The sequence below is a fragment of the Schistocerca cancellata genome, chromosome 1, assembly GCF_023864275.1.
Source record: "Schistocerca cancellata isolate TAMUIC-IGC-003103 chromosome 1, iqSchCanc2.1, whole genome shotgun sequence".
NCBI classification, from domain to species: Eukaryota; Metazoa; Arthropoda; class Insecta; order Orthoptera; family Acrididae; genus Schistocerca; species Schistocerca cancellata.
The window spans coordinates 720,494,726-720,638,904 of record NC_064626.1 but is presented as its reverse complement, the minus strand read 5'-3'; positions in this window follow the sequence as shown (position 1 = coordinate 720,638,904).

Sequence of the window (144,179 nt, the reverse complement as noted above, 5' to 3'; positions counted from 1 at the left end):
AGGCCAAATCCTTCAAAACCTGGACAGAATAGAAAAAAAAGAGAAGTTGCGACTTCCGACTTTACCTCAGCGAAATCTTGTGTAGACTGTAGTGGTGCGTACTTTCCCAATGCTGCTGAATCAGTCGTCTCAAGTCGACATGATATGAGCCTCCTCAGTCGACGATAAACAGTGAATCGGACAACGACACACTTTTCAGACATTGTTTGTGTGTCCTGCGTAATATATGACAGCATTCCTGTCTACTTGTCAGAATAAAATAGCATGTGTAGCACTCCAGAAGCTATGTTTGACATTTTCAACCCGTCTAATGACGTATATCGACTTAAAACTGTACTGCTACCGATATTATCCGAAATCGTTGGTTACAAATTTTCCTTTGCGTGGCTTCACTTTTGTAAATGGCTCGGCTACTACATTTATAGTATATTTAACGAGTTCAAATGTATTTGTATGTCCATATTTGCCCGTTTTCAGTGGTCCGTCATTTTCCTACAGAGCAGCAGTGTGCCACATTTATCTCATAAACTATTATGTAAATAAAAAATATCATTTGGGTTTTCTGTAGAATTCTTGGGGACCAATTCAGAATTGTGATCATATTTTTTTTTTCGAAAATCAGCAAATAATTTTTTTACAAGGTAAAAATTTCCCAGAGTAATATAGTTTTTCTTTTCTTTTTTTTTTTTTTTTTTTTTGATAAATGCTCCAGGACTATTCAAATTTTGTAGAGACGAGTCTAGAACTAAAACATTTCTATCAGAAACTAGAAAATGACAGTTGAAGATAATGTGCATTTCGAACCATCTCCCAGTGGACTAGGACGACGACCTCTCCCGCATTTCCCGGGACCTCCCGTATTATAGCAATTTATTTTAATCACCCCAGCTTCCTTATTGACCGCATTTTTGCCCCTATATTTCGTCAGTGATCACAAATAGTATTAATAATGGAAAGTACTACTTACAGTTGAGATTTCCTCACCAACAGATCTCGAAGAGTTTTCGTATAATAATCGATAACTTGTCGACATAGAGCGTTTGTGTGTTCCTGCTTAACGGAAAGAAGACGATTAGGCTCAAGGGAATACGAGTAGTATAGCCTATTTGTTTAAACGAGCCGTAAGAGGGGGAATGTTTGCTCGTTTCTCGGTCAGTGCTGGCAACGCTCCGATGCGCTCGCCTCCCACCAGCCAGCAGCTATGGTATAAATAACACACAGAAGTAAAGAGGACTCGCGAAAGCGGATTATAAAGACAATCATGCTTAAACACACTCGTTACTTCGTTTATTTCTCAAGTAACTCACACAACACAACACAACAACGTTTCGGAGCTCAAAACATGATACCACATGACATACTAGACTAAAAGTAAGGAAAATATGCAAGTTCTTAAAAATATTTATATCTCAATTATCACCTATTCCAAGAAACTGCGATATAGTTGTGCAGCTGAAATTCATTGCAACTAAATCTCACTTAAACGCCCCTTAAAATAATGGTAGGATGTTGGTCACCTCCCTTTAAACCATGATCAAATGTTGGTCGCCCTACAGTGGACATGTCGACAGCGACCCTTCTGAAAGCAATAATGACACAACTGATGAGTGTGACTATGATTTCGACTAAACAATCTAAAATATTGAATAAAAGATTGCAATACGGCAATTTCGACTTCCACTTCGTTATCAGCGACCTCGAAATACGTTACACCGATGTTTTATTCGAATTCGCTAAATTTATAATTTTTGATCCGGCAAATTAGTTCGGACGTTTTGAATTTGGTGATTCCGACATCGGATTCCTAATCAGCGACCCAAAGAATCTAAAAATAAAATAATTTTGTAGGATTTCATATCCATTTTTCTATTATGTCGAGGTTTTGAAGTGAGTTGGCCTACTGTGGGCCGCTTCGAACGTTGCCGAGCTACAAAAAGGTTTAAAAAGCTAGCAGAAGAGCATAAGCCTTTTCTGTCAAAATGAAACGCTCTCATCAGCAAGTTAATAAACAGCTGAGGACAGTACAGCCCTAGGAAGTACGGTCTCAAAGATACCAAAATCCCTTATCTTACATTAATGACAGGACAAAATGCAGAACTCATAGTAAATGAATAAATAAGATTGAATTTAAATTAATTCACCCAATCTTTGTCACTAAATGCAGTTCGTTTTTTAATAAAAAGAACCATCAGGGGAATGAAAATTGTATATCTGTTACAATGTCATATCAGCGAGAGATCGAAGAACATTCCACCATTTCCGTCTTGAAAGGTCTCTGTTGGATTCCTTTCATGTTTAATTTCTTAAATCTGTTGCCATTTATGGAATAAATTCCTCTTCTAAATGTACTGTGGCGTTTCTGACTATCTGGGAGGAGACTGAGCAGTGGAACGTGTTACTTTTACACATAAACAAGAACGATCTGTCACACTACTACACTTTAAAGCACAGTTTATATGTAATTCTTATATGTAATTCATGTCACACAGTCTCATACGGAACCTACATCCGCTTTCTTTTATATACTGTATATGATAAGATACTGTCATCCCCCTTCCCTTTTGTGTGAGAGGATGAATGAGCATATGTATTTCTAGTTGCATGCTTGAGGGTAGCAGACAGGGCTGTCTGCTAGAGAACAGTAGGACCAACGTCGGAACAGGTAGCTACGCTTCCTAAAAGCAAAGAGGTTTCTATCCTTAGTATGGTCCTGTCCGTCCGTTGTCATGTTGGTATAGGAAGCTGCCCCTCTGGCCACTTCCGTTGGTCTTTGTGAGCCACCCCTCAGGAAGCACGCTCGGCAGTAGGGCAGTTGCAGTGTGGCCGTGGCGAGCGTCTGAAGTGGTAAGATCTCCGGCTAAGCGCGTGTCTGTTAAGTCCGTAGGACAATGGATTTCTTAAGTTCAGCCTAACTGAAAATTTAATCACCTTTATTTCGGGTTTAGGTCTAAAATATCCGATGTTATCTTAAATTGCAGGGCAGTGTAATTATCGTGTGAAGTTCAGATTATTTTTTGGTAGTTGCTTTGTTACTACTTTGTGAGTAAAGTGGAACCACGTGTTGATCAGTAACTCTAACTAAGTTCATCAATCTTAAATCCGAATGTGCGTGAGATTATAACGTCTCGTCTTGAGAATATTTTTTTAATATAGCAACTTTTCTTTATGCTTTTTCTTTATGTTCAACCCACGTGGGGTGTACTTTGCGAGACCAGTACCACGTGCTTATATAACTGTTTGACCCATCAGGTTAATAGTAAGACGTTAGTAACCAGTTCAAGGTTTTTCTTTTGTCAATTGCTTTTCGATCTAATATATTTTAATTATCAAAATTATTGTGGAGTTGTACGCTTTGTGTAAACCAAGTTGACCACGTGGAGCATGTGGTGTAATCATCAAAGTAGCACTCAGCTATTCTTTTTGCGAAGACTTCACAAAGAGTTAATATGAATTTAGTATACCAGTGTGTGGTAATTACATGACGGACAGGATTGTGGTATGAACGTAATTTCTTTGGGTAAAAACTGAATCTGTTGGTTGTGGTTAATTTCTTCTTGCTTATGTTTCAATGTTCTTCGTGTGTTATTTTATGAATGGAGTGTTGTATGCAGTTTTCCAAATCTTGGCTCCATATTTTATGTGTTCCGTAAGATTACAATCTCACATTCTTTTCAATCGTAAATAAGGCACCAGCTCAGTTATAACTCACGTATAATATGCTGAAATTTCAATGAACAATCTTAAAATAAATTTCCAAATATAAACTGATTTCTTTCTTTTTATTTAAATTCTCCTTTTTATATATATATTTTACCGGTTTTGTATGACTATTAAAAGATTATCATTAATGTTAGTCTGCTTGGTAAACCTAGACTAAATATCTGATGAAACAGTTGCCCAGTAATCCACGGTTAACGTCCCCAGACAGATCACGGCTTTTAACCCACTTTCATTGTCTATTAGCTCCGATTTCAGCATACCAAATTAAAGTTGCAACATTACACTCCAGCACAGCAAATTAAAGTTACAACGTTACACATGGCGACCCTGTTCTGTGATTCCGCTAGACTCTGGAATCTCTGAAATGTTAGATTGCGAGCGTGTTATAATCTTAATTTTTTTTCCTTACAGCGCTCAAACAACTTCTGCGTTGTTTCCGAGCAGACTTTCAAAAGATTCACGGCGTTGTTGATCGGCGTTGCGTTGTTTGTCTTGTTGTGTTTTTTTTATAATTGTGTGTTTTATATGTCTGTGTGTTTTTTTATTCTCGCTTGTAAATTCCACTGTTTCGATCTAAGATAAAAATTTGTTTTGCGTGTGAAAAAGTCGTAATTTTTGTGTGGACACATTTATTTTGATTAGTGTGTCGCATACCGGTTATAAATTGCACTAATGCAGACACGTAACCAAACTAAAAGTAAGCGGTCCGACAACCTAACCAACATGGACCAAGGGGATAATTTAATTTCGAATGTTAACGCGTCGGGCGGTTCCGAAAATGCAATGGGGAATACTTCAGACGAAATGCAAGACAGGACGAACGGGCTCACATCAGAGCCACAAATTAATTTGCCTCCAACTAACCAAATTGATTTGGCAGAACTCATGAAAGCCTTATTGCAACAAAATAAAGAATCATTTGAAAAATCGTTCCGAGAACAAAAAGAATCATCCGAAAAATCGATCCGCGAGCTAGGCGAACAAATGACGCAGAAATCTGAAAAATCGATCCGAGAGCTAGGGGAACAAATGACGCAGAAATCTGAAAAATCGATCCGGGAGCTAGGGGAACAAATAGACGAAAAACTAATCCAGCAGACAAATAAAGTCGACAAGTCGATGCAGAGAGTGTCCGATGATATCTCACAAAGAATAAACAATCTGGCAAGTGAGATAAAAAGTGATATTATGAAAGAATTAGGCCGTACATTTGAACAAATCGATGATCGTCTGCAAGCCTTAGAACAGAGCAAGCGGAGGGGCGATGCCGAATCTAAAGAAAGCGAAGAACGGCTGCTTAGGAATTTCCTAGAGCTGAGGGAAGAATGCCAAAGGGAGCACCAGCAGGTACTCTCGAGTGTCCAAGAGGCGGAAACGCATTGTCCCACGTCCGTTAGAAACACAATAGCGGACAACAGTTTAGCGATCCATGCGTTGGAACAGCAAATAGAACAATTGAAGCAGACTGGGGCGGAGGACAAGAGACAAATTGATGATAAGATTGCGGCATTAGCGGACATTGTAGGCACGATGAAGCTGACGGAAAGCGAGAACAATACTACACCGGTAGCGGCCGCAGAGACCGAAGAAGTGCGTTCTCTTCTGAGATTTCAGAAGGGACAGTTCGAAGTGAACAGGCAAAACAGAGCTGTAACAGGCGAATTGCAAGAACGCGTGGCGCATCTGGAAAACCGCATGGCGTGTGATTCCGAACTCGTCAATAGCATTAAAAATAGCCGTACGAACAGTGCAGAGAGGGACTCCGGCCACGAGGGAGATTTTGACGACAGGGAAGAATGTAATTTGAGGGGCAGGCATGAGAATAATAGAAACATTCAAGGGCCTCACCAGGAGGAAATGCAGGGATTTGATTTCAAACATTTCCTTACGGTGAGAAAGTTTGAGATATTCCGAAATTCGCAAAAAGGAATACATCCACGAGCATGGCTCGAGCAATTTGAGTTCTGTCTTCCTCCCGACTGGGCAAGTTCACATAAGATAGAATATATGTGTGGCTATTTGGAAGGCGAACCGGCGATTCGCATGAGGTCGGCAGCGCGTCACTGCAACTCCACTCGGGAGTTTCGACAAGCCTTTCTGTCCGCCTATTGGTCGGAAGCGGCACAAGATAGGGTCAAACATGGCATAATTATGCTGCCAAATTTGAACCAGTCTGGTTTCGGCAGCCCTGCACGTCTATTCGACCACATGCTGCAGGCAAATCAATTTTTATACGACCCATACGGGCCTGCGGAACTAATTAGGATATGCATCACCAAATTGCCGATGCACTTGCGGCACGTCATTCTTGCGGGACGATGCAAAGAGGACGTGGAAACGTTTAAAACACTTCTCCAAGATTTGGAATATAATACAGCAGAATGCCCGCCTAATCAGGCACAAAGTTATTATGGGGCACAGCAGCGCGATCGCAGTCGTGGCCTTAGTACTAATCAACGGCGTGACTGGTCGTCGCGACGCGAACGGAACAATAATCGGGACAGACCGTATAGAAACTGGGGTAACAGTCGCGAACACAGGTGGAACAACAGAAATGATCGAGGACGTGGACAGAATCGTGAACGGAACAGTTACGTCAACCAGAATCGATATTACGGTGAACACGGTGGGAATAGGACTGTAGGCGGAGCACCTCATGATGTTGAAATTCGGCCGGCTAACCCTAGACATAATCCAGCAAATGGAAATGAACAAAACCGGCAATGACAAACGATCAGCGCAGAAGGCGCCCAATCGGAACAAATGAGCGACATGGCAAATGACTAGAAAGGACAGTGAGAAGTAGAGAGGACGGTGAGGAGAAAGAATTGATTAGTTTAAATTTGTGACGTATGCATTTTGAATAATATGTTGGTAAAAAATTAATGATAAAGATGTTTCTATGTGATGGATTGAAGTGATGTTTTAATTTTTTTCTTTCCTTGTGCAATTAGGATTTAGTTTGATTCAAACGTGAAGATAAAAGGTTTCTTTGTGAACGAGTAAAATGCTGTTTATGTTTTTTTTTGTGTGTAAATTGAAAAGAGTCGCTCATGAGGAAAGCAAGATCGTTGCTGAATTAGTGCATAAACTCAGGGGAATATCCGATCTGTGGGTATTATGGGTCTAGCAAACCCAGGTCCCCAGCTGTTAGTAGCCTTGTTTCCTATTTTCTGCTTTCAGTGCTACTATCTATCTATTACTATTCTATATCTGTCAGTATAAATGAGGATCTCTTACTATAGTATGCGTGCTGTATGAATATTTTAAGATAGGAGAACTCTGAGAAAGGAATGAGTAAGTTTGGAATCTTGAAAACAGGATGCGATAATACGATTGTTGAACCATTGGCTTCCAATATGCGATGATATGTTAATATTGATGATATATGTCTTTTTTGTTCTTTATAGCTGACTACGTAAAGTGCTGTCTGTGGATTTCGTAAGTATATTGATTCCCTTCAAGGTGAAAGAAGAATTGTGGTTTGTGTAATTCACGTGGCTCTGAAATATTATTGTGGTAGTCAAATACGAGCAGCTTTTCAGCAAATGGAGAATGGAACGGAAATATGGATCCTTTTTGTAGTCTTGATTGATGTTGAGCCAAATCCTAAAAAAAAATTATTCTGCGTTAATACTTGTCCTAGAAAAGCGACGTTTATGTGTTTTGCTGATGCTGTGAGCATTACAGCTTACTGTTTTCGCTGGTGCGGGATGCACTGCAACCTATATGATTTGTACTGAGGAAATTTCCCTCTTTAAGGTAGAGGATGATTAAATAATTTTGATTATGGGAACGAAGGAAAGCTTGGTTTAAGGTAATAAGGATAAAGCAAAACATTTGTCATTTAAACTACAGGAGGATTCGGATCTTTTGTGTCTGTTGTAAGTTCAATATGTTAAGATGATACTGTTTTACAGAATAGAGGTGACCACAATTTTGCCATTCATGAGAAATGAATCCAGAATAACCACCACAGGCGAAATAACTGATTTGGAAGCGAAAGGTAACGTAAAGAAGGAACGAAATCGCAGCAAAATGGGTAAGAAAATGTAATATAACCTGTATAATGCAAATATTTTTAACCTTCTCAGAGTCATCTGCGTGATTAATTGTTGTGATAACGTAATTTTGGTGAAATTTTCTTACTGTTTTATGTGTGAATATATGAGTATGATAAATGTATAATTGCGAGTCTCTTTTCAGGTGTGCAAACTGGTATAAATGTTTTGGCGTGTAAATAACCATTGTTCTTTTTAATGTGTATGTTTAAGGAAAGTTCTCCATATTTATCATGTGACAAGACGTATGCCGCGAGCGTCAAGAAGAGGACGAATTAGAACAATGTTGTAGTGGTATATACACGGTGTTGAAATAGCATTGAAGTAGCTTATTGGCTTAACTAGTAGTGGATAGAAGTAGAATATTGAGTAATGAATGTTTATGGGTAGTTAGTTTGTAGAATAGACAACAGGTGTGCATGTATGTGTGTGTAAATAACGTGTGAACCCTATGCTGTCCTGACCTATACTTGCACAAGGCATAATCCTATTCATTTTAGTGAATTAATAAATAGCATTTGATTTATTAAAACGTAAGTGAAGCACATTAGTGATGTGGATTTAAATATTATATTGTCAGTTCATTTATATTTTTATTTTTATACTGTCAAGTCATTTCACTTTTATTTTTTTTACATTGTCAAGTCATTTAAATTTTATTTTATATTGTCGATTCATCTAATTTCTTTATTTAAAAAAAATATTAAGTCTCACTTTGTTCTTAAAAATTGTGAAAGACAATACTAAGTGGTATTATGTATGACATTGTGTAATCACATAAGGATGATGAAAAATTTCTGTGAATGCAGTTGAGAACGTGAAAGCGAACTGGCAAAACTCTTAAGAGACAGCGGGAGCAGCCGGACTAGTTGTAAACTGGCGGGTTTCCCAGCAGGACACGCTGTCAGCCAGGCCACTTTGGGAGCGCGGCCGACAACAAAAGAAGGTACGCGGCAAACACTTTCCCTTGTACCTGGAGCTAATGGGCGGCCGCCCCGGGCGACCCTTCCTCGAGGCGATGACCTGAGATGGGCGAGCGGTCCACCGCGCGGAAATCCATCTGCTGGCAACGCACCACACGCACGCGACCGTGACGAGACGGCCGCGGTGAAACAACACAAAGGGGCGTGGAGCCTTTTGACAGGTACTGCCCAGAGAAACTTGCAGACGTCAACGACGCCTATCGACATTTCCTGATGGATGCCTACTGTCAAGCGACAGTAAATCATGGTTCGATGTTCTCTGGTCGCTAAGGGTGGCACAAAAGAAGAGCCATTAGGTGTCATCCTTGCCCAGGAATATCAACCTGGCGTGTCAAACGAGGATACCGCACGAATTTGACAACACAAACATGGAACCAAATCGAGATGACGTGACACGGGAGAAACTTCATGAGAGGGCTGAGACGGCGGGATCGCACGCAACAGATGGACAAAAAAAATCCCTACTGACAGCTGCGGCGACGAACCCCCCCTCTTTCCCCTATATTGTGCCTCGGAACAGTGGAAGTACTGAGTGTGTCAGTGAACAGTGATTATACGGTTCTTAGTCCAGTGCATATACGTGTGTTTCTGTCAGAGAAACTCTGACTCGTGTGTTTTGCAGGAGTTCGATTTATTGGTGTTTATTAGACTGACTCTTGTATTTTGCAGGTGTTCTATTTATCTTTTTTAGACTTTGAATCTTGTGTTTTGCAGGTGTTTTATTTATAGGTGTTTTTGTTTTGTTTTAGATGTTGACTATTGTACTGTTTTATTTATCAATGTTTGTTTTTGTGTGATGTATTAGATTTGTGATATTTTGTTTCGTAAATTCATTGCTGTGGCATTGCTTCGTTTATCAGTCAGATAGCTTTTTATTCTCATTGAACTGTGATCGATTAGCCTTTGCATGGGGCATATTTACTGTGAGGAACCCCTTAAGGGTAACACTCACATAATTATTGTAGTTTCAGTATAATGACACAGTGCTCATTGTTTGCTAACTAATTGAAATATAGTAGAGTGATTAAATGAGTGCCACATAGTTATTTTAATTCTACAAATTATTAGTTTTATACGATATAGAATTTTTTTGCGATAACCACTTTGTAAAACATGTTTTTTCTCTTATCATTTTGTTGCTTTTGCAGATTGTGCATTGTTATGTTCTGCTTTTTAATACCGATGTTATTTGATGTTTTTTTTTAATTGCTGTGGCACCTTTGCTATTTTCATAAATTTTGCTTGTTAATAAACAGTCATAAATTTTCCTGTGATCAGTTGGCTCTTGCAATGAGCAAATACTGGTGAACTCCATAAGGGTAACAACCAGAAATTGTTTTCATATTAATGACACAGGAACCATTGTTTTTACTTGCTGACCGAATTAGGTCTACACTACCTTTTAAATAGGTGTCACAGATTGTGTTCTTTTTTTCTGTCTGAAATTGGTAGATTCTAAAGATGTGTTGAAATTATGGTGTTTTAGCAAGTAGCTGGTGTCCTTTTGCCTTTTCTTTTACACTGTTGGTTTAAGTAGGGTGTGAGAAGCCTGCTTGGGAATGTCCTAGCATGGCCAGAAAATTCCCTGCACAGTCTTTTCCCGGAGCGTTGGGGTTATGAAAGGTCTCTGTTGGATTCCTTTCATGTTTAATTTCTTAAATCTGTTGCCATTTATGGAATAAATTCCTCTTCTAAATGTACTGTGGCGTTTCTGACTATCTGGGAGGAGACTGAGCAGTGGAACGTGTTACTTTTACACATAAACAAGAACGATCTGTCACACTACTACACTTTAAAGCACAGTTTATATGTAATTCTTATATGTAATTCATGTCACACAGTCTCATACGGAACCTACATCCGCTTTCTTTTATATACTGTATATGATAAGATACTGTCATCCCCCTTCCCTTTTGTGTGAGAGGATGAATGAGCATATGTATTTCTAGTTGCATGCTTGAGGGTAGCAGACAGGGCTGTCTGCTAGAGAACAGTAGGACCAACGTCGGAACAGGTAGCTACGCTTCCTAAAAGCAAAGAGGTTTCTATCCTTAGTATGGTCCTGTCCGTCCGTTGTCATGTTGGTATAGGAAGCTGCCCCTCTGGCCACTTCCGTTGGTCTTTGTGAGCCACCCCTCAGGAAGCACGCTCGGCAGTAGGGCAGTTGCAGTGTGGCCGTGGCGAGCGTCTGAAGTGGTAAGATCTCCGGCTAAGCGCGTGTCTGTTAAGTCCGTAGGACAATGGATTTCTTAAGTTCAGCCTAACTGAAAATTTAATCACCTTTATTTCGGGTTTAGGTCTAAAATATCCGATGTTATCTTAAATTGCAGGGCAGTGTAATTATCGTGTGAAGTTCAGATTATTTTTTGGTAGTTGCTTTGTTACTACTTTGTGAGTAAAGTGGAACCACGTGTTGATCAGTAACTCTAACTAAGTTCATCAATCTTAAATCCGAATGTGCGTGAGATTATAACGTCTCGTCTTGAGAATATTTTTTTAATATAGCAACTTTTCTTTATGCTTTTTCTTTATGTTCAACCCACGTGGGGTGTACTTTGCGAGACCAGTACCACGTGCTTATATAACTGTTTGACCCATCAGGTTAATAGTAAGACGTTAGTAACCAGTTCAAGGTTTTTCTTTTGTCAATTGCTTTTCGATCTAATATATTTTAATTATCAAAATTATTGTGGAGTTGTACGCTTTGTGTAAACCAAGTTGACCACGTGGAGCATGTGGTGTAATCATCAAAGTAGCACTCAGCTATTCTTTTTGCGAAGACTTCACAAAGAGTTAATATGAATTTAGTATACCAGTGTGTGGTAATTACATGACGGACAGGATTGTGGTATGAACGTAATTTCTTTGGGTAAAAACTGAATCTGTTGGTTGTGGTTAATTTCTTCTTGCTTATGTTTCAATGTTCTTCGTGTGTTATTTTATGAATGGAGTGTTGTATGCAGTTTTCCAAATCTTGGCTCCATATTTTATGTGTTCCGTAAGATTACAATCTCACATTCTTTTCAATCGTAAATAAGGCACCAGCTCAGTTATAACTCACGTATAATATGCTGAAATTTCAATGAACAATCTTAAAATAAATTTCCAAATATAAACTGATTTCTTTCTTTTTATTTAAATTCTCCTTTTTATATATATATTTTACCGGTTTTGTATGACTATTAAAAGATTATCATTAATGTTAGTCTGCTTGGTAAACCTAGACTAAATATCTGATGAAACAGTTGCCCAGTAATCCACGGTTAACGTCCCCAGACAGATCACGGCTTTTAACCCACTTTCATTGTCTATTAGCTCCGATTTCAGCATACCAAATTAAAGTTGCAACATTACACTCCAGCACAGCAAATTAAAGTTACAACGTTACACATGGCGACCCTGTTCTGTGATTCCGCTAGACTCTGGAATCTCTGAAATGTTAGATTGCGAGCGTGTTATAATCTTAATTTTTTTTCCTTACAGCGCTCAAACAACTTCTGCGTTGTTTCCGAGCAGACTTTCAAAAGATTCACGGCGTTGTTGATCGGCGTTGCGTTGTTTGTCTTGTTGTGTTTTTTTTATAATTGTGTGTTTTATATGTCTGTGTGTTTTTTTATTCTCGCTTGTAAATTCCACTGTTTCGATCTAAGATAAAAATTTGTTTTGCGTGTGAAAAAGTCGTAATTTTTGTGTGGACACATTTATTTTGATTAGTGTGTCGCATACCGGTTATAAATTGCACTAATGCAGACACGTAACCAAACTAAAAGTAAGCGGTCCGACAACCTAACCAACATGGACCAAGGGGATAATTTAATTTCGAATGTTAACGCGTCGGGCGGTTCCGAAAATGCAATGGGGAATACTTCAGACGAAATGCAAGACAGGACGAACGGGCTCACATCAGAGCCACAAATTAATTTGCCTCCAACTAACCAAATTGATTTGGCAGAACTCATGAAAGCCTTATTGCAACAAAATAAAGAATCATTTGAAAAATCGTTCCGAGAACAAAAAGAATCATCCGAAAAATCGATCCGCGAGCTAGGCGAACAAATGACGCAGAAATCTGAAAAATCGATCCGAGAGCTAGGGGAACAAATGACGCAGAAATCTGAAAAATCGATCCGGGAGCTAGGGGAACAAATAGACGAAAAACTAATCCAGCAGACAAATAAAGTCGACAAGTCGATGCAGAGAGTGTCCGATGATATCTCACAAAGAATAAACAATCTGGCAAGTGAGATAAAAAGTGATATTATGAAAGAATTAGGCCGTACATTTGAACAAATCGATGATCGTCTGCAAGCCTTAGAACAGAGCAAGCGGAGGGGCGATGCCGAATCTAAAGAAAGCGAAGAACGGCTGCTTAGGAATTTCCTAGAGCTGAGGGAAGAATGCCAAAGGGAGCACCAGCAGGTACTCTCGAGTGTCCAAGAGGCGGAAACGCATTGTCCCACGTCCGTTAGAAACACAATAGCGGACAACAGTTTAGCGATCCATGTGTTGGAACAGCAAATAGAACAATTGAAGCAGACTGGGGCGGAGGACAAGAGACAAATTGATGATAAGATTGCGGCATTAGCGGACATTGTAGGCACGATGAAGCTGACGGAAAGCGAGAACAATACTACACCGGTAGCGGCCGCAGAGACCGAAGAAGTGCGTTCTCTTCTGAGATTTCAGAAGGGACAGTTCGAAGTGAACAGGCAAAACAGAGCTGTAACAGGCGAATTGCAAGAACGCGTGGCGCATCTGGAAAACCGCATGGCGTGTGATTCCGAACTCGTCAATAGCATTAAAAATAGCCGTACGAACAGTGCAGAGAGGGACTCCGGCCACGAGGGAGATTTTGACGACAGGGAAGAATGTAATTTGAGGGGCAGGCATGAGAATAATAGAAACATTCAAGGGCCTCACCAGGAGGAAATGCAGGGATTTGATTTCAAACATTTCCTTACGGTGAGAAAGTTTGAGATATTCCGAAATTCGCAAAAAGGAATACATCCACGAGCATGGCTCGAGCAATTTGAGTTCTGTCTTCCTCCCGACTGGGCAAGTTCACATAAGATAGAATATATGTGTGGCTATTTGGAAGGCGAACCGGCGATTCGCATGAGGTCGGCAGCGCGTCACTGCAACTCCACTCGGGAGTTTCGACAAGCCTTTCTGTCCGCCTATTGGTCGGAAGCGGCACAAGATAGGGTCAAACATGGCATAATTATGCTGCCAAATTTGAACCAGTCTGGTTTCGGCAGCCCTGCACGTCTATTCGACCACATGCTGCAGGCAAATCAATTTTTATACGACCCATACGGGCCTGCGGAACTAATTAGGATATGCATCACCAAATTGCCGATGCACTTGCGGCACGTCATTCTTGCGGGACGATGCAAAGAGGACGTGGAAACGTTTAAAACACTTCTCCAAGATTTGGAATATAATACAGCAGAATGCCCGCCTAATCAGGCACAAAGTTATTATGGGGCACAGCAGCGCGATCGCAGTCGTGGCCTTAGTACTAATCAACGGCGTGACTGGTCGTCGCGACGCGAACGGAACAATAATCGGGACAGACCGTATAGAAACTGGGGTAACAGTCGCGAACACAGGTGGAACAACAGAAATGATCGAGGACGTGGACAGAATCGTGAACGGAACAGTTACGTCAACCAGAATCGATATTACGGTGAACACGGTGGGAATAGGACTGTAGGCGGAGCACCTCATGATGTTGAAATTCGGCCGGCTAACCCTAGACATAATCCAGCAAATGGAAATGAACAAAACCGGCAATGACAAACGATCAGCGCAGAAGGCGCCCAATCGGAACAAATGAGCGACATGGCAAATGACTAGAAAGGACAGTGAGAAGTAGAGAGGACGGTGAGGAGAAAGAATTGATTAGTTTAAATTTGTGACGTATGCATTTTGAATAATATGTTGGTAAAAAATTAATGATAAAGATGTTTCTATGTGATGGATTGAAGTGATGTTTTAATTTTTTTCTTTCCTTGTGCAATTAGGATTTAGTTTGATTCAAACGTGAAGATAAAAGGTTTCTTTGTGAACGAGTAAAATGCTGTTTATGTTTTTTTTTGTGTGTAAATTGAAAAGAGTCGCTCCTGAGGAAAGCAAGATCGTTGCTGAATTAGTGCATAAACTCAGGGGAATATCCGATCTGTGGGTATTATGGGTCTAGCAAACCCAGGTCCCCAGCTGTTAGTAGCCTTGTTTCCTATTTTCTGCTTTCAGTGCTACTATCTATCTATTACTATTCTATATCTGTCAGTATAAATGAGGATCTCTTACTATAGTATGCGTGCTGTATGAATATTTTAAGATAGGAGAACTCTGAGAAAGGAATGAGTAAGTTTGGAATCTTGAAAACAGGATGCGATAATACGATTGTTGAACCATTGGCTTCCAATATGCGATGATATGTTAATATTGATGATATATGTCTTTTTTGTTCTTTATAGCTGACTACGTAAAGTGCTGTCTGTGGATTTCGTAAGTATATTGATTCCCTTCAAGGTGAAAGAAGAATTGTGGTTTGTGTAATTCACGTGGCTCTGAAATATTATTGTGGTAGTCAAATACGAGCAGCTTTTCAGCAAATGGAGAATGGAACGGAAATATGGATCCTTTTTGTAGTCTTGATTGATGTTGAGCCAAATCCTAAAAAAAAATTATTCTGCGTTAATACTTGTCCTAGAAAAGCGACGTTTATGTGTTTTGCTGATGCTGTGAGCATTACAGCTTACTGTTTTCGCTGGTGCGGGATGCACTGCAACCTATATGATTTGTACTGAGGAAATTTCCCTCTTTAAGGTAGAGGATGATTAAATAATTTTGATTATGGGAACGAAGGAAAGCTTGGTTTAAGGTAATAAGGATAAAGCAAAACATTTGTCATTTAAACTACAGGAGGATTCGGATCTTTTGTGTCTGTTGTAAGTTCAATATGTTAAGATGATACTGTTTTACAGAATAGAGGTGACCACAATTTTGCCATTCATGAGAAATGAATCCAGAATAACCACCACAGGCGAAATAACTGATTTGGAAGCGAAAGGTAACGTAAAGAAGGAACGAAATCGCAGCAAAATGGGTAAGAAAATGTAATATAACCTGTATAATGCAAATATTTTTAACCTTCTCAGAGTCATCTGCGTGATTAATTGTTGTGATAACGTAATTTTGGTGAAATTTTCTTACTGTTTTATGTGTGAATATATGAGTATGATAAATGTATAATTGCGAGTCTCTTTTCAGGTGTGCAAACTGGTATAAATGTTTTGGCGTGTAAATAACCATTGTTCTTTTTAATGTGTATGTTTAAGGAAAGTTCTCCATATTTATCATGTGACAAGACGTATGCCGCGAGCGTCAAGAAGAGGACGAATTAGAACAATGTTGTAGTGGTATATACACGGTGTTGAAATAGCATTGAAGTAGCTTATTGGCTTAACTAGTAGTGGATAGAAGTAGAATATTGAGTAATGAATGTTTATGGGTAGTTAGTTTGTAGAATAGACAACAGGTGTGCATGTATGTGTGTGTAAATAACGTGTGAACCCTATGCTGTCCTGACCTATACTTGCACAAGGCATAATCCTATTCATTTTAGTGAATTAATAAATAGCATTTGATTTATTAAAACGTAAGTGAACCACATTAGTGATGTGGATTTAAATATTATATTGTCAGTTCATTTATATTTTTATTTTTATACTGTCAAGTCATTTCACTTTTATTTTTTTTACATTGTCAAGTCATTTAAATTTTATTTTATATTGTCGATTCATCTAATTTCTTTATTTAAAAAAAATATTAAGTCTCACTTTGTTCTTAAAAATTGTGAAAGACAATACTAAGTGGTATTATGTATGACATTGTGTAATCACATAAGGATGATGAAAAATTTCTGTGAATGCAGTTGAGAACGTGAAAGCGAACTGGCAAAACTCTTAAGAGACAGCGGGAGCAGCCGGACTAGTTGTAAACTGGCGGGTTTCCCAGCAGGACACGCTGTCAGCCAGGCCACTTTGGGAGCGCGGCCGACAACAAAAGAAGGTACGCGGCAAACACTTTCCCTTGTACCTGGAGCTAATGGGCGGCCGCCCCGGGCGACCCTTCCTCGAGGCGATGACCTGAGATGGGCGAGCGGTCCACCGCGCGGAAATCCATCTGCTGGCAACGCACCACACGCACGCGACCGTGACGAGACGGCCGCGGTGAAACAACACAAAGGGGCGTGGAGCCTTTTGACAGGTACTGCCCAGAGAAACTTGCAGACGTCAACGACGCCTATCGACATTTCCTGATGGATGCCTACTGTCAAGCGACAGTAAATCATGGTTCGATGTTCTCTGGTCGCTAAGGGTGGCACAAAAGAAGAGCCATTAGGTGTCATCCTTGCCCAGGAATATCAACCTGGCGTGTCAAACGAGGATACCGCACGAATTTGACAACACAAACATGGAACCAAATCGAGATGACGTGACACGGGAGAAACTTCATGAGAGGGCTGAGACGGCGGGATCGCACGCAACAGATGGACAAAAAAAATCCCTACTGACAGCTGCGGCGACGAACCCCCCCTCTTTCCCCTATATTGTGCCTCGGAACAGTGGAAGTACTGAGTGTGTCAGTGAACAGTGATTATACGGTTCTTAGTCCAGTGCATATACGTGTGTTTCTGTCAGAGAAACTCTGACTCGTGTGTTTTGCAGGAGTTCGATTTATTGGTGTTTATTAGACTGACTCTTGTATTTTGCAGGTGTTCTATTTATCTTTTTTAGACTTTGAATCTTGTGTTTTGCAGGTGTTTTATTTATAGGTGTTTTTGTTTTGTTTTAGATGTTGACTATTGTACTGTTTTATTTATCAATGTTTGTTTTTGTGTGATGTATTAGATTTGTGATATTTTGTTTCGTAAATTCATTGCTGTGGCATTGCTTCGTTTATCAGTCAGATAGCTTTTTATTCTCATTGAACTGTGATCGATTAGCCTTTGCATGGGGCATATTTACTGTGAGGAACCCCTTAAGGGTAACACTCACATAATTATTGTAGTTTCAGTATAATGACACAGTGCTCATTGTTTGCTAACTAATTGAAATATAGTAGAGTGATTAAATGAGTGCCACATAGTTATTTTAATTCTACAAATTATTAGTTTTATACGATATAGAATTTTTTTGCGATAACCACTTTGTAAAACATGTTTTTTCTCTTATCATTTTGTTGCTTTTGCAGATTGTGCATTGTTATGTTCTGCTTTTTAATACCGATGTTATTTGATGTTTTTTTTTAATTGCTGTGGCACCTTTGCTATTTTCATAAATTTTGCTTGTTAATAAACAGTCATAAATTTTCCTGTGATCAGTTGGCTCTTGCAATGAGCAAATACTGGTGAACTCCATAAGGGTAACAACCAGAAATTGTTTTCATATTAATGACACAGGAACCATTGTTTTTACTTGCTGACCGAATTAGGTCTACACTACCTTTTAAATAGGTGTCACAGATTGTGTTCTTTTTTTCTGTCTGAAATTGGTAGATTCTAAAGATGTGTTGAAATTATGGTGTTTTAGCAAGTAGCTGGTGTCCTTTTGCCTTTTCTTTTACACTGTTGGTTTAAGTAGGGTGTGAGAAGCCTGCTTGGGAATGTCCTAGCATGGCCAGAAAATTCCCTGCACAGTCTTTTCCCGGAGCGTTGGGGTTATGAAAGGTCTCTGTTGGATTCCTTTCATGTTTAATTTCTTAAATCTGTTGCCATTTATGGAATAAATTCTTCTTCTAAATGTACTGTGGCGTTTCTGACTATCTGGGAGGAGACTGAGCAGTGGAACGTGTTACTTTTACACATAAACAAGAACGATCTGTCACACTACTACACTTTAAAGCACAGTTTATATGTAATTCTTATATGTAATTCATGTCACACAGTCTCATACGGAACCTACATCCGCTTTCTTTTATATACTGTATATGATAAGATACTGTCATCCCCCTTCCCTTTTGTGTGAGAGGATGAATGAGCATATGTATTTCTAGTTGCATGCTTGAGGGTAGCAGACAGGGCTGTCTGCTAGAGAACAGTAGGACCAACGTCGGAACAGGTAGCTACGCTTCCTAAAAGCAAAGAGGTTTCTATCCTTAGTATGGTCCTGTCCGTCCGTTGTCATGTTGGTATAGGAAGCTGCCCCTCTGGCCACTTCCGTTGGTCTTTGTGAGCCACCCCTCAGGAAGCACGCTCGGCAGTAGGGCAGTTGCAGTGTGGCCGTGGCGAGCGTCTGAAGTGGTAAGATCTCCGGCTAAGCGCGTGTCTGTTAAGTCCGTAGGACAATGGATTTCTTAAGTTCAGCCTAACTGAAAATTTAATCACCTTTATTTCGGGTTTAGGTCTAAAATATCCGATGTTATCTTAAATTGCAGGGCAGTGTAATTATCGTGTGAAGTTCAGATTATTTTTTGGTAGTTGCTTTGTTACTACTTTGTGAGTAAAGTGGAACCACGTGTTGATCAGTAACTCTAACTAAGTTCATCAATCTTAAATCCGAATGTGCGTGAGATTATAACGTCTCGTCTTGAGAATATTTTTTTAATATAGCAACTTTTCTTTATGCTTTTTCTTTATGTTCAACCCACGTGGGGTGTACTTTGCGAGACCAGTACCACGTGCTTATATAACTGTTTGACCCATCAGGTTAATAGTAAGACGTTAGTAACCAGTTCAAGGTTTTTCTTTTGTCAATTGCTTTTCGATCTAATATATTTTAATTATCAAAATTATTGTGGAGTTGTACTCTTTGTGTAAACCAAGTTGACCACGTGGAGCATGTGGTGTAATCATCAAAGTAGCACTCAGCTATTCTTTTTGCGAAGACTTCACAAAGAGTTAATATGAATTTAGTATACCAGTGTGTGGTAATTACATGACGGACAGGATTGTGGTATGAACGTAATTTCTTTGGGTAAAAACTGAATCTGTTGGTTGTGGTTAATTTCTTCTTGCTTATGTTTCAATGTTCTTCGTGTGTTATTTTATGAATGGAGTGTTGTATGCAGTTTTCCAAATCTTGGCTCCATATTTTATGTGTTCCGTAAGATTACAATCTCACATTCTTTTCAATCGTAAATAAGGCACCAGCTCAGTTATAACTCACGTATAATATGCTGAAATTTCAATGAACAATCTTAAAATAAATTTCCAAATATAAACTGATTTCTTTCTTTTTATTTAAATTCTCCTTTTTATATATATATTTTACCGGTTTTGTATGACTATTAAAAGATTATCATTAATGTTAGTCTGCTTGGTAAACCTAGACTAAATATCTGATGAAACAGTTGCCCAGTAATCCACGGTTAACGTCCCCAGACAGATCACGGCTTTTAACCCACTTTCATTGTCTATTAGCTCCGATTTCAGCATACCAAATAAAAGTAACAACGTTACAGTCTCCCATTCTCTTCCTCTCTCTCTCTCCATCTCTCTCTCTCTCAAATCAAATGGCTCTGAGCACTATGGGACTTAACTTCTGAACTATTTAAAGCTAACTAACCTAAGGACATCACACACATCCATGCCAGAGGTAGGATTCGAACCTGCGACCGTAGCGGTCGCGCGGTTCCAGACTGCAGCGCCTAGAACCGCTCAGTCACCCAGGCCGGCTCTCTCTCTCTCTCTCATTTCGTTTATAAACTTTTCGGTCATCTCCTCTATCCCTCTCATCTATCCATTCCTTTGTGTTAACTACAAGCTCACTCCACCTGCTATGCCCTCATTGTCCCAGTGTCTCCTCTGTCTACACTCAGTTACACATCTGTATACGTATATCACAAATTAAGGTCCCCTGCTGCGTTTTTCCATCCGTATGTAGAACTACGGTAGAGATTTTGATACGGTTTTCATTAATACAGATTCACAAAGAAGCTCTGTGTATGTAATTTGTTTATAACAAAAATAAATGTAAAAATTATGTTGTGGTATCTGTTACATATTTAAATGGCGTTTAAAAGGAAGGAAAAAATGAAGATTAAGGTTTAACGTCCCGTAGATAATGACGTCATTAGAGATGGCGTTTGGAGTAACATCTCGTGAAAATGATGGGAGTTACGAGATGGTCAGCTAGAGAGGAGGGAAGAAGGAAAAGCAGTAAAGAAACAGCCATTGCAACTTCAAAGAGCAACGAAGCTTGACCACAATCTATACATATTATTAGTCTGCTACGTTGGTTGGAAGGCTGTCATTCGCAGCACCTGTACCTCAAAGCCATAGGTACTTCATGGCAAGTCATCCTGCCTCACATTTCGGCAAGATAATGCGCGCTCGCATACGAGTAAATGAGAGTTTCTACTGTTTGGCTTCGTGCTGGGCAAACCCTACTTTGGCCAGGAAGGTTGTCGGATATATCTCCAACTGAGAACGTTTGGCCGGCCACTGTAGCCGAGGGGTTATAGGCGCTTCAGTCCGTAACCGCACTGCTGCTACGGTCGGAGATTCGAATCCTGCCTCGGGCATGAACGTGTGTGATGTCCTTAGGTTGGTTAGGTCCAAGTAGTTCTAAGTCTAGGGGACTGATGACCTCAGATGTTGAGCCCCATAGTGCTTAGAGCCATTTGAGAACTTTGCAGTATTATGGGCAGAACACTCCAACCAGCTCGAGATTTCGATCATCTAACGGGCCAATTAGACAGAATTTGGCATGATACCCCTTTGGAGAATATCCAAGCACTTCACCAATCAATTCTAAGCCGAATAACTGCTTGTATAAGGATCAGACGTGGTCAAAAGCGCTACTGACTTGCTCAATTTGTGAAGCTCTTTCTCTTGAATGAATCATCCATTCTTTTCTGTAATTGTAACCGTTTGTTTGTCTGTGTACGTACATCATGTCTACCGATTTCCGTTCCATTCGGATAATTCCTTCAAGGTGCGTCAGTCTCTCTCTCTCTCTCTCTCTCTCTCTCTATCTCTCTCTCTCTCTTTGTTGTATAAATAAAATAACTCGGAAAGCCAAGATGACACCAGACTTACGTATCGATAGGTTGAGAGACGGCGGCTCCTGGAGAACGAGTGCCCTTAAATGCGGAGACGAAAGCTACTCCTTAAAGAAGGATGCGTTGCTTGACTACCATTTATTCGAGAACGGTGTACAAAAGCATTTACAGACTTGTGAACGAGCTCAGTTAATTTCCCTAGCGATTTTATCGTAGAGAACAACTGGAAACAGCGAGAATGCCTCACAAAAGTAGTGTTACAAAACTGAGAGAAGAGACTCGGAACTGTTCAGCCGGATGCGCCAGCAAAGCGCGTGGCATGAGGTCTCAGACCGACGCTCCCGATGATGCCCAGCCGCCATTTTGTGACCCGCAGGGACTCTATCTGGCTGTCTGTCCTTAACGTGACCTGATGGTGTCCAGACCGAGACCCCATAAACAATTCGATATTAGTCAGCAGCCTTCAAACAGATGCGTGTGTGGGTGGTGGAAACGGGCTACTGCTGTGTCCATACTTTAAGAACTAAACATTTAACTTGACAGAACGTAGGACTGTCTGAACGATCTGTAGCTACGCTTTTTATATCTACATCTTTCTCCGCCATCCACCCTACAGCGTAAATATCACCCCTCCATGTTCCAAAAGTGGTTCAAATGGCTCTGAGCACTGTGGGACTTGACATCTGAGGCCATCAGTCCCCTAGAACTTAGAACTACTTAAACCCAACTAACCTAAGGACATCACATACATCCGTCCCCGAGGCAGGATTCGAACCTGCGACCGTAATGGTCGCGCGGTTCCAGACTGAAGCACCTACAACTGCTCGCCCACACCGGCCGGTTCCATGTTTCATTCGCGTATGGCATGTAGAAAGAACGACTAAACATTAGTACGACCTCTTATTTCTCCGATTTTCTAGCCGTGAGTGATAACGACATGCAAAAACGTCATCCTGCTTGTGGGTGAATGCTCGATGTCCTTATAACTCTTTCTTTAATGGGGAAAGTGTTTTACTCAGACAAGTGTGAATTATATCGTAGTGGAAAAACGAAATTCATTTACTTCTGGAGTAATGAAAACCTTAATGTTTATGAAGAACTTGAATCAGCATGGGTTTCGAAAAAGACGGTCATGTGAAACTCAGCTCGCGCTATTCGTCCACGAGACTCAGAGGACCATAGACACGGGTGCACAGGTAGATGCCGTGTTTCTTGACTTCCGCAAGGCGTTCGATACAGTTCCCCACAGTCGTTTAATGAACAAAGTAATAGCATATGGACTATCAGACCAATTGTGTGATTGGATTGAGGAGTTCCTAGATAACAGGACGCAGCATGTCATTCTCAATGGAGAGAAGTCTTCCGAAGTAAGAGTGATTTCAGGTGTGCCGCAGGGGAGTGTCATAGGACCGTTGTTATTCACAATATACATAAATGACCTGGTGGATGACATCGGAAGTTCACTGAGGCTTTTTGCAGATGATGCTGTGGTGTATCGAGACGTTGTAACAATGGAAAACTGTACTGAAATGCAGGAGGATCTGCAGCGAATTGACGCTTGGTGCAGGGAATGGCAATTGAATCTCAATGTAGGCAAGTGTAACGTGCTGCGAATACACAGAAAGATAGATCCTTTATCATTTAGCTACAAAATAGCAGGTCAGCAACTGGAAGCAATTAATACCATAAATTATCTGGGAGTACGCATTAGGAGTGATTTAAAATGGAATTATCATATAAAGTTGATCGTCGGTAAAGCAGATGCCAGACTGAGATTCACTGGAAGAAACCTAAGGAAATGCAATCCGAAAACAAAGGAAGTAGGTTACAGTACGCTTGTTCGTCCACTGCTTGAATACTGCTCAGCGGTGTGGGATCCGTACCAGATAGGGTTGATGGAAGATATAGAGAAGATCCAACGGAGAGCAGTGCGCTTCGTTACAGGATCATTTAGTAATCGCGAAAGCGTTACGGAGGTGATAGATAAACTCCAGTGGAAGACTCTGCAGGAGAGACGCTCAGTAGCTCGGTACGGGCTTTTGTCAAAGTTTCAAGAACATACCTTCACCGAAGAGTCAAGCAGTATATTGCTCCCTCCTACGTATATCTCGCGAAGAGACCATGAGGATAAAATCAGAGAGATTAGAGCCCACACAGAGGCATACCGACAATCCTTCTTTCCACGAACAATACGAGACTGGAATAGAAGGGAGAACCGATAGAGGTACTCAAGGTACCCTCCGCCACACACGGTGAGGTGGCTTGCGGAGTATGGATGTAGATGTAGAACACAATCCACTATAAGTCATGATATAGGCTGCAACGTCTGCAACCCACTGTGTATGTCCATATTTCTTTGACGATTCTGTGAATCACGTTGAGTATCTCAGCATGTTATGTGATCGGTTTGTTGCACAGCTGCAAGCTCGGGGACTGGTTAGTCGAGTGTGGTTCCAGTGGGACCGAGGGCCAGCCCATTATCTTACGGACTTCAGAGAATATCTACCGATAAGTAGGTTGGCCGTGGTTCTGCCCATTTTCCCGCACCTTGGGAGTGGCGACCCCGAAGTTTTGATCTGTCATCTTGCGACAATGTATTAAGGGGGTTCATTACACAGAAGATTGCTCACACACGTTGTGAGATAGCTGCGGAACTTACGGATACTGTTGGACGTGCATTTATTGCCATAATGCGAGCAATGTTGAGAAGAATTTCACGTCGTACATGCAGGAGAATCATACTGTGTTATGAAAACGGTAGTGTGGACACAGACGCTCTGGAATAAATAATATAGAGTAGTCACACTACCTCAAATTATGATCCCACATTAAAACAGTGTGACGATCTATGAACATATAGGTACGCGTCAGGGACTCTGGGGCTTTGCCATCATTCTGTAAATAAACAATACTGCTCCGTTAGGTGGAATTCAGTTTGGTATTTTAGTTTTTTCTCTAACATGATATTTTAATGTCTATTTCATAAAAATCTATAAACGTGGTATGAAATGCAGTATCATGGTTCTATGGTCCTGTTACAGAAAAACGTCATTAAGAATGGAGACACAAAAAAGGTGAGGTGACAAAATAGCCGACACAGTGCTGGAAGCGTTCCGTTGTAAGAGATCTTTTGAAAAACAACAGCGTTCATTTTACTATCGGTCACTGAGGCGAAGATGGGAAGAAAAATATCCTTAGTTCATCATACCAGGCCCAACAGACCATCAGTTAAGTAGCATTCGCTTGATGCGCAGATCATACAGCGTGGGTCATCATTTGACAAATCTCCCTACCACTGCCTCAGAGACGAGTAATGTCTGAGTTTTCACCTATCTGAATGACGTCGTGCACCCATTTGTTGATCAGTAGAAAGCTGGCAGTAGCAGGAACACGAAAACCGCCTCTCGAACATATTCGCCTTGTCCTCTGCTCATAGGTTGCAACGGAAGCCTTCGAAAAGTACGTCCAATGAGATGTGTACACGGTACACACGGGAATTCGGCAGTCTCTTTGACCTACTTTGTTAGACCAAAAGAGTCATAATTAAGTTTCTTGTTTCCCTGATGTTCTCATGTGGCCGTGCGGTTAAAGGCGCTTCAGGCTGGAACCGCGTGACCGCTACGGTCCAGGTTCGAATCCTGCCTCGGGCATGGATGTGTGTGATGTCCTTAGGTTGGTTAGGTTTAATTAGTTCTAAGTTCTAGTCGACTGATGACCTCAGAAGTTAAGTCGCATAGTGCTCAGCGCCATTTGAACCATTTGAACCTGATGTTCTCACATTTCAATAACATCGCATTTGGTGAAGCTGGCAGACACATACTTCCTCTAAAATCTTTCAGGCAGAATTTTTCAACTTCTGCCCCGTTACAACAAATGTTCTCTCCGTACCCTTGTGACGATAAACATGTTTGATGTTTCCATATTTGCATACCCACATATTCAAAATCTGACGTCACACAGGGGACGTGCAGCAGCCGGAAACCTTTGGACGCATTTCTGGTGCGGGACACACGAAAGGGGCCACAAAATTAAACATGTTCATCCAGCAGGGGTATAGCCATCGCTTGCGCTTTGTGTCCTCGCTACGTCACGCACTGCTGAGAGATCCGAAATGTAGTCCCAGCGCACTAAAGCTGACCTTAAACAGGGTCTTCATTTTAACTAAAGACATTGAAATATCTTGACAAGCACTCAGCAGATCAAAAAAAGTTATAATTCCGATTCGTTCGTCTCGTAAGGTGACATACAACGCAACGGTACTTGCCTCTCCCCAAAACGCACCCTGTGCGTGGGTGGTGGGGGGCAACTTTGAAATCTTCAATGGGAACCCTCACTTTCTATTAAAGATTACGGTTCTACGGCGGAACCTACATACATTTTGCCTGAAGCATTGTCTTCGTTTCGCCACAGATGGCGCTGTGATTGTAGGAACAGAAATGGATACACAGTCACAATTTACGAGGTGCTTCTCAAAAGATCTTGAATATCCAACGATAGTCCGCGGCTCGTGGTCTTGCGGTAGCGTTCTCGCTTCCCGCGCACGGGTTCCCGGGTTCGATTCCCGGCGGGGTCAGGGATTTTCCCTGCCTCGAGATGACTGTGTGTTGTGTGTCTTTCATCATCATTCGCTCGCAAGTCGCCGTAGTGGCGTTAAAGAACTTGTGGAGTGGCGGCCGAACCGTCCCGCGAGGGGTCTCCCGGCCACCAATGGCATACGATCATTATTATTATTATTATTATCCTCCAACGACACGCTACGAGCGTAGGACAGGCCAGTATTTCATAACATCTAATTGCAAGCCCTATTCGCAGCGTTGCATTCCTCGGACATACTGAACAGGGAACTACTAGACGCGGCACTGTGGCCGCGGCTAAGGGCTTTTGCTCTTAAAGTAAGTGTTCAGACGTAGTACCGGCAACTTCAATACACTTAGTGATCCGCTCTTCAAATGACCATACACAGGGCAAAGCGTATCTACGGTTTGCACAGAACGGATTGGTGGTCAGGGGCTCGTAATGTCAGCCAATCAACATATCCTAATAGCACTTAGAAAGAATATTTTTGCGTAAACACATAATTTTCTAAATGGAACAAAGCCTACTGATATTAACAAACTAAAAATACGGTAATTTATTGCAAGATTCTAGCGTGAGTTGTTTACGAGATACCGTATTTTGAAAAATTACCACACCGACAAATCTACAATACTTGTGGTAGCACACATTAAAGAACAACACAGGTGCATACACTAGTATTGCGGATTCTGACCAGCAACGAGACAACTCACCATCAAAAGTTGTTTTCAAAATGACCACCGGCAGCGGCAATAACACTTCCAGGCTGTTGTCTAACGACTGGTGCACAGGTACTAGCATTTCGTAAACGAATCGCACTAGAGTACTGTAACAAACACCTTCGATGTTCTAAATTACCATACTTTTAGTTCTTAATGTCAATAGACATTGTTCCATTTAAAAAGTGTATGTTTGCACAAAAAATACACTTTATAACTATTATTACAATATCTTCGTTGTCTAACAATACAGTCCCCTAACTACCAACCCATTCTGTGAAAACCGCATATCAATAGCAATTACCGTTTCCGCAATAACTGCGGTGTAAGTTTTAAGTGATACGGCCTGTGAATGTGCTGTGTGATCTGTCGGACATGTGGCCATACAAATGCTCTTCAAAGGTATCCAGTGACGTTAGCCGCATTTGGGTATTGAAATGAATCAATGGTAGCAGGTGAAAATTTGTGCCAGAGTGGGACGCGAAGCCGTGTCTCCCGCTTAACGCGAGCGCTCGCCTTGCTACCTTGGACATCCGAGCGCACTTCTCATTTTTTTAGATGCTTTGACCATGTCTTCTCTTTAATTTATCTGAGGGGGCTTTTCAAGAGACCAACTAACTACAGTTTCTGAATGCTTTGAAACAAGTAAAACATCTGTCTTTTTAATTAATTATTTGTTTAATTTTTTAATTTCTTATTCTTTGTTAATCAGGGTCACAATGTCACAGTCAGCTACAAGCTGGAGAATATCACGTGGGCAGGGTTCGAATCCCGAGGCCTGACCGATGCCTCTCACTCCCCTCCCCCATCCCTGCGCTCTACAAGGCACTTACGCGCGAAAGAAAAAGGTCCAGAGTTCGAATCTCGGTCGACGCACAGTTTTAATCTGACAGGAATTTTTATTTCACTCATTTATTTATTTATTTTCCACACACACCCATCCGGAACCCTGGAAACGCAGCAGAATGATGGCCGGCGGACAGAGTCCAAGGCGTACGCGCGTCTTGTTTTGTTCTGCAGTGGGCGGGCGCCAGCAACGCCGGGAACACGCCAACTCAGTGGAGGCCGTGGTAAATGTAAATGTCGTGCGACTAGGGCCTATCGTCGGGTAGACCGTTTGATTTGTGAAAATTTGTGGCGGACTAGGACTCGAACCCGGATGTTCTGCTCAACACGAGCGATCACTTTAATCGGCTCGGCAGTCCAAACACGCTGCCCATCCGACCCAACTTCCCATCCATTTCCCAGCCATGGATGGCTGAGCCGTTTAAAGCGATAGCTTGAATTAAGCAGGAGATCCAGTTTGAAGCCCAGTCGGGCACAATTTTTCACCTCCCACCATTGATCCATTTCAGTCTCAAAATGCGCCTAACGGCATTGAAAACCCCTGAAAGGCTGAACTTCCCATCTCAAGTTTCGACAAACAAATTACGAGGTGCATTCAAGTTCTAAGGTCTCCGATTTTTTTCCTCCGGACTGGAAAGAGATAGAAACATGCGCATTGTTTTAAAATAAGGCCGCGTTCATCGTCAATACGTCCCAGAGATGGCAGCACCGTACGGCAGATGGAATTTTACCGCCAGCGGCGAGAATGAGAACTGTTTTAAATACTTAAAATGGCGACGTTTTCCTTACTTGAACAGCGTGCAATCATTCGTTTTCTGAATTTGCGTGGTGTGAAACCAATTGAAATTCATCGACAATTGAAGGAGACATGTGGTGATGGAGTTATGGATGTGTCGAAAGTGCGTTCGTGGGTGCGACAGTTTAATGAAGGCAGAACATTGTGTGACAACAAACCGAAACAACCGGTCTGACGACATGATAGAGAAAGCGGAGAGAATTGTTTTGGGGGATCACCGAATGACTGTTGAACAGATCGCCTCCAGAGTTGGCATTTCTGTGGGTTCTGTGCGCACAATCCTGCATGAGGACCTGAAAATGCGAAAAGTGTCATCCAGGTGGGTGCCACAAATGTTGACGGACGACCACATGGCTGCCCGTGTGGCATGTTGCCAAGCAATGTTGACGCGCAACGACAGCATGAATGGGACTTTCGTTTCGTCGGTTGTGACAATGGATGAGACGTGGATGCCATTTTTCAATCCAGAAACAAAGCGCTAGTCAGCTCAATGGAAGCACACAGATTCACCGCCACCAAAAAAATTTCGGGTAACCACCAGTGCTGAAAAAATGATGGTGTCCATATTCTGGGACAGCGAGGGCGTAATCCTTACCCATTGCGTTCCAAAGGGCACTACGGTAACAGGTGCATTCTACGAAAATGTTTTGAAGAACAAATTCCTTCCTGCACTGCAACAAAAACGTCCGGGAAGGACTGCGCGTGAGCTGTTTCACCAAAACAACGCACCCGCACATCGAGCTAACGTTACGCAACAGTTTCTTCGTGATAACAACTTTGAAGTAATTCGCCATGCACCCTACTCACCTGACCTGGCTCCTAGTGACTTTTGGCTTTCTCCAACAATGAAAGACACTCTCCGTGGCCGCACATTCACCAGCCGTGCTGCTATTGCCTCAGCGATTTTCCAGTGGTCAAAACAGACTCCTAAAGAAGCCTTCGCCGCTGCCATGGAATCATGGCGTCAGCGTTTTGAAAAATGTGTACGTCTGCGGGGCGAATATGTCGAGAAGTAACGACAGTTTCATCGATTTCGGGTGAGTAGTTAATTAGAAAAAAAATCGGAGGCCTTAGAACTTGAATGCACCTCGTACATTCGACCTTCCAGGTTTCAGAAGCTTCCTCCGGTTGACTCGTACTTTGCTTTAATTAGCTTCTATTCGACGTGCACGTTCACATATAAAGAATAACTTAAAGACGTACGTCAGAATCTGTGTCAACTGGAGATAATATTCCTTGGCTTCAATGAAGCTTTGCCGCGTGGTTTGAGGCGCCATGTCACGGACTGCGTGGCACCTCCCGCCGAAGGTTCGAGTCCTCCCTAGGGCTTGTGTGTGTGTGTGTGTGTGTGTCTTGTTCTTAGCATAAGATAGTTTAAGTAGTGTGTAAGTCTAGGGACCGATGACCTAAGCAGTTTGGTCCCTTGGGAATTCACACACATTTGAACATTTTTTTCAATGAGCCTTTGAACCAGCTAACCCAGTCCTTTGTGGAGGGATCAATAGTTCAACAACAAAAAAAATCGAACGACATTGTAACGTGGCATTCTTCGTACAGAAATTGCTTTGTCAGAGAGGAGTTTCCGTCTCAGTTTCAGAAACAAGTCTGTATTTTTCACGGATGAAACTGTGACTTTTTGGAATAGCAGGTTGACATATTGTCACCAGGTTACATAACGTAAAGAAGAGTTAACAGCACTGTCAATAATTATTACAGTGAGATCTATGTTATCAGTAAGTCATTTTCGAATGTTGTACTAATGTAAGGCACTATGTGTATACACTAACAGGTGAGATCTAAGCTGCTGGTAGCGAGGAGAGGTGCGTTGAATGCGTCCTTATTTACGAGTGGGGTCCGACTTCTTCCAACGCGTTTGATAGCGGTCGTAAACCTTTAGGACTCAATATCGGATAGCACTGCCGCGGTTGGAAAACAAAAAACTAAAGGGAAACGCACTACCAGTGGCGGCCAGCGCCGCTGGGGGCTCCAGAAGCCGTAAAATGGAGTAGTGCGCCGCGTCCGCTGGAAACAGTTTTGGACAGTACACGTTTAACGTGCGTAAATACGACCCAGTCAGAGCTTTAATAGTGAAGATTTTGCACAGCGAAAAATCAAACTGTTGAATAGCTGACCTTACTTTAAAGTGCAATACGTAACTAAAAGGACAAACAACTGCTTCCTGGCAGATAACAATGAAGTAATTAAGTGGGCAGTTCTTTATGACTTATTGCGACAGGCCATCAGGGTTACCAAAGTGAAAAATGGTCCCGTCGTAGCACAAGAAAGGCGAATATGTCCTCGTCAGAGATAGGGATGTAAAAGACGGGAACTAGGCTTTCGATTTTCCTGGCAGCTTCAAAGACATTTAAATGAAACATATTCGTATTTTTGCTTGTTAGTAGTAGTACCCATGTCACGTATTATAATGCGTTGTGTCAAGTAAAGTCATCCCCCCAACCCCTCCAAGGAATAAACTCAACCTAAAAAATTTTATTCCCCCAGAAAAACATTTTTAGATATTACACGTATGCTATTCAGGCATATGATATATATTGTTTAATATGCCTGGTGAATGTTCTGGATTCTGGGCATGGGATCAGGGACTTTAGAGCATAAATTGCGAGATGCGGTATCCCAACACTTTTCAGCTAAGAAAAAAAAATGGTTCAAATGGCTCTGAGCACTATGGGACTTAACATCTGTGGTCATCAGTCCCCTAGAACTTAGAACTACTTAAACCTAACTAACCTAAGGACATCACACACATTCATGCCCGAGGCAGGATTCGAACCTGCGACCGTAGCAGTCCCGCGGTTCCAGACTTTCAGCTAAGAGCTCGGTGCGGAGGGGAAGTATCCTTTTGTGGATGCTATGACAGAAGCATTTCTCATCCTGGTTCACAACTTTTAGCCTACGATAATTTTGACATTAGACCGTCATAGTTTGTCAACCGATGCAGATTCTTGTCCACTCGCGCGACCACTGATGCGATAGACTTTTTAATAATCTTTCGAGCCACCTTGCTTATATCGTGGCAACGGATGATGCTTTCACAAAACAACAGTACGATCATTAATTAAAGGCATTTGTCTACCTTCTCACTAAGGTTGAGCCGATTCGTACAAATTTAATACATGTAAGTGGTGGTAAGTTCCTATGGAACCAAACAGCTTAGCTCGTCGTTCCCTAGGCTTACACACTACTTAATCTGACTTAAACTAACTTACGCTAAGGACAACACACACAACCATGCCCGAGGAAGGACTCGAACCTCCGACGGGGGGAGCGTCGCGAAACATGTAAGTAGGGCGCGCAAAAAAACCTACAGAAAGATGTTTTTTGCACGTAAAATCCGAATGAACCTATATTTTTCAAAACAAGTTCTCGGTTTTATCGTGAGAATGTAGATTTATTTTTTTATTTTTTGAATCACTTCAAACCTTTGTCACGCGTTCGAGTCACGTAAGAATGTTTTTTGTGTGTTAATGTGTCGTATCTCGACATTGGATAAAGATTAAAATTTATTTTTGGCTTGATCCATTTACCTACCTTCGTACAAAGTTTGAATCGATTTGTGCAAGTCTGAAGTACAGAAGTGGCGTGCTTCAAAACCCTCCCGGAATAATGTGTTTTTGCACGTAATTTGAAACATCGAATCTCATAAAAGGAGCTTTTTTGTACGTAAAATCCAAAAGAAGCTAGATTTTTGAAAACAAGTTTTCAGTTTCATCGTAAGAATATATTTTTATTTATGTGAATCACTTTAAACCGTTTCCGCGTGTTCAATTCACGTAAGAACGAATTTTACGTGCTACATTTAGGCGGAGTTTAAACCATCGTATCTCGATAGCGGATAAAGAATGTTGGATGAAAAAAAATCGTTTTGAGTTTATCTATTCACCTGCCCTAGTGCAAAGTTTGAACCGATTCGTGCAAGCTGAAAATATAGAAACAGCGCGCTTCATAAATCTATCAGAAATACTTGTTTTTCGCATGTATTTGTACGTAAAATCCGAACGGTGCACATACAGAAGGTGCCATTACCTCAGTATTATTTTTATCCTATTAGCCCAATTAAATCCTTTTGCAAAAGAAGTTAATCGATTCGTATTATCTGCCTGAGCGCCAACTCCGGTTTGTCGTTCAAATCTTTTTTTTAAATGTACTGTAGCATAGCTACAGTAAGACGTTCAAATAGCTATACAAATGGCTGTTGGTCCGAGCTAAACCAATTCTATTCTAGCGTACGTTCCTAGTTCAAATAGGAACCTAGCATCAAAACGCACTCCCAAACCACGATTCTGCTTTCTCAAGCATATTACAGCGTTTCCGCGTTGTAACGGCAAAGTCCTATTACTGAGTGCGTCAGTTTCACGTTACAAAACCCCCATCATATTCACTTCAGAGAGTGCGAGTGCTCTGGTTCGAATAAATAAATGGAAAAAATCATAAAACTATTAGCATACAACTTGTCCCATTCTATCAGACGAGTGAGCTCAAGACTAAACTGGAGAGACTACTCAAAGGCGTCTTTGCAAAGAACACCCTGACAGTATTCGGCGGTTCTGACGAACACTTGCACGAAGACCTGAACGATACCCAACAGTAACTAAACACACACTAAAACAAATCGGGAGTCGATGCATACACACACAGCCGACTCATGAACGACGGGCGAGCCCAAACGCTTCGTCCGGTAGGACGATCGACCGGCGATCCACCAAGACCGTGGCCCGGCTCAGGTGATGTGTGGTGGCAACGGTCGGGCGAGCCATGTCGACGCAGGCCTCGCTGGTACTCCAACCCGACTGCCCTAGTGCCACATCGCCACTCCGACTGGCAGGTTCGGACTGCACTCCATCACGTTCCAAGACACTACGAGAGGGGACATACCGATATGCGCTGCTAACGCCGCTCACGGTCAGGCAAAGCAGCAACTCAGTGACAGTAGTAATTTAAATTAACGTAGTGAGATGGAAGTACGTTAAAAATAGAGTGTAAAATACATGATAGCGGGAACACAAGCCACGCACAACTCATTTACCAACTCTCTATTAAGCAATTAGTCATAATGCTTGGGTTATCTGTGTACCCGCGTCTTCGGACAATAGGTTTCTGTATCTGTTGCCACTAGCAGGCGAAGGCAGACGAATCAGGCGCTCCATTTCATCCCATGAAAATGTCATCCTGAAGAGAATATCTCCTAACCCCGTCTGCACGAAGTCCATTCAGCAAACAGGGTGCATCGCCTAATACAATTCAATTTGCACTAGTGTTCCATTAGCGTGAACCAATGAATACCACGTGACCAGTGTATACTGTGCCGCTATTTCACATACTTTGAGCGTCCAGCGACTGTGTTACTGCACACAACCCAATCTCTGAGCTCCGTTGTGTGAGCATAGGTATATGTGTGGGGTGGTTGCTTCTGCATCTCGCAGAGAGGCGATGGATCCCGCTAGTAAGACAACTTACATGATTCTTTCCCTCTACATTGAATTTTCGAGTGGCTCGCTGCACTGTAGTGTGTCTCTCCGACATTCCAGTCCATTATAGCTGACTCTGGCGGTGGCAGTTTTTCTTAAATTGAAGTATTCGTGCTACATCCTTTCCTTGGAGGCCTGTGAAAAGCCCCGTGCCCGCACTACTTCACATTTTGGCAGCCGCGATTTGAACGCAATTCAATAGTTTCGCCTTGACATCCTGCGCTTCACAGTCCTGCCAGTGGCCTGTGGAAGTGTGGCGACGGAAGCGCTGTCTCTGCAATCCTAGCAGCTGTCTCTTTTGCAAATGCTCTTGACTGCAGAAATGATCGCAAGTTTGTTTGCAGTGCAATGCGTTGAAAAGTACGAAATGGCTGACTATCTGGTAAACGCAAACAATCCCCAGTTACATCCTAATTGACAAAAAAAAAAAAAAGCAAGAATCGATTTCAGGGAAGAAATGTTTGATATTCCGAGACTGACCATCCGTCCTCACCGCAGCTACTAAGGAAATAAAACTACTATAACAAATGCTCGGACAGACATGAATAAGCAAACATTTTTCGAAGTCCACGTCCGTAACGTCACCGAGAAGAAATAATCGCGTTTCAGTGAAGAGAATTACATGTGGTTTTTTTTCACAAAGACACTTAAAATTACGGCAAAATATTTCTAGAGCAGAAACAAATTAATCAGATATTTATTTGGGTGCCCGATAGAACTCTACAAATATTTTTTCTGCTAAACTGTTCCTATAAATTCCTTATTACTGCACTGGTTCATGTATTAATCTGAGCGTTATAATATTTCAACAAAACAGTGGGACTTCAGAAAGTGATACACTCTCGCTGAAGTTCTGCATAGCACGCACACAGCAATTGCCGTATTGTGTTAGCATTATACGAGGGCTATTCGGAAAGTAAGGTCGGATGGATCGCGAAATGGAAACGACAGTGAAAACTCAACGGAGCTTTGCACAGATGTATTAGTCAGCGCCTGTCGATCACGTGACGTCACTCTTTTCAGTTCTCAGCACAATGTCAACACGTAAAGATGCTAGAACATTAATGTCTGCCACCAAGCAAGGGTGCCCTCTGAGAGGTTTCGCCTGGTTTCATGCAACATCTCATAACGCAACTGTAATGCATTTCCTTCTTACGATAATTCTCGGCCGCACATTGCAGGGGCAATGAGGATGCATCTGCAACGCTTTCGATGGAAAGTGTTTGATCACCCACCATACAGCCCGGACTTGGCTCCCTCTGATGTCTAACTCTGCTCACATGAACCAATGGCTATCAAGACAAAATTTCGCACAGACTACGAACTGCAGATCAGCGTTGCGAAGTATCGGAAAGCAAAGGAGGCTGCCTTCCTTGACCGGGGTATTAGAAAGTTGGTACAACGTTGTAACAGATGTATAACTCGGAGCGGCGACTGTCAAGAGAAGTAGCTGCAAGGTGTACAAACGGTTGCAAATAAAACATTTTTGATATTCATTGTGGCTTCCATTTCATGATCGATCAGACCTTACTTTGCAAATAGCCACCATACATAGTGAGGTGCATAAAATTTTGCACTGGGAACGCTTTCACAATTATGAAGGGATATAGAGACAGTCAAAACTCTACCATCTGGTGAGCAAGATGTACGAGACAGGCGAAATACCCTCAGACATCAAGAAGAATATAATAATTCCAATCCCAAAGAAAGCAGGTATTGACAGATGTGAAAATTACCGAACTATCAGTTTAATAAGTCACAGCTGCAAAATACTAACACAAATTATTTTCAGACGAATGGAAAAACTGGTAGAAGCCGACCTCGGGGAAGATCAGTTTGGATTCCGTAGAAATGTTGGAACACGTGAGGCAATACTGACCTTACGACTTAACTTAGAAGAAAGATTAAGGAAAGGCAAACCTGCGTTTCTAGCATTTGTAGACTTAGAGAAAGCTTTTGACAATGTTGACTGGAATACTCTCTTTCAAATTCTAAAAGTGGCAGGGGTAAAATACAGGGAGCGAAAGGCTATTTACAAGTTGTACGGAAACCAGATGGCAGTTATAAGAGTCAAGGGGCATGAAAGGGAAGCAGTGGTTGGGAAGGGAGTGAGACAGGGTTGTAGCCTCTCCCCGATGTTATTCAATCTCTATATTGAGCAATCAGTAAAGGAAACAAAAGAAAAATTTGGAGTAGGTATTAAAATCCAGGGAGAGGAAATAAAAACTTTGAGTTTCGCCGATGTCATTGTAATTCTGCCAGAGACAGCAAAGGACTTGGAAGAGCAGTTGAACGGAATGGACAGTGTCTTGAAAGGAGGATATAAGATGAACATCAACGAAAGCAAAACAAGGATAATGGAATGTAGTCGAATTAAGTCGGGTGATGCTGAGGGAATTAGATTAGGAAATGAGACACTTAAAGTAGTAAAGGAGTTTTGCTATTTGGGGAGCAAAATAACTGATGATGGTCGAAGTAGAGAGGATATAAAATGTAGACTGGCAATAGCAAGGAAAGCGTTTCTGAAGAAGAGAAATTTGTTAACTTCGAGTATAGATTTAACTGTCATGAAGTCGTTTCTGAAAGTATTTGTATGGATTGTAGCCATGTATGGAAGTGGAACATGGATAATAAATAGTTTGGACAAGAAGAGAATAGAAGCTTTCGAAATGTGGTGCTACAGAAGAATGTTGAAGATTAGGTGGGTAGATCACGTATCTAATGAGGAGGTATTGAACAAAATTGGGGAGAAGAGAAGTTTTTTTGCACAACTTGACAAGAAGAAGGGACAGGTTGGTAGGACATGTCCTGAGGCATCAAGCGATCACAAATTTAGCATTGGAGGGCAGCGCGAAGGGTAAAAATCATAGCGGGAGACCAAGAGATGAATACACTAAGCAGATTCAGAAGGATGTAGGTTGCAGTAGGTACTGGGAGATGAAGGAGCTTGCACGGGATAGATTAGCATGGAGAGCTGCATCAAACCAGTCTCAGGACTGAAGACCACAACAACAACATAGAGGCAGTTGTTGTTGTCGTGGTCTTCAGTCCGGAGACTGGTTTGATGCAGCTCTCCATGCCACTCTATCCTGTGCAGGCTTCTTCATCTTTGAGTAACTACTGCAACCTACATCTTTCTGAAGCTGCTTAGTGTATTCAATCTCTTGGTCTCCTTCTACGATTTTGACCCTCCATTCTTCCCTCCAGTACTAAATCGGTGATCCAGTCAAGTTGTCCCACAAATTCATCTTCTCCCCAATTCTGTTCAGTACCTCCTCATTAGTTAAGTGATCCACCCATCTAATCTTCAGCATTCTTCTGTAGCGCCAGATTTTGAAAGCTTCTATTCTACTCTTGTCCAACCTATTTATCATGCATGTTTCACTTCCATACTTGGCTACACTCCATACAAATACTTTCAGAAAAGACTTTCTGACACTTAAATCTATTCACAATATTAACAAATTTCTCTTCTTCTTGCCATAGCCTGTCTACATTTTAGAGGCAGTTTGGCTCAATATTTCAGCAGGGGAATTTCGCACGAGTAGTTGAGTCCCTGCCACGTCTAACTGCTGCACAACGTCGGGCAAAAGGATATTAGGAGGTATCCCATGACTTTTGTCACCTCATTGCATATTAACAACGAAGCTGATATGTGACATGGATGCGCAGAGAAAGAAACAGAAGAGTAAAAGTGAAGAATGTTTCTAGTAACTTAATATGGTTTTCAGGACTCATTCTCTAACTTGATCGAAGAGTACAATTGAACATCAGTATGCATTACCAGTTTTGAATTACGGAAGTGGGAATTGACTGTTAGCGAGAAAATCATTCAGAAATTGACAAGTTGTCTGAGAGCCTGGAAAGATGGTTGGTGGAAATTATGAGAGAAGACTAGAGTGTAAGATGGAATTAGGACTGGAATGAAATGAAACATAGAACGCAGGGACATTTAGCCACACGAATGGGTGATTGATGGACCAAATTTTTTGCTGGATTCCAAGAGATAATAAAAGACCGAGGTCACATTCAAATTGAAGGGAGTTAGGTGGCACTGCACAACGTGCAGAAGTTAATGTAGGCCAAATTATGTAGATGTATGAATAAATAAAACTGTAAAAGTTTATTTTATATGCTTTTACCATGTTTTTCTAAACTCGAAAGGAGCACAGAACACGTTTGCTTTACTTTTGCCCTTTATTTTGGCGCCATGTCTTATATCTAAGATTTTCAAAACGAATAACAATACGTAAATTTGTGTCACCATCTTAGCATAGCTACCAGCATCCTATTCAGGTGTAAACGGTTATTTTAAAATCATAGCCGGAACAAATAATTTTGAGGACTATTTTCTTGATGTTTTTAAGGCAATGACGATTTCAGAAACCACGTTTTATTATGACTTCACCAGCGACAGGTTCTAACTTGGCTGCTCTGATGGTGAACTGATGTCGGGGAGACACAATCACCTGGAGGTGGTTTTATCGTTAAGCAGTCTCGTACATGTGAAAATGTTATGAAATGAATATATGAAGTAAAAATAAATGAGACAGTATAGCTTGAACAAAAATTAATTTTTTGAACCAACAATCTCGTCACTGGAAGCGTTTGTAAGACATGTAGTTGCGCTAATCTACCCTTTCGAAGTGTGTTCGCCGTTAATAAGTGATATAACGATCATGATTTCAGACAGAAGCAAACATTCCTCGATTGCACTGGTCCACCGCCTCAGATGACATCTGTTTTACGAGATCTTAAGCAGAAAGCTTTGTTTTTTTATATAGTTCCTCACTGCATTTATGGAATTGCTGGAAGTACACTAGGGAAGAATGCCACAAGAGAGGTAAAATTTGAAAATACTGTATAAGCTGTAATAGTATTGTGATCTGCATATAGTCCACTCTTATTTACATACATCGTGACCTGCATATAGTCTACTCTTACTGACATACACTGAAGAGCCGAAGAAACTGTTGTAGGCATGTGTATTCAAATACAGAGATATGTAAACTGGCAGAATAGGGCCTTGCTGTCGGCAACGCCTATGTAAGACAACAAGTGTCTGGCGCAGTTGTTTGATCGGTTACAGCTGCTATAATTGCAGGTTATCAAGATTTAAGTCAGTTGTAACGTGGTGTTATAGTCGGCGCACGAGCGATGGGACACAGCATCTCCGATGTAGCGATGAAGCGGGGATTTTCCCGAACGACCATTTCACGATTGTATCGTGAATATCAGGAATACGCTAAAACATGAAATCTCCAACATAGCTGCGGTCGGAAAACGATGCTGCAAGAATGGGACCAATGACGATTGAAGAGAATAATCGTTCAACGTGACAGAAGTGTAACCCTTCCGCAAATTTCTGCAGATTTCAATGCTGGGTCATCAACAAGTGCAGCGTACGAATCATTCAACGAAACATCATCCACATGGGCTTTTGGTGCCTGTGGTTGACTTGTGTACCCTTGATGTCTGGATGCCTAAGGCTTTACGCCTCGCCTGGGCCCGGCAACACCGACATTGGACTGTTGATGACTGGAAACATATTGCCTGGTCGGACGAGTTTCGTTTCAAATTTTGTAGAGCGGATGGACGTGTACGGGTATGAGAAACATTGCATGAATACATGGATCCTGCGTGTCAGCAGGGGCTGCTCAACCTGGTGGAGGCCCTGTAATGGTGTGGGACGTGGGGAGTTGAAGTGATATGGCACCCCTGATACGTCTTGCTACGACCCTGACAGGTGACACGTACGTAAACACCCTGTCTGATCACCGGCATCCATTCATATCTATTGTACATTACGACGGACTTGGGCAATTCCAGCACGACAATGCGACGACCCACACGTCCAGAATTGCTACAGAGCGGCTGCATGAACACTCTTCTGAGTTGAAACACTTACGCTGGCCACCAAACTCCCCAGGCATGAACACTGTTGAGCGTATATGGGATGCCTTGCAACGTGTTATTCAAAAGAGATCTCAACCTCCTGGTACTCTTACGTATTTATGGATAGCCCTACAGGATTCATTGTGTCAGTTCCCTCCAGCACTACTTCAAACATTAGTAGAGTCCATGCCACGTTTTGTTGCGGCACCTTTGTTTGTTCGGGGGGGGGGGGGGGGGGGGGGGCTACACGGTATTAGCCAGGTGTAGCAGTTTCTTTGGCTCTTCAGTATAGTTTTCCCCAGTGAAATATGTTCCCAGGTACAGGATTTAAATTGTATTCTTCTCTGTGGTTTATCTGTTCCAATTTCCGCAGTAGTAGTGTGGATTGCTTCCTTAACGATTTCATCACTCCCATTAGAGATCCAATATAGGTTCCATTGCATTTCGGCCTACTTATTTGAGCACTTCTCAAACTCCCTTTTCATCCATAACTGTTTTCTTATTTTATTTTACCGTCCTGCGTTTTCCCTTCGCGATCGTCTTGTAAATGAACCACTATTCCAGCACCTCAGCATACGTTGGAGTTTTTGCGTACTTCTCGCCGGCTCTTTCACCTGTCGACTGTCTTGTGGAGGTAGTCTTGGCAATGGGCAACCGGTCCGTCACTTACCGCACCGAAGGAAGTTGCCATCGCTACTGCCTGCACCTTTAGAGCCACTCGTTACTGCTAATGGCGCTCCCGCTAGTTGTGCCTCCCGACTTCCAAACGTTCCACCGACAACTACACCTGCAGAGGTTTCTCGTGTGTTACGTATCGTCTCACTCGGAATATTTAACACTGTGTAAAACCAATTACGGGCATATGGGCATATGGGCATGTGTGGCTGGCTCCCCTGCGTTTGTAAGCTGCCACTAGATAGAGAGAGTGGCAGTGCCGCCAGACACACAAATGGAGCTCGCCGCTGCTTCCAGGCACGGAGGCTGGAACCACTGCAAACAAATGAGAAGCTCCCTCTCTGGAATGGCGTAGCGACATGCCGCGCACGGGCGAGCCGTGTGGGCGACGACAAGGGTATCACTGTCACCCGCAGCCTGTTTCAAGATAGAGAGAAAAAATGTCTGCGTATCGAATATACATGGCGTACAGGGAATACTTTTACAAATTTTGAGAGCGAATTGCTTACGCAAAAACAAGCAACAAAATGCAGATAATCGTGTGCCCGAAAATCCTTCGTTTTTGAGTCGTCAATGAAATAAAATTTTGCGATGTTCTCAAGTGGGAAATTCATGACAAAGTATGTATCAGCTTGCTACAGCGTATGCATGACCTCATCAGATCACGGACTGTCGCACTGGCCGAATGGTTTCACAGGCTTTTGTGATATTTAGAAATGGATTGAACACAAATAATTTTTAGGTGACTCTTCAGACAATGCTCCAAAGAATGAATGTTATTTACGACAACCTAAGTAAAAATTGGAAACATTCATTAACATATCGTAACAAGCATAACCGATGTGGGAAGTAAAAATCTTTTTCCGATACGTGTGCTGGATCGTTCCATATAGGTACCTCACATCAATCAGTTATTAAATTGTTGTCACAGTCAAGTGTACATTTCAATTAAATCACTACATTAAAATTGGCACTCAACTGTATCAGTAAAAAATGTCGTGCGACTAGGGCCTCCCGTCGGGTAGACCGTTCGCCGGGTGCAAATCTTTCGATTTGACGCCACTTCGGCGACTTGCGCGTCGATGGGGATGAAATGATGGTGATTAGGACACTACAACACCCAGTCCCTGAGCGAAGAAAATCTCCGACCCAGCGGGGCATCGAACCCGAGCCCTTAGGATTGACATTCTGTCGCGCTGACTACTTTTTTTTTTTTGAATAATCTTTATTGAACAAACTAAAAGTACATATATATTCACTATGCAAGAGTTCTTCAAGGTGCTACTCAGCTACCGGGGGCGGACAACTGTAGCACTGTCAATACATCACGAATAACACAGCAGCATTTGTCATGTAGTGGATATACACATTTCTTGTCGTTACAATCGAAATCTGACGACAAGCAAGAGCCCAAAATGCTTAACGAATTTTTAAATTAACTTCACTTTCTACCAAATGTATAAAGGGCAGTCAAATGAAAACGAGACAAATGGAAACAAGTTAGTAAAGCGCCTATTATTTCTAAAGTAATCGCCATAACTGTTAATACATTCATCCCAATGCGAGACATGGAAAAATATTTGCACTTCACTTGAAACTTCCGGGCTGATAGGAACAGCGGCGCTGTACCTCCGAGGATGTTTCTCGCAGTCGGAGACGAAACGTCAGGGGAGAGTTTTATTCTTCGACCACGGCCTATCAGCCCGGAAGTTTTAAGTGAAGACAATAGCGGCCGTGAAAGCTTACATTGTATGATCAAAATATTAGCAGTTGCCTATGGAACCACGGTTGTACCCAGGAGTGTACCTCTTCGTCCAAAGCAAATCGACGGCCACCACGAATGTATTTCTTCAGTGCTCCAGAAATATGGAAACCATATAGGGAGAGATTGGGACTGTACGGAGGAAGTGTAACTGGTAAGGGCTTCCGAGTGAAACTTGTGCAGCGTAGTCGAAACAACCTGCCAATAAAATGACCGCCCACATCTTGCCAAACTTATTTAGACTACGTTACGGAAGTTTCGCTGGGAAGTCCATACACATCCTCCATACGTTCCTTATCTCTCACCATGAGATTACCATATTTTCGGAGCTCTGAAGAAAGACATTCATTGCGGCCGATTTGCTTCAGACGAAGAGTTGCACGCGTGGATACAATCAAGGTTCCGATGGCAACAGCAATGATTTTTCCATAAAGGCACTGACATTGCCTCACAAAGAGATGTGTTAATATTATGGCGATTACTTTTGAACCCCTAAAGATCTTAATTACTTCTTTCCACGTCTCGTTTTCATCTGACTGCGCGTCATTTACATTACTTCTAACCAATTTTATTTACGTTTTAGTGCAGTTATGGGCAGCTGTCAAGTGCTGATAAATACTATTAACATTAATGCAGCTTCTACATATCTACATTTTATTTGTGTTTCAGCTGCTCAAAATACCCAACTTAGCGTACTTCTACCTTAAAAATTTAGAAATATACATGGGGTACATTGAGGCTGAACTTCGCTCCAGAAGGTCCACGTTTGTGTCCCATCATTTCAGTAGCCAAAACATGTCACATAAAGTAAGGTACAAATAACAAAATCATTAAACGATCTACAATGTCTTATTTTAAAGTTTATGACGACCGCAGACTAATATTAGGAATTTATTCCACTTATTAATAAGTTTTCCGAACTAAGCCACGTACAGGCACCTTGAACCAAACAAAAGTACCTAAAATCATTAATCTCTGAAAGCAACTGAAAACCACATTTACAGGTAATTCTAGACTTAACAATAAAGGTTGAGTGTGGCTTGTGCGATACTCAGCGACTGCAAAAAGCACAGTTGAGCCACATATTACTAAAAGAATTCACTTTCCATTCTATATCACGTGTGGTAAGTCCTGTCAGGCGGCAGCTCTTCTTTGTGTTATAGCATCAGAAGCAACGCCAAATCAATTTTCGTCATGAATAGGATTTTATTTTAGTGGTGTTACAGACGCTGGCCAGATGTTAGATCATAGAGATTTGAGGAAACTGATGCTGTTAGAGGTATATGAAGTTGATGTAGTAGCAAGCACGGAACCATGATTAGGATTTAGTATACCATTGAGAACGAGGTCATTAGAGACGGAGCAGTAGCTGGGATTTAGAATGGGATTTGGCAATGTCTGTTCTAGAGAAACCATCGCGCCATTGCTCGAGTGGTTTAGGAAATTACAGAACACCTTAGTCTGGAACCGCAGCCCTCTCCAGTGCAAAGTCCAGCAGGTTTCGAATAAAGTAATCTGCCTGTTCGGTGATATATGTTTTTGTAGATATCATCAAGTAGAGGAATATTCAAGAGTGAGGTATGAGAGAGTTTTCGATAAAAAGACTTTTCGATAAAAAGACTTTTCAGTTTTTGCACTGTGAAGATTCACTCACCGTGTGGTCTCAGGGCTCTGTTGTTGGCAGATCGCAGTTTGTGGATCTCATTAGCAGAGGCTTACCTCCCCAACAAGACAGCAGTTTTCGTGAAAGTGAGGCTGCAGCCTCAAAAAATGGTTCAAATGTCTCTGAGCACTATGGAACTTAACATCTATGGTCATCAGTCCCCTAGAACTTAGAACTACTTAAACATAACTAACCTAAGGACGTCACACAACACCCAGTTATCACGAGGCAGAGAAAATCCCTGACCCCGCCGGGAATCGAACGCGGGAACCCGGGCGTGGGAAGCGAGAACGCTACCGCACGACCACAAGCTGCGGATGTGCGGCCTCATTTCGGACTTTTGTCAGCAGAGTCAGTGCCTGCCTGACATAGCCGAGAAATGGCAGCGCTGCACCACCACTGCCGTATCCAAATAATTGAGAATGACATTTTTGCCTTTTCTGCATAAAAATAAAAGGCCCAGATGCCAGCGCTGCTCATCCAGCGCGAGAAAAACGGTTGCTTTCCACCAAAATTTTGGTGGTTCGATCGAACTGAGTCACCACGCCACCGTGCTTGACGTGACGACACGGAGAAATGGAGGAGACACTGCTAAGATCCATTGCCAACCTTGTGACTGTTAATGTGCACTTTGTAAGCCAAGAGTTGGAACTTACTGCTGTGTACCCATGTATTTCCACGAAATAAGCGACATTCTCGTTCGTCACATTGGCAATAGCAATGAGTCGTCCCCTCCATTATGGTGTATTCAAGAAGTTGGAAGTAATATTCTAGGCCACCGTCCTGAGCGATTCCTCTGTAAGCCACTGGCGAGTGATTGGCACATGGTAGCTGTTGTTAGGTAAATATACATTACTGCCAATTAAAATTGCTACACCAAGAAGAAATGGAGATGATAAACGGGTATTCATTGGACAAATACATTATACTAGAACTGACATGTGAATACATTTTCACACAGTTTGGGTGCATAGATCCTGAGAAATCAGTACCTAGAACAACCACCTCTGACCGTAATAACGGCCTTGATACGCCTGGGCATTGAGTTAAACAGAGCTTGGATGGCGTGTACAGGTACAGCTGCCCATACAGCTTCAACACGTTACCACAGTTCATCAACAGTAGTGACTGGCGTATTGTGACGAGACAGTTGCTCGGCCACCATTGACCAGACGTTTTCAATTGGTGAGAGATCTGGAGAATGTGCTGGCCAGGACATCAGTCGAATGTTTTCTGTACCTGCAACATGCGGTCGTGCATTATCTTGCTGAAATGTAGGGTTTCGCAGGGGTCGAATGAAGGGTTGAACCACGAGTCGTAACACATCTGAGATGTAACGTCCACTGTTCAAAGTGCCGTCAATGCGAACAAGAGGTGACCGAGACGAGTAACCAATGGCACCCCATACCATCACGCCGGGTGATACCCCAGTATAGCGATGACGAATACATGCTTCCAATGTGCGTTCACCGCGATGCGACCATCATGGCTCTGAGCACTATGGGACTTAACATCTATGGTCATCAGTCCCCTAGAACTTAGAACTACTTAAATCTAACTAACCTAAGGACAGCACACAACACCCAGCCACCACGAGGCAGAGAAAATCCCTGACCCCGCCGGGAATCGAACCCGCGACCATCATGATGTTGTAAACAGAACCTGGATTCATCCGAAAAAATGAGGTTTTGCCATTCGTGCACCTAGGTTCGTCGTTGAGTACACCATCGCAGGCGCTCCTGTCTGTGATGCAGCGTCAAAGGTAACTGCAGCCATGGTCCCCGAGCTGATAGTCCATGCTGCTGCAAACGTCGCCGAACTGTTCGTGCAGATGGTTGTTGTCTTGCAAACGTCCCCATCTGTTGACTCAGGAATCGAGACGTGGCTGCACGATCCGTTACAGCCATGCGGATAAGATGCCTGTCATCTCGACTGCTAGTGATACGAGGCCGTTGGGATCCAGGACGGCGTTCCGTATTACCCTCCTGAACCCACCGATTGCATATTCTACTAACAGTCATTAGATCTCGACCAACGCGAGCACCAATGTCGCGATACGATAAACCGCAATAGCGATAAGCTTTATCAAAGTCAGAAACGTGATGGTACGCATTTCTCCACCTTACTCGAGGCATCACAACAACGTTTCATCAGGCAACGCCGGTCAACTGTTGTTTGTGTATGAGAAATCGTATGGAAACGTTCTCATGTCAGCACGTTTTAGGTGTCGCCACCGGCGCCAACCTTGTGTGAATGCTCTGAAAAGCTAATCATTTGTATATCACAGCATCTTCTTCCTGTCGGTTAAATTTCGCGTCTGTATCACGTCATCTTAGTGGTGACGCAATTTTAATGGCTGCAGGGTAAATGTCGCAGTTGCGGTTGCGTTATACAGATTCTGAGCAGCTTGTAACTTGTGTAATTTGTCATGCACCTGGAGTTGACTAATTTGGTTATAATTTGTGGCTTCTTGTGGTACTGTTAAGTTTGATTTCGTGAGCTACCCAGGTAAACGTGTCTTGTTGCATTTTATTCGAACAGTCTTCCACACTTTTTGGTACCTCCCAACAGTGTTAGTATAATTTTGTAATTCGATCTGAGCTTTCGAGAACTTTGTTGTCTCATGATTTTGTTCTGATTCTTGTCAGCCATCAGAGCAGGTGGATATCTGTTGAACTCTGCCTGGACTTAGATTTCAAGATCCTTTAAGTTGTATTACAATTTTTCCATGGTTAAGCGACCGACTAAAAATAATTTTAAGTTTGTGCACGCGAAAGATTATTGTTCTGTGTGATGTCAGAGTTGTGCACAGTGGCCAAACTCAATTATGATTATTCACTCGCTCGTCTTGTAATATTTCTGCCTTATTCAGCCATCATATTAGGCTCCAGGAAGTTATTCCCAGGGCAGTGGAGATGCAAGATTCATAGAGATGACGCAGTGTGGGAAGAGGCACCGGTGACAGATGCTAGATTCGGTACCATTCCCGAGAGAAAGACCGCCTGCATGATGCTGCTGTTCTGTGATTGGCTGCTGTGTTCGGCGGTAGGGCGCCAAGACGCTAAACTTTAGTTGTTATTATTAATTTAACCTGTCATCCAAATTACTTCATTTTTTAATTAAACATCTCTCAACAGCCAGCTATCAATCAGTCATTTCAAAATTATTAAAATCAAAGTATTACTAAAACAAAAGACTGACGATATTACTGCCGATGCACTTCGGCGGCGTTCGGGTCACGCCTTGCTGGCTTGGCGCGCGAGGTGTCTCGGGCAGTCCGGCTCTCCAGGTCTGACCGTTCCAGTAGACAGACATGTTGTCTGTGGCAGAATGTATTTCATGTTATTTTAGCCAGATATAATGACTGTGGAAAGATATGTTCACTGAAGTGTTGGCAGAAGAGCCAACACTGTGTTGTTATAGTAGGCCGAAATGCACGCGTTTAATTACACGCTGACTGGCGTGAGGTCTGGAACAGTTAAGGGAATTAATAGTAGCAAATAAAGTACGTAGTTGATATAATACTTAACTTTAATTCACAATTGGAATACATCGGTCTGATGGTACAGGCTTTAATATCTCAATATAAACTGGTAATGGCGCCTTGCTAGGTCGTAGCAATTGAGGTAGCTGAAGGCTATGCTAACTATCGTCTCGGCAAATGAGAGCGCTATTTGTCGGTTGCATCTCTAGCAAAGTCGGCTGTACAACTGGGGCGAGTGCTAGTACGTCTCACTAGACCTGCCGTGTGGCGGCGCTCGGTCTGCAATTACTGACAGTGGCGACACGCGGGTCCGACGTATACTAGCGGACCGCGGCCGATTTAAAGGCTACCACCTAGCAAGTGGTGTCTGGCGATGACACCACATTCACCACGTTGTGATCAAGAATAGTTTCTAGTGTCTATATCAATAAAAAAGCGAGTGGAATCCCAAATGAGTTTTAGTGTATTCATAGCAGCAGTTCCTTACGAAGTTAATTTCAGCCTCAAGAAAAAAATCCACGACCTGTGTGCTGCTTTCTGCGCTGGGGACATCATCATCATGAAGATAGCAGGTTAGTGAAGTGTACAAGAACTTATGTATTCCACACAGGGCAATGGAAACAACTAGGCACCTCACGTGTACTGCATACACAGTACAAAGGTGCTCAGTGACACGTCATCTGCAGTAATGCAGAGGAGGTAAAGAAGGATCGAAGTATTAACACTATCTCACTTTTATTTTTTTTTTTTTCTTGCCGTAATGTCTGATCATAAATTTGTTTATTGGTTGGCAGTGGTGGTTCAGGCCTGACCTCTACCGGTATCTTACGTAACCCACCAAAAACTGAGACGATGTAGTGTCCGCATAATATTTCTAAATACTGTTTACCGTACGCAAATACTTGTCATGTAACTTTACACTACTACTTGGCATGTAGGTAACAGAACATTTCATTCTTTGAATGTAGACATGTGACTTGTTTATGAAGTATGGTTTTAAGTTTCTTCTGGGATTCCTAATTTCTTACTGTTGTTTATTCATTTAATGGAAGACTCATCTTCGCACCAGGATAAATATTTTCGCTCTGAACCCTAAACAAGGAGTCAATGTCTACATGAAATGTATTTTAGTATCCGTTATTGTGTTTTTGACTGTGTCACATTCTAGTTGAAACTGATTTTCGCTTCAGCAACAAAAACCATTAACAAATAAACGCATTGGAAAGTGAGGGTAATAATTGCAACTTTCTTAAACAGTCGTTTGCAAGATTTACGATTATTCGCCTTACGCAATATCCTTACTGCTCGCTTCTGATGAATAGACACTTTATTTACTTTAAATGCACTACCCCAGAAGGTAGTTCCATAAGCCAACTAGGAATGAAAATATGTAAAGAAGGTAACGCTCTTAACGACCGAAAATAGCTGGCATGTTGAGCCAAAATTGAAAACTAGTTCGTATAGATCAACGTGCGGGGCTCTAGTCTCGGAGACACGGATCGAATCCAAGCGCTACGAAAGAAACACACACAGAGAGAGAGAGAGAGAGAGAGAGAGAGAGAGAGAGAGAGAGTTAAATGAAAGGTGGAACTTTGAAAGCAAACTATTTGGGTGTATTGGTCACCGAAACTTTGAAGAGAAAATGCGCTAGTGATGACATATAGATTCCGTTCATAGCACGACACAAGGACTAAACGGGAAAACCCACACAGCGAAAAATGTACCGACAACATTCAATTAAAAATCGATGTCATCACTCCCACTTCTAGCGCGCGGGCAACAGACATATAAATTAAAATTTGCCTCCGCGCTGTAAATGGGAAAACACGGGTAAGGTTGGCAGTAGTGGGAAGCGAAGGGCACGGACAAAATGACGATAACGTCCCCGCGTCCTCAATCGAAACCGAATTACCAACCGATGTACGCTTGGAACGGGCAAAAAGAAGTCGACCAGTGTACGCCTGTGGAGATGTGGCCGCATTCGGATGAGAAGCAACGTTGTAAAGTTTTAGCGCGACGTAAGCTTTAAAACAACCCCGGCTGTTGCCGTTTCGGCACACGCGTAGACACTTACGGGCGCGGTGCGTGGAGAGAGCACGCATGCGCAGTCGTGATGGCCCTCGTGATGCCACCGAGGCCCTTTTCGTCTCAGACTCTCCAGAAAGCCGTATTCCCTAATGGGAAACGTTAATCAGCGCATCAGAATTTAAGAGCTGCAGACGAGGAGCGTCGCCGGGAGTCGTACTACCCCAACGTCGCGTTGGCGTCGTCTTTTATGGGGATTGCTTTCAGTAAAAAGTACCGAAGCAACCTGATACAATAAATCTCTAAGTACCGCGTTTACTACGAGAGTACATCTAACTCTTTACGTGTTTTCATTATATGTGAAGTGAACAGAATAACCAATCCATAGATATTATAAAAAATGTATGTATGAAAGTGTGTGCTTGTGTGTGTGTGTGTGTGTGTGTGTGTGTGTGTGTGTGTGTATGTCCATAGATATTATGAAAAATGTATGTATGAAAGTGTGTGCTTGTGTGTGTGTGTGTGTGTGTGTGTGTGTGTGTGTGTTTTTGTGTATGCATGCGCTTGTGTGTGTGTGTTTTCCACACCACCTCCTAAATCACCAAACCGATTTCAACCAAACTTGGTATACATATCCCTTGCTGTCAGGCAACAATCGCAGTGTAGGTAAGAACTGCCCACCTCTCATAGTTCAGGAGATTTCACATCATACACAATTAGATGTGTCAGAAACAGCCGCGTCGTGCATGACGTTCAAATTTATTACTTCTTTGCCACTAACTCTGCTCACAACTGCCACATCGTGCGTGAAGTTTTAATATAATTTCTCTTTACTACTAAGACACTCCTACAATCGATACAACGTAAGGAAATCCCTGAAGCCGGCCACTGTGGCCGAGCGGTTCTAGGCGCTTCAGTCTGGAACTGCGCGACCGCTACGGTCGCAGGTTCGAATCCTGCCCCGGGCATGGATGTGTGTGATGTCCTTAGGTTAGTAAGGTTTAAGTAGTTCTAAGTTCTAGGGGACTGATGACCTCAGATGTTAAGTCCCATAATGCTCAGAGCCATTTGAACCCTTTTTTTTTTTTTTTTTTTTAATTCGTGACACCTGGTAGCGCTTTTGACAGCTTTGTACTGCGAAGCGCAAACGGCTGTAGGCGACAACATTAGCTATCTTTCGAGCTAAGAAGAAGTCTCGCCACAGAGACATTTACAAAATCTGTAAGCAGTTGCGTGCAACGTACAGAAACTATCTTTCTTAATTTGGATACTGTAATCACGCATGTGTACATTATGCATATTTCTTTGCATGACTGTTTCGTAATTTCAGAGAAGTTTTCATGGATACATGTTAACTAATTTTTAAAAATATTCCGCTACAAACACATGTATTTTATTTTATTTTATTTTATTTTTTGTAGTAAGGTCATACAGGAGCAAACTGCTGAGGTTATCAGTCCCTAACCTTACGCTCTACTTAATCTCTTAATCTAACTTAAACTAACGTACGCTAAGGACAACGCACACACACCCATACCCGAAGGAGGACTCGAACCTCCGACGGGGGTAGCTCAGTGGACCGTGACAAGGCGTGGCTGTTGAGCGAAGTAGCGCAATGGCTAACGCAATGTTGTATATGGAAATTCAAATTCCCGACCGATCAGAAAAATTCAGGTTTCCTTTACTTTTCCCTAAATCACATCAGTGCCAGAATGGTTTTTTAATTATGAATCGACCGATACTTTTCTATTTCTTTCTGTCTGCTACGGTATTGGCATTACAGTAGCGTTTAATCTTCCTTTAAGTCGCTTGTTACTGCTTTGCTGTCACTCATAATAAAATACAAAACAACAGACCACCCTGTAAAACATAGCCTTTAATTTAATGCAGTTTCGGCCAAGTAATCTAAAGGAATAAATACAAAAATAAATAAATGCAGAAGTTCGAATAACTTGCAGAAATGAAAACAAGATCCATATAATATGACAAATGCGAAAGAAAATAATAAGAAAAATATAAATCATTGTGTTTTCCAGAAAGAGGATTCTACAAAACCCAAAAAATACACTCATGCAGTTCGTTACTTGTGGCTAGTATACAGATGGTTACGTAAAGTATCACATGACACATTATACTCTAACGAAAAGTCTAACTATGTTTATTATACTAGGAAGAGGCGCTTTATGTGTTGATTAATATAATGAGACAGTGTAATAACGAGTTAACATCGTAGAACCAATTTATGTTAATATGTGACGATATATTTATGAGACAAGTGCTACATAAATTCGGTAGTGTGAGAGTGTGCTACCAGCCAATCCGTTGAATGGATAAGTCTTTCAAGCAATTCTCGCTTACACGTAAGATGTATATGTGGCAGTTTGAGTCATTCTTTACCTTCGGACTGCACAAATCTCCAGACCATCATGTTTATTGTAAAATATTCACAGTTAAAAACAGTAGTACTGATGACGTGGAGAATGAGTATGTGTGATAAATATTTTAGTTTCCCTAAGGGTGAACGAAGACTGAACATACCTCGTAGGAAGTAAAAACGTAAATGTTTCATCCCTAAAAATATTTCATAGCGTGATAAAAAGATAATTTTCTGCACGGCATAGCTCAAAATTCGATGATTCTCGGTACGCTTTCACTTTGGGTACTAGGGCACAAAATTTAAAAAAAAAAAAAAAAAACAACAACAGACTCGTCACTACAATCTCGTGCAGCATAAAACCCAAAAATAAATAGCCGCAGCTGTCCATTCTTTTCTTACAAGAAAGGTAATTCAGGAACAATTTCTAATTTTCAGGAAAACCGAAAAAACATATTGTTTTCCGGCAGCGTACTTCCACTTCGTCATATGTATAAACCGAGCGGGGTGGCGCAGTGGTTAGACACTGGACTCGCATTCGGGAGGACGACGGTTCAATCCCGCGTCCGGCCATCCTGATTTAGGTTTTCCGTGATTTCCCTAAATCGCTCCAGGCAAATGCCGGGATGGTTCCTTTCAAAGGGCACGGCCGACTTCCTTCCCCTTCCTTCCCTAATCTGATGAGACCGATGACCACGCTGTCTGGTCTCCTTCCCCAAAACAACCAGCCAACCGCCGCCTCGTTGTGGAAGGTGTTCAGTTTTCATTTGACTGCGCCTTTATACAAGGTGAGTCACCTAGAATTCGCACCGAAAATATTGTGGAAATAGGAAGTGCTATTGAAGTGCGGTTTTCACATAATGGGTTGGTAGACTGGGGCTCCTTCTGTTAGCCAATAAACAGAGTACAATAATACTTAATAGTTTTTTGCAAACATACAATGGAAAAATGCCTAATGCCTATTGGCGTTAATAAACTAAAAGTAAGGTATATTATAATGTCAGTCATGATTGTTGCAGGATTATAGTGCGAGTCGTTTACGAGATACCGTATTTTGAAAAGTTCCCTCACCGACACTTGTACAATACCTGTGGTAGCACTAAAAACAGCAGCAATTCATACACTAGTATTGTGGATTCTGACCAGTAACGAGGCAGTTGACCATCATAGGTTGTGTTCAAAAGCTACGGTCGCAGGTTCGAATCCTGCCTCGGGCATGGATGTGTGTGATGTCCTTAGGTTAGTTAGGTTTAAGTAGTTCTACGTTCTAGGGGACTGATGACCTCAGATGTTGAGTCCCATAGTGCTCAGAGCCATGTGAACCATTTTTGTGTTCTGCCTCGTGATGACTGGGTGTTGTGTGCTGTCCTTAGGTTAGTTAGGTTTAAGTAGTTCTAAGCTCTAGGGGACTGATGACCATAGATGTTAAGTCCCATAGTGCTCAGAGCCATTTGAACCATTTGAACCATTTTTGTGTTCAAAATAACTGCCGGCAGCGGCGACAAGCGCTTCCAGTCTGGTATGGAACGACTGGTACACATGTTCTAACATTTCAGCTGATATGTCCGACCAGACTGCTGTAATACATCGTTTCATATCATTCAATGTAGTTGGTACCTCCTTGAGGTCGGCGTCTTTCAGCTTTCCCAAAGAAAAAAGCCTACAGGCGTCAAATTCAGGGAATGGGTCGACCAAGGCACGTGTCGTCTGCGTCCAATCTGATGATTTCGAAACAATTTTTGAAGACATATAGTAGTACTTTATGCACTACGGGCTGGGCAGCCTTCATGTTGGTACCACAGGTTCCTCCTAATCTCCAGAGTAACGCCGTCTACCATCCGTGGAAGATGGTCTGTTAGGAGGCTGAGATACTTGTGCACGTCCGGTGTTCCGTCTGTGAGAAATGGGCCTATTAGCTGATGGTTGGCTATCCAACACCACTCGTTTACACTCCATGGACGCTAACGAAGCCAAAGGAGACTATTAACAGCTTAACAGTGTATGCTTTTTAAATGCGGCCTCATCACTGAACAGGCTACATAATACATATGTAATATTCTGTCTTATTGCTCTGCTCAGAAGTTAACACGATTCTCATAATTGTTTCCATGCAGTTCTCGATGGAGACACATGTAACAGGAATGCGACCTATGTCGATGGAGAATGCGTAGGACACCTGCCTGACTCATGTCACATGCCTGTGCGACTAAGCGGGAGCTGACGTGCGGATCAGCTGCAACAGCAACAAGAACTTTAATTTCCTCCTCTTCTGTCCTCAGTTGTTTCCTTCTCTTACGTTGTCTAGGATTTCGCACTACCACTTTCACATATGAAGAGGTTGATAAATAACTGCCGAGATGGTTGACGTCACTTGGGATATCTTGCCGCATACACCGTACAAGAACGAACCGCATTCTTCTTACACTCGTCCTACCCCATGATCGTGTCGGCTTTTTCTGAACCCGTAAATCCCATCGTCCACTCACGTCCTACTGCTTGGACTGTTGCACACGAACTGTTTAGCAAGTCGCAATACACTCAAGGAACACACAAGCACACTGAAAGTAAACATAACAGCATCGTACCTAGCAACTAAGCAGGTTGAATGGCACAAACAATTGTCGGCATGGGAACTTTTCAAACTACGATATCTCGTAAACGAATCGCACTAGAATACCGCAACAAACACCACTGATATTCTAAATTACCTTACTTTTAGTTTGTTAATGTCGATAGGTATTTTTCCGCTTAAAAAGTGCACGTTCACACAAAAACTACACTTTCTGGCCGGCCGGAGTGGCCGAGCGGTTCTAGGCGCTTCAGTCTGGAACCGCGCGACCGCTACGGTCGCAGGTTCGAATCCTGCCTCGGGCATGGATGTGTGTGATGTCCTTAGGTTAGTTAGGTTTAAGTAGTTCTAGGGGACTGATGACCTCAGCTGTTCAGTTCTATAGTACTCAGATCCATTTACACTTTCTGAGCCGGTCGCTGTGGCCGAGCGGTTCCAGGCGCTTCAGTCCGGAACCGCGGTGTTGCTGCGGTCGCAGGTTCGAATCCTGCCTCGGGCATGGATGTGTGCGATGCCCTTAGGTTAGTTAGGTTTAAGTAGTTCTAAGTCTAGGGGACTGATGACCTCAGATGTTAGGTCCCATAGTGCTTAGAGCTTAACCCATATACTTTCTAAGTATTTTTACAAACTGTTTATGGCTAACAATACGAGCCCAAGACTGCCGCAAATCAATAGCACTTTCCGTTTTCGCAATGCTTGCGGTGCTAGTTTTAGGCGATTTACCCTGTAGAACTGACAGGTTTGCTGTTTATGGCTAACAATACGAGCCCAAGACTGCCGCAAATCAATAGCACTTTCCGTTTTCGCAATGCTTGCGGTGCTAGTTTTAGGCGATTTACCCTGTAGAACTGACAGGGTTGCTTTCGGAAACGCCGTCCCAGTATGGCAGCAGTATGGCAACACACCTAAAAATACCAAATTACATCGACATGAAGGAGCTTATTTATTCTGAAAGAGTCCGACTTCCATGGACTGCAAATAATACTTCAACATGAATTACAGGACACGCATTGATTAATATGATACGCAATTGGTACGTTAATTCCATGATTATTACTCCTTCACTGAATTCTAATATCATAAAATAAATAGCGAGGCAAACTACAGTAAAATGTTACAAGTTATAAATAATCTCTAACAATGCCAGAAAATTAAATAAAGCGGACTTGACGTTTTGTATTAAAAATATGTGTCCATTGTCGTATGTATGCGGAACGTACCCACATTCACGGACAAAGTCCGGCGCTATTTCTCATCGTGTTACTACGTCGATGTTGCTACTAGCTCGAATACACACCACCAATTGCATTTCCAGGCGATAGATATTTTGCCCGTCACTCACGTACTGATTCTGAGCATTCAGCGTGACGTCAATAACGAGTCTCCTGCTGCATGTGCGCAGGACACTTCTTCTGTCCAGGGCCACAGCACGCAGCCACAACAACGACACTATGCGACGGCGCGCCGCGGAGTACGAGTCGGCCGCGCGCGACTGCACGACCGGCGCGGCGCTCGCAATTACGTTGTTAACATGATACACGGCGGCCGCTAATTTGATCAACGGTCGTAATTGCAGTCGTCCCGCAGCGCAAATCGCGGCCGGAATGCGCACCCGCTGCGCGGAATGAATAAGCGCCATAACACGCCGGCGAAGCGCGACTCCTAATATCACCCCTAATCCCCGCCAATAAAAATATCTGCCGAGAACGTGGCTGGTCGGTTTTGTTCGTATTTGCTCCCGTGTCCGTGTTTTTTCACGCTCGTACAGTTGTGCCCAGCTATTTCTGCTCTGTAGCAGCCTTAAAGGAATGACGAGCGGAGGTGTAAATAGCTTACACCGTGGCTGCGGTAAAAATAAATGGAGTTGACCAGGATGTTTGCGTTAGAATTGTGTGGCAGTGGATGGGAACAGATCGCAAGAAGAGCAGTATGAAACAAAAGCGGTGATAGAAGTTGGAGGAACCGTGAAATCGAGAGATGGTCATGAGCTGTGGTCGGTTTTGTTCCACCATGCCAAAGAACATTTCTTCACCGACCTTATGGCGTTTCTGCTACATTTTTCGCCCTCATTACGTTTTTATGTTACTTTTACTTAGTAACAGTCAGACAAGAACATTCAGGAGCATTCAGAGAGTACCGAGTATTGATTTGTGCGGTAGATGGTTTCCGAGCGTAGAAACGGGCCTGTGTCATTCTGGAGTACCGTATATACGGCCGGAAGTCACATACTGATCGTGGCAAGAAGTAGTACAACGTTGTTAGTCAAAATTTATTATCTGAACATTGCTATGCTCATCCAGTCACGCCACCAACACTAGTTGCATTGATAGAAGGTTAATAATAATTTCATAAAGTTATTAGCTAAAGTAAAAATGCAAATGAGAAGAACATTTTAACTTAGCTGTTATTGGTCTAATACGAATGACACATCAGAAGATCGCACTGAGTAATCGGGTGCCAGATTGTTACGAGTCTTCTGCCTGATACGAGCGAGGCAACACTCTTCGGGACGGTCACGTGGAGTAAAATACTGATAATTATTCGTCACACTTAACAGTGCCTCTGAAAACGTTTCTGTGCAACAACGCACTAGAAATTTTATATTAGATACGAACAATGCAACATGCGCTTCGGACGATACAGTCTAACGAGTTACCGAAAATGATTTGTTGTATTGAACAGTGCGTTGGTGAACGGTCGTGTGAAGTCTTAAACACATCGTAAAGGTCGGGACACACATGTCCGGACCGTGTCCGTGCCGAGACACGTCCGAGTATCGGCCGTCACCCGGACAACGAAATACAGCATTAAAACAAATGTAGCGGGCCCCACTTGACCGGGCCCTGCACGGGGAACGCAACGGGCCGGGGCCGGGCCGGGCTGGATTTGCCGTGTTTAATTTCTCACCTGACTGACACGGCCTGACGGTAGAATTGTCTTGTGAGCTGTGCAACTGCGCAAGAGTGTTCTGTGTATAAGACATGGATGTGGAACGACTAATAGAAGAAGTTCGTAAGTTTCCTGTTCTTTACGATCAGGGAAGTGAAAACATCAGGAATATCGAGTACAAAGACAGAGTTTGGAAGACAATTGCAACAGATCTACAAGCCAAAGGTAAGATAAAAACTATACAAGTTTTAATACCCGAAAGATATTTATTTACTTTTTATTTTACAAACAGATGTTTGGTTTATGTCATCGTTATATTGCCAAGGCGACATGTTCTTGCCATTCCACAGACCCTTGAGGAGAATTCAGGCATTTTTTGAGTTGTTCTCGTACAGCAAATGCAGCATCTGTTGATCTCCCACGAATTCGGGGTAGGTTTCGCAGATTTGATGATCTTCCGGATCCTTCAGCAGTTTCCTTTTGATCCATCCTCTGTTCGGGCACGCTATAACCTTCCATTTTTCGAATAAAGTTGTACAGTACACACGCAGCCGTCACAATCATTGTAAGGTTATTAGGATCTCCCTGAAGGATTCTTCTAAATATTCGAAATTTCTGATGCAATATACCGAATGTATTCTCGGATATTCTTCTTGCCCGACTCAAACGATAATTAAATATAGCCTTGTCATTTGTTAAGTTCCTGCCAGGATATGGTCTTGGTTCTAGTTTCTTTAAAAGTTCATTCATAAAAATTAGTCTCATCATCTATGAGACGAGAAAAAATGTTCAAAACTCTCCCTGTACTGGTCTTGTTTTCCAGGCACTGTTGATCCGTAATTTTCTTCTTGTTTGCCTTCGTTCTTTTTCCTCTTCGTCTAAAGCAAGTACTATAGGTCCTAATTCACTATTACGAAAATTAGTTAACATGTTTTGCAGCTTTCACAAACAGAAACACAGATCACCGCGTCCGAGTCACTACTGGAACAACAAAGACACGGACATGTGTGGCCGCTGCAGGAACGGACCGCAGCACGGCCGTCACTCGTCCGACGCTCGGCCCTTCCACGGCCCGGAAGTGTGTGTCCCAACCTTAATACTGTAAATCAGGGGTCTCCAAACTACGGCCCGCGGGCCGAAAGCGGCCCGCGAGGGCCGGCAAACGGGCCTGCCGTAGCTGGCCGGACATCCCTGGTATCGGGCCCGCCAAATATTTGAGGTGGTGCCTATACTGCCAACAATTGAGTTTCGAGGCCTATCGCGACCAATACACCGCGACATTGGCTCTACTACTCGCTACAAGACTACATAACTAAACTTATTGTTGCGCCGCTTGAAATAACATTGCTTTGACATACTCTACCTCTGTTACGTCTTGCAGTAATAGTGGCTTCAAATGGTTCAAATGGCTCTGAGCACTAAGGGACTTAACATCTGTGGTCATCAGTCCCCTAGAACTTTAGAACTACTTAAACCTAACTAACCTAAGGACATCACATACATCCATGCCCGAGGCAGGATTCGAACCTGCGACCGTAGCAGTCACGCGGTTCCGGACTGAGCGCCTAGAACCGCTAGACCACCGCGGCCGGCGCAGTAATAGTGTTGCTAACAATGATTTTGAGATTTCGTTAACTTTGCAGGGCGCTTTCGTGAAGAATGTGCAGTGCCATACTTTTTTGTCGGTGAAATTCGCCAGAATAAAACACGCCAGAATTTCGATCTGGTACGTCCACCAATCAAAATTATGCAATTAAATAAATATCGTAGTTCGTTTCAGTGCAAGCTATTCCCACAAAATTACATTTTTGCGATTTCATCTTTCCTTTAGCCTTACATTACGGTGATCATGGAGTGCTAGAGTGCTTTAATCCCACTAGGTAGATCTTGGCCCTTATGACTTCGTGGAGGAGTCAATGTGGCCCGCGGACTAAAAAGTTTGGAGACCCCTGCTGTAAATCATTAGACTGTGTCTCATTGTGGTGCTCTGAACACAGTTAAGTTTCGCCGAATTTGGTTTAATGAATGAAAATAATCAACCTCTCAATTGTGTTTCTTGATTACTGCCAATTGTTAATGGATAAAAATTAAGTGGCATCCTTTGTTTTGATAACTGGATTTTCTTCCACACTGCCACTTCAGTTTAGCACACTTGTTGTGTGAATGTCGAATCCTACGCTTATATAGAGAAGAAAGCAGTCGGGGCGAGATCTACGAGGCAACTTTAGAAGAAGCGAGGTCAGCAAACCAAAGTCAGGAAATGGAAAAGACATTCCCTCACAAACTATAGTATTGATAGAACGTGGCATTTCTGCAAGGTGGGTAGGGAATTTTATGAAATTTAGCGTGTAATGGATTTGTAGACGAACACTATAATAATAGTAATAATAATAATAATTCATTTTGGACAAGGTCATAAGGGGATGGGAGAGTGAGCTTAGAAAACGTGACCTGTGGAAACCAGCGAAGATTGGAAGGAAAATTGAAGTCACCTGCCTAGCCTTTGCTGATGACCTTGCGATTTTGATAGACAATGAACAAAATGCAATACTTCAAATAGAAACACTCAAGGAATGCACCGAGAAGGTTGGCTTGCAAATTTCTTTTGAGAAAACGGAATTTATGTCTACCCTCTTAAAAATACAGAATCTCGCCACAAAATATGGCTGGATAAACAGAGTTCCAAGTTTTAAATTCTTGTGGGGAATTTTGTAACCCTCTGGACTAGAAAAAAAATCTCAATAAACTCAAGCACAGAAACTACGGTCGAACACACCAACCTTACAACAAAAAGTGCATGTCCATGCATGCAAAAATCAGGCACTACACCGAGCGAGGTGGCGCAGTGGTTAGCACACTGGACAGGCTGGAACCGCGCGACCTCTACGGTCGCAGGTTCGAATCCTGCCTCGGGCATGGATGTGTTTGATGTACTTAGGTTAGTTAGGTTTAAGTAGTTCTAAGTTCTAGGGGACTGATGACCTCAGATGTTAAGTCCCATAGTGCTCAGAGCCATTTGAACCATTTGAACGACGGTTCAAACCCGCGTTCGGTCATACTGATTTAGGTTTTCCGTGATTTCCCTTAATCGTTTTAGGAAAATGCCGGGATGGTTCCTTTGAAAGGGCACGGCCCAATCCAGTGGGACCGATGACCTCGCTGTTTGGTCCCATCCCCCAAATCAACCAACCAACCAGGCACTACAGCACTGTCATTAAACCTGAGGTGCCATACGAGCAGAAACCTTGTCACTCCGTAACAAGATGCCACTAGAAAATCTACAAAAAGAAGAACAAAAGATCATTAGGAAAATCCTTGGACCACGAAAAACTGATGCTGGATATGGACTGCCAACCAACAAAACTACAGAGGAAATAGTTGCTGACATTAGAAAAAGACGCCTAAAATTATATGGACCCATACACAGACTCCCTGAGTGTAGACTCACACGCCAGATATTCACAGCCACTGAAAACCTTAAATGTATGACATTGGCGGAATAGGTACTAAAGAAGCAAAATAGACAAGAGGGAAGTCCAGGCAGTGACAAGAGCCAAAAAGACCGGTACAGAGTGGATGGATGAAAGAAAGAAAGCCATGAGCGAGAAAATGAAAGTGTCATGGAAAAACCGCAGGAAGAACTGTGGAAGCTTCACATGATCCACAAAGAGTCTACAACGTATATAATAATAATAATAATAATAGTAATAATAATAATCCACCGTTTCCGATTCAGTTTCTCTCTCTCTCTCATTCCTTTATATAAAAAAAAGATTCACATCGCTGCAACTCGAAGACGGGAATACGACGCGCACATAAACGGCTTATGAATCTCAAGGGAAGATCTGATACCGTTTGCTGCAAATATGAATGGTATGGCTGTCACTACAAATGAGGCTGTAAATAAGCTGAAAGTGCTTAAACTCGACAAGCGACATCCGGGAGAGTCCCTCCCAGATTCCACATTGAATTTGTAATTACGCTGCTTGACAAAAAAAGTGAAGTACCGAGAAGACATGGTCGGATAGCAGTCTATCACACCGTCGGCAGTTATGCAAATGATTTGTCGTAATTCTCTGCAACAGCTAGAACAGCGGCGAGAGTGCGTTAGTGTTGTTCGTGTTTAGTATTGGTGCCAGCCCTGGTATGGTACCTTTGGGGGCGTGCAGTGTCACATGTTGAGTGATCACAGTGAAAAACTCGGAGGTGTCGTGCACTCACGTGAGACAGCATTATCAGCATCCGACAGAGTTTTAAAGAGTCCTCGTTTGGCCGGCTGATCGAATCGCGCAATATCCAGATTTGTGGAGAATTCGAATGTGGCAATGGCCCGATGTTGGACGCATGGGAACGTGATGGCAGACACACTCTTCGTCAGGGTTCCGGTTGTCCCCGTCTGACCATCACAAGGGAGAATCGCCGTACTGCGCACTGAGCACGTGGGAACCCCTTCACTTACGCGGCTACCATCCGAGTGTAAGTAATTGACTCCCTGCAACATACTGTGCCATGCGGCTCCCTTGGTCAGAGATTATGAACGGCTGCTACACTAAGTAATTAGCGCCCCATACATAGGATCACGTTAACACTACAGCACTAACAACTGCATGGATTGCTGATCAAATACTGGCTTATTGTATTCAGCGACGGATTACGGTTCTGCACTACCTCAGACGATTATCGTTGGCGACTTGGAAAGACAAACCGACGTTACTCCTGGCGTGATGGTGTTGAGAGACATCAGGTATGACTTCGCGTCACAGGTGTTACCTGTTGAGGTAAATCTGGCGGTGCAACGGTAGGATTAACGGATATGCTGCGTCCTCACGTGTTAGCTCTCACACGGCTGTATGGTGGTGCCACTTCTCAGCAGGACAATGCTCGTCCACACACGGTACGTGTCTGTATGAAGTATCTGCGCTATGTTGAGGTTCTTCTGCGGCCAGCAAGACCCCCGTAACTGTCATCGATGCAACATGTGCGAGACGATCTCGGAAGTGAGACCGGCCGCGGTGGCCGTGCGGTTCTGGCGCTGCAGTCCGGAACCGCGAGGCTGCTACGGTCGCAGGTTCGAATCCTGCCTCGGGCATAGGTGTGTGTGATGTCCTTAGGTTAGTTAGGTTTAAGTAGTTCTAAGTTCTAGGGGACTTATGACCTAAGATGTTGAGTCCCATAGTTCTCAGAGCCATTTGAACCATTTTTTTCGGAAGTGAGCTCTGTTGCAGTGCGATTACCCAGTATATCAAGGGCCAGTTTCAGCAGTTGTGGGTCAGCTTGCCTCAGGGGAGGATACAATAGCTTTATGACGCCCTTCCCAGTGAAATGTGTGCATTCATCCAGGACAGAGAGGATGCAACCTCTTACTGATATGTGGGTTCATACTGCCTAGCTCTTTACATATTTGGCTCGGCTTTGCAATAACTGAAATAAGTACACACACTCTCTCAACCCATCAGGTTTCTTTCCGTTTCCTCCTCCCCTTTTTCCGTCAGGCAATGCAATTACCTTCGTTCTTGGCTAGAAGGTATGAGTTGAAAAATATTAACAGGTTATGAAAGACGTCACTAGAATTGTAGCCCTTAAAAAAACACATCACAACTGATCCTGAAAGTATCATGCCATGTCATTCACCTCCCTTTCTAGCGAATATCTACAACATTGGGTACACTGCTGGAAAAAAAAAATAGTACATCAGGAAAGAAGACTTCAGTTTTGATTCGACGACGGTATATGCCACCTGGGGAACAGTAGATGTACTGGTAATGGTTTCAACGCCGTCCGCCAACAGATATCGTAGTGGCACGGCTACCTGAGTGGCATCTTATTCTACCCTTTTATACGGAATACTCACAGCTAGAAGGTTCAGTGTGGTACAACAAACGCGTGAAGCAAGCAGGCAACTATGCCCCGGAGACGCACTCGTGCTTCCTGCAGCCAACTGAGCGAGTTTGAAATGGGGATCAGACTGTGGTCCTTTCGGAGAATTGCCGCAGAAGTCGCACGTATTGCATCAGTTGTGCAACGATGCTGGTATCGCTGATCATGTGAACATTCACACACCCGCAGACGAGGTTCCTGACATCAGTGCTGCACAGACATCCGGCAGGATCGTTGTTTTTTAAGGGTAGCAGTGGCAGATCGTACACCTACCACAGCACAGATAAGAGGGCTTGTGAGCCCAGACATGTAAACAAGAAGTGTTGCGAACAAGTTATTAGCGGTGGAAGTATGGGCACGCACACCTCTAGCCCACCTTCCACTCATACCACAGCACCGACATGCACTGCTCGATTGGTGGCGTGAGAAGATCACTTGGTAGACAGAATGGCGCGCCGTGGTCTTCAGAGGAGAAAACAGATTCTGCATTCACGGAAGTTATGGTCGTTTGCGCGTGCGGCACAGACGTGGTGGGCGCTGTCTCGTAGACCGCATTCGTCCAAGACAGACAGGTCCCACGCCACGCGTGCGCCAAGCTACTACTCTCGTTCATATTCGCTGTTTCTGGAGTGGACGCTAACCAGCGCTCGGTACGTGCAGAATGTTGTTAGATCCGTTCTTTTGCCGTCCTTGCAACACGAAGGCGATTTGCCGTTCCAACAGTATAACGCTCGCCCACATACTGCCCGTGAAACTCAACCTGCTCTGCAAGACGTGCAGCAACTTCCCTGGCCAGCACGACTTCCTGACTTGTGATGGGACGAGAGGTGACTCGTGCGACTCGTCAACCAACAACTCTTACAGAACTACGTGGGCACGTCGAGCAAGCGTGGCATAACGGATCCCAGGACAGTATCTGTTATCTGTACGATCGACTGGATGCCAGAGCCAGCGTCTACATTGCCGCCTGTGGAGACTACACCGCGTACTAGTACGGCTATTTCAGCATGGGCCAATACCTGGTACCTCTGAACCGCTTGTGCTATTGATCAATGAGTATAATAATTTCATGTACTCCATATGCATAGTTGCAACAATAAATCTTCAGTGAACTGGAAACCACTAAAAGGGAGTACTAATTTTTCCTAGCAGTGAATATCGCGAGTGGCCGCACTGAAAGGCCGTCCTTCTGGGTGTTATGGACGCCGGAGCAGCTTTCAGACACATATTGGAAGAGGCCTGTGTACAAAATGGAGCTGAGGCGTTGGTATGTGAGTAATCTGTATAAAGTACTCTGTGGTCGGAACTTTCTAGGTTGGCTTAAGTACTAGTGAGTTTCGCATGACAGGAGGAGTTTTCCGCCACCTGTTGGAAATAAACTTGCGGAAGACCTGTTAGGAAGCAGCACTTAAGGAGGAGCGCTATTAGCAGGACTAGGATTTGACTAATAGAAATGCCGACACTCTGCTCGTATGGCTGACTGGCTGAAAGTCCTGAAGTGAAATAATTTCCTGGAGCTGGTTGGAGCTCGAAAAATAGGATGTAGGAGGCCAGGTAATATTCTGTTTAGTCATTTTCTGGCGTTTTAGGTGACTGTGACACTTTAGGGAGCGTTCGCGTATTCGGTAGAATAAGGGCTAGATCTCGTTTCAAATCGTGGAGCTATTATCTAGCTGGAGTTAGTGTTTCATGAAAGCGTCAGAATTGGCGAAATCTGCTTTTACGTAATAAATTAGATTTGTCTACGCGGAAACTTGAAGTGTGGTGTGAGTACTAACTGATTGACTTCGAACTATTTTCCTATTGCAACTGTTATGGTATGGAAACATTAATGGATCGCCACCACAGTTCGGCTGGAAATACCATCTGCTTCTTTACAAATAGTTCAAATGGCTGTAAGCACTATGGGACTTAACATCTGAGGTCATCAATCCCCTAGACTTAGAACTATTTAAACCTAACTAACCTAGGGACGTCACACACATCCATGTCCGAGGTAGGATTCTAATCTGCGACCGTAGCAGCAACGCGGTTTCGGATTGAAGCGTTTAGAACGCCTCGCCCACAGCGGCCGGCGCTCCTTTACAAAGGATGAGCAGAATGATTAAATCACAAATTAAAAATGTTTCATAAAAGTATTTATTTCGAAGCCCCATGTAGTTGACTAATAGTGACTAGCGACACATAACGACAACGGCCTTGCCGCAATGGTAACACCGGTTCCCGTCATATGACCGAAGTTAAGCGCTGTCGGGCTTGGCTAGCACTTGGATGGGCGAACATCCGGTCTGCGGAGCGCTGTTGGCAAGCAGGGTGCACTCAGCCCTTGTGAGGCAAACTGAGGAGCTACTTCCAGAATGAGGAGCTACTTGATTGAGAAGTAGCGGCTCCGGTCCCGGAAACTGACATACGGCCGGGAGAGCGGTGTGCTGACCACTTGCCCCTCCATATCCGCATCCAGTGACACCTGTGGGCTGAAGACGACACGGCGGCCGGTCGGTACCGCTGGGCCTTCCAAGGCCTGTTCGGACAGAGCTTAGTTTAGTTAGATGACACCTAACAGTGTAGCAACAACTTAACAGATATGTATAACTGTAACTTAAGAACTAATGATGTACCATTTTAATGTCTATCACTAGGCTACAATCTCGCTGGCCTCCGGTAACCAGCTTACGCCTTTTCTGTGCTGTTTCTTTTCATCATCTCGTCGTCTACCTCTTCTACATCGTTCGATGCTGATTTGATTAAAAAGCTTTGTGCTCCGTCTTGGAGGCAGGCTTCGATCGCCGGTAATGCCGCTATCCGTTTCTAGGGCTCTGAAAGGTGGCATACCAGTTAAGCCGTATAAAAAGTAGTAGCGGCTTTGTAAAGAAGAGAGAAAGTCAGGTACCTTGGTGTCTGGCTGGACCGGAAACTTACATGGGAGGACCGCATCGAATACGTTGCCAACCGAGCGCACGCGAGGCTCAAACAGCGCTACCCAATGCTCAACAGGGAAAGCACACTGAATAGGAGGGTGTCGAGGTCCATATACATGACACTGATTGGACCTCTGATGACGTACGCAGCTCCCGTCTGGGGATATGCAGCTCCTACACGACTGCGCCGCCTGCAGATCATACAGAACAAGGTGCTACGAATCATTAGCAACGCTCCACGCTACACACGCACCGTGGATCTTCACCATGAATACCGCCTTGATACCCTCAAGGAAGTATTCAAAAAACACGCCACACGACTATACAGGAACTCGAGACACTCGAACAATCCTTTCATCCTCACTCTGGGAAACTACGATCACAACCATAGGTGGAAGCACAAGCGGCCAAAGACACTAGGGCATAGCCATCTATGGTAAACTAACATACGCAAACAAGCGACAAACGTCAGCAAGCCGCTGCATATCAGCAACACTGACTGGTAATTACCAGCTGCTATTAGAGCCGACCAACAGGCCACAGTAGGGACACCGACGAGCTCGCCCACAGACGCACAAACAATTTGTCAACATTCCCTCACACTGTGCCTCCGGTATATGACCTATCGGACACAAGATCGATAACAAACCTAACTGTTGCAGGTTGCTGACGCCGAACGAGGACTCTGTACCAGCACCCAGCGCCAGCCGCCGAGCAGCACAAACGCACAACGTCAAGGTATCGACATGCATGATACCCACTACTAACAAAGCCTATCCTTGCACAACCTATCGCAGGCAGCAAGACAACCGCTACTGCTCTTACCACCCGACCTAACTTTCGCAGAGGTTTTTTCCCCTTGGCTCTTGCCTTGGCACTTTTTTTCCTCTGCCCTTCAAAACGCTACCCTTCGTCAGATTTCGACCAATCTATCTCCAGATGAGCGCGTATTAATGGTTAATCCTAACCAGACGTACGCAAACATCGCATTACCCACATCCTGCGACACCTCACTTTAGTGAATACTAACCCTTATGCAGAGATGGCAGTAGACCTTTTGTGCTGGCCATCATGCCGGTGTGGGCGTGGAGGGGCTCCACCTTTAAAAAAAATGTAAGGAAGTCCGAGAAAATTATTGCGGCATTTCGTAATTCAAAGTAAGGAGTCCATAGCATCTGATCGAAGAGCCACGTACAGACGGAAATTGCAGACATCCAATGTAACTGTAGTACATTGATTGACTAATTCAGTTCACATACCTACCAGTTTAGTGGTGAAAGATCGGCCCAATAATTCGTGATGCACTTGTTGCACACCAAACTTCCATTTTTACATCACGCAGAGGCTCTTGAAGTAGCTGGTGAAGATTTTCACAGTTCCAACAACTAACGTCCTGCGAATTCACGTACGGTAATTGATGAATGCAGCATTGACGCATCAGAAAGAAAGACCATTTTGGGATCAACCTCTCCATCATGCACAGACTGCAGAAAACGCGAAGGACCAACCATAGCTAAAAGAATACCAGGCAGATGTCGTGTATTGATGTGCAGGAACTGTCGAGTTTACAGAGGATGTCTGCAAAAAAAATCTCTTGAAATGAAGGGAATGAATCACTAGTGAGTGCCAAAGTAATACCAGGAGTCCAGCGAGCACAATCACTGTGCGTAGGGAGTTAACAATAATGGGCTATAATGGTGAAGCAGCTCCCCACAAGCCACACATTTCTGTAGTCAGTGTTAAGCGGTGCTTGAGGAGACGTAAAGAGCGACTATACTGGACAGTGGATGACTGGAATCGAACGATTTGGATATGAATCACGCTGTACCCTATGAAAATCCCATGGAAGGGTTTGGATTTCGCAAATACCTGGATAACTTTATACGTGCTATTGCATGTATAGACAACAGTCAGTACGGAAGACATGGTGTTACAGAATGAAACTTTTTGTGGTTACCGTTTAGTTCCCTTATTGCGCTTAAGAAAACGCTAAATATGGAAAGATATAAATACATTCTAGAGCAGTGTTTACTGCATACATTAGAGGAAGAGTTCTGGGACGATGACTGTTTCTATCAGCATGACAATGCACCCCGTCATGGAGTAGTATGTCAGGCAACGTTTTGTAGATAATAACAACCGTAAAATGGATTGGCCTGTTCAATCTGAACCCACTGGAACACTTTAGGGATGTGTGAGACAGTCGACTTGGCCCCAGCGTACAACCCCACTACTTTCTCTGGCTTCGGCTTGCTGGAACCCCTCGTACTAAACCTCTAGAGACGACTCCGTTTAGCGAGTGAGTCATTTGACGGTGTTATAAGAGGCGTATAGTGTAATTGGCCACCCTCTCCCACCCGAGTTTTGCAATAATTAAGTTAGTCCGTCCTTGAACTGACTTAGGGAGTCGCCGCGTATGAATTCTTCCTGCCAGTTACGTGAAGCTGCTCTCGTAATTTTATGTCTCCTTGCAGTGCCGTAGCAGCAACTTCGGATGCTGAAAGTGCAGTACTAGTGTGTATGTTTTACGTAATGGAACGGGATGAAGATTTTTGTGCAAATAATTTTTACACGGGATGCCATTATAGTGCGTTTATTTGAGAAACACCATAAAATAACCTGTTCACTCTGATTATAAGCTAACTGTTAACGGTACGAGAGCATGGCCTACCGCATAACGAGATCGAAAGGCATTCTGTCGATAACTGCCGACTATAGCGTACAGTCTGTAACTTGAGCGTACAATCGGTATAGTTCGTATAAGATTGTTCATCTTCTGTTATGCCAAAGTTATTCATTTATTTATTAATATGAAAGCTTCCTAGCATTGTAAAATTATTGAAAGATAATATTTATGACCCCTTGACTCTTCCTAATGTCTGAGTGCCAAAAAGCAACTTTTATTAGCAAATATTTATTAATAATAATTACTTGATTAGCGCCACAATAAATGTACTTTCCCTACGTGTCTCTTTGCTGACGTCACAAGCGATTTCTACATCGGCACCTCATCCCACTAGCTATGAAAGCGCCACATGGCCAGCCGCCTCTGCTAGCCGGCGTGGAAACATGCCGCTCGCTCCTTATTCCGTATGAACTGCAGTGCTGATACATTCACTTCACCTGTGTGAAATAGCAAAACTGGAAATAATGTAAAATATGCTCTTCTCTGCAAATGAGGGGTACATTACAGGCTCTATTATTCCTCCACGAGCTATTATTCCTCCACAGACATCAACACATTCTTGTAGGCGTCCACAGCAGGGTGCAAACCGTCATAAAGGCGTAACGTGGACACCCCCCATATTAAGGACCTCTAATAGGTGTCTGGATACTCTTAATTAGATATTGGATATGCATATTTTCCAGCCGCTATACATTGCTTCTGAAGGTAACACGGAGAATAAAATTCGACAAATGACGGCTCCTTCAGAGGTATACAAACAGTTGGTTATTCCTCTAACTTTCCATTCGCGAATCACACTGGGTTCAAATGGCGACTGTAGCAGCAGCGCGGTCCCGGACTGAGGGGCCTAGAACCGCTCGGTCACAGCGGCCGGCTGAATCGCTCTTGGAAAATCCGTAATATCAGATGAAATGTACCCTCTGCCACGGACGTTATAGCGACTTCCAAAGTGCAAAAATGTAGACGTGCGTATGTGTGGTGGATGGGGAGAAGGAAAGACGATGGAGTAGTGAGAGGGGGGGAGGGATAGAGGTCTCAATTGAGGTCGCGTGACATGTTTACCACCTCCGCTGGCGTGATGTTGCAAACACGTAAGTGCACTGTGTAACGACATAATGACCCACGTTAAACTTAGTACCGTGTCTGTATCAACGAATGATGATGAAAATGAAAGCACTTGTGATATCATTTCCAGCACGTAACTTGTTACACCTGACAATTTAAACAGCTTACGTTCAGCTCAACTTCTGCTCCAATATGGACAATTCGTCACCAAAATGTAGCAGCTCTGCCAATGTCTTTGTCACTATGAAAATACTCCGATATAACTTTCAAGATCTTATGGACTACACTTTCAGCTGAACAAAATCTCCTATGTCGAGACCTCAAAGAGCGAGTTTATTCAATAGCTTAGAATATGAACGACTTCTAGGGTCCGTAAATAGTATTTACGCAATAGTGGCCGTATCTATAGCGTGTCATTGAGTGAACTGATATATGAGGTTAAAAATATTGCACAAAGTTTTTAATTATTTATTTATTTTTATTTCCTAAAAACCATTATTTTCTGTCGTTCGCTGTCCGCACTACCCAGTGTGAAATATCTACGCGAAATTGCGTGCCTTTAAATAATACATGCTGATGCATGGTGCAGTCCGGCTACCCTAACTTTCAAGAATTCTGTACACACAACACAACAATTAATTTAGTAGTTTTGCTTCTCTTAATGATGATACACGGACAACGTGACGTTAAAAGTTATGTTTATACTCCAAACACTATCAAATGTCAATTACATAGCCTCCGTAAGTAAGACGTCTTCGTTCACAAATTCCCATTTCAAATTAAGGGGAAGATGACTCCAGTCGGTAACTGAAATGATCGTAAGTAAATCTTTATGTTCTAACAAACTGCATTTGGTCTTCACGGGTGCACCGAACGAAATGACCGTGGCTATCTACATGGTGAAAAGTATTTAAACCGACAAACTCTGGGAGGTTGTAGGGGACATCAAAACAAATATGTTTTCCTAATGCCATTTTTTCGTATGAGGAGTATTTAAACCGGTAGAGGTGAAATGTAGCGGGCACTGGTTACTTCACCCTCCAGAAACATCAAATGTGACGGCAAGCTGTATCTGATGGCCCCTCACCCCTCTATGCTGGGGTGGGACCTGTGAGTCGTGGGAGAACGCACTCCAGAATAGGTCGATCACCAAGTCTATGCTGTACCCGTGTAAATCCACCACTCGCATACAGACAGAACCTACTCTCATCACTGAAAACAACGGAGAGCCACTTAACTCTCCAGTCAATTCTTTCACGAGATCAGAGTAAACGTGTTTGGCGGTGTCATAATTTAAGTGGTAGTCTGCCAGAGGCAAACGAAATCTTAGACGATTCCCAATAGTCCTTGGTAACACATCATGTTCTTGTCCGTATGATAGGTTGGCCACTGCAGCTATCTTAATACGTCCGTCTAAATGTATTGAATTTAATCTTTTTTCGAGAACTGAAAGGCGACCTGTTTAATTGTTAAAAACCATTCAAATAGCAAAATCGCATAAAATATTTTTTTTATTTAAGAAAACCGGTTTCAACAGATTAAGCTGACATCTCCAGGAAATAATATATTTTGCTGTGAAACACGTTAATTTTACGCTCACCTCAGGCACAAGGTGTCAAGTGGATAAAAGTAGCTATTTTTACCCACTTGACATCTTGTGTGTGAGCTCAGCGTAAAATGAACATGTTTTACAATAAATATTTTAAGACCTGAAGATGACAGGATAGTCCGTTGAAACCGGTTGCCTTAAATAAAAAGAGCTACAGACGTACTTTATGCGTTCTTGGCTGTTTGAATGGTTTTTAATGTGCGCATTGTAGCAGCCCTTTTTCTGTTCTAGCTTTTTCGTCTAATAGGTGAAAGTTTGATTTTATTTTTTACACATTGACTGTCATTGAAGGGTTTTACTTTTATTTAATATTGTCCCGGCGAAGTATCAGTTTGATTACTTTTAAAACCCAACGTTAAACGTTTATTAATCTAAGTTAAATTAATGTTCAAGACTTGTATTATGTTTCAAATTAACAACGTCAGTTTATTGACAAGAATTATTAATAAATAGGTTCACTCATACGATATCATTCAAAGAAGTTCTTTAATTAAATGTCTAAGTAGGATTCCCACTAGCATCAGAGATGTTAGATAATATCCTGTCAATTTCGGTAAGTAAGTTATTTCTATTTAATATCCGCAAACTGTCATTAACTATGACCACTAGTCGCGTGAAGTTAAAGTTTCCCACTATCACAATTCAAAGTCCGAATCCGGTTAAAATTCTCAATTCAGTAAAGCGTTTAAATAGTCACACGAATTGACATTAAAGCCAAAGAGATTACTATTCACCTTCCCGTTTATCTAATCTGATAAATGTCCAAATTAAAGTCTTGAATTGACAATCCTCAAAAACAATCTCGTCAGGATCCATTCTTGATTAGCGTTTAATAAAGTCCCAGTTGTTGTTCGCTAAAGCTGTACGTCCTAAATAACTTCCGAACTATAACAAACTAGAGACTGTAGTATCGTAATTACAACGTATGGCTATTTATACTTTAATAAACACTATCTCTGGTGTCCCAGACCTACGTTCTATGACTATAGTATTGATTTTCTTACGTATTGGAATAATTAATATTTTAATATTTTCTACTGTTTTTCCCCCTTCCCATGTTTCTAAAATGGATAATTAAATTTTACTTTTGTTTTCTTTTCTTTTGCTTTCTATACTAGATATTTCCCTCTATTTGTTTTTTATTTATTTTTCGTAATTACTACTTGTGGAGGGACTTGGGTCATTTGGTGAATTGATATTTTAAGGACGTGGGAGCTAATTTGGGAGCTATTTTTGTTTTTTCAACACCGAGAGGCGCTGTTGGTGTTACTGTATGTACTACGAGGACATCCGGAACCTGGTCTACAGGTGTGGGGATGTTCCACAAACCATTCCTGAAAGCAACGGTACATCACCCATACATTGTGCCCAACTTGTGCAGCAACCCGTCTGTACGTCGATCCAGTTTCCTGCAGGCCCACAATGCAATCCTTTTCAAATGGCTTCTGTTATTCAACAGGAGTGCGTACGAGTCTCCGAGGCAGGGCTACACCCTTGAATTAATGTTGCACGTACTATTCATCTCTAACACAAATACTGCCTGCAGAGTCAAAACACAGAGCTCCCAGACAGACCTCCAGAGCGCCATCTGATAGGCGATGACCGTGACAAATGAATTAGTAACAGTACAACCCTTCGGTATGCATCTTGGTGCCAATATACACAGTTCTTGAGGGTGTTTCATTCTTTTACGACAGGGAAAATCATTGCACTAATTCCTTTAAATTGAGAGTCGCATTACATTTTAGTAACCTTTGACAACTGTTTTCAGCCATAGCAGAACAGGCAAACAGGAGCTCCTTTAAATCCTGGATGGCTAGGGGTAGGCTGGTGGGGCATCCACCGCACGCATAGTACAGCTCCACAGTATGAGGGAGCAGAAAGCACCGCTTGCGATGCCACTTTACTGTCTTCACTTTACCGTTACACTGCAAGCACGAAGCAATTTAATTTTTATTCCGGACCTGTCATCTCTAACAACTGAACAACGGAGAATAACATGTACTCTGAAGAGCACCTGCCTAACGTCGTGTAGGGTCCTCGCGAGCACGCAGAAGTGCCGCAACACGCCGTGGTATGGACTCGACTAATGTCTGAAGTAGTGCTGGAGGGAATTGACACCATCAACCCATCAGGGCTGTCCATTCATCCGTAAGAGTACGAGGGGATGGAGATCACTTCTGAATAGCACGTTGCAAGGCATCCCAGATACGCTCAAAAATGTTCATGTCTGGGGAGTCTGCTGGTCAGTGAAAGTGTTTAAACTCAGGAGAGTGTTCCTGGAGCCACTCTGTAGCAATTCTGGACCATATGGGTGTTGCACTGTCCTGCTGGGATTGCCCAAGTCCACCGGAATGCACAATGGACATGACTGGATGCAGGTGATCACACAGGATGCTTATGTACGAGTCACCTGTCAGAGTCGTATCTAGACGTATCAGGGGTCCCATATCACTCTAACTGCACACGCCCCAGTGGAACAGTCCCATGCTGACATGCAGGGTCCATGGATTCATGGGGTAGTCTCTAAACGCGCACCCGTCCTTCCGCTCGATATGATTTGAAACGAGACTCATCCGATCAGACAACATAATTCCAGTCGTTAACAGTCCAATGTCGGCGTTGACGGGCCCAGGCGAGGCGTAAAGCTTTGATTAGTGCAGTCATCAAGGATATACGAGTTGGCCTTCGGCTAGGAAAGCCCCCATCGATGACGTATCGTTGAATGGTTCGCACGCTGATACTTGTTGATGGCTCAGCATTGAAATCTGCAGCAATTTGCGGAAGGGCTGCACTTCCGTCACGCTGAAAGATTCTCTTCAGTCGTCGCTGGTCCCTTTCTTGCTGAATCTTTTTTTCGGCCGCAGCTATGTCGGAGATTTGATGGTTTCCGGATTCCTGATATTCACGGTACACTCTTGAAATGGTCGTATAGGGAAATTCCACTTCATCGCAACCTCGGAGATGCTGTGTTCCGTCACTCGTGCGCCGACTATAACATCACGTTCAAACTCACATAAATCTTGATAACGTGCCATTGTAGCAGTAGTAATCGATCTAACAAATGCGTCACACATTAGCTGTCTTATACAGGAGTTACCGTATTCTGCCCATTCACATATCTTGAAACGTCCCCTTAGAAAAATTAGTGATTTACTGTGCTGATAAACCTCTTACATATTTGATTTTCAAACAGCTGAGCAGAACTGAACGTACTCAGACATTTCGCTCTTTACCTATTCTGATCAACACTAAACTGACACACAATATTTTTAGCGCAACGCAATCTGACTTTCAATAATCCCTACAAAAGAATGGCCCTACTAACATTAACCTATACCTTTCACAAATCACTTACCTCACAAAAATCTTCGTTACTCGAACTACTGCAGTACAGCGAACGCCAATACTGCCAGCTAAATAAAAGATTCTAACTACTGAAGGCACTAACTACTGATAGGCATAGTTAGCAAATGAAAGATTTTGATAGAGAACAAACAACGTATTTACCTTAATAGTGTTCAAAAGTCATAATATATATATCAGTCCATGACATCCAGTCTTACTATTTTACTGTCTCTGATGGACACACGTCCAGATCCTCCGCTCTCAAAACTCCGCCATCTCTCTCCCCACATCCACCATTGCTGGCGGCTCACCTCCAACTGCGCGACGCTACGCGCTGTTAACAGCCAACTGCCCAACACTACAATAGCGACTATTCCAACAATGCCACCCAGCCACAGACTGCACACAGCACAGCCAGTGATTTTCATACAGAGCGCTATGTGGCGTTACCAGTATAAAAACCTAAACAGCCTACTTACATAGTCCCGGCGGTACCAATATAAAAATCTAAACAGCCTACTTACAATCTCTGTATTTTAATTACGCATTCCTATACCATTTTCTTTGGTGCTTCAGTGTATATCTAACTGGAAACGATCGGGCCACGTTGTCTGAAGAAGAACCCATGGACAGTGAGCCACTGTGGGCTCTCGTGTCTGATCAGTCTGTATAAAACAATGCGGGTGCCTCGCCCTACTTTGGTACACAATATATTATCTGTTCTTTTGTTCCTTTTCCCTCTACTCATTTCTTCGGGCTGATGTAATACAGCGTTTCCCAGCTGTGCTGCCGGCCGCTGTGGCCGAACGGTTCTAGGTACTTCAGTCTGGAACCGCGCTGCTGCTACGGTCGCAGGTTCGAATCCTGTCTCGGTCATGGATGTGTGTGTGATGTCCTTGTTAGTTAGGTTTAAGTAGTTCAAAGTCTAGGGGACTGATGACCTCAGATGTTAAGTCCCATAGTGCTTAGAGCCATTTGAACCATTTTTGAACCGGCAGTGCTTACACCAGTTGCGACTTTTTTAGATTTATAGTACATACTTGTGCATTTGTAACTCTTCGATGCACGCCTGTGCTGCATGTAATTTGTATGACTTGCCTTTTCTTCTGCTGCGATCGTGTGGGTCACGTGTAAAAATTACCTACTAAGTGTGCTCCTAGAACGTTGGCTAGTCTGGATTTGACCCGCTTAAGATGTTTCACATGGCCTCTGACTATCCACTGTTTACTTATTTATATCCTCAACCAACCTCCCAGCTTGTCCGCGTGGATTTTCACCAGAATAATACCGGTAGGTACATAATTTAGAGCACTAAACACCACGACCCCTCACTAATATTACGTGCGATATCTAAAATAAAATAAATGCAAGAAGAAGAGATGACGTCTTTCCGTGTGATGCGAGAAAATGCTTGTGTGACTTAGCTTTGAAACGACGTAGTCGCTAATGTCTATCTCAGAAATTTTACACTTATTGTAAAGAAGCATTTAAAGAGAAAGTATGCAGATACTCCCTGGACTCCGGAGGAGGACGGGCGCTTGATTTATTGAAAAACGCTTCCTTTTTTCAGCTACACGAAGAATAAAGATGGCAAACGACGATGACGATGTTTTGATCATACATCACACATTAAAACTGTGCATCGGGCCTGTGTGCGACCCAGAGTCCTACGTTTCTTTCAGTCAAGTCACCCTAGTGGGCCTAATAGTCTGATAGACAGCTACATCTTCTTAGTGATTCCTCTTCTCATCTTCTAAACTCTCTCTCTGTAAGTGGTATCTATTAGCAGCTAGTACCACGATCAAATATTTCAGTTACAAGAGGTTCCTTAGCACTATGATATCATTTACTCGAAGTTTTATAAAATCCCGTTGCTTGATAATTATTCACGAAGACATCAAATTAGTCACAAAATTACGACCATCTTCGTACATACAAGAAACTGCTGTGAGAGGCAACAGTCTTATTTAGTACACGTTTGGCATCACATCTGTCGTTCACTCACATCAAGAAAAATGCTCTCACACATCTTCGTCAATCGCAGACCCGTCACATTGAACTTAACTTTTGGTGCGCTCATCAATCTGTTCCTGACAGTGATATACTGCTTGCTCCAAACGAATGGATTGACCTACCACACGGCCGCGTGCTGTCAGATTCGGACAGAAAATGAATTGCGTCCGGCCCAGAATAGCGGAGTGAAAACCACAGCCCGGCCTACAGGCAGAGTAATAACGTGTGGACTCGCCGCTGTAGAGGCATGGAGCAAACTTCCATCTTGATAGTTTAGTGACCAGTCTGAGACTGGGTTACAGTGAGTTTTACACAGTGACATATCGCAAACTGGAAATTTTTAAAGAAACTACGTTTACCAGAAACAGATACAAAGCTTTTTTCCCTTCTTCCAGCCATTCTCCCATCCTTCTCACCGTTAAAAATATCGTTTACATAACGAAATGGGCAAATAATTCCGAGAACGGAAATGTATGTCAGAAGGAATGGACTTGAAATACTGTCTAGTTATCTGAAGATTCTATTAATTCGTTTTCTTAGTCTTCTGTTTCTCAAATTCAAGTAATTACTGGCATGATTCCTTTAAAAAGGTAATTGTCAACATCTTGCAGCACCCTATTAAAACTCAGCTAGCCCGTCGACTGTAAAACTCTCGTAAAATTCAGACATTTGCATCGGGAAATAATAACATTTGTTTCGCACGTTGAATTTCATGTAAATTGTGCCAAATCTCTCTTTAGTATTTTTTTGAAACAGTGTTTAATAACACTGGTCAGGAATTTGTTTTTTCATTTGCAAAACCAATATACACTCTTTCTGGAATATAATTCGCTACTTAATGGCTCTGAGCACTATGGGACTTAACTTCTGAGGTCATCAGTCCCCTAGAACTTAGAACTACTTAAACCTAACTAACCTAAGGACATCACACACATCCATGCCCGAGGCAGGATTCGAACTTGCGGCCGTAGCGGTCTCGCGGTTCCAGACTGTAGCGCCTAGAACCGCTCGGCCACCCCGGGCGGCTCGCTTCTTAATCCACGCGTAATTTCATAATTCACGTACCAGCTTAGTTTCCGTGTAACAATGTTTTTCATAAATGTTTGCAACAAGCGTATGTATAATATGTACACATCTCAACAAAAGTTTGGAATATCATAGCATTTAGCCGGCCGGAGAGGCCGAGCTGTTCTAGGCACTACAGTCTGGCACCGGGCGACCGCTACGGTCGCAGGTTCGAATCCTGCCTCGGGCATGGATGTGTGTGATGTCCTTAGGTTAGTTAGGTTTAAGTAGTTCTAAGTTCTAGGGGACTGATGACCTCAGAAGTTAAGTCCCATAGTGCTCAGAGCCATTTGAACCATTTTTTATCATAGAATTTACTACAATGACTTCTTATGGTACACCCACTGAGGTTTGTACGATACCTTGCTAACCAAATAACATAATTTCTTCTGAAAACAATTACAATTTTGGTAGTTACAAGAAATCGTTATAAAACAAAGCAGGCTCTCTTCTAAGTGCACATCTTGAAGATAAAAACAAAGAAAATATTTATCTTATGATGATGATTATCAGCATTTAGTAGCGAGTGCGTCCTCCCCCCACACATGGATGAGTTCCTCCACTCAGCGAGGCACACTCTGGATAAGACCATCAAGATTATCTTGGGCTATGAGATCACACTCCTCAGCGGCAGCTTCAGTGAGGTCCTGGAGATTGTCAGGTGGATTTGGACGCTTTGCAACGACCACGTTCAACAGGTCCCATGAATTCTCGGTTCTATTCATGCAGTTGATGTTGCATCTTTGAAGATACCGAGGCAGTGATAGAGTACGGTGCGGTCTTGCATTGTCATCGACTAGGATGAAGTTGTCACAGACTTCACGTCTACAGGGCCTTACAGTCCTTTGTAGGACCTCTCGGAGGTACCGGGGACCAGTCAAATTGCCGTAAATAGGAATTAGAGGGCTCCGCCGTCCTATCAATACTGTCGCATAGAGTATTACACTTCCACCTGCAAACGGATGAACTTCCCGAACGTATCGGCCTTTCTCTTGCCTTCTAGCGATTCTCTAAACCCTAACACGTCTACTGTCTGTATACAAACCAATCCTGGTCGCGTTAGCAAACGTGACATTCTGCAACGACCCAACGTTGATGTGCAAGAGTCCAGTTCCTTCTACTGGGTTCGGTTCCATTTATTCAGCGCAAAACTTCTCATTGGTCTTCTGAAATGATGACCACCCTGGTGCGATCTTCAATGCAGTTTTTGGTCTGAGATACGAATCCCTCTTGCCCGTAAGAGGTCGTTTCCACTACTTTTGGCAGCTGATGCTCCTCGCCTGGGAGCCGGCAATTGGAGGAAATGAGGACGACCATTCCGAGGTCTATCGCTCACATTTTCCGTCTCTCTGTACTTCCTCCACACGTTAGACACACCAGTTTAAGCGACATGTAACCGATCGGCTACATCTTGCTGTGTAGAACCTTCTCCGTCTCAATTCACAACTATAAGATATCTATCTCTACATGCAGATTAAGCCGCCAATCCAGCTATGCACGGACACATTGCACCATCACAATCAGTGCTATTCATCAGACAATTACTTTAACAAACAAGCTCTACTCGTATGCCGGGACATCACCGCGCTGCCGCACCGGGCTCCACCACTCGACCTTCGCATTACCTGCTCACTTACACCCTCTACGACTGCCGATCGTGCCATCAGCGCGGGACGAGGAGAAGATAATTCGGAGTCTGTCACTCATCAGCACGTGCTTCTCCACCCCCCCCCCCCCCCCAATCTCAGACTGCGCATAATGTTTGAACACCAAATATTATTACAGCTCAGTAATTCAAACCCTTTGCAACTGAGGTAGATGAGCTCTTGGTATTCGTTTACTTATAGCAACAAGGTGACGGATGTAATAAAATTCACAATCTCCCAAGCCCCATGATATCGTGCCAGAAGTTTTTAGACACCGTATCTATAGCCTTACTAGCGGACCCCTAGTTCATCATGACCTTATCTCCCAGCTGATAAGTACGAGGCCGCCGAACTTCGTTATACCTTTGTGCTTCACGCCTATGAGCACTTCGAATATTGGCGCCACTGTACTACCAATTGCTCTGGAGAACCTTGTCTGGCAACAAATCGGATCACAGGTTGCTCAGTGAAATAGTAGCCTTAAGGGCAAGCCGGCCGCGGTGGTCTCGCGGTTCTAGGCGCGCAGTCCGGAACCGCGCGACTGCTACGGTCGCAGGTTCGAATCCTGCCTCGGGCATGGATGTGTGTGATGTCCTTAGGTTAGTTAGGTTTAAGTAGTTCTAAGTTCTAGGGGACTGATGACCACAGCTGTTAAGTCCCATAGTGCTCAGAGCCATTTGAACCATTTGAACCTTAAGGGCAAAGAAAAGGCGCGTGACGTGATCACACTCGTGGCGAGTTGTATTAAAGGTTAGCATCAGCCATGGTAGAGATTGGTTCCATAACGTTTGATCGCGGCTACGACAGGCGATCAAGGCTGAACGTAAATTACTATTGATCCGTTCTGCTTAAGATGGATTTGGGTACCAGGCCCATATAAAAATTCTTGACCATATGCGATGTAAAGCGTGTAGCATTATCAGTAATTAAGGCTCGTGGTATGCCACACATAGGAACCAAACTTTTAAATTTTTTGAGGACGGCCTTAGTAGAAAGCACCATGCAAATCGAGAAAAGGCGTATACACAAACTAATGAATAGGAATTACCTTCTTTGAACCGTGGGTTCGGGCCCATGAAATCTATGTACATCTCACCCCATACCACACCATCCCATATAATCCCATACCATAGCGATCACACTAGGTTGACCTTTATGAAGATGGTATCTGTTCTTTCGGACATGTCCGAAAGAGCAGATACCATTGGTGATCTTGCAGCTCTCGAAGAATGAAATTACAGTGAAATACAGACCATTAGCTGACGGTGTCGAAATTAAACGCAAATATACCCACCGCCCATCTCGTTATGCGTCCAGCTTTTTGGCCTGCCCAAGACCCAACTCAGTGTCTCGTTGTCTGTCTCTCAGCAGAAATGGCTGTTCGAAGTAATATTTAGTAACTGCAAACGGAATATTTATTTTCAAAATCATTAAGGACACTCGAGGCGAAAGTCATAGGTCGACGTCCTTCTTCACTAGCTTGCAGAATCAGCACTGAGGAATCCATTTGTAAAATGAATTGCTTATTGAAATCAGGGAGCACCAAACAAGTGCTTTACTCAATGCTTTTTTAATATCCTCAAACACTACGCTTCGTGCATCCCCCCCCCCCCTTCGTCGCCTACACTTTGTGCTCCCCTCCATTCAAATTTACGTCATTTCTTTCGGAGGTCACTCAAACAAATAAATTTTCTGAAAAAATTCGTCATTCCGACGAAACGTGCTACTTCTCTAGCAGTCTCAGTAAGTGGCTGGAGTGTTTGGTGGAACAAAATATATTCATTTTATCCCGCTTTACAGTTAGGCCTGCTTGTCGTAAACGTGAAAATACTTCTTGAACATGTAACATATGTGTCTCAATATACGTACTGTACATCACCAAATCATCTAAATTGTCATATACATGATTAAATTTGACATCATGGAATATGAGATCCATAAACAGAGAAAGAACTGCGGCTCCGGTCGTCAATTGGAACGGCCCCCTGAAAAAATCATGTACCCTCCAGTCCATAGCGAACACAGTGAGAGATCTGGAGTTCTAATTTAAAGGAGCTCTACTGCATGCCTGATCAAGGTCTAATGCAATGAAAACTTCAGCGTTTTTTAACCAGCCAAAACTCGAATGTAAATCTGGAAGTGGAACTGAGTGGACTACAATTATTTTATTTTATTCTATACAATCTACCTCTGAATTGCTTTCGCTATTAGTACCAAAAATATAGATGCTGCGTAAGGTGACTTCGAAGATCTAATCACCTCTTTTTCCAACATTTCCTGAATAAACTGTTTTAGTGTTTTCATACGGAGTGGGGACAGTTGGTAAGTTTGTTTCTGTACAAGAATATTGTGGGTGACATCAGCACCATATTGAGTCGAGGATGTAGCACCTAATTCCGTTGTGAGTACACCAGTACGTAGTACAAGTTTACAGACTCACTATACCCTTTTCCACACAGAGTAGCATATGGCACATCTGACTAACAAATGTAGGCGACTGCATGAAGTTCAGAAAGACTATGGTGAGATAAGAGCGATATTAAGTGGCACAGAATACCATCTCATAATTTCAATTATTCAGTACCACCGCGCTCAGTCGTCTTTTGGCTACGAATATAGTATCGTATTACTCCTGGAAAGGAAGCTCAATAACCCTCAGACTTCTCAGTCGACTATAAGACATCTCTACGTGTAGATGAAGCCACCAATCCAGGTAAGAACAGACATAGTCCAAAACCCAAACCAGTGCTATTCGCCAGACAGTTACTTTAACAAGCCAGTACTACTCGTATACTGGGACGTCACTGTGTTGCCGCAGACGCCTACACCACCCGTCTTTGCATGCTTAGCACACTGGACTCGTATTTGGAAAGAAAACGGTTCAAACCCGCATCTGGCCATCCATATTTAGATTTTCCGACATTTCCCTAAATCGCTCCAGGCAAATACCGCCATGGTTTCCTTGAAAGGGCACGGCCGATTTCCTTCCCCATCCTTGGCACCATTCGAGCTTGTGCTGCGTCTCTAATGACCTCGATGTCGACGAGACGTTAAACCCAATGTTTCTTCCTTCCCTTCAACTTCGCACTACTTACGTACTCTTTCTCTTTACAATTCGAGATGGCGCCACCTGCGTGGCTCAAAGAGGATATAATTCGATGTGCCACTCATCAGCACAACAGACGAGATGAAGGACTGAAAGTGGGCAAGTTATGGGCCTGAGTGCTAAATAAAGCAGACAGCGCCAATTCTTCCCCACTAAAAGCTTGTTAACATACGTCGGCCCGACTCCGTCTGCTTGGGCAGCTATCTGATGACGTTACGAACTGTCTACTGCGTGCATACAGACAAGCAGTTCGGCTTGCTTAGCTTGTCTGGGACTGTTAGCTGCTTTTCGAGTCGGTAATGCCTGTGATGATGTCTCCAGTGTTCGAAAATGAAACGCTTGGCATAGAATTATACCTTGGACCACGGTGTAATGCGCATAAAACAAATATCAGCAACAAGGCAAATAGCGGCCGTGAAAACTTGCATTTTAAAATTCTGTCATGTTCCTATTATCGTGTGCTTGAAACGCTCAATTTTCCGTAACTGCACTGTTACATTTCAGATTTCAGCTTCAGTTTATTTCTTTGTACCTGCAACATATTTGCAGTTAGCCCGAGTACCTTTGCTAAATAACTGTTCATCGTATGGACGCATAATGTTTAATCTCGGGCGTACGGCAAGTACGAGATTAAGGTTTTTTCAAATCTAAAGCAGAGAATGAACTAGCATTTTGTAAGGATCGTAAGTAAAGGGTACTAAACACGTCAGATTTAAGTAAGAGACAATGGAGTAATTGTAATAAGGTATACCATTAATTTTTAGAGTTGGCCATTGGATGTTTCGAAACAATGTAGCTTTAGCGGTACACGGAGCTGTTTTATTGTGTCAAGACTGCCATATTCAAAAATGGTCCAAATGGCTCTAATCACTATGGGACTTAACAACTGAGGTCATCAGTCCCCTAGACTTAGAACTACTTAAACCTAACTAACGTAATCACATCACACACATGAATGCCCGAGGCAGGATTCGAACCTGCGACGGCAACAGCAGCACGGTTACGGACTGAAGCGCCTAGAACCGCTCGGTCACAGCGGCCGGCGCCAGGTTCAAAACTGTGGTGTTTAATTCTGCTCGGTTTCGGATCAAATTCGAGCTTGGCACAGACGAAGGAACTGTCTCGTCCTGTCATGTTAAGTTGTTTCAAAACAATGCCGTTTTAGCCACTTACGCTCGGAATAGAAAAATGCTGAAGATTAGATGGGTAGATCACGTATCTAATGAATAGATACTGAACAGCATTGGGGAGAAGAGAAACGTGTGGCACAACCTGACTTAAAGAAGGGATCCGTTGACAGGACACATTCTGAGACTTCAAGGCATCACTAATTTAGTACTGGAGGGAAGTTCGGGGGAGTAAACCCCATAGAGGGAGACCAAGAGATGACTTCAGCAAGCAGATTCAGAAGGATGTAGGTTGCGGAAGTTATTCGGAGATGAAGATGCTCGCGCAGGATAGAGTAGCATGGAGAACTGCATCAAACCAGTGTTTTGACTGAAGACCACATAACATGCTCGGAACAGACGAACAGTGATGTTTCATTCTGCTCAATTTCTAAGATGATTGGGCTCTGCACAGGTTCTGAAACCCATTTAACTTACCACTCTATGAAATCTTATTGTCACACGTGAGCATGCATTTCAGCTTACCGAAGCTTTGTATCTAAGTGATTGCCGTACTGCGAAATAACGTAACATCTGCTTCATAAACACTAACAAGTGATAAAATAACGCACACTATGTGGATTAAAAATAATCAAAGAGGGAAAAATATTCAATTAAATTACACACCTCTCCCATCACAAGTATATCTGCTAGTGTACACTAATCGTATCAACACACACAGTACACACTGAAGATGATACTTAGGCTTATAGTATATCAAACCTGAAACTGCTTCATTGTAGTAATTCGCTCTGCTTGTAAGTGTATGAAAAGCTAAACATCTTCGATCAGCATCATAGGTTTCATTTTTAAAGTGCAGCACTAAAAGTTGCCAGCGGGTATAAGGCGTGCGGATGATGGCACAAGTTGGTGCGTGAATGGAGGAACTGTCCCGTCCTTTTTTCCAGCAAGTCTTCAGCCGCAAATAGAACGCCGTGGAGAAAGCCACGCAGGATTTACGTAATCGGAGCGATCCGTCTCTCAGAGACCTGTTCAATATTTCACGAATTCCGGGAAGCTGGCTCTATTTTTTATTTAAATTGCGAAAGGAATCAAGGATTGCCTAAACTCCAAAGAGGATTTCTTCGGTCGAGCAGTGATATTCACAGACATACAAAATAATTCCCAGAAGATGTTAGTGTACATATTCTTTTAAAAACAAAACAAAAAAATCATGTTCTTTAAGATTTCATCCACTTCCTGCCAATGCGAATACAATGAATTTGCCATTACTTACGTACTATGCCACTTCATTATCATTCTTTATACCGGCGTTCGGAAAGTTGCTGTATGTAGGAAATGACGTCCACAGAGCGCTATACACGTCTGAAGTCGCTTAATTTTACTGGAAGAAAGCTTTTTGTAGATCTGATTGCGATATACTTCTGACGTAAGCAATTTCTTTTCTTTTTAAGCCATACACAACAGACTTTGTTGCTCCCCAAGGAAAACAGTCTGGTTGACAACGGTCCGGAAAGCTAGGGAGGCATAGGTTTTGAGAGGACACTTTCCTCAAAAAGCTCTTCCCGAAGACGTGTAGCATTGTTAGCTGTATGAGCAGTAGCGCCATCTTGTTGAAATTGTGAGAAATTGAATCCGTCTTCCTTTACGTGGCCAATAAAATCGAGGATCTGAAACAGAAACTTTTACTGTTCACGGCGTCTTCAAAAAATAAAGGTCCATTAATCCACCGTCTGAATACTGCTGCACGCACTGCAATTTTCTTTTCATGCAATGTCGTTTCAAGCACAGCACGAGGATTCTCCATTGAGCATAATCGTGTGTTTCGTGTGTTAACTCTACCAGAGGTGGAATCAGGCCTCCTCTGTATAGAAGGTAACATTAAGAATATCAGTAACGTTTTTCTCAATAAAAGATGTAAACCATTCACAGTAACGGATTCGCTTTTCATGATCTCCATTTTTCAATTCCTTCTCTGCTGTCATTTTAAAAGTACACAGTTTCAATGTTTCTTTAACAGTTTTCTGGGCGGTTGCAAGGCTAATATCTTTTTCTTGTGCCTATTGTGCAATGATTTTGCTGGGTTCCCCTACATAGTATCAAGAATATCCAAGCACTTATGTTTTTTATTTACTTATTTATCCGACTAACCCTTTGAGGTTACGATAAATCGGCTCTGGTTTTGCTGCTTTGTGTTTAATTTTCGTTGCTCCCAGACTGCCTTCATCTTTCTCTTCGAGGGTTCACTTCCTTCCTTTCGCATACCTCTTTCTTTCCTGAATTCCTACCTTTTCTGTTCCTTTTCTAAAGGGTATTCTGCTATCTATTATGCCCATTCTTAATCCAGTGTTTTTGATATCTTTGTCCATTTCAGTGAGGGTCTAGATTTCTAGCTGTTTAAAAGTATTTAGTTAGTCTGTTGTTATCCATTCGGTATGCGTGTCCATAAAACTGTAGCTTTCTTTTAGTCATTATATCAGTTAGCTTTCTAATTTTTAGATCTCTCTGTTGCATCTTAATTTATACAAAACATTAGTATTTCTTCTATGTACAATTGTTTTCCTTAGAATTCGTATTTTAACTTTTCCAGTTTTTCAGAATCCCTAAATCTTGGTAGTTGAAGTATTTCTCTTGCTTACTTTGTTTCAGGCCTTATCACTACTTGATTGTATCTTAGTTTTGTGTTCCAGGATAGAGATTTTTTTGTTCTATCCTTTTCTGTCATAAGGAATGTCTCTTCCATTTTATGAGTCTCATTTTGTGTGCTCCTTTCTCTAGTTTTGTGAGTTGTTGTTTGGCACCATCCAGTGAGTCAGTAATTAATGTCATGTCATTTCCAAAAACTAGACAATGTATGGTGATTTTATTTGCCTTTCTTCTTAGTTGAAGACCTCTAACATTGATGGATCTCCTCCATTCTCTCACTAATGTCTCTAATATGCAGCTGAAAAGTAGAGGAGATAAACCATCTACCCACCTTACTTCTAGTTTTATTTCAAATTGTTTTGACGGTTACCCCGTAAATTTTACTTTCGGTGTTGTATTTAATTATTTCTGATGTTTTGCTGTCGATTCAGAATTGCTTTATAACGTCGATTAGAGTATGTCTGTCAACTGAGTCATCTGCTAAAATTTATCACATATTTCATTTCTGTTATGTTATTTCGAGTTAGTATTTTCTTCCTGGACAAGGTCTTACGTGTCATTCGAAAGAGGGAAATCCTTTTATAATTGTTAGGATCAGTTTTCTTTGCTTTTTAAAGTAGTGGGTGTGTTATTGCCTATGTCTATTCTGATGGCAATCTGTTTGTTGTCGAAATTTCTGTTAGACACAGAGTAATGTTGTCACTAGAGTGTTTCCAGAAATCAGCAACTACACTGTCTTCTCCTGATGCCTTGTTCCTTTCAAGTTGTTTTATGATCTCTCAGTTCCTCTGCTGTTGGTGGCTTCGAGTCTAGTTGAATTTAGATTACTTTGTCAAAATGAAAGTCTTATTTTGGTGAATCACAGTTATGTAGCTCTTTGCAGTAGTCCGCAAGTATTCTGCAGTCTTGCGTGTTTTTGGATCTATAAACTGCAAACTTGGTGGTGGGTACACGGTGGTTATTATTAAACTTTCGCTACATGGCAGGGCCTCCTGAAAAACGAATGACCGCAGGGCAGTGAAACTTTGTGGAAACATCTGTATGGGCATGTGGAAGAGAAATAATGAATAATTCGGTCGGTGGACCATGGAATGTTCGGCTGACGTGACACAGCTTGTGCACTGCTTGATGATCGCATATTGCGTTCACCAGTCCCAGCCATGGCAACAGTAACTTCTACAACAATTTGTGGGGCGCTGGGCTCTCCCATGAGAAATTCCAAAATCGCCAGTTAATCCGAACTTCTAAATCATGTTCTTGAACCCCGGTGCAGAAAGAGGACCTCTACGTATTCCTTTAATGCGTCGATACTCGCTAAGGGCAGCGGCACTGTCCATATTGTTTTGACGAAACAGATTTACGAATAAAGCCCTGCTCATCTCCACCAGAGCCATGACTGTCTGCAACCGTAACGCACGCTGATGCTTGTGTTTCAGACCTACGTCGCCATACAACTACCGGCGCCTAATAGCAAGTCATGACGCTAGCGCCGACCGGGGTGACCGAGTGGTTCTAGGCGCTAAGCCTGGAACCGCGTGACCGCTGCGGTCGCAGGTTCGAATACTGCCTCGGGAATGGATGTGTAGGTTAGTAGGTTAGTTAGGTTTAAGTAGTTCTAAGTTCTAGGGGACTGATGACCTCAGAAGTCAAGTTGGTTGGTTGGTTGTTTGGGGAAGGAGACCAGACAGCGTGGTCATCGGTCTCATCGGATTAGGGAAGGATGGGGAAGGAAGTCGGCCGTGCCCTTTCAGAGGAACCATCCCGGCATTTGCCTGGAGTGATTTAGGGAAATCACGGAAAACCTAAATCAGGATGGCCGGACGCGGGATTGAACCGTCGTCCTCCCGAATGCGAGTCCAGTGTCTAACCACTGCGCCACCTCGCTCGGTAGAAGTCAAGTCCCATAGTGCTCAGAGCCATTTTGACACTAGCACTAACAGAAAAAAATAAAATAAAATCATGCAGCATGCTGTCTGAAAATCATTCCTATAAAGTTGGGTACCAGTGCGGTAAATACCTTTCCGTCTACACTGGTTCGAGTAGCGAGAGTTTAATTATAACCACACTGTACTTATTTAAACTACTTTTTAATATGTTCCTCTGCTTAAACTATGTGTCAATTGACGTTATTTTTAATATGTTGTACGATGTTTTTTGTGACATTTTGATGCACGTTGTAATGACCGAACCAAAGACGGTTGCCAGGAAAAAGAGAAAAATCATCAAGTATGAATACTAGGTGTAAGCTTTGTAACTTAGGTACAGATGTACAGTGCAAGCTGCTACCGCCACTCCATCAAGAGGTTATACGCACTGAGAAACCGCTGATTTCACACTCACCGATTGCCGCATTAGAGATAAAAAGCTACGCTGTCACATCCCATTTGTAAACAAACAACCCCAAACGCCGTATATAGAGAGGCCCACAAAACTCCAAGCAAGGCAGAGTTCGAGAGTTCAAGAGTCCAGCGACCAGAACAGTTCCAGCCTCGGATAACCAACAGTTGACAGCGGACTCCAGGAGAGTGAGAATTATCTACAGTTAAACTTGTACACTACGAATGATTTGCAAAAATCTTGCCTTTACATACCTGTGAACTAGGGTTATCGGTTTCCCTCGTACATTTATCTGCATGTACCTACGTCTGTATGTCACCTTCATTGTGACGAGTACTTGAAACAATGGATTCGATTAGAGCAATAGAATCTGGCACTGCCATGGTTCGTGGTCTGTAATACCATACATTGCTGTGTATACCCGAAACTTAACAAAGTTATAAACCGGTTACTGAAGTTATATACCAGTGTCTGTGCTCTTCTGCATGTCCGTAGCAAACTCATGAATAAACAACAAAAAGCAGACCACTAAGACATTCCAGATTCTCATTACCTGTTATCATCATATCTACCTCCTTAGCCTAACATTTATCTATTTATTTATTTCTCAAGTAAAAACCTGCTGCCTGTTATTATATAGCAAGTCGTACACTGTATGAGTTTACTTGTTGTATCACACAAATTCAGCTTCATCTCAAGAACATTTTTTTGTTCATAATTTTACAAAAGGTAAATTATATATATATATATATATATATATATATATATATATCTGTGTGTGTGTGTGTGTATGTGTGTGTTGTGGATGTGTTTTAAATTTAAATTAAAAGTATATTTACTGGAAGAAACAAGAGATGGCAAGTTGACTTAGATATGTTGTGACAGTTGCTCCCTTTATACCTGCTGCGTGTATGGTTGCATCTATTATATATGTTGTCTTGACAGTAGTAATACTTAATGTACTAACATGTATTAGCCTAACGTCCAAATTTTTCTGTACTGTCTCTAACCACAGAGACCTCAAAAATATCACTTTGACCCTATTAGAATTTTACTCCTGTACACAACCACATGTGTACCAAGAAACGGGTGACCAAAAACCCTGCGTCACCTCTGATTTGAAAGTGCGACTCTAAATATGTATGTTGGGACACAATGTGTGTTATGACAACGTTCCCTCGCTTCTATAAAATTTTCCCTTTCCGTATCAGTTTTATTTGCGTTCCACATATTCCAAGCTCGTTGTCTCTTTATAATTAACTCATCACAATCATCATCCCATCATGCATGTTTCCATTTCTTTTAGGAGGAATAGTTTCTTCTGTAGTCTGAATAATGTGCTTTTGAAGCTGTTCCGAACATTTAGGTATTCCTTTTTCCAAATGCATTTTGTAATAATTTTTTATAGATAACTTCTGTATGGTAAATTTTTTGGGTTGGTGTTGGTTCTTTTTTTCTAACTATTGCTCTAACTTTGAATTTGATGATAGCTAGGGTCTGAATCTAAACCGGCGCTCTTGGCAACTTTCCCATTGAGTATCTCCATTGCAGAGTGTCTATTTATAGCAACAAGGTTGAGTTGCTTTTCACCACAAATTGGATTTGGTGATACCCAAGTGTTTTTTTTCTATGAAGTTTTTTGAATAATATAGATTTTAGTATTATGTTATGCTATCTGCACAGGTTTAAAACTCTTTCTCTATTAGCTTTGGTTCTTTTGCGTGCAAGAATTTTACCACTATGGATCTGTGCTAACGTTCTTTGCCAGTTTGTGCCTTAAAGTCTCCAAGTAATAATTCTGTGTTTTTCGATGGAATGTGATCTAGGACGTTTGACACATTTCGCAGAAAATTTTCTGCTTCCTCTTTCTGTGTTATGTTTTTCTCATTCGTTGGTTTATGTGTATTTAAAATAGTATAAGCTTTGCTTAATGATTTAAATGTTGGTGTGGAAAGTATTTCACTAACTGATTTAAATTCTGTTAGTCAGTTCAATACGTTTTTGTTTACAATGAAACCTTTTCCAAATTGGGGTACATTCTTCATAACTTATTTTCCTTTAAATATCTTGGATCCTTCTGAATCGAAAGAATGTTCATCAGAAAATCTAGTTTCTTGCAGTGCTGTTATTTTTATATTGCTTTTATTAAAGTTTTTAATTTTCCCACGTTTAACAGTGAATTTACATTGAAGATGACTAGGTAATTTATGTTTCTACGTTTGATTTTATGAATTTTATGGGTTTGTTGTTTAAGGCAGATTACAGAACGCTCCGACTCATTCTTTGCACCGTTTCGTGAATTCCCAGAATCGGAAAGCCTACTTTTCATTTCCTTGGAAATGGGAGATTAAATGCTCCCTGGGGTAAAATCATGCACAGAGTGCATCTTTATTGTTGATTGTTTGTTGAGTTAGGGGAACAAGTCCCCTGAAGATACCACGCAGGATTGTTAGCTCCGAGGCATATGTTTCTAGCCGCACCTCTGCTGAATGGACACCGTTCGTGGTCTCCCAGTTCGTTAGGCATCTTTTACTGAGCTTCAATCTCGAAATTTCTCAGTTTGTCGACGAACCGCATTTCGATGAGGCACAGCCGTTGAGGCGAATTTTTCAGGAAATGACTCCTGCATGAAGCCCGTGTAGGCCTATTTATCGCCTCGTCGAACAATGTATTCGACAAGAAAAATACGTTGCTCAGTTGAAAGAACCATAATTCAAAAACAAACTGAACATCTAAATATTAAAAAAAAACACCTCATTGGCTTTCATCAGCTGAACAAACCATTAAATGTTACGCAGCAATGGCAAGAATTAGAAAACAATCGCTTATGTAAGAACAGTTCTGCCAACTTGTGTTCTACTCTCCGTTTCGAACTTCCAACGTAATCTACACCTGTAGTCCGTAGACCAGTACACTGCGATTTTCCGAACTCATTGTAGTAGTACATATTGCACCAATATCGAACAATTCTTTCTGGAAAAAGAATGGAGAGTTCTACATGACCAAACGATATAAGGAAATTATTTGGGAGGGTGCCGGAATAAGTCATGCGTTAACTAATCAGTCTCCTTCAAATAAGCTGTTTCAGATCTGTGTGGCACTGCCCGTCAGTAAATGCAAGCTTATTCGTATTTGCGTTTTTTGAAGCAGAGTCTTAGCTGATGCCATCATTTCACGTTCTGTTTTAGAGATAATCATTGCATCATCCGACAACAATTCAATGTCGCACAGAAACGTGAAAAGTCTCGTGGAATATTGATCGCCATTTCGTAATGGAAACAATGCAACAGCCGGCCGTTGTGGCCGAGCGGTTCTAGGCGCTTCAGTCCGGAACCGCGCTGCTGCTACGGTCGCAGGTTCGACTCCTGCCTCGGGCATGGATGTGTGTGATGTCCTTAGGTTAGTTAGGTTTAAGTAGCTCTAAGTCTAGGGGACTGATAACCTCAGATGTTAAGTCCCATAGGGCTTAGTGCCATTTGAACCATTTGACCAATGAAACACGTGGGAAAATGACTGGGATTACGCGGGATGTGAGTGTCAAGGTCACGATTATGGCTGTGTGGCCTGCAGGAAAAAAAATGAAAAAAAGAAACACGAGATTTAGATGTCATATTTAAGAGCCATCATGTGGTAAACTGCAGTATATATGACCACGTGATGATATTCTTCCGCTGTGACGTCAACGTTTCGTGCAATATTGATATCCACATCTGACGGGATGTCAGAGAATGTTTCATGCGACACATCTACCAGGAAAGACAGTTTATAATGCACAGATTGTTCTTATGCACTTACAATTTCGATTAACTGTAATAAAGAGAATACACTCATGGTATCTGTTACAAGAACTAGTGACACGGTTATGAATGGCCTGTAATATACCCATACCATTAGTGGTATATTCCATACCTTTCAGTCTTTGTATGTTACAGGCAACTGTCGACATATACTCGTACTTGAAAACACACCCAAAAGAAATTTCGTTGTGATTTCCCATGTCGTCAGAACGCCTGAAACACATACGTATAGTAATAGCGGCACACAACTGACTGCAGTTGTAAATAGTCGAAGGACATGCAAAAGAAGCAAAGTTGAGAAGGAAGTCAGACAGCCTCTCAGTGGTATAATTTAATCTGGCATTGATCTAGCAGTGAAGGAAACCAAGGAGAAATTGAAAAATGGGAACTGAAATTCAAGCAGTATAAATAAAAACTTTGGGGTTTGCCAATGACGTAATTCTGTCAGAGGCGGCAAAGGACATGCAAGAGCAGTTGAACGGAACGGACTGTGCTTTGGCAAGAGGTTACATGATAAATATCAACAAAAATAATACAAGCGTGTTAGAATGTAATCAAATTAAATCAGGTAATGGTGGTAGAATTAGATTATGAAATGAGACACTAAACAGAGTTGATGAGTTTTGCTTGATAGGCAGAAAAACAACTGATGATGGCCAAAGTAGAGATGCCAACAGCAAGAAAACAGAAATTTGCTAACACCGAATATACATTTAAATGTTACCAAATATTTTCTGAAGGCAATTGTAGCCTACGAGGGAAGCGAAACGTGGATGACAACCAGTTCAGGGCAGAATAAAATATGAGCTATTCATATATGGTGATAAGGAAGAATGTTCAAAACTAGATGAGGAAGTTGAATGGCAAATGAAGAGATGCTGATTCAATTTGAGAAAAAAATTATGGCTCAACTTTAGTAAAGGGAGACATCACTTGAGATGACACATATGATGCATGCAATTTTATGATGGAAGGAAGTGTGAGGAGTAAAAATTATACAGTAAAACCAAGGCATCTCTATAATATTGAAGGAAGTGTGAGGAGTAAAAATTATACAGTAAAACCAAGGCATCTCTATAATACGCATGTTCAAAACAGTATAGGTCGTAGCAGCTATGTCGAGATGAAGAAGCTTGCACAGGAAAGACTACGTTGGAGATCTGCATCAAACCAGTCTTCCGATTCAAAGACCACAGTAGGAAGGCAATGGCAATTTTAGATAGAATATAACCTTGAACGTACTTCCGCTATCTCCTCCCCACTCTGTTCTCAGCTTCACCTCTCCTATTCCCCTCCTACATTCCAAACACCCCTCACAATCCACACTCCTCCATCCCCTCCACATCCATGAGGAGTAAAAATTATACAGTAAAACCAAGGCATCTCTATAATACGCATGTTCAAAACAGTATAGGTCGTAGCAGCTATGTCGAGATGAAGAAGCTTGCACAGGAAAGACTACGTTGGAGATCTGCATCAAACCAGTCTTCCGATTCAAAGACCACAGCAGCAACAGTAGGAAGGCAATGGCAATTTTAGATAGAATATAACCTTGAACGTACTTCCGCTATCTCCTCCCCACTCTGTTCTCAGCTTCACCTCTCCTATTCCCCTCCTACATTCCAAACACCCCTCACAATCCACACTCCTCCATCCCCTCCACATCCATCTCGGCCCTTTCCACACCTCTGCCACATTTAAGCCACGCCTCTTTAGGAAATAGGCCAACAAGAGAGCTACTAAGCACATACATATACGTAGCTCGCCCAGTAGCAACTCAGTATTTCACTACATTAAAAACAAAACAGGCAATCACATTTCTCAGTTCCTTCATAAGCCACTCAGACGGCTGTGAAGAGGATGGGCAGGGCATAACATCATTTTCATCCAATAGCGCTGACAATTGCACAATGTCTTCATGTCATTGGACATACAACATGGCCAATATTAGTTCGCTATCCATAACCAGGGGGCCTAAAAATATGCAGTATTATACTATGAGAAATTGGAGAGAATTTTATTGGCTTATTTCACTAGATTTTTCAGCTTTCGGTATTGCTATTGATAGCAGTATGTGATTAAACAGATGTGTCTTGAGCCTATGGGCGTCGTGAACAGATGCTAGCATAATGCTCTAGTTGGCTTCATTTTGTTTTTTAACATTTAGCGAGAAAAAAGTTTTGAAGCTAAAAACACATACACAACTAAATCAATTACCTATTTTTTCTTTGTTGAAAATTACAGCTGTTTCTGAAAATATTTATCAGAAAAATGTAAAACGTTTTGTTTATTTATTACATACTACACTTTTGCGCTGTTAAGTCACTATACACCGACTAAAATACGATGAATTTTGATAACAGTGTTGTCTGCGATGTTGGGGGAGAGCGTGGGAGGATTTTTTAATACAAATAATGCTCAAGGTACGATAAGTATAAAAATGAAACCTTTAACCGTGATGCTCTTACGTTTATCAGTAATGACTCGCTTCATCAAACAACATCTTAGAGGAAAAATGGTAATGCATAATGTTCTACACCAGAAAAATATAATTAACGTTATTGACTGGTTCATGCAGCTTTATGTTAGTTTCGATTTTAGTAGAAGTGGAGGTTACGTTTCACTGGGATAAATAGAATTTGTTATTATCTTCAGGTTAAACATAATTGAAATGGCAACTAATGAAGAATATCTGCAAATATTGACAGTATTATTACTGCCTGTCATGCATTTGCATCGCAGACTTACATCATATACAAGATGACCTTGAACCAACTCCATAGGACAAGAAGGAATTTGAAATTCAGCGAAGGGTGTAATCAGTATCACATGATACTAATTTACTTTTATGTAAAGATAAGTAGTGGTTCCCAAGCAGCGCACAGAGCTAATTTAGGATCATGGAGATCTTTGTTAAATACTGAAATTAACAGTACATAAAAAACCTTGAACTAAAAAAAGACAACCTCTAGATAAGAACAAATTCCACCCATCCCAGTGGAGCATAAACCCAGTTAGGACTAAAATCGAAACTAATATAAAGCTAGATTACCAAGTCAATAACGTCACTTATATTTTTCTAGTGTAGAACATTATCATCAAAATTTAGCACATTTTACTTAGTACATTGTAACTTAGTAAAGGAAAATTCCAGAATACAGTAAGTAAACAAATTGTGTTACATTTTTTTCATAAATGCTTTCAAAGATAGCACAACTTTCAACAAACAAAAAAACAGTTATTGACTTAGATGTGGAAATATTTGCAACTTCAAATCTGTTTTCACCCAAAGGTTAAAATACAAAATAAAGCCAACTAGAGCGTTGAGCAAGACTCTTTTTACGTCGTCCACAAGGTGAACACAACTAAATTTGGCACACACTGCTCACCATATGATATTTTACCATTTTAGGCCCCCATGGTGTACAGAAAACTAAGTAAAATTGGCAATGGCGAGGCCCACAAGGTTAACACATATGTTTTGGCACACATTCCTCTCAATAGATATCGGTAAAACAAACATTTCTATCCGAATAACGTCAATTTTATTCTGGTAAACGGTTGTAGTGTAATATTTCTTTTTTTTTTAGTTCCCCCTGATGTAGAGAAAACGAACTAATGTTGGCAATGATGCGAATATGTACGAAGCCATGAATTCTTTGTGTACTTGCCAACACCCTGGACGAAAATGATTTTATACCCCACTCATCATTGCCGTAAGAGGCTCAATGATTGGCCCATTTCCAAAAAAGAAGGTTTGGCTTATGAAAGTGTAGAAAAATGTGTTAACGGAAGCTGATATGTCAGTAAACTACTGAACTGTGACTGGGCTGAAAATGTACACACATCAAAAAATGTTTTGCATAACCCCGGATCCCAGAACTCCTAAGACAGACGTTGACTGTGGATATTGTATCACAGACACAGTCCCTTTGACTGTTCAGAGATGTCACTAAAGCCGCCCAAAGACGTGTGTGAAATCTTATGGGACTTAACTGCTAAGGTCATCAGTCCCTAAGCTTACATACTACTTAATCTAAATTATGCTAAGGACAAACACCCATGCCCGATGGAGAACTCAAACCTCCGCCGGGAGCAGTCGCACAGTCCATGACTGCACCGCCCAAGATGTAAACAAACATGCATGAGCAGCGCCTATTAGACGGACGGGGTCAGAGAGCCGATCAGTTCATGGCGTTCTATCAGGAAGGAGGTACACGGCTCGTGTTGTCTGTAGTTCAGTCATGCCTAGACGGTCAATACCGCGGTTCGATCGCGTACGCATTGTTACTTTGTGCCAGGAAGGGCTCTCAACAGGGGAAGTGTCCAGACGTCTCGGAGTGAACCAAAGCGATGTTGCTCGGATATGGAGGAGATACAGAGAGACAGGAACTGCCGATGAAATGCCTCACTCAGGCCGCGCAAGGGCTACTACTGCAGTGGATGACAACTACCTACGGATTACGGCTCGGAGGAACCCTGACAGCAACGCCACCATGTTGAATAATGCTTTTCTTGCAGCCACAGGAAGCAGGGTTACGACTCAAACTGTGCGCAGTAGGCTGCATGATGCGCACTTCACTCCCAACGTCCATGGCGAGGTCCATCTTTGCAACCACGACATCATGCAGCGCGGTACAGATGGTCCCAACAACATGCCGAATGGACCGCTCAGGATTGGCATCACGTTCTCTTCACCGATGAGTGTCGCACATGTCTTCAACAAGATAATCGTTGGAGACGTGTTTGGAGGTAACTCGGTTAGGCTGAACGCCTTAGACACACTGTCCAGCGAGTGCAGCAAGGTGGAGGTTCGCTGCTGTTTTGGGGTGGCATTATGTGGGGCCGACGTACGCCGCTGGTGGTCATGGAAGACACCGTAACGGCTGTACGATACGTGAATGCCATCCTCCGACAGATAGTGCAACCATGTAGGCAGCATATTGGCGAGGCATTTGTCTTCATGGACGACACTTCGCGCCCCATCGTGCACATCTAGTGAATGACTTCCTTCAGGATAACGACATCGCTCGACTAGTGTGTTCTCCAGAGATGAACCCTATCGAACATTCCTGGGATAGATTGACAAGGGCTCTTTATGGACGACGTGACCCACCAACGACTCTGAGTGATCTGTGACGAATCGCCGTTGAGGAGTGGGACAATCTGGACCAACAGTGCCTTGATAAACTTGTGGATAGTATGCCATGACGAATACAGGCATGCATTAATGCAAGAGGACGTGCTACTGAGTATTAGAGCTACCGGTGTGTACAGCAATCTGGATCACCACCTCTGAAGGTCTCGCTGTGTGGTGGCACAAAATGCATTGTGTGGTTTTCATGTGGAATCAAAAGGGCGGAAATGATGTTTATGTTGATCTCTATTCCAACTTTCTGTCTGAACAGGTTCTGGAACACTCTGAACCGAGGCGATGCAAAACATTTTTTGATGTGTGTATATCAGGGATTAGAAACTAAGTAGATGTAACAGAATATTTGTAAGTAGGCTGTTTAGGTTTTCTTAGCGCTCTGTATGAAAATCACTGGCTGTGCTGTGTGCAGTCTGTGGCTGGTTGGCATTGTTGTAATACTCGCCATTGTAGCGTTGGGCAGCTGGATGTTAACAGCGCGCAGCGTTGCGCAGTTGGAGGTGAGCCGCCAGCAGAGGTGGATGTCGGGAGAGAAATGGCGGAATTTTGAAATTTGTAAGACTGGATGTCATGAACTGCTATATATTATGACTTTTGATGACTATTAAGGTAAATACATTGTTTGTTCTCTATCAAAATTTTTCATTTGCTAACTTTGCCTATCAGTAGTTAGTGCCTTCCGTAGTTTGAATCTTTTATTTAGCTGGCAGTAGTGGCGCTCGCTGTATTGCAGTAGTTCGAGTAACCGAGATTTTTGTGAAACGTATAGGTTAATGTTAGTCAGGGCCATTCTTTTGTAGGGATTGTTGAAAGTCAGATTGCGTTGCGCTAAAAATATTGTGTGTCAGTTTAAGCACAGTCATGTACAATTTTTCTAAGGGGACGTTTCATATATTTAGAAGCTCTATGATTGGCCTATATCCGAAAAAGGTTGTGGTTTACGTAGAAACTGAGAAATCTGTGTGTCTGTTTTGTTTTCATATATTAAAATATAACTGGAAGGGCTAAATATGTGTAACACATATGGCTTGGGTGTTCTTTGATTGGTCTGTTTCCAGATGAGGAGTGTAGCTTCGAAAGAAGGGGAAAAGAGAGGTGAAGAGGCACGAGTTGTGAATTACTTTTCGTAGATGCTCCCTGAATGTCCTGTTTGCGAAACAGGGGCATGACTTTCGAAGGACTTGAGAAATGTGATTTAATACTGAGCTGTTATTAGACGTGCTAAATGTCTGTGTTAGCTTAGAAGCTCAGTGACTTACTTGTTTCCAAAAACCGGGCAAAGATGAGGAGGGGGCGGAGGAGAGGCGTGTGAGTCGGAGGAAATAATTTCGGGTGTAGGGAGCAGGTGGATGTAGGAGAATGGAAGGTAATGGTGAGGAGGTGCGGTGAGGTAGGGCGAAAGGAGGCGTAGGAAAGTGGGAGGAGAAGGAGAGGTCAAGTTCGTGTTTTATTCACAGTCGCCAAAGTATTCCTACTAACAACAGTAGTGGCACACCAGCATAGAGTAGTTTGCCTGGACGTTAAGTGTATCGCCGTATGCAAAATCGACTTTTATCCAATGTTAATGACTGCACTCACATTTTACTCCTCATAACGGTGAAATTTTCCTTACCTTGAAGTTATTGTGAAACTGATACATGTAAGAGAAATGGAACGATGTTTTCCAGTTGAATGTTCCATGACATAAGAGACAGCAGTAGCAGAGTTGGGAGAAGACAGGCGACGAAATAAATCATTGTCTCCTGGAAAACCATTGCATCATTGACGTGGATACTGTAAGAGCCTAAATGGAGATACGTGAGCTGGATTTAGACATCACCCTTCCAAAATACTAGTCCAGTGCCTTAACCACTACGTTATCTCAGTCATCAGGCACAGCAGTGATATCATATAAGTACGAGTCTGAGGTTGCACGGTACGACCATCACAAAGTGAGAAAGTTTGCGGCACTTACACTGTGATCGGACCTGAGACTGAATACTCTGTATCGCACGTTGCTGCCAAGCAAGAATGACCAGCCAGTATCACTTCACTTGCTCTGTTGCATCCGTAAGCCTTGGGAAGTAGAGTAAGTGCCGCGTTGCTAACAGCTAGTACAGAGGTGGCAAACAGTTTTCGTAGTGACAGCAACAAGCAGGTGGAAGGTAAGGACTGAAGAGTAGTGGAATCGGTAGTCAGTAAAGGGATCGCATTTTGTAGGAATCATTATTTAAATAATAAAGTTCTACACCAGTTACGATGTTTCACGGGCAGCACGATGCGTTTCGTAGATTTGTCGTACTCGATCGATTGCTTTGGAAGGTTGCGTAGGTATTATATATCATGTCTGCATGTGTGTTGTCCTGGCCATACTGCCCTGCAGTCGTCTTTCTATGTTCGCAAGGTACAGTGCCACCTTCCCCATGCAACAAAAATGCAACATAGCTTCTGTTAAAGTTTAATTAAAACACAGTACAAACATATTCCGCAATTTTAGTGTTGTCCGTCGGCAAACTAGCTGAAATTCAATGTGTTAATTGGCGTTTTTTTTTGCGGTCTTAGAGTTTACGATTTTATCACCATATCTCCCAAGAATTTCGACCTTGAATTACTATTTCTCATTAGTGGGCTCAAATGGCTCTGAGCACTATGGGCCTTAACATCTGTGGTCATCAGTCCCCTAGAACTTAGAACTACTTACACCTAACTAACCTAAGGACATCACACACATCCATGCCCGAGGCAGGATTCGAACCTGTGACCGTAGTAGTCGCGCGGTTCCAGACTGAAGCGCCTAGAAGCGCTCGGCCACTGCGGCCGGCTTCTCATTAGTGCAGTACATAATTGGAAGTTTAGCATACTCGACAGTATAAACCTGCGTAAAAGGATATTCCCATTTGTTTAACCTTGCTCTAACACAGTTCTGATTTGGGACATAAAATCAACACATCTTCTTGTGTTGGGGGTGAGGCGGTACTGGTTGTCGGGGAAGAGGGGAGGGGGCTGAGTGGGAGCCGGCAATCTCGCCATCTCAGGAAGGTACTTATACCCTACATCTTGAATTATTTGTTGTACATATTCCAATGCCTGTCTTCCCCTACAGTTTTACCCTTTACAATTCCCTGGAAGACCATGCAAGTACGCATCTTTTACCATCTTATCCCTTCTTATATTTAGTGTTTTTTACCTCTTGTTTAACTCACAGATTTTGCGGATAAACCCCTTGTTATTTATCGAATGAATCGACCTAATTTCCAGAATGCTTCTGTGGCAGTATAATCTAGCGTTACCATTGTACTGCGTTATGATTTGACGTAACCAAATACTATGAACGACGTGGTGCGTGCTCTCGAGTGTGTGTGTGGGAGAGAGAGAAAGAGAGAGAGAGAGAGAGAGAGAGAGAGAGAGAGAGACTGTTTCTGCGTGATGTAAGAGCACAATATCTTGAGAACATTAAAAGACAACTGCAGGGCAATAGAGGCAGAGCAACATGCCCACTATACTGGTTCACTCCCGCAGCACTCGGAAATAGAAATTAATTCCTGAAAAGTTGCGGTCTACACATGAAAATTCTTGACTGGTGGACATCTTCATTATTTAAATCATTATTGACACAGATGCAAAGCTTAACACAAACATCGCGCATGACAGACGAAATTGAGCTTAAGCTGAGAATGAAACGTAGACAAGTTTTGTGTTTTATTGCGTCATCCTTGTTGTGAGCTTTATGGCTAAAATAGAGCAGCAGTGCAATTTTAATACTTTTTTCTCGGGTTACGAAGTACGAGGGCTGTTCGGAAAGTAGGGTCCGATGGTTTGCGAAATGGAAACCACAGTGAAAATCCGATGAAGCTTTGCACAGATGCGTTGCGCAGTGCCTCTAGTATGCTCGTCGATCGCGTCAGAGCACTTTTTTTCAGTTCTGAGCAAACACTGAGCACGTAAAGATGCTTAGAACAAGAGAGTCTCCCGCCAAGTATGAGGGCCTGGTGTGGGACTTCGCCTGATGTCATGCAGCCCACATAACATAGCTGTCATGCATTTCCTTCTGCATGACAATTCTCGGCCGCACTCTGCAGAGGCAATGAAGATGCTCCTGCAGCGTTTTCGATGGGAAGTGTTTGATCACCGACAATACAGCCTGGCTCTCCCTGATATTCAATTCTGCTCACATGAACCGCTGGCTATGAAGACTACATTTTGGCACAGAGAACGATCTGTAGACCAGCATAGAGAATTAGCAGGAAGCACAGGCAGCTGCCTTCTGTGACGAGGGTATTGGAAAGTTGGTAAAAAGCTACGATAAATGTCTAAATCGGAGCGGAAGGTGTAGCCAACTGTTGCAAATAAAACATTTTTGATTTTCACAGTGGTTTCGATTTTGCGACCGATCGGACCCTACTTTCCGAACAGGACTCGTATCACCCATGAAGGCACTGTGAAATTATATTGTTGTGTCATTCACATGCAGAAAAGATTTGGCTAAGGGCTGTTCCAAATCCCCAGTTTGCTAATGTTTTGCGGACACTTCATTAACAAACAATAGAGGCTTTTTGGCGTGAATCTGGATTTGTTCTCGAGTCAATTCAACAAGTTAGCGCACCAGATGAACTGCACGCTTAAACGCTTCCAGTGGGTGTCCTGGAGCGGCGAAACGCGGAAGCTGCTTACGTAGGTCAGGGGGGGGGGGGGGGGCGACATCGCAGCGGAGCCTCCTCGCTGGGCCGCCGGCGTGTGTCTCTGCTGGCGACGGCGACCCGCGAGGGTCCGCCTGCCGTCGAAACAAATCGCCTGGACGTGGTCCAGACTCGCCACGCGGAGCACAAAAAGCCCAGCCAATTCGCTGAAAGATTCGCTAAGCGTCGCTACGCATCGCTGGCATTTCGTTGCCAAAAGACAGTGGAGCGCTGCTTCAAATGTGTATGTCTATCCCATGTCCTGGATACTTACAGAGAAGCTCCAGAATCGTTCTATGGCTCATTCTGCTCAACATCTTATTCAGCGCCCGACGTATTGATGCTACTATATTTGCAGGGGTTCTATGACGCGTTTAATATACTGGCAACTTCATTTGCTGCTCGTAAAGAATAAATACTACAAGGAATTTCCACTGATTTGTCTTTTGTAAAAATAGTCTAGGTCACTCGTCAACAGACGCAGACACAGAGTTGTAAGCTTATCAGTCCGTCGCTGACTTAGAAGACTGTAAACCTTCTTTCCTTCCCGTCTTGGCAGGCTGTGCAGTGACTAGAGTACATGCAAAGCTTACTGGGACAGGTTAAATGCTAGCTACAATGAAGTCGATAATTCGATCGTAATATTGGCATTTTAATTTGATATTCCCCACAACTGACAAAATTTACAAAAAAAAAAAAGTGAATCTCTTTGTCCAACCACACACTCCTGAGAATGGCACATTAACAATTTGCAATTACCCGCCCCTATTACCGTCAGCTGCGTTGATAAATACTCGGCACCTCGCGAGGATAACTTCTAGATCGAGAATATTAGGTAAGTTGTTGGAAGTGGTTAGGCGTTGGTGAAAATCTCACTTCTGAGCACACAAAGAGATCTAACCGCAGAACTCTGCACGGAACACGCGTTGGTGTAATACTGCGATGGCCAAGACGCCGTCTCCAAGTCCGTACCGCTCGATGGCTGAACGCGAAGTCCTTCCACAATTCTCGTCTCCCACGCGTACGAAAACGCGGCGGAAGATTACTCAGTTTCGGCCAATGTCGAACGCTCTATCATCGCCGAAATCCCTCCACTGAGATCTACCCAATGATCGAGTAGGTCATAACGCCTCTAGACAAACGAAATTCCCGTCTTCACCACGTGTTGCCCTGCACAGGTGGTTCCGGATGCCGGGCTGCCTCCAAAAGCGCCGTATTGTCCCGCGTTTCCGGTGACTGCTACCTGACGCCCACGGCGGCCCGGCGAGCTACGGCCATTTGCAGACTTTACATTCCACAATTCTCAACTTCCGACGCTTTTCACCAACGCTTTAAGTTAGTGGCTCAATCCTGCAGACATGCAGGGAGTACTGCTCGAGAGTGCCTCATATTTATCATAATTCAATAGAGTCATAACCTGATGCCCTTGCCAGTCCCTTTATTATTAATACTAATGTTGGTAAGCTAACGTGTAAGTGCCCATATCTTGGCACCTTACAGAGTTATACACAAATTTTAGACAAGCCCTTATCAAAGGTGAGCGGGAGGGAGCGCTTATGGAAATAGCTTGCGATTTCGAACACGAGTTTCATAGCATATGATATCGTCAGAGTCTGTAAAGAATATATCTACCAAACTCAAAATTATTGGGTCTACAACTTTGCTTCTGCCGTGTTGCAATAAATGGCAGCAACGGTAAGCGGCGGTGGAGGTGGCAGGTCATAAGCTTCACAAAGTAAGTTTAGCCATTTGTAAACATAACCCAAATACTAGTCAATTTGTGATCGCGTCAGAAAGATATACTCGACAAAATATGTCAACTTACCAACATAATTCTCGTCATTAGCAGGTAGTTTTAATTTTCCCTTTTTGCCATGAAGAAGTCTGCGTCAGCTGCTCATAAATCGCTTAACGAGATCTATGGTGAGCCACCCGTTGGTGAAAGAACCCGCAGATAATGGTTTCAACGCTTCAAGAACGGAATTTTGACGTCGAAGATGGACGTGGCGGTGGAAGAGAGGTTTTAGAAGCTACTTAGACCGCTGGAAAAAATCACAGCAGATCATTATCGAAAGCAACTGAAGTGTTTGAGCAGGATAATGAAAGACAAGCCTTCACAGTACACCGTTAGACACAGAAAAGTGATTTTGCAGCCGACATTGCTCGACACCATGACGAAAAACCCGTCAAAACATTCTTGGTAACACTGGCATGGGAAGTGCTACACCAACGGCCGTACTCTCCCCCTAACTACCACCTTTTTCGAACAGTGGTACACAGCCTTGCTGACCAGCACCTCTCATCATATGAACAAGTTCAAAACTGGATCAATTCTTGGATCTCCTCAAAAGACACCTAGTTCTTCGGCCGAGATGGCCGATACTATGAATCATAAAGTTTTGGTAAGTTTTTCACAATAAAGGCTCGAATTTCGAGAAAAAAGAAACAGCGGAAGCAAAGTTATAGACCTAATAAGGCGGATTGTTAACGCTGTGAAATGAAAGGACGTTTCCCAAAGAAGCTAGTGCTGTAAAACTATCAAAAAGTTGTGTTGTCTAGTCCAGCATAGTGTAAAACTTTAGTCTCCAAACCCTGCAAATTTTCCGCAATAATTTGTTCAAATGGTTCAAATGGCTCTGAGCACTATGGGACTTAACATTTGAGGTCATCAGCCACAGACTTAGAACTACGTGCAGACAAACGCAGAGATTTCCATACTCTCTGTCTCATCTACTGCCTTATAAATGTACACTGTCCCTCATATCTCTCCTCGTCCTTAACGCTTATGTCTGAACAACATGACAGAAACACACGTTCCCATCATAATAAAATCCTCTCTGTTCCACTGCATCGCTCAGTCGCCTTCTCCAAGTCCTTTACAGTAGCGGGAACCCGACTCTGGAATAACCTCCCTCGGTATGTTAGAGAACTTAAAAACATGTCCAGCTTCAAAAAACAGTTAATGACGTATCTACTTAAGCAACAGTAATGCTTTCCTTTGTACACAAATGCACTTCATCTCATTACTTCCCTCTTTCCCCCTCCTTAAGTCTCCCTCCCCAAAAACTCGCTATACTAGTAAACATCTACCTTACACACCAAGATATTAATGTACATCTGCACAAATCTTCATTACTATTGCCAATTTTTCTCATGTTTATCATTATTATTTAATTTTTTTTACTGTTACTATTATTAGTTTTATCATAATTTGTGTGTATAACACCTGTCGTAAAAATACTGCCAGTACTTACTTTATTAGGTCTTAGTCATTATTCTTTATTCATATTGTGACTAGAGTAATCTAATTTTCTTATTTAAAGTATTGTCATGATGTAACTCTGATGTGTGAAATGCTGCATGTGTGAAACACTGGTCCGATGTAAGAGAGGGCCTGATGGCCCTAATCTGATCAGGTTAAATAAATAAATAAATAAATAAATAAATAAATAAACCTAACTAACCTAACGACATCACACACATCCATGGCCGAGGCAGGATTCGAACCTGCGACCGTAGCAGCAGCGCGGTTCCGGACGGAAGGACCTAGAACCGCTCGGCCACAGCGGCCGGCCCAATAATTTGTCTAAAGCTGCGAAAACTATCAGTTAGAATAGTTAAATAATTGTCGTAATGGTATTCATCACATCGAACGATAATTCGTTTCCCGAATCTTGTAACTACCACGTCATTTAGATAGTTACATATTACGTACCTCAAGTTCCAGTTAAATTTTGACGGATAACTGTGAATTGAACAACAGTTCAAAAAAACATATATATATATATATATATATATATATATATATATATATATATATATATATATATATATAACCGTTACAAATCGGTTCCATATTAACGCAGCGGGTGGTCTTGCGGTAGCGTTCTCGCTTCCTGCGCACGGGGTGCCGGGTTCGATTCCCGGCGGATTCAGGGATTTTTTCCTGCCTCGAGATGACTGGGTGTCGTTGTGTCGTCTTCATCATCATCATGCAGCCACATTACGATCGGAGGAAGGCAATGGCAAACCACCTCTACTAGGAACCTTGCCTAGTACAGCGGTGCGGGTCTCCCGCATCGTCCCTTACGCTCCTCGGGGTATGAGACCTCATCATCATTAACGCATTAGAGTGTCTATCAAGTTTTTCCGCCAGTCAGTAATTACAGATCACACTGGACCTTATCGAGTAGCTACACTTTAATTATAGCCATTCGGTAGTAGGAAGGTAAATGATAAAATCTATAGGTGATATATGGGTACATAGGGAGCGAAATAAAGGACCCAGAACTGCCACCTATGGCATGAACAATGGCTCTAGCCTGGCGGAGCATAAAGTCGAACTGAGCTTGGATGACAATTACAGATACGCCGTTCCACGCTGCTTCAACTCTATGCCAGAGTTCCGCAGTCGGCTGGTGAGTTGTGGAAATGGCTCTGAGCACTATGGGACTTAACTTCTGAGGTCATCAGTCCCCTAGAACTTAGAACTATTTAAACCGAACTAACCTAAGGACATCACACACATCCATGCCCGAGGCAGCATTCGAAACTGCGACCGTAGCGGTCGCGCGGTTCCAGACTGCAGCGCCTAGAACCGCTCGGCCACCCCAGCCGACTGGTGAGTGGTGACGTGCCAGTCACTATATAACCTACGATCAGATGTGTTCAGTGGGCGAGAGGTATGAAGAACATGTTGGCCAGGCCAACATTTAGAAACAATCTTTATCGTGGTGGACCAAGACAGCAAGTGCCATATGCGGCAGTCTTTTAGAATGCTGACGTCACGGAGACCTCGAAGGCAGGACACAACCACCGGTCTTATCATGTCCAAATCACTGGCTACGCTAAAAAGGGGCCATCGTGTTCTGTACACAATGGCATCCCACACCCTCGCGTCAATTTCTATATCTGTATGATAATGCATTTCTTCCCCTCGTAACCTTCCACGCTAGTATACTTCCGTCGTGATGCTGTAAGTAAAATGGGATTCGCCTGACAGTCAGTGACGCTCCACAAGTCATCCCATTGCCTGCGGGATGTTTGTCTTGTTGCTAACAAGACCATTTCGTGTTTCAATGTGCGTGACGTGGCTGTACAACCCAGCACGGCCGAGCAAACAACGTGTGTGTCCTGTAGGGCGCTAGTTGTGTGGAGTTGTTGAGATCCTACATAGCGTTGACTACGGCCATCATGAACCCACTCGCATGGAAGTCGGGGGATGCCGACCATCGCGAAAAGCAATATCGCTGAACGATGAACCACAGTTTCGATATACCGCGATGCTGCATTCCAACATTTGCTAGTAGAAGTTTCACTTCCCTGCACGAAGTATAACATGATCTTCTTCTTCTTCAACATTCAAATGCGATTCCTAAATGAGAAACCCACAGAGTAATCTTTTCTTATACACAGAATGTAAATGACGTTGCTTTTAATTACATTGTACACTTGATCTGAAATATTTCTACTTGCCTATCATGAAATTAGCGCACTTCATCCCAGTTTATTTGTTGAATGGCGCCTTAATAGTGTTGCAATATTAATGGCCAAAACTGTAGACGTCCTCAAGGAGAAACAACTTTAATTTGCGTTTGAAAACACTATTGCAATTTATTTTCGTGATTAGACTCTCAGAGAGATACGTAGTTGCGTAAACCCGTTCTTGATTGATGGGATGGGCTGATGCAGCTCGCCGTTTTATCCTCTCATGTGCCTGTTACTTCACCTCAAGGTAATAATCACATTTAATGTCCTGAATCATTTGTTGCACATATTCCCATCTATACCTTCCTCTTCATTTTTTGCCATCTACCACTCCCTGTAATACCACTAACGTTATTTCTTGCTGACTGGCAAAGGTCGCATAATCCTGTCCCTTCTCCCACTTAGTGTTTTCGATGTATTCCTTTCTTCGCCGATTTCATGGACCTTCTAATTTCTTATCTTACGACTCCTCTTGACTTCGTCATCCTTCTATAGCATAACATCTCACACGCTTTTCATAGCTGGGATTCACAGTCATGTGAAATTTCTTGAAAGACATCATGTTTACGCCAGTGACTGTTAAACTTTTTATTTCCCTTTCTACAACTTCGGCCTTGGGCCATTATCAAGTGCAAATGCTTTGGCTTTAAGCCATGTCTACTTTAAACAAGCTGAAACATTTGTATGTCGTTGTCATTTGCTGTTATATACATACGTTGCAAATAGCAATGACATATAAATGTGTCAGCTTGTATAATGTAGACATGACTTAAAACCAAAACATCTGCACTTGATAATGGTCTAAGGCTGAAATTGCAATAGTGGAAATAAAAAGTTTAACAGTCACTGGCGTAAACATGATGTATTTCAAGACACATCTCACACGCTTCGATTCTCTTCTTTTCGGGTTTTTCTTAATTCCTTGCCTCAGTGCCGCGCAATTCTGTTACCCAGGCGTACTTTCTCTAAAATTTCTTCCTCAATCTAAGTTCTAGGTCTCATGCTAGCCAAGTTCTGGCGAGAAACTTCTTTCCCTGTGGTATTCTGCTACTAATCTGCTCCTTCCTTCGACCGTCGTGCGTTATTTTTCTTTCGACGGAGCACAAATGGTTCAAATGGCTCTGAGCGCTATGGGACTTAACTGCTGTGGTCATCAGTCCGCTAGAACTTAGAACTACTTAAACCTAACTAACCTAAGGACATCACACACATCCATGCCCGAGGCAGGATTCGAACCTGCGGCCTTAGCGGTCGCGCGGTTCCTGACTGTAGCGCCTAGAAGCGCTCGGCCACTCCGGCCGGCGACGGAGCACAATTTCTGCACCTCGTCTGCCATGTGGTCACACATTTTGAAATGAAGCTCGTCGCTAATCTCGTTTCTGCTGCTTCCACTTTCTTTGATCACTCAACAGCTATCTCCACCGTTTTCTTACAGCTCAGACTGAGATGACCAAGATGATAGCGATATTACTATTATTATTAAGCTTTATAAGCCATGAAAGCTCTTCGCTACAGAATGAACGATATTCAGTCACCTTTCTCTGTCCTCAGAGTTAATATTCCAGGCCCTACGCTGTCTTAATTTTTGCAAATCACTCTGAATGCTATCGAAGTCTCTTTTACTTGAGCGTTCAAAGGGGCGGTTTTCAGCAGGAAGGGCTTCTGACTTTTAATAGCCAAATTTCATAGTGTTCTAATAACATGCTCTATTCATTGCAGTCATTTCGCTTTAATGTTTGCTACTACATCTGACTCATTACATAAATTATAAAATTCAGCATTATACAGAATTTCCATTCGTTGTTATTGCTGTCTCTTACGAGCCAAAATGTTTACCTTACGACGTTGCGTTAAGATATACTTACTTGGTTTTCATCTTTCTGTTGTGAAATTCCAGATTTGATTTGCATAGGTTAACACAGGAAAACTTCATAATTTGTACATGTGAAATTTTTATATTATAGAAACCATGCTGATTTGGAGGACTGGCACAAGGTCATTGTCCTTAAACTTTTGAATTCGTGAATCAGTTTGAGCCATTATGTCTTTGTCAGTGTTTAATAGGACGTCAAGATAATTAAATTCATCGGTCTTTGCAGAAGCAACTTCTCATGCGTCCTCACGAAGCATAGAGGAATCAATCTGGCCCGCCCATCAAGATGAATTCGCTCGGGTCGAACCCGAATTTTCCACCTGACAGTCATTGAAAAAACTGACTTATAAGCCACTCAGCCGGACAACAGAAGCAGAGGCTTCCAATAAATAACCTCATCAAACACAGCGCTTCGTCAGTGTCAATAGTTTACATTTTACATTTTTTTCCTTCCATTAATACTGATTAAGACCGGTGATTCCATTTCAGAATTGATTAGAAGCATAGCGGCAGTGCGTTGCAAGCTAATAAAAATCCTGAACTTCATTACCATTGTTCCCATACTGCGAGCCACCCTTTCGATAGGCAGCGTTGCCTGTGATATGATTAAGCTAGTAATCTGTTAATTACAAGCTTCATTACGTTCACACGAGAACAGATACTGAAAGGCGCTTCGTAAATTCAGAAAATAAAAATGTGAAATTACAAAAGTTTCCTATAACGCTCAGAGAGGAAAAAATTGCTGTTAACTCTTATTTTTATTTTCACTGTCACTTTTTGTCATCAGTTTTCTGTTATGTTGGCAGGCCCTCTGCATCTACATTCCATTGCTTCTTCCTTAATGTTGCTGTACATGCTGCTGTTCGGCACATCGTCCTGCATATGAAACGTCGTCCTCCCTCGCATCCTCTTCCCTTCCACATACCCTTCAAGGATTCCTTCCATACTATCTCTGGCTTATCACTCTTTTCAGTATCTCCTCATATTTTACCCTATCCATTCAACTTATTTTTTCCATCCTCCGCCAAGTCCATATGTCAAAAGCCTCCATTCTTACTCTACAATTCTTCGTCATTGTCCACGTTTCGGCACCATACGGGTGGGCGCTCCGTATAAAAAACTACCAGTCTTTTCTCTGAATTGTTTTTCGAGACTGTTCTTTTCTTCCAAAATACTTTTCGGCACTTGTATTTTGTTTCTAATTTCTACGTTGCGTTTCCAGTCTCTTTCTGTTTGCTTCGTACGTATTTAAGCTTCGCACAGGCTCTAATGATTCTCCTTTCACGCATTGTCTTGGCCCTTTTATTTCCTAATAGTACCATTACTTTTATTTTATTTATATTGATTTTTATTCCATAGGTCTTTCCTTTAGCTTTGGTGACATCCACAACTTCCGGCTTTTTTTCCATTTTCATTTTTGCTATCACCGCACAACAAGAACTGCTATAGAATAAAAGTAAGAAAGTTGATACGTGAGACTATTTACCTAACAATAGTATATCGCGCTCCTAAACTGAACTACGCAAACGCGACAGAGTTCATAGAGCTGAAAATATTACAGGTGAAGCGCATGCGATAGATAGGTCTATCTGACGCTGCAACAAAATTGTGGTAAGTTTTTGACAGAGAGTGCAAAGTAGGTTACAACGCGAATGCCTGAAGGCATTCAAAAGTCGGCAAATGTCTTACAATTTACAATTATATAAGTGTGACCGGTGTGTCACACACTCATATCTTGTCCACTCACACTCATTGTTTATTCTACGACAAGTCACAGTACCTATAATTTGGTAGTCATCAGGTTCACGTTTGCTGGAGTGGAAGAAACGCTTTCGAAACGCGTGCCTATCACAGCAGGACAGTGGGGTCCTCAACTTCTACATCGCGTCGTTAGGCTTAATGTTACTGCGGAGGAGGAAGGGTATCACTCGGGAAATTAATGGATCACTGGCGGAGAACAGCATGTCTTGCCGTAAAGAAAGAATACTACGGGTTAACGACTCCTCGAGCATTCGGTCATCAGAGGTGTTGACTGGACAGTTACAAGGTGAGAAATAGGTCGTAGCCGACTCAAAGGAACCATTCAGGCATTCGCCCTAACTCAGTAATGGAAATCTGGGGAAACCTGAATTTGGAGACCAGCACTATAAAATTCAGTGTAACACGTGCAAGGCAAGCTATGTAGGCCTATTTGGGAAACGGGACACCCCATGTTGGGAATAGATCAGGATCTCGTTATTTTACATAGACAGGACAAAGGCAAAAAGCTGGATCTACTAGAACAGCTGGAAATTATTATACATAGCGTGGATAACCAGAACACACTGAATGACCAGCTAACTGTTGATACAAATAACTTTTTCAAACATTCAATTGGTTTCTTTTAGTAACTACATTTTTAGCAATTGGCAAGATGCCATCATTTCATGAGGTCCTTGGAATATGTATACGTTATCTGTTTGTATAGACATTTCTGTGACTTCCTTGATTACTTGCGCGTGAGCTCACTCGCGTTTCAGTGTCGTGTTTGGCTACGTGGTGTGTGGTATCAACGAAGACGCACGGGCGGTTTACGACGATAGAGGAGAGAGCTATGTGGTTAGATGTTGAATACCATAGGCGACACCATTTTAGAGTTTTTTATATTTTGACGACTATGTGGAGATGCACCTTGGAAGACACGACTGCAACAAGGGAAGTAGCCACAATGTTTTAATTTTATTATCAATTTTATTGTGCCTGGTGCATGTTCCATTTTAGCGAGTTTTAACAGGTTCTTTTACTTTTTATTATTCTGATGATGGACGCTTGACTTCCGAAACGCGTCAATCTTAGTGTTTTACACTATAAACAAGTGGTTGAGCGGATATATTTTTTAACACTGACATTCACACCCACGACCTCTCGTCCAGTATGGATATAATCCGAGAATAATTACCACAGTTTAATTCTCGTACCCCTGAGAATATGAGATAAACATGTATTAGCCTCAGTAGCGTTGAGAAACAACTGAAATGTTTAAAACTGAAGAACCCGGCAGAATCCTATCAGATCCTATACTGAAGCTATAGATTAGTTAGCAGCTCTTTTGTCTATAATATATCGTAAAACCCTCAAACAAAGAACCGTGCCCTTCTACTGAAGATGGCATAGGACATGAGCGTAGCATGGCCGAAGACGGTTGGTTGATAATTGCAATGACTTATAACTATCAGGTAATGTGAAAAGTAATCAGCAAGTTAAACTGGCTGAAGTGACATGTCAACTTTACACGGTGGCCACCGGTCGTGTCGACAACAGGACAGTGAAGCCTTTGTTTACAGGAGCAGCCGAGCCTTTATTGAAGTCACAGCAGTGGAAACATCGCCAGGTCCAAATCGTGATTTCACATACTGGACGAGAGAGAACGGTAAGAAGTTAAGATTAAAGCTTAGCGTCGAGATTGTTACAGTAGGAGCATATGCTGAGTTTGGCATGGATGTGAGAGAAAGCATCCCGGTGCCACCTCATCCAATTTAGGAAAAACGCCAAAAGCGTAACAAGAGGAGCACTTAGGGTACGGGATAGCAATCATAAAAAATGGCTCTGAGCACTATGGGACTTAACATCTATGGTCATCAGTCCCCTAGAACTTAGAACTACTTAAACCTAACTAACCTAAGTACATCACACAACACCCAGTCATCACGAGGCAGAGAAAATCCCTGACCCCGCCGGGAATCGAACCCGGGAACCCGGGCGTGCGATGCGAGAATGCTACCGCACGACCACGAGCTGCGGACGATAGCAATCATAGAACAGGATCCAAGGGAAGGGCAGAGGCACAACTGAAGGCCGCTCTCAAAGAAGGTTGTATACTACAGTTTTGGCAAAGTTGAGTTTTCACGGGAATGAAGTGGTACAGCATATCAGACATGCTACTGTAGCAACAGATGTCTTTTGCAAGTTTAGCTAACTACAAGTTAACCATCCTGCAAGATCGTTGTATATCAACGAAAATGGCGGACGTTGCGGGCGTAAGTTCCACTCCAAAGGATACCGTGTCGCTAAATATAAGCTTCGAAAGAAAAATAGGTCTGTCAATTGAAAGCAGAATATTAAGAAAAGTAGGTGGAACAGTGAAAAGTCTTATATTTCTTCAGCTGGTAAGGACGCTCCTGACAAAACTACATTCTAAGTGGTACGAATAAGAACGTTGAGCTGCAGTCATGGACTGTGTGGCTGGTCCCGGTGGAGGTTAGAGTCCACCCTCGGGCATGAGTGTGTGTGTTTGTCCTTAGGATAATTTAGGTTAATTAGTGTGTAAGCTTAGGGACTAATGACATTAGCAGTTAAGTCCCATAACATTTCACACACATTTAAGAACGTTGCATATGATCAGAATATAAAAACAGTACACTAAAATAAATTTTCTTGGTGTGGCCGCCGGTATGGGCAATACAAAAAAAATTTTCAATGATATTTTTCTACACCTAGTTCGTTTTTACAGGACTTTTAGAAAAGTAGAGCGTAAGTTTGTTTCTGAGCATAGGTTTCTGCCTTGGAATCGTGCTTTCGCATTAACTGTAAAACAAAGGGGAGTAATAGTCATGGTTACCTATGAATGAAAGCTTGTAATGTCAGAAACTTGCTTAATTATACATATGATTTCAAAGGAAATGAGCCAGAAAATTCTTGTTGCTGGCAATGTTCTTAAAGTACACTCCTGGAAATGGAAAAAAGAACACATTCACATCGGTATGTCAGACCCACCATACTTGCTCCGGACACTGCGAGAGGGCTGTACAAGCACTGATCACACGCACGGCACAGCGGACACACCAGGAACCGGGGTGTTGGCCGTCGAATGGCGCTCGCTGCGCAGCATTTGTGCACCGCCGCCGTCAGTGTCAGCCAGTTTGCCGTGGCATACGGAGCTCCATCGCAGTCTTTAACACTGGTAGCATGCCGCGACAGCGTGGACGTGAACCGTATGTGCAGTTGACGGACTTTGAGCGAGGGCGTATAGTGGGTATGCGGGAGGCCGGGTGGACGTACCGCCGAATTGCTCAACACGTGGGGCGTGAGGTCTCCACAGTACATCGATATTGTCGCCAGTGGTCGGCGGAAGGTGCATGTGCCCGTCGACCTGGGACCGGACCGCAGCGACGCACGGATGCACGCCAAGACCGTAGGATCCTACGCAGTGCCGTAGGGGACCGCACCGCCACTTCCCAGCAAATTAGGGACACTGTTGCTCCTGGGGTATCGGCGAGGACCATTCGCAACCGTCTCCATGAAGCTGGGCTACGGTCCCGCACACCGTTAGGCCGTCTTCCGCTCACGCCCCAACATCGTGCAGCCCGCCTCCAGTGGTGTCGCGACAGGCGTGAATGGAGGGACGAATGGAGACGTGTCGTCTTCAGCGATGAGAGTCGCTTCTGCCTTGGTGCCAATGATGGTCGTATGCGTGTTTGGCGCCGTGCAGGTGAGCGCCACAATCAGGACTGCATACGACCGAGGCACACAGGGCCAACACCCGGCATCATGGTGTGGGGAGCGATCTCCTACACTGGCCGTACACCACTGGTGATCGTCGAGGGGACACTGAATAGTGCACGGTACATCCAAACCGTCATCGAACCCATCGTTCTACCATTCCTAGACCGGCAAGGGAACTTGCTGTTCCAACAGGACAATTCACGTCCGCATGTATCCCGTGCCACCCAACGTGCTCTAGAAGGTGTAAGTCAACTACCCTGGCCAGCAAGATCTCCGGATCTGTCCCCCATTGAGCATGTTTGGGACTGGGTAAAGCGTCGTCTCACGCGGTCTGCACGTCCAGCACGAACGCTGGTCCAACTGAGGCGCCAGGTGGAAATGGCATGGCAAGCCGTTCCATAGGACTACATCCAGCATCTCTACGATCGTCTCCATGGGAGAATAGCAGCCTGCATTGCTGCGAAAGGTGGATATACACTGTACTAGTGCCGACATTGTGCATGCTCTGTTGCCTGTGTTTATGTGCCTGTGGTTCTGTCAGTGTGATCATGTGATGTTTCTGACCCCAGGAATGTGTCAATAAAGTTTCCACTTCCTGGGACAATGAATTCACGGTGTTCTTATTTCAATTTCCAGGAGTGTAGTTATGACGCGTGACACTAACTTGAAAATTTAGTTACGTGGTTGAATATCAAAGCAGACGATCAAAATGCAGTGTATCAGCGTCTTTATCATAATGTCGTTCAACGATGGGTATGCCATTCTGTGCTAAAAACAAAAGAGAAAATGAACTTCAGGTTAATATCCCTATACCTGTACAATGTATGTGCGATCTCCTCAACACGTTACAATCATCTGGTCACAGCAGTGTTCTGTGTAGTTGTGGGTGCATTTTGTGAATTCGATCGTGGAAAAATTGTTGGGGCTCTGGTGGTTGATGCATCCCTTCTTATATAAAGAGCTTCTATCTCTATAAGACAGGATTATGTGGGGCTCGTTTGTATATGTCTCAATACTTTATTGTATAATATGGGGCATTTTATGTGAGTCGAGGGGGAAGTGGAGGTTGAGAAGGGAGTGAGACAGGGTCGTAGCCTATCCTAGATGTTATTCAATCTGTACACTGAGCAAGCAGTAAAGGAAACTAAAGAAAAATTTGGAATAGGAGTTAAAGTTAAAGAGAAGAAATAAAAACTTTGAGGTTTGCTGATGACATTATAATTCTGTCAGAGACAGCAAAGGACCAGGAGGAGCAGGTGAACGAATGGACAGTGTCTTGAAAGGAGGATACAAGATGTACATCAACAAAGTCAAAATGAGCGTAATGGAATGTAGTCGAATTAAATCGAATTAAATCAGTGTAAAACTGAGGGAACAAGATTAGGAAACGAGACCCTTAAATTAGTAGATGAGTTTTGCTGTTACGGAAGTAGAATAACGGATGATGGCCAAAGTAGAGAGGATGTACAATGTAGACGAGGCTTGTCAACAAAAACGTTTCTGAAGAAGAGAAATTTGTTAACACCGAACATAGATTCAATCGTCAGGAAGTGTTTTCTGAAGGAATTTTTCTGGAGTGTAGTCGTATATGAAAGCGAAACATGGACGATAAAAAGCTTAGACAAGAAGAGAGTAGAAGCTTTTGAAATGGGGCGCTACAGAACATTGTTGAAAAGTGTATGGGTAGACTACGTAATGATTGAGGAGGTACTGAATGGAACTGGGGCGGAAAAAAAAATTGGCTCATCCTGACTAGAAGAAAGGATAGGTTGATAGGGGACGTTCTAAGACGTAAAGGGATCACCAACTAAGCATTCGAGGGAAGTCTGGGGGGGGGGGGGGTAAAGTCAAAGCCGGACACCAAAAGATGAGTAGAGTAAGCAGATTCAGAAGGCTGTAGGCTGCAGTAGTTATTCGAAGATGAAGAGGCTTGCAGAGGACAGAGTAGCATGGACAGCTGCATCAAACTAGTGTTCGGTCTGAAGGCCACAAAAACAACAACATCGCTGTGTTCATAAACTAGGATTTCCCAAAATCTCTCCCGCAGGTCGCTGGTGTTCCGCTGGAAGTGAAGTGGTGCTCCGCAGTAACTATTAATAACATGACGGTTTTTACAACATTATGAAGATACTAATTACTTTTTAATTTGTATTTTTAATTACGATTTAAAATTGAAGTAATCACTGAATAAAACAAGCTTGTCTCTTTTCTAAATATTTTATTAATCTTCAAAATAAACTACGTGTTCCCTCAAAGCACCTGGAATACTCAAAGCGCTCCGTCAGAGGTGAAGTCTGGGAACCTCTGTGCTAAATTGAAACGTGGAGCGCAAACTAGCAATGGTGAAACCCATTTCCACCATTCGTTTTCACCTGCCTATTTGGAAGTTGGAAGGCAGTTGGTAACTACAAAAGTAAGAGATGACAGCTGCGCAAGCGGTCTTGGTTGTTCACAAACAGCTGCAGTCGTTTCTAAAAGGAGAAGTGAGATTCGTTACTTTCAGCCATCGACTGCAAACGGGCATAACATGGGTGGTAGAACAAAATTCACTCTATGCACAGTAAGGAAATTGACTGCGACACCATTCAAACTAGTGCGTTCTTTCCATAGCCAACTTGAGTTCGGCATCAGCGAGTACTGTGCGGACACGGCTTCGTAGATGCTGGACGTATGAGTACCTACTTGGCAGGTGTCTTTGATTCACTGTTTGAAATGAACGAAGGACTGTCCATCAGTCGAATAACCTTCCCTCCACGGATGAACATTGTTTTAGCCTAAGGTCAGAGGTAGAGACCGTGTTTCGACTTGCTAAAAAGCAGGAACGCTTTATAGCATATGGTATAAATGATCAAAAATATTCCAGGAACCGCATGCTGCTATGTACAAGAATCTTTTCTTTTTTTCCTGGTAATAGTGTTCACAAAATAAAAAATTAAAAAATCGTCTTTTGACAAGACGGTGGAAAACATTAAATCTGGGAAAAACTTACCTAAGACTACAATGAGCCTTATAGGAACGTTTGATGCACACGTTGCTGAAAGTGACGGGGGTGGACGTAAAGTTTGGGCAGTAAACGAACAGAGCGGCCGACGGCTCAATGAAGAATGTTTACAGCGCGGAGAAGTTGTGCCATCCCACCGCTCTTTCCTCCTGACTCATGAAGGTCCACAGAAAGACTAAAATTCCTTGTACAGTTTTAGATTTTATGAAAATCAGTGACATTTTGATGGTAAAAACAATTTTGCGTTTGTTATATTTTTCCCCGCTGATCTCTCTCTCTCTCTCTCTCTCTCTCTCTCTCTCTCTCTCTCTCTCTGTCACTGTCTAGGCGCGCGCGCGAAAGAGAGAGAGAGAGAGAGAGAGAGAGAGAGAGTGTGTGTGTGTGTGTGTGTGTGTGTGTGTGTGTGTGTGTGTGTGGGTGGGTGGGTGGGTGGATGAGTGGGTGTGTGAAGTGGCATAAATTTGCGTGAAAGCTGTACAGAAGATTTCATTTATAGCTACTTTGGTCGTTTTGCCAGTGGTGTGGTTCTTTAAATCTCAGAAGCATAATGACGTTCGAAATCCGAGGACTCGTCTCGTATACAAATATCTTCGTTCACAAACAAAGCAGGGAATAGAATGGTTATTTCATTCTGCTACCTGAGACGAGAGCTTATTTTGGAATTTTAAGACAGGGGTGTTGCTACTTGCATCTGTTCTGCCATAGCGACTTTGTAAAATCAAGGCATTCATTGTGTACGTAATCCACAGACGCCATTACTATTAGGCTGAATCACTGATCACTAAATTTCCTGTATCCTAGCAATTAATGTTGTGAATGCAAGTGGTAACACGTCTCATTCCTTTAGTATATGCAGAGGTATCAGCTCTTAATGGCTGAAGGGAAAGGCATCTGAGTTGATGGAAGAATATTAACAATGTCCGATTTGCTTCTAGCTAGCAGCGAAGATGAACTTGCTGAATTACTAGCAAAATAAATGACGTTAGTGTCATAGTGGTTAGACATCAATGTCAGCAACGCCAAACACGATGACTGATAGAGGAGCACAGATCTAAATCACAGATCGATTAAAGGAACTGGAAGTCGTGCCATCTTTCATCTCTCTTGGTTGAACAATACGCAACTTGGGAAGTTGTGAAGATGAGATAAGAAAACGGATCATGCTAGGACGAGTGACTATGAAGAGGCTCACAAGGTCTGTCAGAACAGAGCGATAAGGAACAGCACAAAGATCCGGGGTGTTCAAACATTCATGTTTTCTATCTTAGCACGGTTGCGAAACACGGACTCTTAAGGCCAGAGGGAAGCAGCGTATTGACACTGGTGCAGGATGCTACGCATAAAATGGGCCGAAAGAATTACAAACATGGCCGTTATTGAGAAACTCACTGTCCCCAAAAGCCTTTCTTCTTCTGTCAACCAAAAATTTTTCCATTTCTTTGGCTCTACTGTTTGAAAAGATGGAGAAAAACTAGAGAAAACAATCGCGGAAGGAAGGATCGAGGGTACGAGAGCTAGCAGGGTGGGGAGAGCGGGGGGGGGGGGGGGGGAGCAACGAGGTGTATGGATCGAACCGAGAAGATCCTCTTCAGCAGGCTCTAAGAGAAGCTACCGAGCGAGGTGGCGCAGTGGCTAGCGCACTGGTCTCGAATTCGGGAGGACGTGGGTTCAAACCCACGTCCAACCATCCTAATTTAGGTTTTTCGTGATTTCCCTAAATCCCTTCAGACAATTTTCGAGATGGTTTCTTTGAAAGTGCATGGTCGATTTCCTTCCCAATCCGTCGATAATCCGAGCTTGTGTTCCGTCTCCAATGACCACGTTGTCCACAGGACGTTAAACACTAAATTTCCTCCTCCTCCTCCTGCTCTGAGAGAAGCTCATGAAGAGCATCATGTGGGAAGAGTTACGAAGCGCTGACCTGAAGCGGTATGAGTTTTGTGACGCCACTTCCTCCTATTTCTCGTTGAGGGATGATTTCGTCGCGTGTAACACAAAATGTTTCGTAGTAGTTCGGCAACGTGCCACGCTCAGTAAAACCAACGCGAAGCAAGAGCACTCTCTGCATCCCAAATAAAATTTGTGAGACGCCACAGTGTATTTGTTGTTTCAGCTGTAGGTCGCATATGGAGGATCTTTTGTTATAGCTCACATCATATGAATATAAGTTATTTCCAAACACCAGCACACTGACAGCCTCTCGAAAATGTGCCCTTGTTTACACTAATTTGTTATAATGAAAATATTGAAAACGTCATATTGGAGATTAAAACATTATTACAATGAAATGAATACCCTTAGCTGCATACAGGCGTTGATATAAGTCAACGGGGTCAGTTGAAAGTGTGTGCCCCGACCGGGTCTTGAACCCGGGATCTCCTGCTTACATGGCAGACGCTCTATCCGTCTTTTTTTCGGTATTGTTCGTTTCGTTTGGTCTGCGCCGACGTCTCGTGACATTCGTTCAAGTTGATCGTTGATTCCTTTACTCAAAAATGGTTCAAATGGCTCTCAGCACTATGGCACTTAACTTCTGAGGTCATCAATCCCCTAGAACTTAGAACTACTTAAACCTAACTAACCTAAGGACATCACACACATCCATGCCCGAGGCAGGATTCGAACCTGCGACCGTAGCGGTCGCGCTGTTCCAGACTGTAGCGCCTAGAACCGCTTGGCCACTACGGCCGGCGATTCCTTTACTCAGTTTTCTTACGAAAGAGGACAATCCGTCTGAGGCACAGAGGATAGTGCGACTGCAGGGACTTATCTCTGGCACGCCTCCCGTGAGGCCCACATTCGCAACTTATTGTCACGTGCTATATTCATAGTGCCCCTGCCCATTATACTCATTACTCGCGGATTTACTGCCGATTCCCGTAAGACTTCGGGCACTGTTTATCTGCACAGAAGAAGATGGTCAAATGGCCGGTGAGCCTTAACTAAGTCCGAAAGAACAGATACCATCTTCATGTATAAAACATTTTTGTATATGGTTATTCCCGTGTTATAATTCACGTATTATAAAATCACACTATTTAAGCCAACCGCACACTGAAGGTTAATCAAAAACGCGTCGTTCTTGGTAGCATTTCTTATAATTAAATGTCAGTTATAACAGCGATTAAAGCCTTCACAAGATCGTAATACAAAATGCTAGATCATTCATTGCAAAATTTCAGCGTGGCGTAGTAGGTATAGGCACAGAGTTAGGAAGCAATGTGTAGTGGGTTTTCAGCCCGCTGTACACAGTTTTTTTTTTTCAAACTTCTATTTTTCTAAAATATTGTGGCACTTCCTTATTAAATTAACAGAAATAATTTATGTAATATTTTATGCTATGCAAATATAAGTGCGCTGTCTCTCAGGAGTGAGTTGATCCGACTTTAAGCTTATGTTCTCACTGACTGGACACGGAACATATCGTTCCGTCTTTTAACACGTTCACGCATACTGAAGGTTTTAGTTATGTGTACTATCGACAGAAATATATGACTAGAATACGGACAAGTAAGGAAAAGTTCGTTGTGATACAGCTAACGTAGGAATTTTACGCGTGTCCGTTTCCATGAAAAAACTGCTTTGCGAGCCAAATAAAGCTGACAACTGCCGCTGGGGAGTGCTGAGATCGCACATTACGTTAACCAGCTCGATCCGTGTGCTGACGGCGCGAGGATGGATTTGCCGTCAGCGTCCGTATCATCCTTAGCCACCTCCTCCCGTGTGACGACCGTTTAACTGTCAGGGATTGAGATGCTCGGTTCACGGGCTCGCGACACTCAGCAATAGAGTACAACAGCTTGTCAATGAATTTATGGTACATCAAACTGCCATGTCAATTATGTACTTTTCAGGCATATTCTGTGTCCGAACAGAAGTTGTTCATGTGGAAGCGTAGTGCCTTGTTTTATTCCTGGCGCATCGGTTCTACACGTCTGATAAGTTTCATCAAATTCGACATATTACACTAAAGTGAAAAAATTCATGGGATAGCGATATCCGCACATAAAAAGACGACGGTAGTATTGCATTCACAAGGTACAAAATGGAAGTCCACTGACCGAGCTGTCATTTGTACTCAGTTGACTCACGTGAAATGTTTCTAACGTAATTATGGCCGCACGATGGGAATTAACAGACTCTGAACGGGAAATGGTGGTTAGAGAGATACTTTCCATTTTAGGAATCGTAAGTGAAGTCAATATTCCGAGATCCATAGCGTCAAGAGTGTGCCGAGAATCCCAAATCTGAGACATTATCTCTCACCACGGACATTGCAGTGGCCGACGGCCTTCAGTTAACGTCCGATAACAGCAGTGTTTGCGTAGAGCTGTCACCGCTAACCGACAAGCAACACTGCCTGAAATAACCGTAGAAATCGATGTGGGACGTACGACGAACGAGCCCGTTAGGATAGTGCAGCGAAATTTGGTGTCAATAGGCTATGGTAGCAGACGACCGAAGCGAGTGCATTTGCTGACTGAAAGACATCGCCTGCAGCGCCTCTTCTGCGCTCTTGACTATGTCGGAAATCCCAGACGACCGGAAAACTACGGCCCGTTCAGATGAGTACCGGTTTATGTTAGTAACAGCTGATACTGGGGTTCGAGTGTAGCGCAGATGCCAAGTTTTCAACAAGACGCTGCGCAAGATGGCGATGGATCCATAAGTGTTGGCTGTGTTTACATGGAATGGGAACGGATACTCTGGTCCAACTGAATAAAAAAAATGGCTCTATGCACTATGGGACTTAACATCTGAGGTCATCAGTCCCCTAGACTTAGAACTACTTAAACCTAACTAACCTAAGTACATCACACACATCCATGCCCGAGTTAGGATTCGAACCTGCGACCGTAGAAGCAGCGCGGTTCCGGACTGAAGCGCCCATAACCGCTCGGCCCAAGCGGCCGGCCTAACTGAATCTATCAATGACTATAAATGGTTATGTTCGGCTACGTGGAGACGATTTACAGCCATTCATGGATTTCATGTTTCCAAACGACGTTGGAATTTTTACGAATCAAAATGCGCCACTTCACTGGACCACAATTGTTTTTCATTGTTTGAAGAACGTTCCAGACAGTTAGAGCGAATTATTTCGCCATTCAGATCGTCCGAAATTCGAGGCCGATGAGACCGAGCGGTTCTACGCGCTTCAGTCTGGAACCGCGCTGCTACTACAGTCGCAGGTTCGAATCCTGCCTCGGGCATGGATGTGTGTGATGTCCTTATGTTAGGTTTAAGTAGTTCTATGTCTAGGGGACTGATGACCTGAGATGTTAAGTGCCATAGTGCTTAGAGCCATTTGAACCACTCGTCCGGAATTAATTCCGTAGAACATTTATGGGACATAATCGAGCAGTTCGTGCACAGAATCCTGCAGTGCACTTCCAACGACTTGTAGAGTCCGTGCCCCGTCGAGTTGCTGGACTACGCCGGGTAAATGGAGGTTCGGCACGATTTTAGGAGGCGTGCCGTAACTGTTGTCACCTGAGTGTACTTTCAGAGCTTTCGTTTTTGGTGTTTCCTTGATTAACTGAAAGCACTGCGAGAGCTTCCATAAGCCGTGAGCGTACCAGACATAAAGTAAGGGAGCACAGAATGTGTGTTGCGCGTACCTCGGCAATGACGTGCGGCGTGGAGCGAGCGCCGTCGGCGGCCCCTGGGACGCCGGTGTCCGCTGGCGTCGGCGTCGGCGTCGGCGTCGGCGTGGCCCGCTGGCAGCCGCGGCTGCCCGTCGCTGACTCACCGGCTTATCGGGCCGCCGCTAATGCCTGCTAACGCCTAACGTCTGCGCCGAGCCTCGCTTCCTCTCGCCGCAGCTGTCTCGCGCAGCGGAAGGCGCGTGCCGCCACTTCACACTTCTTCACTGCTCGTCACTTCTAGTTTCACTTGCGCGCCGGCCGCAAGGGCGAGGCGGTACCAACACGGAACTACGGTGAACTACGTATAAGAACGTGCCTGCCTTTGCCGCCCGTCAAAACACTGAGGCACAGTTATGTAAGCACTGTCACACGCGTTATAGCAACACTAGGCTCGTATCACGCAAGTAAGAAATCGGGCAAAGTTCCTCAAATACTGGTCCACAAAACTGCTCTACTCAGAGTTCTTGGGAACGTGCATTACATGTTACTAAACAACTGTGGCTCTCGTACTGTGGAACAGATATCGAAATATCACTGACCTTTCCCACCTGGTACTGGTGTTCGCCGTCTGGGTACAATTTTTGTGTCAATAACAGAACCGATTGTTGAAGATTAAAGGCTTAACACATTGGTACAGTACAAAAGATACTATTCGTTTTCCAAATTTGGAAATGACATTACAGAGTGTCGGGTAAAATTAGTATACTATTCTTTATTAGAATGCTTACATTACATCTGTTCTAGTGGCATCATTGTCGGTGAATAAAACTAAGCCTAGGTTTTTCTGTTAAGACAATCGAGGGAATCGAGGTAGAAAGATTAAAGGTGCAGTACGTGTGACATACTGCAAGACACCATGTGGATTGAAATACTAGACAGTAAAGCTATCCATCCTGGATAAACGTGCCAGAGTCTATACTACACCGATAAACATTACGTGAAGTTTTCTAAAAATAAATCATCAAATGTCACTTTCTACAAGTACGCGAATATTTAACACTCGCGTGTTAGTTAGAGAGCACGTCGAAATCACAAGCGAAATTTATTTATTTGTATCCATTTATTTTCATATGAATGCCGAGAGCTGCATTTCATAAACGATTGTCCATAAAGGGATTTTACTGAGTCCAATGCAAACACTATGATGCTCTACAGAAGCCTAAAGAAGATTATTTGTAAACACCGCCTTCGTGACTTAAAAAGTTTTCCAGAACAATTTTTACGGGGTACGTCCACTGCCACAATTATTATTCAGAGTGTGAAACACTGCCGCAGACTGCGATAACTTTGCCAAACACCAAGACTCGTGATGAAACAGAAATAGTTGATTCACTTTTCGAACTCCCTGGAGAGAAGCATACGTACACACACGGGCCCTGTGTTTTGTAGACCAGGTGTCAAAGTACGTCACTCGGCAGATACACGTGCCAGAGTCTATACTACACCGATAATCATTACGTGAAGTTTTCTAAAAATGAATCAACAAATGTCATCTTCTACAAGTACGCGAATATTTAACACTCGCAAATTTATTTATTTATATCCATTTATTTTCATATGAATGGCGAGAGCTGCATTTTATGAACGATTGTCCGTAAAGGGATTTTACTGAGTCCAATGCAAACACTATGATGCTCTACAGAAGCTTAAAGAGAAATTGACTTTATTTGTAAACACCACCTTCGTGACTTAAGTTTTACAGAACAATTTTTATGCGGTACGTCCACTGCCACAGTTACTATTCAGAGTGTGAAACACTGCCGCAGACTGCGATAACTGTGCCAAACACCAAGACTCGTGATGAAACGGAGAGAGAAACAGCTGATTCACTTTTCGAGCTCCCCAGAGGGAAGCATAAGTACACACACGGGGCCTGTGTTTTGTAGACCAGGTGGCAAAGTGCGTCACTCGGCAGACAAGACAGCTGTCACTCGGGACAGTGACGTACTGCGAGAGCCGCGCGTGTAAACACAGCGGCGCCCCCGACGGCTGGCACCTCTCGACGGACGCGTCGGGCCGCGAGCGCAGCAAGCGCGACGCCTGGCACCCCTCTGGCCCGCCGTGTGGACGCGTCGCGGCGCCAGAGACTACTGGCTACTGACGCCGGCCGCCGCGGCGCCGCTGGCCCGGGCGCCGCCAAAGCGCACCCAGCCACGCAGACACACCACTCACCCGCCGGCGCGCACATCGATTGCCTACGCCGACGCAGACGCCGCGACGACAAACGCGTTCGCATCGTACTTCTAATTCTTTCCACTATTAATTCTGGTTAACAGCAACTATACGCCAAGGTTGCGTCGACCTTCTGCAATCTGGCCGAGCCATGAGGCTGCACGCGTTGTCTGCGAAGCTAATCCCGTGGCACACCGTGACGTCACTATCGATACGCTCTCTTTCCCGTTCCTCGCATTCTACAGCGTACCCCTAGCTGTTGCAATGTGTGTGCGCGAAGTTACGCCGCTTCCTTTGAACGCAAAGATGAAAATATAAAAATTGTAACCAAAGCGCAATACAAGCCCCAATCCCAAGATCCAAATTTCGTAAAAAAAAAAAAAAAAATCAAAGTCCCACTGTGATAGCATCAGTTGAATAGTAGCAAGTACACTGATGGGAAACAATGTAAAAAGAGAATGAGATTTTCACTCTGCAGCGGAGTGTGCGCTGATATGAAACTTCCTGGCAGATTAAAACTGTAACTGAGCTCAAAATTCAAATGGTTCAAATGGCTCTGAGCACTATGGGACTTAACATCTGTGGTCATCAGTCCCCTAGAACTTAGAACTACTTAAACCTAACTAACCTAAGGACATCACACATCCATGCCCGAGGCAGGATTCGAACCTGCGACCGTAGCAGTCCCGCGGTTCCGGACTGAGCGCCTGGAACCGCTAGACCACCGCGGCCTGCGTAACTGAGCTACCCAAACACGACTCACGCCCCGTCCTCACAGCTTTATTTCTGCCAGTACCTCGTCTCCTACCTTCCAAACTTTACAGAAGCTCTTCTGCGAACCTTGCAGAACTAGCACTCCTGAAAGAAAGAATATTGCGGAGACATGGCTTAGCCACAGCCTGGGGGATATTTCCAGAATGAGATTTTCACTCTGCAGCGGAGTGTGCTCTGATATGAAACTTCCTCGCAGATTAAAACTGTGTGCTGGACCGAGACTCGAACTCGGGAGCTTCTGTAAAGTTTGGAAGGTAGGAGACGAGGTACTGGCAGAAGTACAGCTGTGAGGACGGGGCGTGAGTCGTGCTTGGGTAACTCAGTTGGTAGAGCACTTGCCCGCGAAAGGCAAAGGTCCCGAGTTCGAGTCTCGGTCCGGCACACGGTTTTAATCTGCCAGGAAGTTTCAATGTAAAAAGAAATAGAAAATAAATTCAGTATAAAGTAACTTAGTATTTTTGCAAAAGAAAGTAAAATAGAATCCGATTTGTATCTACATCTACATTTATACTCCTCAAGCCATCCAACGGTGTGTGGCGGATGGCACTTTACGTGCCACTGTCATTACCTCCCTTTCCTGTTCCAGTCGCGTATGGTTCGCGGGAAGAACGACTGCCGGAGAGCCTCCGTGCGCGCTCGAATCTCTCTAATTTTACATTCCTGATCTCCTCGGGAGGTATAAGTAGGGGGAAGCAATATATTCGATACCTCATTCAGAAACGCAACCCTTCGAATCCTGGACAGCAAGGTACACCGCGATGCAGAGCGCCTCTCTTGCAGACTCTGCCACCTGAATTTGCTAAACATCTCCGTAACGCTATCACGCTTACCAAATAACCCTGTGACGAATCCAGCCGCTCTTCTTTGGATCTTCTCTATCTCCTCTGTCAACCCGACCTGATACGGATTCCACACTGATGAACAGATTAACGTAAAAGTAAATCGCAAAGTAGTGTACTTACAGATGACGGAGTAGAACTAGTGACCTCATAGAATACTCCTTGTGAGTACTCTTTCAGGACAACGCTGAATACTGAATATAAAGTTATACATTACTAATGTGCTTCTAGAGCTTGCTTCATCGTGTCGTAACTTAACGTGTGCTCTTTTACGTAGGCGATACGAGATTGTTTTTTAGATTTTGGAGATTTTCGATCTGTTATAAATCGTTAAGCTTGAAATAGGTAGATCAGCAACTTTGAGTATGTCATAACGTGAAGTCAAGACAGGAAAAGAACTGAAATTTGTCTTAAATTGATTATTATCAATCGAAGACTGAACTTTATCCAAAGTGTTAGACTGTTGGTAATTTAACGAAAAAGGAAGTGAATATTAGTATCGAATTGTGAGAAAATACTTAGATTTCATTAAAGCAACTGGTGAAATGTGGATCTTATTGCTAAATCTTTGACTGAAATTGACTTAACTAATTCCACCCAGCTTAGGGAAAGGTTACTTCTTTAAGACAATCATAGGATGTGCTTAGACTATAATAAACCAGCATACCGTCAATTTACCGTATCTGACATTTGTTTCAAACCAAATAATATTACGTGCGTAGCGGTTCTAGGCGCTCAGTCCGGAACCGCGCGACTGCTACGGTCGCAGGTTCGAATCCTGCCTCGGGCATGGATGTGTGTGATGTCCTTAAGTTAGTTAGGTTTAAGTAGTTCTAAGTTCTAGGGGACTGATGACCACAGATGTTGAGTCCCATAGTGCTCAGAGCCATTTTTATTACGTGCGTAAGAAACATTTTATCAGTGCAACGATACAGATTAATACAAAGCGCTGCATATATAAATATATATTCTTTGCCGCTCTAACAAAGGTTATCGTACTGATTCAGGCTATTTACCTTACGTAAAGTGAAAACTTTAGTGGAGAAACACAATTCCGAAATGAGACGGACGTGTGGGGTAATGGCGGAGGCTGGTCTTTCGGCTTGAAAGTAGTTGTTCCCACATTAGGAAAGCACTTCACTATCAGCTTACAACAGCATTTAAAAGGTAAGAATATAACAAAAGGAAGGGCACAACTTGCGAAACTGTGGTTCAATTGACAAGAGAAGCATGTTCATAAGTACAGTATAAAGCTGTACACATAGTCACGGCTCTGCCAAATATCGTTATATTTTCCTATCTTGTAGATCATGTCTTTTCTGCGCTGTAATTTAAGAGATCAAGTTCAAACAGCCAACAGCAGCTGCAAATCTACAGAGTCTCCACAACTGCGTACACCGATTTCAATTGTATGTACGAAATAACAAGGTAGCTATTCTAGACTACTACTGATGTTATTATCATCCTACCGTACCGTAGTTTCCAGCGGCAGATGCGGCTCAACAGAACTCACCTGCAAGTAGAAAACAATAGTTTAGAGACAAAATTTTGACACCTCCTTAATATGACACAATGCTACCGAATAAATTAGCCTACTACAACACATCAGATTGCTCATACGGCAAGAAGCATTTTAAAACATGCTGCGAAGTAGTACTTTTTACACGGAACGAATTTTCCGTTGATAAAAAATATGCACATCACTTCCACAATGCCAAATTTGCAAACTTGATACTGTGATTTATTATCAAGTCACCATAGTAGTACCTTGAAAGCTTCATTATAATTTAAAATAGTAACAGGCCGTGGCAATCCGCTAAATATGTGGAAGCATGCCTTGGAGCTATCTGAAGTTGAACGGCCATTTAGAACTAATCGTAATGAGGCAGATTCAATGGAGGAAGTCCACGCATGAAGGATGCAGTTATCTTCATATACTGTCACTATCAGGTTCCAACTCTCTACACACTGACGACTGCGCAGCTTGTTGACATTATACGAATATTGATGAACTATGTAGTATATTTTACTGTTGACTGTATAATGTATGCTACTCTTGACGTCAATAAAGCTGGATGGGTTTCATTTTACTGTAACCATGATTAGTGCAATAATAGCAGTTTGTCTACATCTACGTGTAACTGTGCTCGTACACGTCGGGGAGCATATGATTATTTGAGCTGGCCGGTACAATTAATACGAACTCGGCGTGAATATAGTGCAGCACGACAGACTTCTTTTGTAACGTTCCTTATCAGACAGTATACAGACTTTCTACCGCTAGCTGGTCGGAGCACGAATTTCATCAACGAACATTTTCAATAGAAGGAGCAGTTACAGCGACTAGAGAAAAATTTTGGTACAGACTTAACAGGAGGAGGTTACATTATGCTGCAGATGGGAAGCTGTTCATTACATATAGAAAATAATGTCAGTTCGCTCACGTAGAAGCTGTACATCATACAGGGTACAAACAACGATTCACGGTTCATGTTTATCTCATTATTGGCACACAGCATCAGTGAGCACGTTAATTTTAAACAACAATGTAGACATGCAGGCTGAAACGTGAACGTAAATTTGTACAAAGGCCGGGATACGAACCACGTCTTCCGCTGAGTATGTAGATGCGCTAACCGGTACATCACCCCGGATCAGCAACTTTGCACAACTCACGGACTACCCTCGCACGCCTCCCTCCTCAACCTAAATTCCATTTCACGCCTCAGCCCACTTCGTATTCCACCTAAACTAGACCAGCACTGCAGAGGCACTCCAACTGTATCAGAATAGTACCTCAGCATCAGACGAAACGGGGGATCCTGCCTGAAACCCAGGTACAAACACGTTAATCAGATGATACTATATGGTTCCAGAAACCTTATCAAGTCCCAAATATCTACACTCCTGGAAATGGAAAAAAGAACACATTGACACCGGTGTGTCAGACCCACCATACTTGCTCCGGACACTGCGAGAGGGCTGTACAAGCAATGATCACACGCACGGCACAGCGGACACACCAGGAACCGCGGTGTTGGCCGTCGAATGGCGCTAGCTGCGCAGCATTTGTGCACCGCCGCCGTCAGTGTCAGTCAGTTTGCCGTGGCATACGGAGCTCCATCGCAGTCTTTAACACTGGTAGCATGCCGCGACAGCGTGGACGTGAACCGTATGTGCAGTTGACGGACTTTGAGCGAGGGCGTATAGTGGGCATGCGGGAGGCCGAGTGGACGTACCGCCGAATTGCTCAACACGTGGGGCGTGAGGTCTCCACAGTACATCGATGTTGTCGCCAGTGGTCGGCGGAAGGTGCACGTGCCCGTCGACCTGGGACCGGACCGCAGCGACGCACGGATGCACGCCAAGACCGTAGGATCCTACGCAGTGCCGTAGGGGACCGCACCGCCACTTCCCAGCAAATTAGGGACACTGTTGCTCCTGGGGTATCGGCGAGGACCATTCGCAACCGTCTCCATGAAGCTGGGCTACGGTCCCGCACACCGTTAGGCAGTCTTCCGCTCACGCCCCAACATCGTGCAGCCCGCCTCCAGTGGTGTCGCGACAGGCGTGAATGGAGGGACGAATGGAGACGTGTCGTCTTCAGCGATGAGAGTCGCTTCTGCCTTGGTGCCAATGATGGTCGTATGCGTGTTTGGCGCCGTGCAGGTGAGCGCCACAATCAGGACTGCATACGACCGAGGCACACAGGGCCAACACCCGGCATCATGGTGTGGGGAGCGATCTCCTACACTGGCCGTACACCACTGGTGATCGTCGAGGGGACACAGAATAGTGCACGGTACATCCAAACCGTCATCGAACCCATCGTCCTACCATTCCTAGACCGGCAAGGGAACTTGCTGTTCCAACAGGACAATGCACGTCCGCATGTATCCCGTGCCACCCAACGTGCTCTAGAAGGTGTAAGTCAACTACCCTGGCCAGCAAGATCTCCGGATCTGTCCCCCATGGAGCATGTTTGGGACTGGATGAAGCGTCGTCTCACGCGGTCTGCACGTCCAGCACGAACGCTGGTCCAACTGAGGCGCCAGGTGGAAATGGCATGGCAAGCCGTTCCACAGGACTACATCCAGCATCTCTACGATCGTCTCCATGGGAGAATAGCAGCCTGCATTGCTGCGAAAGGTGGATATACACTGTACTAGTGCCGACATTGTGCATGCTCTGTTGCCTGTGTCTATGTGCCTGTGGTTCTGTCAGTGTGATCATGTGATGTATCTGACCCCAGGAATGTGTCAATAAAGTTTCCCCTTCCTGGGACAATGAATTCACGGTGTTCTTATTTCAATTTCCAGGAGTGTATATTGCATACACGGTGGTCCATTGATAGTGACTTGTCCAAATATCTCACGGAACAAGCATCAAACGAAAAAATTACAAAGAACGAAACTCGTCTAGCTTGAAGGGGAAAACCAGATGGCGCTATGGTTGGCCAGCTACATGGCGCAGCCATAGGTCAAACGGATATCAACTGCGTTTTTTAAAACAGGTACCCCCTTTTTTTTTATTCCGTATTCGTGTAGTACGTAAAGAAATATGAATGTTTTAGTTCGACCACTTTTTTCGCTTTGTGACAGATGGCACTGTAATAGTCACAAACGATCTTACGAATCAAAATGCGCCACTTCACTGGACCACAATTGTTTGTCATTGTTTGAAGAACGTTTTAGACAGTTAGAGCGAATTATTTCGCCATTCAGATCGTCCGAAATTGGAGGCCGATGTGACCGAGCGGTTCTAGGCGCTTCAGTCTGGACCCGCGCTGCTACTACAGTCGCAGGTTCTAATCCTGCCTCGGGCATGGATGTGTGTGATGTCCTTATGTTAGGTTTAAGTAGTTGTATGTCTAGGGGACTGATGACATGATTGTGGAAAAGATCGATATCGTGTTGATGTACGGCTATTGTGATCAAAATGAGCAACGGGCGTGTGCTATGTATGCTGCTCGGTATCCTGGACGACATCATCCAAGTGTACGGACCGTTCGCCGGATAGTTACGTTATTTAAGGAAACAGGAAGTGTTCAGCCACGTGTGAAACGTCAACCACGACCTGCAACAAATGATGATGCCCAAGTAGGTGTTTTAGCTGCTTTCGCGGCTAATCCGCACATCAGTAGCAGACAAATGGCGCGAGAATCGGGAATCTCAAAAACGTCGGTGTTGAGAGGAGCCGGCCGGAGTGGCCGAGCGGTTCTAGGAGCTACAGTCTGGAACCGCGCGACCGTTACGGTCGCAGGTTCGAATCCTGCTTCGGGCATGGATGTGTGTGATGTCCTTAGGTTAGTTGGGTTTAAGTAGTTCTAAGTTCTAGGGGACTGATGACCTCAGAAGTTAAGTCCCATAGTGCTGAGAGCCATTTGAACAATTTGTTACCAACTGTTCGTTTAAAATTGTGAGTCATATGTTTGTCGCTATTACAGCGCCATCTATCACAAAGCGAAAAAAGTGGTCCAAATAAAACATACATTTTCCTTTACGTACTACACGAATATGTAATAAAAAATGGGGGTTCCTATGTAAAAAGAACGCAGTTGATATCCGTTTGAGACTGATGACCGTAGATGTTGCAACTCCCATAGTGCTCAGAGCCATATCCGTTTGACTTACGGCAGCGCTATCTAGCGGGCCAACCATAGCGCCATCTGGTTTCCCCCTTCAAGCGAGACAAGTTTCGTTCTTTGTAGTTTTTTCGTTTGACGCTTATTTCGTGAGATATTTGGCCCGGTCACGATCAATGGACCACCCTGTATATGCATGCTGAAGCGATGAATGAAAATGTGTATTAAGGCTAGGATTCGTAGTTAGAAGAATACCACGTGGGCTGACACATGAACGGAACTTGGAGGCGTGCTAAGATATTCTGTACGGTTGTGCAAAGCCACTGTGCCAGGGTGGCGTAGTGGATAAAGCGTCTATCTAATAAGCAGCAGGGTTTGCATCCGCGCCTTGGTACAAATTTCCTATGGTCGTTTCAGTATGCCTATATACACCACACATGTCTGAGACTTGGAAAAGGTCTCTGCAACCATATAGGTTCGTCGTTTGTTTAAATAAAAAGTTTATTTCAGTCCGAGCTCATGTAAATTCTTGAAACTGGTTCGAACTTACTACTTAGTATCGATTCCCCATAATCAACAAAAACAGCAAATTAGACATACTGGGACAGTACATTAGTAAATTAAATAATTATCTTACTACACTATGTTAAATTTAAACTGATACCATAAATACTTCTTAGTTGATGACATCAAAAAATGTTCAAATATGTATGAAATCTTATGGGACTTAACTGCTAAGGTCATCAGTCCCTAGGCGTACACGCTACTTAACCTAAATTATCCTAAGGACAAACACACACACACACATGCCCGAGGGAGGACTCGAACCTCCTCCGGGACCAGCCACACAGTCTGCTGATGACATCTATAAAGCATGCTATAAGTCAAGTTGACTCTTAGCATGCTCTGATACAGCCATGAGATGTGAATTACTATCGGTATCATATTTAAATTTTATATAATGTAGTCAGGTATTTATTTATGCAATGCTGTGTCTACTTCACCGTTACTTACCTATTATACGGCTGCTAATAATTATTACTCGCCTCCGTAGCCCAGATCGCCAATACACGCCTGTGCACGGCACTCAACTCGCACATAAGCCGTTTCGAATCCTTGTGATGAAAAATTTTCACTCCAGTATTTCGCTTGCAAGGAGAGGAGCTATGGCAGCGTGAAGTTCTTATAGACCCAGCGCCACTGTTCTGGCTTACATTCCAAACTTCTGCACTGTGTCCCGTGAAGTGGGGCCGCCGGCCGAAGTGGCCGTTCGGTTCTAGGCGCTGCAGTCAGGAACCGCGAGTCCGCTACGATCGCAGGTTCGAATCCCGCCTCGGGCATGGATATGTGTGATGTCCTTTGGTTAGTTAGGTTTAACTAGTTCTAAGTCTAGGGGAAGATGTTAAGTCCCATAGTGTTTGGAACCATTTGAACCATTTTTTTCACCCTTTCCCTTCTCTTCATCCTAAACAAAACAAAAACAACACTTTACTGCACTGACACTGGTCACAGTCAGCCACACGACGCAGATACACACTTGACACTTCATAACAGGTCACAGGAAGGCAACGGAAAATCATCTCTGTCGATATAGGATTTCTGCATCCACTCCCCGACGCACATTCTTCGAGTATGGGATTACCCTGACTTGAAAATTACTATTAGTCGGTTGATACCTGTATAACCACTTAGGCGAGCATTGACTTTATATTGATTCGTGGATTCTCGTATTCCACGGGCCGAGTTATCGACAACGCTTTCGGCTCAGACGTTTTCGGACGCGATCTTCTTGAGTCATACTGATACATTTGACTCTCATCACAGAACGCCTAAGTAGACTTTCTAACATTCTGCGTGGTGTCTGTTTGTTCTAAGTCGTGTCTCCCTACCACTTTCGCGCAACGACTCTCTGAGCGTGTTTTTTAGGGAATTGACTAGTTTGAACCTGGGACCTGTTGCTGGTAAGGAGACGCCAGACCACACATGACATGTAGAGTTCAGAAGAGTTCAGCGATGATATAACCAAATACTTAATGATTTCAGCGTTACCTCCTTTGCACTCCTTGTGAAAGAATCTTAATACTAACTACATTTAGTGGAAGGGGTTCAAGGCTTTCCTATTTTTAGTTAGCTGGTAAAATAACGTCGAAAATGCAGTTAAGTTTACCATTGGAAATTTTATTCTACTCACAAAACATTGTTTATAAATTGCACTATTGATAAAAGGAAATGTTTTAATACAGGATGATAAAAACCAACTGCGTTCAACAAAAATGTGAACGAATATTCCCTGAGTGGGTTTCCAAGTTCTACAATGGATCGAAGGATGACCTATGCCATATCACATCTATAATCTAGGTTTAAATTAAGTTTCACAAAAGAGAAAACTATCAAAATGGTCTACAGTGACCCTCAATTATCTTTAATTACCTATTTAACTTGTCGTAAAGTACAGTGCCTGATGTGGCTTCTCAATAATTATGTAACAGAAAAATCATCGCGTTTCAGATTTTAACTTACGTAGCAAATGTGAATACCATGAACTTCAATTGACGATCGACACTAGTATTACGTAAAAAGGGGATGTAACAGATGAGACTTTTGCAGTTCTGAGTGAAGCCTTATGCGCTCAAAAATGCCGCATCGCATGCGTTTATTACCTTGTCGGTGTTCGTCAAGGGGCGTTGGCCGGCGCAGCTCCATACAGCTCGCCGTCTCGGAAGCAACTCTCTCCTTACTTCTCCTTACTACAATTTACCGAAGTTGGTTAAAAAAAAACTATCTGGCTGTGTTTTCATCTGACCAATTAGGGTCTCAATGTTAACCTTAAGCTCCGCCTACAAAAATTCTGTCCATCCAATGAGAAACGTTATACTTTTCGTGGTGGGCAATGTTTTTAAAGTCAGCAACGTAACAGAGACGCGAAAATGTCTCACGCTAAAACTTGCAGCTGATTTGCTTATCATGTCAGGGTTTTCATGGAAGGTGTTGGATTTGCCTGACGCCTTACAACTCGCTGCCGTCGTCATGGGTTCGTCATCTTAGACGAGAATTTTCCATCACTCAAAGTCGGTAATGTCTGTCACGATCGTAGACCAACACAAAATCATAACGACTATTCACACGCTATAATGATGATGATGATGATATCTGATTTGTGGGGCGCTCAACTCTGCGGTCATCAGCGCCCGTACATAGTCCCAATTTTTACACAGCCCAATTTTTGTACACAGTCCAATCTAACGTCACTGATAGCGAAATGATAAGGACTACACAAACATCAAGTCCCCGGACAGAGAAAAATCCCCAACCTGGCTGGGAATCGAACCCGGACCCCGTGATCCAGAGGCAGCAGGGTTAGCCGCTAGACCACGAGATGCGGACTCACACGTTATAGCGCTGTGCATTTAAAAAGGCGGGTAATGTGGTGACGGGCGGTTGTAAAGGGGATTGTGCCAAGTGACTTTCCAGCGAATAGTGATATCCTGCACGTCTGTCTGTAGTGTGCACTTTGGGGTGCACGTAAAACAAACATTTAATTTTCATGTTGGTTTAGATATGGTGATCGTACTTGAGCTGTTGTAGTGTTCACTATGTATGGCATAAAGGCAATACGGGTATTGCATTAAGAAGCGTCAGTGATAGTCTGCTGAGCAAATGAATTTCTTCTAGGGAGACTAAGAAGCAGCAACAGTAGCCGTGGCCCAGTATGGCGTTTAACCCACGTTGACAGTTACCAGGATAGGCAAAAGCAGGAGAATGGGGCAGAGTACACTGGGGATGCTGCAGAGAGAATGCTTCAGCTTTATCTATCTGCGCAGAAAGAATCCCGGATCTGCTTTCTTACTTGGCTCAGAACATTTTCATAGTCGTTATACTCTGTCTGGAAAACTGAAAGCTGCGCAGGCGTATAGTTCATATTATTTTCTATAACCACAACCACAACCGCTACCGTACCCATAACTGGTCAGTGTTTCTGGCTACTACATAGAGGAGTTCTGTCATGGCACTGCAAGGGACTTTTTCTTGGCACGCGAAATGAAACGGTGTACATTGAGTGTTATGACACCTGTTAAGCAGCTACTTGAGTTACGAGTAGTCACTCCAAGCGATGAGGAACTATTAACAGCTGGCAGAGCGTCGTTCTGACCCCACACCCCCCGTAGTGTACATAGATAATGCCTCCTACACGCTTGCGCCGTCTGCAGCTCAAAGTACTCAAAATCATAAGCAATGCTCCACGATACACACGCATCGCGGACCTTCACAGGGAATACCGACTTGAGACTCTCACGGAGGTAATCCACAAACTCACCACCAAACTATACAGAAACTCCAGACATTCGCAGAACCCGTTTATTCTGAATCTGGGAACTACGACCACAACCATAGATGGAAACATTAAAACACCAAAAGACGTACTTGTAAGGACCTAACATCTATGGCCAAGCACACGCAAACAACGGTACACGTGAGCCCCTGTTAATCAGACGCCATTTCTGGATATCCAGCTGGAATACACTGCCGAATAACTGGCACCACGCAGGGAAGCCGTACCGTACACTGCATGCAGACAAGCTCCACACATCCCCCACACAGTGAGATGATCTATGGCCGATCTCCCACTACTCTATAACGATCTTGATTGTTCCAGGAATGTAGCGGCTGCAGCAACTGGGATACATCGCCATCGCTTGCCACGGTAATGATGCATGATACTCATACTAACAAATCCAACCTTGCATGAACTATCGCAGCTAGTAAGCCACTGCTGCTCTTACTACCCATCCCACTGCCGCAGAGGTTTTCTTCCCACGGCACGAGCCTTGGCACTTTTTTCCCTCTGCTCTTCAAATCGTTACCCTCACTCGCGTTTCGTCCATTATCTATCATTTGATGGACCGTTTTAATGCGTAGTCTTACTCAGACGCACGGATAACATCACAGCCCAGCATCCTGTGATCCACTTACTAGATAGCTAACATGTTTACGGAGGTGACAGTAGAACTTTTAGTTTGGTCACCACGTCGGTGCGGGCGTGGAGGGGCCCCATCTCTATATAAAAAAAAAAAGGGGATGACTCGGTAGCGCGGATGACACTGAATGGCCAGTCAGGAGTGGAATGTGGAATTGGATCAACTGCTACTACATTAAGGTGCTTTCCAGCAACTCATTATAACTTCGTTGTTTTTATCCGCCTTACATTATCATTTTAGTGCATACTCCGATTCAGTAAAAACACTGTCACTGCATGACTGACAAAGTCTACCTTTGTGCCCTTTCTCGTAGCACAAAATACTTAAAACATTGGAGAGATTGATCGTGTTATTGGTAACAGTTACCCGTTTTAATTTCTGTGTAAAATGCGAATTCTGGAAACAGTAGATATTGACGAGACTAACCTCACGATATTCTGAAGACTAATTTCGAAAGCGTGTTAAAGCAACGCTACCATGATGGCGACGTGCGCCAACACCAGATAGAATCCGCCCAGTGGATTTACGACGAGTGTCAATCTGCTGGCCAACCTGAATGTAGTTTTCAGGCGGTTTCCCACATCCCATTAGGTGAATGCCGGGCTGATAACGAAATTCCGCCAGAGTTACACGATTCGCAGCGACTTAGAAAACTTACATATTTTTTCACGTCAATAACATAACATGCAGACAGTTGGGGTACACGTATTCCGTTCCAGGGGGTAACGGACTGGAAACAGGAAGGGCTTCCAGCCACCCCTTAAACTAACCGTGTCAAATCCGTTAATGATCATGACAACGCTGCTCCGACGTGGGTCAAAGTCACAAGAAAAACAAGATTCTAGTAGTACTGTAGTAGATTGTGACCTAAGACTTGCCCAGTATCGACTGGGAAATCTAAGCACACGTTATCGGCGGCAAATTCCAACAGTCTTGCGAAGTAATACGGAACAGATTGTCTGGCAACTGCCTTGTCTGATAGTCCAAGGACGAAGTAAATATTCTGTACCTTCTCACTACAAACGGATCCAATCTTTTCGAGAGTGCTATCAAAGACAGACTTCATAACTTTAATCGTCATGGTAAGGAGGTAGAAGCGATCTGCTCTTGATGATCATCTAGGGAAAAAAAGACAGTCAGCATCACAGCATATCTTATTTATTGAAATAACAGGTTTCGGCACGTTTAAACGGTCATCTTCAGATTATCAGCACCATTTGGCTCTTTTTCTATTGGAAAGAGAGATAGGTTAACGACCACGATGCTCTGGAAGGACGGTCACCAAACACAAAAAAGTCATCAAGAAACGTAGGAGAGTATTTGTGTATGGGTGAAATGATAAAAGCTCACTATCAACTTACTGGTGAGCAGAACTGGGAACATTTAGTTCATATCTGAGAAAAGCAGGATGATTATGCTTAAAGCTAGTAGAAGCCATAGACCGAGATCTAGATAAGTACGTTCAAAGAAAAATAATACAAGACGTACAAAATCGTTAAGGCTTTCGTGGCCAATCGTTGAAAAACTACCTGTTAACTTTCGTCCCGTGTTTCTCGTCCGACAATTTGCTTCACTCCCCTCCCCCCCCCCCCCCCCCCCCATTGCTGGTGGTGGACTGAAGTAGAGTTCGCGGCCGCAGACTATATGTACCTGGCGCCCAAACATCTAAGGGTTTTTCCGCGGTCGGTACCGCTGCGGTTCTCCCCTTGCTACCTGCAATGGCCGTTCGCTGCAGCAAGGAAATCCACGATCCGGTCGCCTTGAGGTTTTCTTCTTTGGTTCAAAATGGCTCTGAGCACTATGCGACTTAAATTCTGAGGTCATCAGTCGCCTAGAACTTAGAACTAATTAAACCTAACTAACCTAAGGACATCACACACATCCGTGCCCGAGGCAGGATTCGAGCCTGCGACCGTAGCGGTCGCTCGGCTCCAGACTGTAGCGCCTAGAACCGCACGGCCACTCAAGGCCGGCGCTTTCTTCTTTGTTGATGGAGCTATTGTCATGTTTATGTATTTCTATAGCTTCCGTGAACTAGCGGTTGTAATGGCTCTTGTCTACAAGAAGAGCTTCCTTTTCAGTGAATTTTATTGTGTAGTCGGTCTCACACAACGCGTGCTCCGCCACGGTCAATTTCTCCTCCTGCCCCAATCTGCAACGCCGCTATGTTGGCTGATCGACCAGTCATTCCAACGCACACTTTTTCACATGAACTTGGTACTCGTTATATTCCCAACATTCTAAGTGGACCCCTTTTCCCCTTTGACGATCTGTCATTCTCTTTGATCTTCTTTGTCGGTTTATGAATGGTGTTTACGGCATGTCTGCACAATATACGTGAATTCTGTCCGTCACTCTGGGAATGTATGGGAAAAGGCTGTACCCGACATTTCTTTTTCAGATGTGTCTTTGTCAGATGTGTTTGATTCTGTGACACTTCTTATTTAACTTGTTGAGTACCCACTGCTCCTCAAAGCCCTTTCTAGGTGTTGCATCTCGCGTCTGAGGTGCTGCGCCTCGTGGTATGAGAGCATATCATGCTATTTTTCTGGCTCGGGTGGTGATTTGACGGTTTAACACTACCATTCGGATAATATCGCTTAAACAGAGACAACTACACTCGCGCTACAAAAAGATCACAGGTAAAGTGATAAAGGAAAGTGAATAGCAACTCGTGCATCCTTAAGAAGGTACTTTAGTTGGGTCTACAGTACTTTTCGGAGCCAGATCCTGTGAAACGTCCCCTTTGTACATTTATACAGGACTGTGCTTAAACTGACACACAATATTTTTTAGCGCAACGCAATCTGACTTTCAGAAATCCCTACAAAGGAATGTCCCTGACTAACATTAACCTGTACCTTTCACAAATCACTTACCTCACCAAAAATCTTCGTTACTCAAACTACTGCAATACAGCGAGCGCCACTACTGCCCGCTAAATAAAAGATTCAAACTACTGAAGGCACTAACTACTGATAAGCATAGTTAGCAAATGAAAGATTTTTAATAGAGAGCAAACAATGTATTTACCTTAATAATCATAATATATATGCCATCCAGTCTTACAAATTTCAAATCTCCGCCATTTCTCTCCCCACATCCACCACTGCTGGCGGCTCACCTCAAACTGCGCAACGCTATGCGCTGTTCATGTCCAGCTGCCCAACATTACAATGGCAGACAACAATGCAAACTAGCCACAGACTGCACAAAGCACAGCCAGTGATTTTCATACAGAGAGCGCTACGTGGCGGCGGCGTTACCAATATAAGAACCTAAACAGCCTACTTACACCTGGTGTAGGATATATCAGAATTTCCTAGGAACAACTGGTCATACGTAAAATCAAAGAATTGATCCAAACCTTCTCCGTGCCGCTTCCCCCGTCGGAGGTTCGAGTCCTCCCTCGGGCAAGGGTGTGTGCTGCCCATAGCTTAAGTTTAAGTTAGGTTAAGTTTAAGTTAGGTTAAGTAGTGTGTAGGCTTAGGGACCGATGACCTCAGCAGTTTGGTCCCATAAGACCTTACCACAATTTTCCAAACCTTCCATTCAATCTCTCGTGGGTCAGCTTTGTGTTGTAACTCTAGTTCTCTCTGATTTAATAAACAGAGCAATAGGACACATAAAAGTGTGCCGTATATTGCAGCACATTTGTCGTGTTCGATTTGATACCGTGGTGGCTCACTTGTGAGGTCGTCAGCAGCACTGGGCGAGTTTCGTGAACGTCTCCATGGTCAGTGAATGGAGATGTGGTGGAATCCGCTTGCGAAGGCGAATAGATCCTGAGGGAAGAGCAGTAGTTCCGCTTGTAGTTAGAGCGGGTGATGAGGAGGCATCTTGCGGACACACAACAGTGTGTGTGCCCTGCTGATACAGGGACGCATCGTTTGTCTGGAGAAGCCTCCTGTGTTTGCCTCCACACGTTCATTGGACACGGCAGCTGGGAGACAGGAAGCGTCTGCTAAAGAAGGATTACCGTTACGACAAGTGGAAGGCTGTGCTTAAGAGTGACTTATGTCATTTTGTTGTGCTGGTCTAGTTTGTGGTGATATTAGTGTATTCCCAAGATTTTGAACCGACAAAACGGCAGGGCTGCTAGTGGGACTGTGTAAGTAGGCTGTTTAGGTTTTTATGTTGGTAACGCCGCGTAGCGCTCTGCATGAAAATCACTGACTGTGCTGTGTGCAGTTTGTGGCTGGTTGGCATTGCTGGAATATTCACTATTATAGTGTTGGGCAGTTGGATGGGAACAGCGCGTAGCGTTGCTCAGTCGGAGGTGAGCCGCCAGCAGTGGTGGGTGTGGAGAGAGATATGCCAGGGTTTTGAAAGGTTGATATAAGCGGACGTGTGTCCGCCAGAAAAAGGAAATTTGTAAAGGTGGAGGTCATTGAACATTAATAAGGTAAATACATTGTTCTCTATCAAAATCTTTCATTTGCTAACTATGCCTATCAGTAGTTAGTGCCTTCAGTAGTTAGAATCTTTTATTTAGCTGGCAGTATTGGCGCTTGCTGTATTGCAGTAGTTCGAGTAACGAAGATTGTTGTGGGGTAAGTGATTCATGAAGAGTATAGGTTATTGTTAGTCAGGGCCATTGTTTTGTAGGTATTATTGAAAATGAGATTGCACTGCGCTAAAAAATATTGTGTGTCAGTTTAGTGATGATCAGAATAAGTAAAGAGAGAATTTTCTGAGTACGTCCAGTTTTGCTCAGCTGTTTGAAAATCAAATAACGTAGAAGTTTACCAGCACAGTCTTCTATAAATTTTTCTAAGGGGACGTCACAACTGCAATTTGAGGGAAATGCCTTGTAAAAGTGTCATGTATTTTTTATGAAACAGGGTGCAGCCATGTAGAGCCTAAATATTGTAAAATAGCGAATTATCTAGGGAATTGTATTTTAGAGATAAGCTTCCAATGATTCAAGTTGCCTTTCTAGTTGCCTTGATAACTGATGTTAGTCATTGCTTGCATGTACGAGTATATTGTTGTATGTTGTCCGTGTTGCCCATCGGTGACTGCCTAAGGTGTTGGTCGTAGTGGGATATCTTTCTGCTCCCTTGTCGACTAATGTGCGTAGTTTGTAGGTACTGAGTACCCGATTTGTAACGTTAATATCGGCCCCGTGAGTTATCCAGGGACATTCGTATATCAGTTTAAGATTTTTTGGTTGTGTACTCATTGGTGCACCCTTAACGCTCGTTTGGATTGGCCGGGCGACAGCTTATTTCTCTGAATTTCTGTATTATTACAGCAGGTGTTAAGTCACTGGACAATCCATGTATTCCAGGTCTGTTTTTTCTTATGCATGCGCTCTGGTAATTATATGGTTGATGTTGTTAAGCAAATTAAATTGAGGTTGGTTAAGAGACCACGCTTACACAAATCTCAGCCAAACTCCTTTCCCGCCGACATACTGCGCCACGAAGGCGAAAGATAAAGTTACAGATCAAAAGGCAGATGCAGCGCTCAAACTGCAGTCGACAAAAATGTTGTACTGGCGAAGACATTAATATATAACGATATCTGTAGTTGACTGAAAACCAGGAACGTGTATTGACACAAAAAAGCTCTGTACAAAGTGTCTGGTTACTGCATTTGTTCAAGTAATTCAACGAATAGCTACGGAGGGCAACTAACGTTAACCTGGTTGAATTAATGCTAGAAAGAGATCTTTATTGTACATATTTCTAAATAAAGGAAAAGTGTTTTTATAGACATAGTACTCGAAGTAGTAATGAAGCTAAACTGTCAATAG